At 44.7% G+C, this 144,179-nt stretch overlaps 2 protein-coding genes and 1 pseudogene across 2 annotated transcripts; 1 reads left to right on the top strand and 2 right to left on the bottom strand.

Annotated features, from left to right (window-relative positions):
- Positions 1-39,648: 39,648 nt before the first annotated feature.
- Positions 39,649-67,525, bottom strand: SRD5A1 (steroid 5 alpha-reductase 1). The gene is made up of 5 exons (XM_012475303.3): positions 67,227-67,525; positions 54,932-55,098; positions 48,666-48,767; positions 45,488-45,638; positions 39,649-40,528 (listed from the first exon to the last, which is right to left on the bottom strand). The coding sequence occupies exons 1-5, from the start codon at positions 67,523-67,525 to the stop codon at positions 40,462-40,464; spliced, it is 786 nt and encodes a 261-aa protein (XP_012330726.2). The 3' UTR covers positions 39,649-40,461.
- On the bottom strand, positions 51,490-54,921 carry LOC105733045 (keratin, type II cytoskeletal 8-like; annotated as a pseudogene).
- Positions 67,526-68,038: 513 nt separating the features above from the next.
- Positions 68,039-100,071, top strand: NSUN2 (NOP2/Sun RNA methyltransferase 2). The gene is made up of 19 exons (XM_012475298.2): positions 68,039-68,199; positions 68,317-68,474; positions 69,072-69,176; positions 73,938-74,043; positions 76,337-76,408; positions 78,581-78,665; positions 80,084-80,276; positions 82,284-82,358; positions 83,442-83,572; positions 86,132-86,205; positions 86,816-86,946; positions 87,836-87,932; positions 92,634-92,818; positions 93,135-93,227; positions 94,339-94,474; positions 95,046-95,126; positions 95,429-95,567; positions 96,913-96,952; positions 99,082-100,071. Exons 1-19 carry the CDS (start codon positions 68,104-68,106, stop codon positions 99,386-99,388), a joined length of 2,304 nt encoding a protein of 767 aa, XP_012330721.2. The 5' UTR covers positions 68,039-68,103; the 3' UTR covers positions 99,389-100,071.
- Positions 100,072-144,179: the final 44,108 nt, after the last annotated feature.

The raw sequence follows: 144,179 nt of genomic DNA, 5'->3' as shown, positions 1-144,179 counted from the left end.
CTACCGTTCAACCCAGCAGTCCCTCCACTGTGTATCACCCAAAGGAAAAGAAGTCATTAAACCAAGACAGTTGGACATGTATGTTTATCAAAGCACAATTCACAATTGGAAACGTATAGAATCAACCTAAGTGCCCATCGAACAATGAGTGGATAAAGTAAATAGGATATATATATATACACCATGTAATACTACTCAGCCATAAAAAAATGAAATGTCTTTTTCAGCAACTTGTATTGAACTATAGGCCATTATCCAAAGTGAAGTAACTGACGAATGGAATGAAAAACCAAATATTGCATGTTCTCCCTTACAAGTGGAAGCTGAGCTATGGGTATGCAAAGACATATAGAGTAGTGTAGTGGACATTGAAGGCTCAGAAGGGGGAAGGATGGGTGAACGTGAGGGATAAATAACTACTTATAAGGTACAACAGTCACTACTTGGGTGATGGGTACAATAAAATCTCAGACTTCACCACTATGCAGTTCATCCACGTAACCAAAACCTACTTAGACTCCTAAAGCTATTGAATTAAAAAATTCAAGTTAAAATTAAAAAATAAAATTCAAAAAATAAATAGATGCAGGTTTGATATTGATAATATGTAAATAGCTTTAATAAATTAAAACATTATAAACAGTCCATTAGAAAGGAAATATGTAAATAAATCATGGCATATTCATACTACGAAGCACCGTGTAGGAGTTAATAATGAGATATAACTATACAACCGTAGAAACAACTCCTAAATGTGCTCTTGAATGGAAAGCAACCTGCGGAATAGTATATTCAGTGTGAATCTTTTTTTTTTTTTTTTTTTTTTTTGAGACGGAGTTTCGCTCTTGTTACCCAGGCTGGAGTGCAATGGCGCAATCTCGGCTCACCGCAACCTCCGCCTCCTGAGTTCAGGCAATTCTCCTGCCTCAGCCTCCCGAGTAGCTGGGATTACAGGCACGCACCACCGTGCCCGGCTAATTTTTTGTATTTTTAGTAGAGGCGAGGTTTCACCATGTTGACCAGGATGGTCTCAATCTCTTGACCTCGTGATCCACCCGCCTCGGCCTCCCAAAGTGCTGGGATTACAGGCGTGAGCCACCGCGCCCGGCCAGTGTGAATCTATTTTTATGAAAGCTATATGTTTGTGTTTAGATGTAAGTGTACAACTAAAAGTGTGTGAAGTTGCCAGTGAGTGTGAGCATGAGAGAGGCTTTAAAATCATATTTTATTATGCAAATTAGTGGTTCTACAATTTTAAAAAAAAGAATTAATGCAAGTCTCCAATCCAGAAGAGTGCTTTCTTACTCAAAAATGTTATGTCTTGAAGTAAAGTGTTAATTGCTTTGCAGTGACTCTGCACATTTTTAAGTTTATTGCTAGTATTTATATATTTTTAAATGAAAATATATAGTTTTTTTTAGTTTTTCAAGTTATTGCTGCCATGTTGGAAAAACATTGATTTCTGTGTCTTGGATTGCTAACCAACCATCCAATTAGAGTTTGTTATCAATTAAAGTAGTGCTAATCAATTGATTCCCTTGGATTTTTCAAATAGACAATCAAATCATCTGTAAAGACAGATGATGTCGTCTCCTACTTTGCAGTATGCAGCTTCATATTTTTCTCATCTTATTGCATTGTCTGAAATTATTAGACAATGCAAATGCAAATCAGTAATGAACCATATGAGTAATAGGCATTTTCTCCTCTTCTTGATTTTAATAAAAATAACTGTATTCTTAAAATTGTTAAATATTCTTTAGTTTCTGGTTCCAGTGGGTTATTAGATTATTAAGAAAATGATATTCTAACCCTAGTTCTAGAAGCTTTTTAAAATTCAGAAAGAAATATTCTCAAATACCTTTTTTATATTTATCAAAACATCCTATAGTCTTTCTTGACCTTTTTATTCATTCAAGAATTATAGAGAAGCTTTATTTATGTTAAATCACATTCACATTCAAGCAATAGAATCTACTTAGGCATGCTACATTATTACTAGACTATACTGCTAGACAATATACACTAATATTTTATTAAAGTTTTCTCTGCTGTGATACTCGTGTAGTTTAAATCATGGCATTTGTTTCTTAAATATATCATGATGATTATTTGTGAGAATTATCTGGCCATCCCAACAGTGAAGACAGATTTTTTATAAATTTTAAATTTTCAAGAGCTCTTTCTGGTGTTCTATTTCTTAACAAATCCATTTGAATTATTTACATCTTTATAACAAAACATCTATTTTATCAGAGATTTCAAGATTATATAGCAGCTAATGTGTTACCTTAGGGAAAATAAAATGATACAAATATTTGATTAAGGTAAAAGAAGTCATGAAAAGAGCAAAAAGGAATACAAAGCAGGTGAATCAAACAGAAAGAAAATAGTAAAATGGTAGATATAAACATAATTATATCAGTAACTACATTAAGCATAAATGATCTGACCGCTCCAAGGAAAAGATTTAAGATTGTCAGTTGAGGATGTTAAAACCCAGCTATATGCTGCTTCCAAGAGATAACAATTTAAGTATCAGGACACAACAAGATTGAATGTAAAATAATGGGAAAAGATATTCCAGGAAAACCAAATCAAAGCTAATATATATGTATATACATATACATATACACACACACATATATATATCCTTTTTTTTTTGAGACAAGATCTCACTCTGTCATCTAGGCTGGAGTACAGTGGCACAATATCAGGTCACTGCAAACTCTGCCTCCCAGGCTCATGCAATCCTTTCACCTCAGCCTCCCAAGTAGCTGGGCCCACAGGCATGCACCACCACACTCAGCTAAATTTTTTTATCATTGGTAGAAAAGGGGTTTTGCCATGTTGTCTGGCTGGTGTAGAACTCCTGGACTCAAGTGATCCACCCACCTTGGCCTCCCAAAGTGCTGGGATTATAGGCATAGAAAGCTAGTATACTTATACTAATACCAGACAGAATTGACTTTAAGCCAAGAAGTGTTACTAAAGATAAACATTTGAAAATGATAATGCAGTCAGTTCACTAAGAAGATATCATAAATTTTAATCTGCATGAATCTAATAACAACTTCAAAATATATGTAGGACAAAACTAACAAAATATGAAGAACAAGTAAATACATTCACAACCATAATTGTAGATTTTAACACATTTATTTCAAAGCAGATAATTTGAATAACACAATTAGCAAGGTTGGCCTACTTATCATTTTTAGAATACTGCACTCTAAACCTATAGCATACACATTCTTTTTAATTGCACATGAAACATTTACCAAAATTGATTATAACTGGTCAATAAATCAAACTCCCAAAATTTCAAAAACTTTAAATAATGAAGATAATTTTATCTGGCCTCCAAGAAAGTTAGCTTGGGGAAAAAAGAAACTGGAAAATCTCCACTTATTTGAAAATTAAGCTATAAAGTTCTAAATAACCTATGGGTAAAAGAAGATATCAGAAAGGTCAGAAAGAATGTTAGAAAATATTTGGAACTGAATGATAAAGACTATATGACATATCAAAACCTGGCAAAGATTTTAAGCCATTGATATGGTTTGGCCATGTCTCCACCCAAATCTCATCTTGTAGTTCCCATAATTCTCACATGTTATGGGAGGCACCTAGTGAGAGGTAATTGAATCATGGGGCTGGTTTCCCGGATGCAGTTCTCATGATAGTGAGAGAGTCTTATGAGATCTGATGGTTTCATAAGCTTCTATTTCCCCTGCTGGCACTAATTTCTCTCTCCTGCTGCCCTACGAAGAGGTGCCTTCCACCATGATTGTAAGTTTCCTGAGGCCTCCCCAACCATGCAGAACAGTGAGTCAATTAAACTTCTTTTCTTTATAAATTACCCAGTCTCGGGTATTTCTTCATGGCAGTATGAAAATGGACTAAAACAGCCATTCTTAAAAGAAAAATGCACAGCCTGAAATTCATATATTACAATAGAAAAAACTGAAAGTCAATCTTAGTTTTCATCACAACCTCAAGGAACTGGAAAAAGAATAACACATTTTTAAAAATAGAAGAAAGAATGCAATAAAAAACAAAGGCAGAAATCAATTAAATAGAAGGCAAATATACAATAGAGATAACCACAAAGCAAACAATTCTCATTCTTTGAAAATATTAATAAAATTGATCAAGAAAAAGAAAAAAGGAAGAATATATATAAACAACATCAGGAATAGAGAAAAGGAAATTACTACACATCCTACAGCCACCAATCCTACACAAACACTTTCAGAGAATGAAGAAAAGACAGATTCCAAGTCACTTTTGAGGCCAGTGTAACCTTGAACCAAAATCTGTCAAGTATGTTACAAGAAAGGAAAATTATAGGCCAATCTCTCTTAGGAATATAGATGCAAAAATCCTAAATAAAATATAAGCTAAATATAGCAATATATAAACGTGATGATACATCAGATCTAATGTGAGTTTACAACAATATAAGATTGGTTTAATATTTGGAAGTCAATCTGTGTAATTTTCACATTAACATAAAAAGGAGAAAAAATATATGATCATCTAGGTAGATATAGAAAAGTTTTTAAAACAAAATTTAACACCTATTTGTGATTAAAAAGAAAACACGAAAAACTAATGGAAATCAGAAATAGAATGGTATACTTGTAATTTCATTTAAAAATTAACAAACTAAAGTAAACCTGTTAATGATAAAATATTAAAACTTTTTCTCACAAAATTAGAAATAAGACACAGATGCCCATTATCACACTTCTATTCACCCTCATGTTGGAGGTCCTATCCAGTGTGATAAGCCAAGAGAGATGAATAAATAAAGGCAAGAGAATTCTAAAGAAATAAATAAAACTCATTATTTGCTGATAATGTAATTGCATACATAGATAATCCAAAGAAATCTACACAGTATTCAAATAAGCAAATTTAGCAAGGTTACAGAATACAAAGTCAGTACATAAAACAATCAATTGTATTTCTGTATACCAACAATAAATAAGTAGAACTTGGATTTTAAAAGATATTTACAATACCATAAAAATAAAATACATACAAATAGATATGTCAAATGATACATAGTACTTTTACACTGAGATCTGCAAAACTCTTTCGAGAAATTAAAGAATATTTATGTAAATAGAGGAATATATCATCTCCATGGACTGGAAAAACCAATATTGCAATCTGTCACCTAGGCTGGAGTGCAATGGTGTAATCGTAGCTCACTGCAACCTCTCTCTGCCTCCTGGGTTCAAGTAAGCCTTCTGCCTCAGCCTCCTCAGTAGCTGGGATTACAAGCGCCACAATTCCCTCAAATTGATCTGCAGGTTAAACACAATCCTAAGTAAAATTCCTACATTTGTATTGTGGAAATTAGCAAGGTGATTCTAAAATGTATATAAAAATGCAAAATGCTAAGATTAGCCAAGAGAATCTTGAATTAAAAAAACAAAATTGTAGACCTCTGTTCCCAGCATATTCCTTCAATTTCCAACCTGTCAATGTCAGTTTTTTGTAGATAGGACTCATAAACGGCACTTGTGTGTGTGTGTGTGTGAATGGTTTGTTTTTGTTTGTTTGTTTTCTGTAGAGATGGGTCTCGCCATGTTACCCAGACCAGTCTCAAACTCCTGAACTCAAGCAATCCTCCTGCCTCAGCCTCCCAAAATGCTGGGATTACAGGCATGAGCCACGGCTCCTAGCGACTTGCTTGTGCTTTGTTTTGTTTTGTTCTTGAGACGAGTCTCATTCTGTCGCCAGCCTGGAGGGCAGTGCCGTGATCTTGGCTCACTGACACCTCCACCTCCTGGGTTCAAGCGATTCTCCTGCCTCAGCCTCCTGAATAGCTGGGACTATATATGCGCACCACCATGCCCAGCTAATTTTTGTATTTTTGGTAGAGACCAGGTTTCACCATGTTGGCCAGGATGCTGTCGATCTCTTGACCTTGTGATCCACCCACCTCGGCCTTCCAAAGTGCTGGGATTACAGGTGTGAGCCACCATGCCCAGCCTGTGCTTTGTTTTAAGGAACTTTCTGAAAGTTTTGTTTCTTACATGGCTAACTTGTACCATCTATGTTTTAAAAAATCTTATTGATAAATTTGTGCTTACTTCTATGATCTTGTTCTTTAGATTTATCTTCCACTTCCTTGTTTCATCCTTTCTCTTTTAATTAATTATTTTTTTGCTGGTGTTGAGGAGGCATTTTATATTCTCTACTACTTTGAAGTTACATAGCTTGGCTTTTAATTCTAGAAATGGTTATATTTGTAATTTTTAAATATAAGTTTCTTTCTTAATTTTCAGAATTAAAATTTAAATGCTTTTTAAAATGTACCACCTCGTGCCCCAACCCACCCACTTCCCCGTTGTGTGCTGCAATCACACGCCCATACTCCACACTGATTTTAACTGTCTTCTCCTTGCCACTTCTCCACATGTGTCACAGAATCTGGCATCTCATATGCAGCTATTTAATCGCAGTGTTATTTTGTTTACATTCCAAATCTTCTCTTTTGAGAATAATTTGGTTCTTTGTATTTTAACAGCCTTGTGCTTGCTCCCAGCCTTGTCTATAACTTTGTCCTTCTCAGGTCTGGCTTTTGTTTTGTCTCAGCCAGGAGGAGCACATCTTCATGTAACTCACTCCGCTGGAAACTTGAGTGTTCAGCACATATTGGCAGAGTCTGTTATGGGTTGTTTGGGCTGCTTTCATTGACTAAAAATTAAAGTGGAATAAACTAAAAATAATATAAAATAATAGAATAAGTGTATTAAAACATTCAAAAAATTTTAAAAATAAAAAAATTAAAAAAAATAAGGGAAGACTTTGCCTTCTAGATATCCAAAAATACTGTAAGAGTATTGCATTCCCAGAATCTTATATCTAGTAAATTATTATTATCATTATTATGAGATGGAATTTTTCTCTTATCACCCAGGCTGGAGTAAAATGGGACAATCTCAGCTCACTGCAACCTCTGCCTCCCAGGTTCAAGAGATTTTCCATTCTTGCCTCCTGAGTAGCTAGGATTACAGGCACCCACCACCATGCCCAGCTAATTTTTTATTTTTAATAGAGACAGGGTTTCACCATGTTGACCAGTCTGGTCTTGAACTCATGACCTAAGGTGATCCATCTGCCACAGCCTCCCAAAGTGTGGAAATTAGGAATTTAAGAAGTTAGGCTGGGATTACAGTCATGAACCACCATGCCCAGCTTTATATCTAGTAAATTAATGAGCACACAGAGAACACTAGAACAGACCCAGGTAGCTGTGGAACTTAGTAGGTGAAAAGAGGTAGTAATTCAAATACCTGAGGAAAATACAAATGATTGGCTTTTCTTTAAGAAAAAAATATATAAAGTCATATCTCTATTTCCCAGTGCACACACAGATTTCAGATATATTAGAGATTAAGATATTTTAAAGTGAAACTACAGAGTTTAGATGTAATTATAGGAGGATATTTATTAGTCTTTTTCTGATAGGCTTTTGGATTTAAAAAAGCCTTTCCTACTTCTGTTTTATTTCTTTTTTGTTTGTTTGTTTGTTTTGAGACTGAGTCTAGCTCTGTTACGAGGCTGGAATGCAGTGGCACGATCTTGGCTCACTGTATCCTCCGCCTCCCAGGTTCAAGCGATTATCCTGCCTCAGCCTCCGGAGTAGCTGGGACTACAGGCACATGCTGCCATGCACAACTAATTTTTGTATTTTTAGTAGAGACAGTGTTTCATCATGTTGGCCAGAATGGTCTCAATCTCCTGACCTGGTGATCCACCCACCTTGGCCTCCCAAAGTGTTGGAATTACAGGTGTGAGCCACTGCACCTGGTCGACTTACCACTTCTAAGACATAAAAACTGAGCACATTTTCTTTCCAAAAGGAAAAAGTTAAAAGACAAACAGAAAGAGGGAAAATATTTGCAATTTATCTGACATATAAGTAATATATTTAATGTATAAAGATCTATATCAATCAATAAGAAAAAAAGAATAAACATTTCCAGTAGAAAAGGTGGGCAAAGGATGATGTTATCTATTGTTGCTGAGGTGTGGGTAAGTGGCCACTCTTGTGCTGCAATGAATATGAAGTGCATTCAACAGCACCTATCAAACCTAGGCATCCTTCTACCACGGTCTATCCTGCAGAAACACAGCCATGTGTATTCACAGCGACATGGATATGAGTATTCATTGATTATTTCTTTTTTTTCTTTTCTTTTCTTTCTATCTTTCTTTCTTTTTTTTTTTTTTTGAGACAGAATCTCACTCTGTCGCCCAGGTTGGAGTGCAATGGTGCAATGTTGGCTCACTGCAACCTCTGCCTCCCAGGTTCAAGCAATTCTCCTGATTCAGCCTCCTGAGTATTTGGGACTACAGGCATGTGCAACCACACCTGGCTAATTTTTTGTATTTTTAGTAGAGACGGGGTTTCACCATGTTAGCCAGGATGGTCTCGATCCCCTGACCTCGTGATCTGCCTGCCTTGGCCTCCCAAAGTGCTGGGATTCTAACTTTGTGGGGTTTTCTTGTGTTTGTTTTTTCTCTTTCTTTCTTTCTTTCCTTTTCTTTCTTTCTTCCTTCCTTTTTTTTCTTTTTTTTTTTTTTTTTTTGAGACAGGGTCACTCTGTCACCCAGCCTGGAGTGCAGTGGCGCAATCTTGGTTCACTGCAACCTCAACCTCCTGGGTACAAGTGATTCTTCTGCCTCAGCCTCCTGAGTAGCTGAAACTACAGGGGTGTGCCATCACACCCAGCTGATTTTTGTATTTTTAGTAGAGATGAGGTTTCACCATATTGGCCAAGCTGATCTTGAACTCCTGATTTCATGATCTGCCTGCCTCGGCCTCCCAAAGTGCTGGGATTACAGGCGTGAGCCACTGTGATTGACCAGCTTTGTGTGTTCTTTAAAAATACGTACTTTATATAATTTCATTTGACCAAAAAATTGAGGTATACACACACACACACACACACACACACACACACATAGAAATGCATTATAGTGTATTATAATGTATTTATAATACTATAAATGTATTACAGTGTATGGTGTATTAATTTTCTATTGCTGTTGTAACAAATTACCACAAACTTAGTGACTTAAAACCATATAAAGTTATTTTATTATAGTTCTGGAGGTCAGAAATCCAGAATGAGTTTCGCTGGGCTAAAGTCAAGGTGTTGGTAGGGCTGCCTTCTTCTGAAGATTCTATAAAGAGGATCCCTTTCCTTGTCTTTTCCCACTTGCAGTGTGGCCTGTATTCCTTGGCTTGTGGCCTTTCCTCCCTCTTCACAGAACATCATTTAGTCCTCTGCTTCCAGCATCATGTGGCCTTCTCCTCTCTGACTGCCTGCCTCTCTCTTAAAGGACCCTTGAGATAACAGTAGGTCCTCCTGGAAAATCCAAAGTAATCTTCAATCTCAAGATCCTTAATTTAATCATACCTGCAAAATTCCTTTTGCCATGTAAGGTCACAGTCACAGGTTCCAGAGATTAGGACAATGGCATATTTGGGGCCATTTTTCAGTTGACCACGTTTAGGAAGACCTCCATTAGCAAACCAGTAGCTATCTTAGAGGTGAGAGATTTGAAGTCAGGAGAAGTATTTAAAACCCTTCCTTCAGTCTCTCTTTTTTTTCTCTCTCTCCCCCTCCCTCCTCACTTGCAATGAGCACACATCATTTTTCTAATAAAAAAACATAAAACTCAAAAATATAGAAGAAACACAAAATGAATACTATAATAATGTGGTCTAGAGGCAGAGGTCGCTCAAATTTTCCAAACATCAATGCCAGAAGCTTTAGCATAATCCCTGAGAGGTGGGAGAGCTGTGAGGGACATGTCATATTCATCTGAGCCTGCTGTGCGTGTGAGGGTGCATGAGTGAATGTGTGTGTACGTGTATGCCTGAATATGTGCACAGGAAGTGTGTGTGTGCAGGTGGGTGTGATTGAGTGTGAGTGAGCATGTGTGAGCATAGGTGTGTGTACATGTTTGTGAATGTGATTGAGTGCATGTGTGAATGTATGTGGGTGGCTGTGTTTTTGTTTGTATTTTGGATGTGGAGAGGAGGAGGAAATAGCTCCATTGAAGAAGCATCATATTTGTAAAAAAAAAAAAGCATAAAACAAAGTGAAGGGAAACGCGATTGCATACTTCAAGTGGTCCTAAAACCAAGGGTAGCTTTCTGCTTGGGCCTTTACATGCCAAGCTTCCAATGCTCAGAAACTCCCGCGGGCACATCTACATTTCACAGGCCAGAGGAGCGAGGTTCAGGGGGTTAGATACCCATCCCAGCGTTTCAGATACGGGCAGTGTGAGCCCAAAGCCGGCCCCTCACAGCTCTGCAGGCTGGCTCCGTGCTGGCTCGGCCCCGGGCGCTGTCCTCAGGGTTAGCTTCTCCACTGTGCTGAGCGTGCAGGTGAATGCTATCAGTAGAAATGGGCTTTTAAATGTCAATGGACGCACTTTCATCTTTTCTCCACATTTCAGTTGTTAGTGTGTGTGATCTATTTTAAAATGTTTTCACATATAATAGTTATTCTCTTGAATCTGGTGTTTCTGAGCCTCTTTTGCCGAAATGCTTTATCGAACCTGGAATGCCGTTTTATTAGGTAGCCTGTCCCGGTCAAAACCCAAGGGCGCTGTCCATGGTGTTAAAAAACCTCGCTCAATACCTGAGAAAGTTTTTCTGCTTTTCAGAAGGGCTGTGTGCCAGCAGTAGGGAACAACTTTCAGCTTATAATTTGGGACTCACAGAAAAGAAAACAAAATGTCTACGCTTTTAAGAGAAATCTGATCATCTGCCGGCATAAATGTTGGTTGACCTTGACTCTTCCTTTTGAATGCCAGGAAGCCTGAACAGGGCAGTTGGGGCCAGGACAGCCCAGAAGGACAGGTTTGAGTGGGGCCCTGGCCTTTATAGTCATTTTATTGTCCATGGTGAACCTACTGGAGAGCCAGTGTCAAGAACCTCTGGGCCCCAGGGCCCAGGTTTCCTTGCCTCCATCAAGGTACAGGCCCTGCAACAGTGCTGCTGAGAGCCAGGAATAGCGGCACCTGCAAGACAGTGCAGCTCTCACAAGCTAGACATTTGATGTCACGGGAAGAGTTGCACCCAGACAGTTGAGTGCACCTGTTCAGCTGACCTGTTGGGGGTACTGGGAGGAGGGAGCATATCTGGCTGAGCTTGAGGACAGAAAACAACTCTCATCAAAATTACTTGACCAAAGAACATTCCAGGTGCCCAGCTCAAACATAATAGCAAATATTTACCAAGAAAATAAGAAAAACTTCTAGGTTACAACTGTACTGGGTCCTCCCTTCATTTCCATCAAGCTTGACCCAGAGCCCTGCAGTGGTCCTGCAGACCTCTCCAACCCTCCACTTTGGAGCGCTGTCAATGCCTTCAGAAGGCCAGGCTCCTCCTGCCTGGAACACCGGGTTATTTCCTGTCTGGAAGCCCTGGAGGGATTGGCTTCTTCCCACCCTTCTCACCTGTCCTGCCTCACCTTTGCTATGATGTCACCTTCTTGGAGAGGCTTTCTTTGATGCCCCCTGCCCCTCCCCAGTACTGTGCCCTGTGAGGTTTGCACATGCATGAATTAATTGGATTCTAATCTCACATTTGTTTTTGCAGGTAATGGCTCATTGGCTTTCTCCTCTGTTAAGTGTTGCCCATGAATAGGGGCTTCCACTGCCTACCCAGCAAGCAACTCCATAAACAACTGTAGTGTGATGGTAAGGCAGTTAATTTCCTTCAGATATGAGGGCTCAGACAGCAAATGTACACTCAAAAATATTCCCATTGGGTTCGTCAGTTTTCTGATTCCTGAACACATCTCGATTGATTTTCCAAGGCACACATGGCAGGTATCCGACCTGCTTCACACTGGCTATGGGAATTTTCATCCCTTTTGGAAATGGGAAATGCCGTTGTTACTTGTCTGAGTTTGAATCGCTTTCCCCTAACATGTTCAACTCTAAGCTGCTTCATCACACTGCATATTCAATGTGTGTGTTTTGGAGGGATTTTTATGCCACCCCAAGAGATAATTTCTGATGACGCTGTCAGAAACACAGGAGTGGGGAGAAAGGTGAGCAGCCAGGGTTAGGAATTCAAATTTTTAAAATCCGTGCTATAGAAAAAGTCTTCAGGATCAGTATCCGTCTTTCCTGAGGCTGCTTATTACAGTTCAAAACTGTCACAGATAGCCTTGAGACATATGTGGTTTGATTGTTATGTATAAAGCTTTTGAAGGATTCTCAAAATTGCCCAAGGGTAACCTCCTTCCAGAAGCCTTCCCTGACTTTCCCAGAGTGTGGGAAGTTCATTCCTCCCTCTCCGAAAGCCAACTTCAGAGCTGCCAATGCCCTCCCTCCAGGCCAGTGTAGCTCCACAATCACCCCTCCACCCTCGGTCATAGTTCTCCTGGCAGCCTCCCCCTTCAGCCTGTGGACTCTGTGGGAGTAGAACCCACCGTTCCCTCATCCTCCCATCTCCAGGGCCCACAGCAGGAGTGGCATGCAGTAGGCACTTAATAAATATGAAGGATGGAGTGAATCCACCTTGAAAGGAGGGGCAGCACAGGCACAGGGGCTTGAGGGCAGGAACACTGGCACCGGAACAGTCAGCTTCTCTCCTGTCCCACCCCAACACATGGCACAGGTGGAAACCCAAGAACCTATGTGGTTCACCTGGCCCTAGAGTCATGCTCTGAGCACAGTAGAGCAGGCACGGGCTGTGCATCCCATGCTGTCTGCTCTGCGGGAAGAAGCACGTGTGGTGGCCTCTGAAGGGCCATGCACAACAGCCTCTGCACAGTGTCTATGCCTCCACCTGCCTAAGAGGGTCTCTTTGAGATGGAGTCCTGCTCTGTCACCCAGGCTGAAGTGCAGTGACGCAATCTCAGCTCACTGCAACGTCTGCCTCCCGGGTTCAAGTGATTCTCCTGCCTCAGCCTCCTGAGTAACTGGGATTACAGGCGTGAGCCACCATGCCCGGCTAATTTTTGTATTTTTAGTAGATACGGCATTTCACCATGTTGGCCAGGCTGGTCTCAAACCAGGAGGGTCTTAAACCCTTGCTATGAATTAACTCTCCACTGAAATTAGTAATTTTTTGTATATGTCATGGTATTTTCCAGTTTTGAGCCTTCTGAAAATGGTAGGACACTAACTTGTAAAGGTTACTGTGATGGTAAATTTCGTGTGTCAACTTGGCTAGAATACAGTGTCTCATTGTTTGGTCAAACACTAACGTAGGTGTTGCTGTGAAGCTATTCTGTAGATGTCATTAACAACATTTTCAATCAGTTGACTTTAATTAAAGGAGATTACCCCTGATAATGTGGTGGGCCTCATTCAATCAGTTGAAGGCCCTAAGAGCAAAAACTGAAGTTTCCCAGAGAAGAAATTCTGCCTCAGGACGGCAGCATCATCTCCTGCCTGGGTTGCTAGCCTGCAGATTCCAGACTTTCCAGCCCCAATAACTGTGTGAGGTAATGCTGAAAATAAATATACTTACCTATCCGTCTATCCATTCTATCAGTTCTATCTCTCTGGAAAGCCCTGACTGATACATGTACATATTTAAAATATAATACAGTTATCAAAACACCTGAATTAGGAATAGATGAACGTACCCATATGAGGTATAACCTTTTTGACAGAGGCATCTGGTCAACTTTCTGTATCAATCAGTTGAATAAAGTCAATTGGGAAATTTCTGTCATTTCTGTTTTTTTATGCCTCAAGAATCTGGTTGAGATGAAATCAAGTCACTAATGTGTAATTAATGTTATTTAGCTACATGTTATAATTTCATCATTTATAGAAACCTATTGATATACAGCAGTATTAATATATGACACTAACTTTACATTGCCTATGCATATGACGCATCTGATTACTACTTGTTTTACAGAATAGTATCATTTTGCAGGGAAAATTAATATCCTGCTGTTGTTATTGTACAGGGGATCTAATACCTGGGGATAAATCTCCTCTGTGAGAGTGAATCTAGGCAGAATCAAGAGAAGCAGGTGACACCCGCTGTGAGTGGGTAGCTCACATCCCACAATCTACACCTGAGTTGCTGGTCCTCCCCAGGAGCCGAGCCCCCAGCCCCTAACCCCTGCAGCCTTCCCCACCTCTGTTAACAATGGCATCTTCATCCTTCCAGTTGCTCAGACCTAGGACATTGGAGTCCTCCTTTATTTCTCTCTTTTGGTTTTACCTCTTCAGCAAGGCCTGCTGGTTTCCCTTCGCCATGAACCCTGGCCCAGCCCCTCTCAGCATCCCCGCCGCCAGCATGTTCCAGCCACCATCATCCCTCCCCAGAGTCAATGCAATAACCTCCTAGTGAATCTCCCTGCCTCAAACCTCATTCCTCCCTGGCTAGTCTCCATGCAGGAGCCAGAGCCATGCCGTGAAAACCAACGCAGGCTCAAGGCCCTCCCTCTGCTCAGAACCCTCTAATGGTTCCCAACTGGCTGAGAGGAAAGCCACGGTACTTACGGTGTCACAGTCCTCGAAGGCTCTGCCCACACCAGTCTTGCTCTCTCTGTCCTCCACACTCCCACCCCACCCCCGGCTCCTGGTGCTCCAACTGCCTTGGCTGCTCCTTGAACCTGCCAGGCTCACTTATACCTTGTGGTCTTTGCCATGCTTTTCCCTCTCCTGGGATTCCTCCTTCCCTGAGGTGTCCCCTTGGCTGGTTCCCTCAGCCACAGTACTTTGCTCCCGTCTCCCCTTACTGGCTGAGCCTACCTTGATGAGCCCACTCTCCTCTCCTCCCTTGCACTCCTGCCCCCAAGTCCTGCCTAGCACGACTTTCAATTGTTTGCTACTCTGCCATCAAATTTTTTGAGATGGAGTCTCACTCTGGAGTGCAGCGGTGAGATTCGATCTTGGCTCACTGCAGCCTCTGCCTCCCAGGTTCAAACAATTATCCTACCTCAGCCTCCCAAGTAGCTGGGACTACAGGCGCCCACCACCACGCCCAGCTAATTTTTGTATTTTTAGTAGAGATGGGTTTTTACCGTGTTGTCCAGGCTGGCCTCAAACTCCTGACCTCGGGTATCTGCCTGCCTTGGCCTCCCCAAAGTACGGGGATTACAGCTGCGAGCCGCCACACCTGGCTCACTTATTTACTCTTTATTGTTTGTTTTCTGTCTTCTTTCACTAGAATACAAGCTTTGTTTGCTGAAGTTTTGCAGTATCTGGACAATGCCTAGAACATGCACATAGCAGGTCCACATTAAGTATTAGCTGAATGAGTAAACAGAGGGTGAGTAAAAGTACCTGGGGCAGAGGGGACTTGGGAACTCCCAAGACCAGTCCAGCTAATCAGGGGATATTTCTACAACAGGGGTCGGATAGATGAACAAGAAGGCCTTGGCTGAGGCAGGAAGGTGTAGGAAGAAAGAATGGCTCAGAAAGAGAGCCTAAGAAGACGGAGCTGGTGCTGTCCAAGGGAGGAAGAAGGCTACCTGGGCAGAGAGGCCTTTCCAGGGCCAGGCAACATCTGCTTTGAGAACACCTGCTTTTCACTTCATGCTTAGCCAAGTGATGTTCAGACCACTAGTGAGACCTCCCAAGTACCAGGAAGGGTGCTCAGAGGCCTAATCATCCTATGAGACAGCCAGGCCCTGCATTGTAAGTCCCTTGTGCATTCTAATTGACTTGTTACCTTCCGTGGGTCTTCCCGTCATCCCACTGTGTCCTCTAAGCACATCGGTTGCAGTGAAACATTGCAGCCTACTTCCACCTACGAGGAGCCACAGGGCCTGCCTGCCTGGCCCCTCTCCGCAAGCCCAGAATGTCAGGAGGCATGCACTCACCTGACAACAGTTACCAAGCCAGCTGCCCCAGGATGGGGTCCACTGAGTTCCAGCTACTTAGGAGGAGGCAAGCCAAAGCCTAGCTCTGGTAGCCACCCCGGATCCTACGGTGGAACGGAGTCCGGCCACTTCTCCATTCTCCCAAGGTTTTACAGAGCCTTTCTGCCCTTAGGCCGCACGTGCAGTGCAAATGACTGTTTGTCGACTGTGTTGGACTGAGGCCTCAAGGCAAGCTTACCCCTGTGCAGGGACAATGACAAACCCAAGGTGGGCAGCTTGGAGCTGACCGCAGCCAAAGTCAAAAGCTTCAGTGACATCTGCTCTGTGTCCAAAAAGGTAGAAGGAAAGGAAAGAGCACACTGTACTAACTTGCCTCAAATAAAATAATTATCTATTGCCAACATCAAATACGAAATATGCAGCTATTCTGTGCCGGTTACAGAAAAGCTACATTACTATGTATATTACAGAATAGTTAACTTCCTAGGTTTTGACTAGAGAATAAAATCCATTTGTCTTCATTTCTAGTAAGTTTTATTTGTTGAAATATAGACTTGTAACATTCAAGACAGTGCTGGGTATGGCACACACGGGATAGCATATGAAACGGTGTGCAACACAACAGGGAAAAAAATGGAAACCTGCTTTTCTGCAGCAACTTTTCATCTGCCCTTAGACAAGGAACACTGCATGGCTAATTTTGACAAGGATGCTCTTGTAGTCATTGAATAGGTCATCTAATTTGTAAGAATCTACGTTTTACTCCCGTAGGACTTAATAAAGCTTTTTCATTATGAATAAAAATGTGAACTGCATAAACATTTGTCTTTTTTTTTTAATTGGTCCTCTTAAGGGGGGTAGAGAGTTGTTTTTCACCGCTTTATACAAATGTAAGGCATAGATCCATTCTCTTCAAAATATTAAAACAAAACATTTCGTTAATTATTTACTTCTTTGCCTAAAAATGTCTTTATAACCATTAACAAAGGGAGCAGCGTTTGCGTTTCAAAGTAAAATCTGTGTTTCACAAATCGCTGGGAGTGCAGCAGAGTCAGCCATGGGAGTCTAAGTCCTAGTGTCAACCCTCTAGCCCCACCCCTCCAGCACCGCCCCACTAGCCTCATCCCTCTAGCCCCACCCCTCTAGCCCACTGCTCTAGCCCCACACTTCTAGCTTCATTTCTCTAACTCCACCCCTCTAGCCCCCCTGTAGCCCCCCTCTAGCTCCATCCCTGTAGCCCCACCCCTCTAGCTCCACCCATCCACCACACCCCTGTAGCACCACGCCTCTAGTCCCACCCCTCTAGCCCCTTCCCTCTAGCTCCATCCCTGTAGCCCCACCCCTAACCTGACCCCTCTTGCCCCACTCCTCTAGCTCCGCCACTCTAGTTCCACTGGTTGGCCCCTGCTCCTCTGAGGCTGCCCTACTCCCGTGAGGGATTTGAGCAAGCCCTTGAATTTGGCTTCCAGGCCTTCAGTAGCTCCCACCCACCTGCTACTCGATTTTGGACTTTTCATGTTAAAGGTTAAAGAAGCTTATTCCCCCACTGTGGTATTAGCCAGATTTTATTGACTATACACACACACACATACACCACACAAACACACACACACACAAGATAGACACTGCACATACACACACATCAGATGCACACTGCACATACACACACACCACACAGACACACACCACACCCACACGTACACCACACACACACCACATGCACACATACACCACACACAGACACACATACACACCACACCTAAATGACACACGCAGACACACACACATACTGCATACACACCACACATACAAATACACTGCACAGGTACACAGACACACAGCACATGTACACACATGATACACATACATACACAAACCACACACATACATATACACACATACAGTGACACACAAACACATATACCACAGATATATGCACACACCACCACACACACCAACTCTGTTATGGATGGAACATATCTTCAGGTTCCTATATTGAAGCCCTGCCCCCAGTGTGACTGCATTTACAGATGGAAGCATTAAGAAGGCTCTCAGGGTTAAATGAGGCCATGAGGGTGGGGCCCTCATCTAATAGGACTGGTGTCCTTACAGGAAGAGGAGGAGACACCAGAGCCCACTCTTTCTCTGAGCACACAGAGGAAAGGCCATGTGAAGATGCAGAGAGAAGGTGCCGTATGCAGGACAGGAAGAGAGGCCTCACCAGAAACCAACCCTGCTGGCACCTCAATCCTGGACCCCCACAATCCAGAACTGTGAGAAAATACATTTCAGTTGTGTCAGCTACCCAGTGTGTGATTTTGTTATTGCAGCCTGAGCTAATATACCATCTAAAGTATTTGTTCCTTCCTGATCATCAAATTCAACCTGCATAATTCCAGCCATATAGAGGGCTGGTATAACATTTTCCAGGATGTCAGAATAATCAAGTTCCCCACAGTCTAGATTATGGCAGAGTGAAGGAAGGTGAACGTGACTCTGAGGCAGGACTGTGAAGGCGTATTGTTGGCCCTGCTGGGTAAGAGCAAACTCCTTTGCATACAGCACCTGAAATTGGAATATAAATAGAAAGCATTTGTCAGATCAATCAATGTCTATCAAATACCAGGAGCTGTGATAATATTTTCCAATAAAGTTACAGAGGGTGGAAGAGCAACTACTTTTGGAGTCACAGCCTATTTAAATTTATGGTAATCCACAACCCTTTCCATACCTTCTGGAAAGACTGAATAGGTAAGCTAAATGGGGATGCAATAGTCTTTTAGATTACTCAGAGAGTAACCTGGTCAAAATTTACTGCAGAAATACTGCCAGTGCCACCATTCTTATATCTTTCAAGTCTTTGAGGATCATGCCAATCTCTGCAGTCTACTCAGGAATATGGTATTACTTTGGGTTTATTGTCCTGGAAGAAAGGAAAAGTTCCAGGAATTCTACCTGCTCTTTCCTCCCATACTAGCTCTTATTCCAAGCTAGTATGTGTGTAGCCTTCGCACTGCTGATGACATGCATTCCAACTAATCTTAACAGGCACCAGAAAATAACAGCAAAGTGGACCCATGGCCAACTGGACCTACTGTGGGGCTTAGGCAAAAGCTCCATTTATCATTTAAACAACATAAGCCTTCCCTTTCACTGGTGAAGCACAGCATTATCATTATTCCCATAAATTAGCATCAACGCAGAGCCGTCATCTAGCAATCCTCCAAATTCTGAAAATTTCCTTTTCTCCACTGCATATTTGTCCTACTGAATGGACACTGGTTTTTTGGAGGAGGCTTGGAGAAAGATTGAAAGAATAAATATATGACAGCATTGCAGGATCTTTAGTTGTATACCTAGTAGTTCGGTAACAGTACTGTCTTTTCCCTTGGACCCCAAGCTCCATCGACACAGAGGCATGTCAGCTCAGCTCACTCTGACATTCTTAGAACCTAGCACAGGCCCAGACACAGAGGGGGTTTGTGAATACTTTCTGAACGAATGAATCAGGGATGGACTGAGGAAAAGGAAGCCACCAGATGCTGGGCCCCGCTCACACACAGGTGTGAAACCAAAACTCCAGCTGCTCATAGTGTCCTGTACTCAAGCTTGTCATCTGTCTCCCTCAGGCTCCCCAGCGCATGAAAGCTTCACAGGACCACGTTCCAGGTGTTCAGAATTCTGAGTCTTGACCATCTCAATCTTTTTGTGGTTAGAGACAGCCTCTTTTTTCCTACTTAGAATAGAGACTCGCTGGTCTCTGTCTCTGGATTTAGCCGTGTCTCAGCTCCAAGGATGATTCTGGACTGCACACAAAAAGGATGGGAGAAGCACCAGCCCAATCTCTGAGCCTGAGTGGCAAGTCACCCCTGCCACTTGCCTGATTCTGACTCATGCCGTCTATGTGTGCGTGGACATCTGGGTGCTCCAGAGTCAGAGGTCTTCCCTTAACAACCTGTGTGGTCCTCTGATGGCTGGGATTTTATTGGCCGCCTTCATCTCCCTATTCGTCTTACCAGGCCATCCTCCCCTTCTCTTGCCAGGGTCTTTTGGTGGAATTCCCTGATAGCTATTTAGATTTTCAATTGGATCCCATGCTTTGCATTTTTTTTATTGTTTAAATTTTATTTTGTAATAGTTTTAGATCATCAGAGAAAAGTTTCAAAATAGTACAGGGTTCCCACAAATCCCTAGGGCAATTATCAAATCAGGAAATCGACATGGGTACTGCCCTCTTAAGTAAATTACAGATCTTGTTGAAGTTTTGATGGTTTTTCCATGAGTGTGATTTTTCTACCCTAAGGTATGATACAGGATCCCACATTTTGTTTAGTTGTCTTGTCTCCCCAGCCCTCTCCAGTCTGTGATAGTTTCTCATTCTCTTCTTGTCTTTCATGACCTTGACATAGTTGAAGAACACTGGCTAGGTATTTTAGAACGCCTCTTCATTTGGATCCTGTGAAGTATTTTTAAGTACAATATTATGTTATAGTGTTTCTAGCCTAACATCCATGCTTCCGTATCACCTGCAGAATAATATCTTCAGCTTCCCATCGGGACATATGGACTCCTTATCATGTGGTCCTGCTGTCCTTCCCTCCTCTTTTGCACGTGGCCTTTGGAATCACCAAGTTCTGCAGCCATCCGGAACCATCCTGAACTCCCTCTGATAAACATGTTGGAGCACTATCCCCCTTGTCTACCTTGTGAACTCACAATCATTATTCAATACTACGCTATTCATGCGTGTAATGTTAGAAGCTATAGTAACTCCCAAGTCTTAGTGGCTATTTTAGTCAGGGTTCTCCAGAGAGACAGAGCCAGTAGGATATATGAAAAGAGGTGTTTTTAGGGGGAACTGGCTCACACAATCACAGAGGCAAAGTCACATGATAGTCCAACTACAAGCTGAAAAACCAGAGAAGCCAGTGGCTCAGTCCAAGTCCAAAGACTCAGAACCAGGGAAGCCAGCAGGTGCAGCCTCCAGTGAGCCCTAAAAGCTCCCGTCAAGCCGCTGGTGCCAGGGTCAGAGTCCGAAAGCTGGAGAACCTGAAGTCTGATGTCCAAAGGCCAGAGGAGAAAAGTGTCACTTTACAGAAGAAAGAAAGTAAAGAGGACAAATCTTCCTGCCTGTTTGCCCCAGCTGGGCTCCAGCAGCTGTAATACCCATATTACGTTGCTCAGAGCCAATCACATGGCTCCATGCACATGCAACAGGATTGGGTAATGTGGTCTCCTGGAGCCTGGGAGGAAAATGCACAGTTTAATGAAGGCCTACCCAGCCACTATTCTGGTCACCAAATTCTTTTGCTTCTCTTCCCATATGATAAACCTTGTTTCCCCTCTGCCAAAGGGAGAGAACACGGGCGCCCACCCAGTCAAGGTATGCAGTTCAAGCCCAGGATCCCTGAAACGCTCAGGACTCGCCACCAGAAACTAAACTGCTCCAGCTGGTCTGAGCTCTTATGATCTGAACGATGTGCTTTTTGCCACCCTGCCTTCCAGCAGACAGTGATGGTTCAAGAACAGAACTATGTGTAATTCTTCCTTTTGGAATGGAGGAGTGGAAGTCTCACGTGCATCTCTAGCCCACAGCTGCACTTGACTCCTGTAGATGCTAGATGCTGCATGGTGATGTTTCCCTGTTCTTAATGCTGGGGAAACTCTGATTAGATCCTGTTCTTGTGGCTTCAGAATTCACCCTCTGGGGGCTCTTCCTTCCTCATTATTACCCACGGTCACCTAAGAGTAGATGTTGGCCGATGTGTTTGGTTTGGGATAGTGCAGCTTTTGGAAGTCACTTTCTGTTCAGGAAAGATGGGTACTCACAGACTTTTTTGTTTGCTTGTTTTTTGAGATGGAGTCTGGCTCTGTCGCCTAGGCTGCAGTGCAATGACGTGATCCTGGCTCACTGCAACCTCTGCCTCCCAGGTTCAAGCGATTCTCCTGCCTCAGCTTCCTGAGTAGTTGAGATTACAGGTACACACCACCATGCCTAGCTAATTTTTGTATTTTTAGTAGAGACAGGGTTTCACCATGTTGGTCAGGCTGGTCTCGATCTCCTGACCTCATGATCCGCCCTCCTCGGCCTCCCAAAGTGCTGGGATTACAGGCATGAGCTACCATGCCGAGCCCCAAAGATTGTTTTTAAGTCTCCAACAGTCAAGGAATTTTTGGTCCAGAGTTATGGTATTCTGGACAGTGCAGTTGTCTCAAAGTCTTAGTGACTTCTGTTCTATTTGCTTCCAGTCAATTTCGTATATCAGTGACCACATTTAAAGACCTTTCCTGGACATCGTTCTCCAATCTCCTTCGGTTCCCACCTCTTCACGGTGTTCCTCCCGTTCAGTGGAATGGCAGCTTCTTTCATGTCACTGGATTGAGTGGGAAGTCTATACCCTTACTCACATACTCGCTCTGAGTTACTTTAATTAGCTTAGAAAGTTCAGTAGATGTTTGTCAACTCAAATAATTTTTTATTTTCATGTTTTACTGTCTGGGAACTAAAAGCAGTTACCTCTTACAATCCTATCCTAGGGCCCTAAATTTCTGGCCTTTCTGTTACCTTTGTTTTTCTGTTTCCAAAATAGCCAATTATTTCTGTGCTTACCTCTGTCTTGTATTTGTTGCCTTTCCAAAGAGAATAAATTCTAATTAGCACACACTTCTGACATTCCATCCAGTATCTCTGCCATGAGCTTATAGTGATGGAGAAAGATGGGGTTTCTCTATTAGTAAGAAAAAAATTGGGATTTTGTACAAGACATACTGTCTAATAAAAATGAAAGCATCATTATTTTATTTTTCATTTATTCAAGAGGGAAACCGGTTCCTCCTCCCCGCCCCCATGCCTGCCATTCACTAGGTAGTTTAGCATTTCCCAATGCGTTATTCTCTACAAGATGAAAGTTCTCACTAGAGGCCACTATTTATGTATTTTTGAATAACACCTCTTGTCCTGAATGAAACCGATACTTTTAGTAGACAAAAAGTCCCTAAAATATGGGTATGGGAAATTCTCAGGAACCCAAGCTGCTGTTCAGTACTGGAAGTGTGGCATGTGGGCTCTGTCCTCTGAAGATTTAGGATTGTGCCCCAAAGCTTCTCTATTCAAGAATCCCAAGATGGGAAAATTTCCTATTCAGGCAAAGCCATATCCAATTAACTGATGGAAATACACTGAAATGAGGAACAACAGCACATTTGTTTGCTATTACTCTAAGGAACAGAGGGCTCGTGATGAGCCTGCATGAAGGGATTCTGTACGTCATCTGAGATGTCTCCCAGCTCCCAAGGACAGGGCCTGTGGCTGTGGAGGAGGCTTCCCAGTGGCCTGCCTGTCCTAGTGGATAGAGGGAACTGGCCACCAGGAGGTCAGATGGGCCACCTGCCGTCAATAAGTGGAGGAGGATACCACGTCTAGGGGACGCCATCAGAGGCTGTCTCTAACCACAAAAAGATTGAGATGGTCAAGACTCAGAATTCTGAGGCTTGTATTTATCAAGACAGTTTTCTAGCACATGAAAGTGAGTTGTCTGAAACATCAGAACAGTGTGACAGTTTTCTGACAGGTAGATGTGAGGCATCTTCAAGAAGAGCATCTTTTTAGGATTCTTCCCAAGATGCCGCCTGAGCTTCCTGCAGCCAAGGGGGCAAGCCTTTCCCACCAGTCCTAACTCTCCCCTCTGACAGGGCTTAGCCTGGGGAAGAGATTACATTGTGAGGAGGAGTGGTGCTTGTGGTCTGAAATCTGACTCCAGGGAAATTGGCCTCTGGTTGTAGCTGACATGCTTGCCTTTGAGAAATCTGTCTGGCACAAAGGCACCAGAAGCAGCTCGTTGAGTTACTGACCGCCTCTCACCAAAGGCAATAGAGCATAACCACAGGAAATCAAAGCACGGGAAGGTGGAAACCTCAGAGGCGAGGCTGGTAGAGCCTTCTCCTGCCTTCCACGGGTTTATGCCCACCCAACTGACTCCATCACGTGGAGGACAAAAAGTCTGCCCAATGAGCAAAATGCTCTCTTTCTAATCAGTTATTTTTTTAATTAATATATTTTATTTTTTAGAGTAGCTTTATGGTTACAGAAAAAATAGAAAAGAAAGTACAGAGTTCTCACATACCTCCCTCTCCAACACAATTTTCCCTATTAATATCTTGCATTAATGTTGAACACTAGTTACAGCTGATATTAACATAATCATAATAAAGTAAAAATTAAGTAGCATCTAAATTTAATAACTAAATGACATTTTAGATAATAAAGTATGTAAAATAAATCATTATAATTAAATAACGTATTATTGTTAATGAATATCCATAGTTTACATTAGCATTCATTCTTCATGTTGTATATTCTATGTGTTTTGAAGAATGCATGATATTCTATATTCATTACAGTATCATAGTAATGGTTTCACTGCTCTAAAATTCATCTTTTCATTGTCTCCATAGTTGTGCACTTTTCAGAATGTCATACAGTTGGGATCCTATAGGATGTAGTCTTTGCAAACTGGCTTTTTTCACTTACCAATATGCATTAAAGTTCTTCCTTACCTTTTCATGCCGTGATAGCACTTTGTTAGAAAGAAACTCTAACACTAATATTCTATTGTATGAATAAATTTTCCTTATAGAAATAGCATTGGATACAATTTATTTATCTACCCACCTATTGAAGGACATCTTGGCTGCTTCCAATTTATGGCAATTTTGTGTAAAGCTGCTATAAACATTCATATGCAGGTTTTTGTGTTTTCAACTCCTTTGGATAAATGCCTAGGAGCAAGTCTACTAGATTGTATAGTAAGTGTATGTTTACTTTTGTAAGAATCTGCCAGACTGTCTTCCCAAGTGGCTCCACCGCTTTGCATCCTCACCAGCAGTGAATGAGAGTTCCTGTTGCTCCATATTCTCACCAGCAGTGGTGATGCCAGTTTTCTGGATTTTGGCCATTCTGATAGGTGTGTAGTGGTATGGTTGTTTCAATTCGCAATCCCCTAATGTGATATGATGCTGAGCATCTTATCATATACTTGGCACTCAGTTTTGTTTCCCTTTTCTTCATGGGCCTAATGGAGCTATTTCTGATTCAAAGAAAAAAGAACTGGCTTATTGTTATGGGAGAAATATGTTTCCAGACTGATTGCACCAACATTCCCTTAATATATCTTTCAAAAGTGATGGAGAATGATACTAATGCCAATTATCATTTTCTTTTTTGGATGCTTTCAAATTAGACAGAACAATCAGTGCTAAAAACAATAGGAAATAATTGATGCCCTCCCCAGAGGATCTAAATTGGGATTGGAGTTTTCCCAGCCATGTGAAGCCTTTGGGAGCAGATTTTGCTGCTTTGCAGTGGGGGAAGCAACCAATTCAGACCGTCAAATACCTTACAAAGAGCTAGACGCTAATTAATTTGAGACATTTCTACAATCCCACCTCCCACATGTGTATTTTAGACCAGATCAGCTAGATTTTAAGGAAGAAAGGAAAGTATTATTTTATTGAGAGAACCAGCTAGTTTAAAATTCTGTTGAATTAAAGAAGTTAAAATAGTGTCTGTACTTGCTCCAACAAATTATTCATAAGCCAATATTTATTAAGACACAGGAATTAACATATATCTTAAGGTACGCTACGTCAACCACAGCAAGAGGTACAAAGAGTGATGGCTCACTCCTCACCTTGAGAAACGTACAGCTGTGTTGGGTAGACAGAACTGATACATAGACAACAGCAGGGATAGCCAGCATCTGTAAGTAATAATGCCACAGTCAGGAGTATCAATAGCTAGCCTGACCAGGACACTTGAGCTGTTTCAATATCTAGTTTGATACTGATGATTGGAATTATCTGCTCAGAGGCGTGCCACTGAAGGAGCCACCCTTAGTGAGACTGTGTGAACAGAGGCTGGTGGCTATTGGCCCAAGATCCTAAATGAGAGCCTGCAATGGTCAGTGGATTCTTTGGTGTAGTCCCTAAAGTTCCCCCCAACTCACAGCATCAATTATTTTCTTCCGAAAGCACCAGGAAATAATGTTCATATCTGCAAAATGTCTCTATAAGTCAACATTTTCAGGAATCCAGGTTACAGTTCTTCTAAGTTCTCCCAAATTTATGGATCTCAACTATGGGTTTTGTTTCCCTTCATCCTAATTCTGGCTAATCACGACTAGCATCACTTGAGAAGCAAGACTGGGAAAGGAGATTATTTTCACATTGTCTAAAGTTCGTCTCTGCCCCCAAAGCCCTTCACCTACTACTACTTTCACTCATCGCTGAGTATTACATAAAACTTTCCCAGTATTTCCTTTAAAACATAGAGTTTTAACAATCTCAGTCATTCTTTTTTAACCGGCTCATTTGTAGACATTGAAGAATCCACTCTCCCAGTATAATCCACAAGGTAATCTGGTTTCCAGAATCTTCCCAGAGGGAATGTAAAGTTAAGGAGGCACAGTGGAAAAGGGGGGCCCATGGGTAGGTTTCTTCTTCTACTGCATAGACACAGTCCTTGAGAGATGTAGACTGTCAACTCCTTTCTCCATTTGAAGCAGAAATGATGCCTTATAACAGAACTAGCTGCACAGAGGATGCAAAACTTAAGTCCTCAGCTCTATGTTCATGGCCTTCTCCACCTACAGTGCTCCTCTCCAGCTGGACCAATCTTGTCTCTTTACCATCCTGGGATGCCCTTCCTTTTCATTTCCTGTGGGATGAAGAGGCATATCACCCTGAAATTCAGGGGAATGGTGTCTAACACTTCATATTCTGCTCTATAGGCAGATAATTGCTCATTTTCCAACAGACAGTATAGACAGACCACTAAATGCTAAGGAATATTTATATTGCTACATTAGATATATATTCATTTTATGTTAAAATTGACTGTTTTAGGAGAACCAGGAATTGAAGAAGTAATACAATATTTCATTGGTATTATATTTGACAGAGATGAAATTTTCATAAGTGAAAGGTGAACATTATGAAATATTACTTAGATTCTGTTAGTCATTAGTGATATAAACATGTCTTCCCAGCTTTATTTTATTCAGGGAAAAGTGGAGAATGTACTTTAAGAAAAAATAAAACTTGCACAGTTCCTAAAATGGTTCACAGTTGATGGTGTTAAGTAGAATCTATCAATGTAGAAAAGGTTCTAGAAGTTCAGAAAAACTATTTTGCTGACTTAGCAGTTCCATTTAGTTTCTTCTGACAAGTCAGGTTTTTGAATGACCTAAAGCAGCTAGGGTAACGTGACAGAGCTCTACTGCACTCACCACCACAAACAAGTAAACAAACATGGCCTTGTAATAAAACTGGTCTGGTTCTTTGTGAGGGACAACTGATGTGCTGACATGTGGATATCTGCCTTGGCTATCTTGAAAAGTCTTTTTCATCTCTGTTGGGGTCTGTGAGAACGGCACGTCTGCCGGGGTCTCTTGACCTGCAAGAGGGTCCCAATACCTGGAAGAGAGAGTGCGCAGAAGAAAAGAATGATAGACAGATGGGTCTGGAGGGCTGATGAGGGGATACCCCAGTCAACCGTTTATTTCATGCACAGGGTCTCATTATATACTTTTCAGACCACAATGGCTGACGTCAAATCATTACAACAAAGGGGAACAGAACATTACAAGCCTGGGGATCAAGATAAAACTAGTACATAGAGATTGATCCAAAAAAATCATAAAACAAACAGATGACCTTTTCTACTTAGAGGAATAAGATAACATTTTACAACAGTCAAAGCAAGTGATAAATCTTGAGGACAACAATTTCAAATGGCATGTGAATAATCACAAGATTCAGTAAATGCTTAGTCACAAAGTTATAAAGCTAGCCCAGTACAAAAACTTCAAGAAACACGATGTCTAATAAAACCACATGACCTTCACCCAGCCATAATATTAGGTCAGTGAACCAGAGATAAACTTCTGCAACATCAAATCTCCTTCAGTTCCTTCTTTCCCTTAGCTCGACTGCTTCCATGGGGGAGAAACGTGTCTGGGCTCAAACTCCATTATGGCGGAGACACTTAGGGGTCTCAACGCTGGAGTGATCCCCAGTCTCTAGTCAGTTGTAGTTTTCAAACAATGCAAGCTATGATACTCTTCATTATTACATTAGTTACTTACAGCTGCATAATCATAGTACCACAAACGTAGAGGTGTAAGACAACATACATCTGTCATCTCACAGTTTCTGTAGGTCAAGAGTCTGGGTGCAGCTTAGTTGATTTCTCTGCTCAGGGTCTTACCAAGCTTCAATCAAGGTATCAGCTGGGCTGTGGTCTTATCAGGAACTTGACTGGCAGAAGTGCTGTTTGTGGCTGTTGGCAGTATTCAGCTCTTGTGGTTGCCAGAGTGAGGGCCTCAGTTTCTTTCTTGGTGTCCACTGGAGACAACAGTCAGCTCCTGACTGCATCGTCCTCTCCACAGGTAAGTTCATAGTACAGCAACTGGGTTCTTCAAAGCTGTCTAAGGTATGTGTCCTCCAGAGTCAGGTGTTACAATCATGTGTATCACAATCACATACATTCTGCCATTTTTGCCATTGTATTTGTCCATTTTCGGGCTATTGATAAAGACATTCCTGAGGCTGGGAAGAAAAAGAGGTTTAATTGGACTTACAATTTCACATGGCTGGGGAGGCCTCAGCATCATGTTGAGGGGTGAGAGGCACTTCTTACATGGTGGCGGCAAGAGAAAATGAGAAAGATGCAAAAGCAGAAACCACTGATGAAACCATCAGATCTCATGAGACTCATTCACTACCACAATAATAGTATGGAGGAACTGCCCCCATGATTCCAATTATCTCCCACCAGGTCCCTCTCACAACATATGAGAATCACAGGAGCACAATTGAGATTTGGGTGGGGACACAGAGCCGAACCATATCAGCCATGAAAAGAGAATTTCACAAGACTGTGAAGGCCAGGAGGTGGGCACTACAGGGGCCGCCGCAGATTCATTCCGCTACAAAACACATCTTATAAAGTTATTAGAGCTTTTGCTTACGTGTAGAAAAATGTCACTCTCAGAGCATCAGATAAGAAGCTGATGGTACTCAGGAACTAAAAAAGAAATTGATATGCTAAGACCATGGTACAGCAGAGTATCTCTCAGAAGTGGGTGATTTCAGAAGTATATGGGTACAGAGTTGAATGCAGCAGACTGAGGCATTCAGTATGAGGGCCAAGCGCACCAATAAGGCAATTCTTTTTCTTTTCTTTTCTTTTCTTTTTTTTTTGAGATGGAGTCTCACTCTGTGGCCAAGCTGGAGTGCAGTGGTGCGATCTCGGCTCACTGCAACCTCTGCCTCCCAGGGGTTCAAGCAATTCTCCTGCCTCACCTCCTGAGTAGCTGGGACTACAGGTGTGTGCCACCATGCCCAGCTAATTTTTGCATGTTTAGTAGAGATGAGGTTTCACCAGGTTGGTCAGGATGATCTTGATTTCTAGACCTCATGATCCACCCACTTTGGCCTCCCAAAGTGCTGGCATTACAGGTGTGAGCCACCTTGCCTGGTTTTGCAAATATATATATATATATATATATATATGTATATATATAAACATTTATTAAGTACATTCATGTGCCAGACAGTATCTGAGAACTTTCCAAATGTTATTCATTTAATGTTCACAACTGCCCTATGTGGTCAATACTGTCGTTATTTTTGTTTTGCAAATGAGGAAACTGAGGTGCAGGACATTTAGGTAGGTGATTTGTTCAAGGTTGCATGGATATGAAACAGTGCAGCCAGGACTTGGGGCAATGCCTTTAATTGCTCTGCATATTCTATCACTCTTCACTAAGTTGGAAGCTAGGGCTGGGAGTCAGGGTGGTGGAAGATGTCTTCTCTAATTAATCATTCATTCATGCCTCCTGAGACTGAGAATCATGGGGAAGGTTGGGACATAAGGGAAAATCAAGGGAGTGAGCTGGTGGCAGGAGAGGTGTTATGTCAGGGCTGAGAGAGAGGCTGTTGAGACACAGCGAGGAGCAGCGTGAAGCTGTGCAACCGGTGCTGGGAGTTTGGACAGGTGCACCGGGAGCCTGGGGGCCTGGAGACAGTGGCTCCATTAGAAGGAGAGGTCTATACTGGTCACTGGACAAAGGGGCCAGTTATCAGTGCACTTGGTCACAAAAGCTCCAGCAGAATGTCCAGGGTAAGATGGCATGGCACCTTTTCTTGCTATGTATTTGGCTAACGATGCCAAGAGGTGTGACCTCAGAGGGCCAGCTCACCTGGGTCCTTCAAAATAGCCCCCAAATGTCTCCAGAGAAAAAAAGGCAAGATGTGAGTTTATCTCTTAACGAGTTCATCTTTTTATCTGCATCACATCTGATGTCTTTTTTCTCCCGGTTGTTCTAAAATATACGTGGATTTTCAAATGAATCATTGCTTTTGGAATCTGAATTTCATAATGACTTGGTTCGTGTGACTGTTTTAGAGCCCAAGGTCCGGTTTCTGACTCCCAGTGGTGACTGCAAGTCTCAGAGCACAGGTTGCACATGGGCATCGGGGGTGGGCTTGGTCAACAGCAGTCCCCCTCCCCACCAAGGATGGCCAGAGAAGAGAGAAACTGCCTGCTGGTGATGACCTCCCAGTGGGAAGGTGCCCATCCAACATCCAGCCTCCCGGCATTCCTCTTCCCTAATCTGTAATGTCAGGAGGATCCTACTCAATAGACAAGAGGTCCTAGAGATGGGAGCAGTGGGGTAGAGTGTCCAACCTGCAGTGTCTCGGAATCCAGGACAGAATTCTACCCTGGATCCACTAGAGATGGAAGTCACTGGAGGAGTTCAGAAGGGATGCACTGTGATGTAGCTGTGCCTGCTGCAAACAGGCAAGGGGAACAGGGGAGGGCAGGCAGCTCTTTATGTCCCCAAGAGACTCAGTGGTGGAGAGAGGGCCTGGAATAGGTTGATCAATATCTTTTTCCCCCTAAGTTATTGGGATACAGGTGGCATTTGGTTGCATGAGTAGGTTCTTTAGTGGTGATTTGTGAGATCCTGCACCCATCTCCCAAACAGTATACACTATACCAAATATGTAGTCTTTTATCCTCTGCCCCCTCCCACTTTTCCCCCAAGTTCCCAAAGTCCCGAAAGTCCATTGTGTCATTCTTATGCCTTTGTGTCCTCATGGCTTAGATCCCACATATCAGTGAGAAGATACAATGTTTGGTTTCCCATTTCTGAGTTACCTCACTTAGAATGATAGTCTCCAACAGTAAAAACAGAGGTAAATAGACAGGACTTACTTAAACTGAAGAGCTTTTGCACAGCAAAAAGAACAGTCAGCAGAGTAAACAGACAACTGACAGAGTGGAAGGAAATCTTTGTGATCTATACATCTGCCAAAGGACTAATGTCTAGAATCTACAACAAACTCAAACAAATCAGTAAGAAAAAAAAATCCCATCAACAAGTGGGTTAAGGACATGAATAGCCAATTCTCAAAAGAAGATAGACAAATGGGCAACAAACATGAAAAATGCTCAACATCACGAATGGTCAGGGAAAGGCAAATCAAAACCACAACATGATACCTCTAATTCCTGCAAGAATGTCCGTAGTCAAAAAATCAAAAAACAGCAGATGCTGGCATGGATGCAGCGATCAGGGAGCACTTCTTCACTGTGGGGGGATGTAAACTAGCACAGCCACTATGGAAAACAGTGTGGAGATTCCTTAAAGAACTAAAAGTAGAACTACCATTTGATCCAGCAATCCCACTACTGGGTATCTACCCAGAGGAAAATAAGTCATTATTCAAAAAAGACACTTGCACACACATGTTTGTAGCAGCACAATTAACAGCACTTGCAATGACCTGGTTGATCAATATCTTAAGAAAGGTGAGCAAGCTTTGGTTACAGCAATGGCCTATGGAGGAGGTTATGGCTGTATCTGACACAAGTCAGGGTCCCTTCCCTTTTCCTTGCTTTTATTCTAGTCATTTTTTTCTACCCAACATTATTTTGGTTACTTATTTCTTACCTGTCACTCCCCCTGGGCCAGGACTGTTTTGTCCACCCAACTGTCCTCAGCACCCATTGCTGTGCTTGGCATATAGGAGGTGCTTGGCAAATATTGTTGCGTGCACAAATGCATGCCACTGGCCATGGAGATAAGGAGGAGATGGGTACCACTCTTGTTCTCTGGATTTTAGCTTTGGTCATGATAGCAGTTAGCTGTGGTCTTCCTACAGATAACAGCAGACAGGGTCTGGATGGAAGGAGAGAAATGGGTTATTGACTTCCAAGTTCCGTCAGTGCTGGGTGACTGAAGTCATGCACAGTGTCCTCTCTGAGGGAGGAGCCCAGCACGGAGGTGGTTTGAGTCAGACGCAGGTAAAAGGTAGGAACAGAGAGATGCAAGCCTCGGCAGCCTTGATGTCTCCACTAGGGAGAGGGCCAAGTCAAGCTGGGAGAGTCTTTAGGATTGTTGAAGGGGATTTTCAGTCAATAAAGGCAGAGGACCACTGGGGGCTGATGGGAAAGTGCTTGGTTTAAAACAAGTAAGGCAACTGGCCATCGTAGCCTGGCTACCATTTCTGAAATACTGACTGATTTAAAGCCCTTCCTGCTAAGCCAGTTCTGCCTCCTCTCCTGCACCCTGCCCACCATCGAGGCTTAACCACAAGGTTGAGGTCAGAGAGACCTTGGAAAGAAGTTCTAGCTAGGCGAGGGAGGCCCAATAGAGATGTCTGCCCCCGGGAGCCCTGGGCTCCTGTGGGAGGGAGGAGGAAGCTGCAGCGGAGAGATGCTGGGTTTTGAGCTCCTCTCTCCAGACCCTGGCCCAGGGCAGGGAAGAGGTGTAGACAAGCTGAGGAGAGCACTGTGGGCTGGGGCTTTTGCCTCTATACCAGCCTGAGGTGGCCACCTCAGAGCAATCCCACCCCAGCATGGACGAGGTGACATTAGAGGAGGGCTGAGCAAACGGTGGACCCACTGGTGCCCACAGACACCGAGAGCAGCTCAGAAGGAAGCTGTGCTGTGGCAAGGCTGGAGCTCACCATGCCAGGCCAAGGACTGGGGCAGGGTGCCTGGGTGCAGCGAGCTCCCTGAGAATCCCAAACCACAGAGGAGGGTGGCAGGGGGCAGAGCAAGCTTGGGGCCACTGGCCTTGATGGGTTGGAGAGAGGCCAGACCCCCAGGTTGCCTGAGGAACAGGCTTCACACCCCAGCACTGCAAGGCCATTTCCATGGGAGCAGCCCCTTGCCTGGGACTGGAGTGTGATGGTGGGCAGTGGCACAGCCCCCTCGCCGAGTTCCTAAGGGCTGGAGTGTGATGGTGGGCAGTGGCACAGCCCCCTTGCTGAGTTCCTAAGAGCTGGAGTGTGATGGTGGGCAGTGGCACAGCCCCCTCGCCGAGTTCCTAAGGGCTGGCCACTGCAGGCGAGGGGTGGAGGACGTGTTCGGATAGGAAAAGCAAAGCAAGTGGGCCCGCAGTGTCTGAATGTTCGTGACCCCCACCCCCTCCAGTTTCAAATGTTGAAACCTAACCCCCAATGCAATGGTGTTGGGAGGTGAAGCCTTTGGGAGATGATTAGGGATGAATGGGATTTGTGTCCTTACAAAACAAACCCACAAAGCTGGCTGGTCCCTTCTCCAGCTGAGAGCACAGGGAGTGCCGCCTATGAACCAGGAACTGGGGCCTCACCAGACACCGAATTTTGATCTTAGACTTTCCAGGCTCCAGAACTGTGGGCAATAAATTTCTGTTGTGTATAAGCCACCTAGTTAATGGTATTTTGTCAGCAGCCGGAAAGGACGTAGGGCCCCCACGAGGCGACATTAGAGGAGGGCTGGAGGAACCCAGGATACCCAACCAGGGTTAAGCTACAGGTTCTGGAGTCACGATTTATTTGGCAATCTTGAGCTTCATCAGAACTCCGAGATGACCCTGTCTCATCAGTGGTGATGCTGGTCAGCTCTGAGCCAGCACATTGAGAAGATCAAATAATAGAGTGAGTGAAGAGGCAGATGTGGGGGCCCCAAACTGGCCTGGGGGGCTTTGGCTTTGAAAGTTGCTTCTACCCAGAAGTGGCCCCTTGGGCAGCCACTAATTTGCTTTCAAGGACACAGGGTTAGGAGGCTGTCACGGATCTGAAGATACAGAGACTAGTTGTGTTTGGGGATACGGATCTGAATGACCTTCAACCAGGAACAGTAACGGGAAATGCTTTTCCAGCCTTTCTACTGTACAGGATGCTCATTTCGGGCGTCTCTTCAGGATCCACACCCCTGGCTGTGTTTCCCTGTTGTCTACCTTGATTTTCTGCTTTGAGCGAGAAGCAACATGTGAGTCATTTTGTTGTTGTAGTTTAGCAAGTGTACTTTGAGCCCTGACTGCAACCCAGGCCCCCTACCAGGTCTTAGGGTGGATGGTAGCAAGCGGCCTGGACCTGGTTGCTGTACTCCAGCAGGCCACAGTGTTGCGCAGCGTTGTCCAGAAGAAATGGAACGTGAGCCTCCCCTTGCTAACGTGAGCACCTGTGTGCCCATTCCCCAGTCTCCGCGGTCCCAATCAGCCTGGGGAATGGGAGGCTTCTGAGCTGCAGGTGACCTCCTGCTCATGGTGGCATCAGCATGCCATGTACGTAAGGTTTCTAAACATAAAGGACTCGCCTGCAGAAAATGGGAAGAAAGGCGGCTCTCTGGATTTGACTAGGGAAGCCTCCTGGCTGCTGTTTATTTTTATGTGGGTGAAAGAAACAATGTTTTAAGTAAACACTCAGCGGGCAACCATTTATTAGCTGAATGGTTTGCTATGTTGACCATCAGTGACCTGCTCTTGTTAATATGTATCAGACAATTAGTGTCACACTGTCATTACCTTAATAACATGCTACAAATGCTGCTGTGCTGTGCTGGAGAGCAGTTTTGGGAGGGCATTCTACAGCAAGCAATAGAAAGTAAAACTGAGATTACTCAAGTCTTTTCACTGCGATTTGGAAAAGACGCCTTTTTGTAGAATGAAATCGTTTTTCAGACTGGATTTTTTTGGTTATTTTTATTATTTTATTAATAAAAATAGGTTAAATTTTTATTAGTCAAGGTCTTTGCGGCGCAGAGCGGTTCGGTCGTTCGTTGCAGGAGCGTCGGGTTTTCGCTGGGCGACTGCGGCTCTTCCAACTTCCGCGCTGGGGAAAAGGAAACGGCCCGAACCAAGCCGACGGCTCCTAAGTCCTCGCGGGCAAGGCCGCCCCCGCCGCCCGCTCCCCGCCAACAGCTGGCCACGCAGGCCGCCAGGAAAGGCCCCCTCCGGCGGGAAGTCTCGTCGCTGCAGGCCCGGGCCCGTGGCGCTGCGAGAGACTCCTGGTTATCAGAAGTCCACCAGCAGCGCATCCGAAGCCGCCTCTGCCGAGGCTGGTGTGGGAGACCGCGCAGGATTTCAAAAGCGACCTGAGGTTGCGCCGCGCAGGCATCGTGCGCTGCAGGAGGCTAGAAGCTACCCGGTGCGTCTGTTTGAAGATGCGAACCTATGTGCCATTCACGCTGAGTCACCATCGTGCCCAAAGACATCCAGCTGGCTCGCCGGATACCCGGAGAGAGCTGAAGTGAAGGCAGTTTTCACGACGTTTTGTAGTAAATTCTGTAAAATACGTTGGTTTGTGATTTTGTAAGAAATTGTTTATAATATGTTGCATTTGTGCTCAAGTCATTCCATCTTTCACTCGGGAGGGATGCGAAACGTGACCGTCCACAGACCTCAGTGATGTGAGCACTGCTGCTCAGGAGTGACCAGTTGCTAATGTGCAGAAGCCATGGGTGATATTTCTTGCTTCTCATGATGCATGTTTCGGTATATTCATGACTTGTTGGGTAGCTATGAAGGCACTAGAATTGATTAATGTCTACAAGGTCCTTTTGCAATAAAAGTGGTTATAACAGCCGGGCGCAGTGGCTCGCGCCTGTAATCCCAGAACTTTGGGATGCCGAGGAGGGCGGAATACGGGGTCAAGAAATCAAGACCATCCTGACCAACAGGGTGAAATCCCATCTCTACTACAAATACAAAAATTAGCTGGGTGTGGTGGCGCGTGCCTGCAGCTGAGGGCGAATTGCTTGAACCCGGGAAGGGGAGGTTGCAGTGAGCTGAGATGGTGCCCCTGCACTCCAGGTTACAGAGCGAGACTCTGTCAAAAAACAAACAAGCAAACAAAAAACTGGTTATGACTTGATCCAAGTGTTCAACAGTTGGGGCTGTTAAGTCTGACCATACATTGCTGTGACAGAATGTGGGCTTTTTCGAGGGTGAAGATACAAGTCTTAACCACAGTGTAACTTACAGTTTCCTTTAAAAAAAAAAAAAAAGTAAACCTGTTATAGAATACACTATGTGCATTTATAATAGTTATTTAATCTATTGTAAACATTTAAAAAAGTTTTACATTCACAAGTGAAAAAAAAAAAGATGATTGATATAGTTTGGCCGTGTCCCCACCCAAATCTCATCTTGATTTGTAGCTCCCACAATTCCCACGTGTTGTGGGAGGGACCCAGTGGGAGATAATTGAATCACGGGGTGGTTCCCCCATACCGTTCTCATGGTAGTGCATAAGTCTCATGAAATCGCATGGTTTTATAGGAGGTTTCCACTTTCGCTTGGCTCTCATTCTCCTGCCTGCTGCCACGTCAGATGTGTCTTCCACCATGATGGTGAGGCCTCCTCAGCCATGTGGAATCATGAGTCAGTTAAACCTCTTTTTCCTTATGAATTACCCAGTCACAGGTATGTCTTTATCAGCAGCATGAAAATAGACTAACATAATCATATTCTTAGTTAACAATCTTTGCTTTTCTCTGGTCAAACAGGTTTGAACTTTAACTGAAGAACAGCCTTTTGAGCAAACATGTAGTTTTTAAGGGGTTTTAAACTATCTGAAGTAAATGTAACAATATTTAATGGAGGAAAATAAGCTACGGCTTACAAGTGTTACTGGGAAAATGTTGGCATTTTGGGGACTATCCTATGTAGAAGTGTTAAAATAAATTAAAATGGAGACCAGACCTGAAGAATCCCTGGGCAGACAAAAAGAGTTAGGCCTCATAAATGACCTAAACCTTGCTTGCTTTGCAAACAAGCTTAACTTAACTTGAGCTATTTGTTGTAAATGCCTGTATTGAAGAAAAACAGGATTTAAACTCAACTGACCAGAGCAGGCAACAAACCTACATAACCAGGGACCTTCCAAGGGAACAGATCAAATGAGGCACGTGTAGCTGGAGCCACAGACTCTGCATCCGTCCTATGGAAGTCTTCCCTGTGCTTCCCCCAGTGGAGCTCCTGAACCACATCTGATTTGGAGCTGCCCAGTTCATAAATCATTGTTTGATCAAATAAATTCTTTAAAATTTATTCGTGCCTCAGCTTACTGTTCAACAGAATGAATTTTTAGAGATTTCAACATGCAAATCAGAGTTCTGTGAAAGGCTGATAGATGTGTGCTGATATCTTGTTAATGTTTCCCCACAGTGATCAAAGACATGAAGCATCTTTGCATGTACTTATTTGCCACTTGTATGTATTATTTGGTGACGTGTCCGATCATTTGCCCATTTAAAAAACTTATGCTTTATTATTGAATTTTGAGAGTTCTTTATGTATTATGAACATTAAAACCTTTATCGGATATGTGATTTATAAATATTCATCAACAGTCCATTCCTTCACATTGCTGAGTAGTATTCCAGCATGCGACGTCCCACAGTAAGCGATGTTCATTCCCCTGTGGATGCTGAATCTCCCTGAAGTACAATTGCTTTTTAAAAGTTCCCTTTGGTTCCTAGAATCATGTTTTCTTGAGAGGCATTCATTGCTCTTTTATGATGCAGATTTTTCTAAGTATCTGCTTCTTGCTCTCTGGTTCACATTTTCTAAAAAGGACCAGAAAGGCTGAGCAGGAGCTGTAATTGTGGCGGCCCCATGCCCCCGCCTGGCTTCCCTGAAGCTTGAGGCAGGAGGTGACCAGCCATTATGGGACAGGATCCCTAAAGACCAAAATGTGGAGACTTTATTTTGTTTTCTGGGATGCCAGTATCTAGTGGCTCTGCTTTTCCCCAATGAGTTAATTTTTGTGTTAGGAGAGACCACCTCCTCAGCCCACCTTTCTCTTCCCCGGCAATGGGCACGTCACTCATTTCTGGGCTCTCCGTGTTCTCCGTGGGGAGTGGGAGTGCAGAGGACACTGCTGTCTGCTGCGTGCCCCATGTTTAGCTGGTCTTATTTTGAGGTGCTCATCTCCCTTCTGCCGTCAGCCCAGGCGTGAAGATCCACAGTCTCAGCAGTGCGCCATGGCCCTCTGCCCTGCTGCATCAGGCCCATCTCGACCCGGGCTGTGGTCCGTCTGCAGCGATGACTTTCTCTCACTTTATGGGGCTACTCCCCTACTTAAATTCCTTTGAGGTGATTTCAACTGGTGTCAGGACAGGGAGTGGAGAAAAAAAGGTGTATGTTCAGCTCATCAGATTTAACTGGAAGCTCTCAAGGCTACTTTTAAAATCATAAAAGCCATTCCCAATAAGTTCGTTTGTTTTAAAGGAAATCGCCTTTCCAAATCACTGTAGATAATAAACAGCAGTTGCAGAAAACCAAATAAAAACAGAAAACACAATGAAAGAATGTTTCAATGTAACAATTAGTAAAAGAATTTGAGCTACCCTATTAAATGGCAAAGTCTATTATTTATTATTTTTTAAAGACAACTAAAACAAATGGCATTTAAAAACTTCAGATGAGACGATAAGGCAAAGAAATGACAGATGAATTCATCAAGATAAAAAGTAGTATGGCAATGTTTTGATCCAAGTAGAATTTAAGTCATGAAGCATTCCACAGGAAGATTATTTTATACTGATAACAGGTACAGGCTGAGGGGAAAGCTTTGCAAAACCACAACAGCAAAACAGAAAGCAAAAATTATTAGAAGGAAGATTAGCTATCGAAGAAAAAAAAAGGCTGTTGAGAATTTTGACAACATAATTATTATGTTTCAATTAACAAAGAACAGGATAAATCTTAAAAAGTGGTCTTGTTAATTTACAGAAGGTGATCATTCTTTATACTATGAGAGAAAACTCAAAATCCACAAAGGAAAAATTTCACAGACAATAATCTCTACTATATCCACATGCAGGGAACAGAACAAAAAACTAGCTCTAGACTAGAGGACAAAGAGAAACCACCTGAGACCAGAGCATATTGATGGCGCATGGTGAGTGACCCATAGCCTAAAGGTGCTTGCTAAGGACCCAGGAGCCCCTTGCACGGGAACAGCAGCTCACTCCCTAGGAACCACCACCAGCACCCCTCCCTGCCTGGTGACGTCACCTGGTGGGCTGTGTTGGAACAGTCCAGATGCCTTTCCTCAGCCTTGGAAGGACTGCGTGGAGCTTCCTCTTCTATCCCCAAGTTCCCCATTTACACACAGCACCTGGCATGAAGGCTGGAAGTTTTTCTCAGGCCATGACTGGACAATGGCTACCCCAGACCTTTGTGGCCTCAGAGAGAGGGTTCCAAGACAGACCTCAGCCCTATGGAGTTGGGAGGCAACACTGCTGTTGTCCTTGAAGGGAGCATTGTAGGGGCTATAGAAGGGATTGTGACATTTGTTGCTCTTTAAATGCCATCAAAGACAGTGGCAAATTCTAGTCTCATACACACGTGGCAAGAGATAGCCAAAGAGGTAAATTTGAAATTAGAAAAAATGTCAGCAGTTTTTACCCGGAGTTTGAAATTCTGACCTGTTATATGGTGGGATCCTTCAATCTCTGTTATTTGTGTTTTTTTTTTTTTTTTTGAGATGGAGTCTTGCATTGTCGCCTGGGCTGGAGTACAATGGCGCGATCTTGGCTCACTGCAACCTCCACCTCCTGGGTTCACACGATTCTCCTGCCTTAGCCTCCCAAGTAGCTGGGATTACAGGTGCATACCACCACACCTGGTTAATTTTTTGTATTTTTAGTAGAGATAGAGTTTCATTATGTTGGCCAGACTGGACTTGAACTCCTGACATCGTGATCCGCCTGCCCTGGCCTCCCAAAGTGCTGGGATTACAGGTGTGAGCCACTGTGCCTGGCTTCTTTTTTTTTTTAATTTCTTTTTATTTTTTTTCTCCAAGATGGCGTCTCACTCTGTTGCCCAGGCTGGAGTGTAGTGGCTCAATCTCAGCTCACGACAACCTCCCCTTCCCGGGTTCAAGCAATTCTCTGCCTCAACCTCCTGAGTAGCTGGGATTACAGGCATTGGCCACCTTGCCCAGCTAATTTTTTTCTTTTCTTTTTTTAGTAGAGATGGGGTTTCACCATCTTGGCCAGGCTGGTCTTGAACTCCTGACCTTGTGATCCACTCGCCTCTGCCTCCCAAAGTGCTGGGATTATAGATGTGAGCCACTGCGCCCGGCCCCGTTTCAGCTTATTTAGCTACTTTTTAGATAGCTTGCAAAATTACTAGGAAAAAAATTCCTAGAGGAAATCTTGAACATGATGAATCAGCAGGAAAATTTCAAAGATGTGATTTAGTTATAAAGTCCCTAGATAAATGCATTGGAAAGCTTCAAGTTGACAATAATTTCATTGAAAATGCACTTAAAACAAAAATGGAATTAGAATTTTTCTGAACTTTGGATACTCTTCAAAGTTCTGGAGGTACCACCTAAAAATAAGACAAAACATTAGAAAAGGAAATAATTCTGTCACTTAAACATTTAACAGATGCTAACAAAAGTGACACTATTATTCATTATAAAATACTGAGTTTTTTAAATGTAGTAACAAAGACTTTGGCATTTCATACCTATAGTTTAATTTTGCCTATATCATGAAGAATTAAATATGTCTAATCATAAAGTATGATTTGGAAGAAGTAGCCCATAGAATTCACCTTTCTATCTGGAAGGAAGAGTACTGACATTTGATGAAGATACTGATCAGCGCATTGTGGGGCTATCTTTTCAGCCCCCGGGGAAAGCATGCAGGCTGGAGGAGGGGCAGGACCAAGTAGGTGCTTCCTGAATCTCTGCTGGTGACTCTAGCAGTTTTCTCCAGCCTGTAGTCGAGAACTACTGGCCCAGCCCGGGGTGCGCAGAGTGGGCACCCAGCACATGCCAGGGGGCTCCTGAACAGCTCTTAGCAAGGATTCAGTGAAATCTGGGGAAATGCAATATGGCATTGTCCACAATTCAGCCCTGTGCTCGAAACAAACAGTATTTTCCATTTTGATACAAATTTTATTAACAAAGGCATGCTCATTTGTTTTGGGGGTAATAGCCAGTTGGGAAAGGTGGCAACTAAGTGGAGTAAAAATTTAAAATAGTTTGACAGGACGGATAAATGGTCATAGAAAGGGACTTTCTATAAACACACAGAGAAAGATTCAACAACAGACGAAAAATAATGATAGAAAGCAATGAGCTCTTTGTTAATGTGGTAGAAACAGATAAGGATGAGAAACAGAGTGAGTTGCTGGTCTTAGTTCTAAGTTTAACAGCAGAATCCACAAATAGAGAATGAGAACACAGTGGGCTGCCATGTTTACTTAGTATGTTCTGTGTCCCCAGAAAGGCATGTAATAGGAACAATTCTAAGAAGTTGGTCAGCATTCTGGGTCAAGCGTCACTTCCCCTGGCATGAGGCTTCAAGACTGCAGCCTTTCCAGCTGTGTGGCTCAGTGGTGGCGCATGGACCCGAGAGTGCCCATCATACAACGTGGCCAAGCCTACCAGGCAGTGTGAAACCTGCAGAAGTGTGTTGCAAACATGTTCGCTGGTTAGGTGCTGAAGGTTTCCACAGGCCTGCTGGGATCCAGGCCAGCTACCACCTGCACATGCCAAAAAGCTTCCCCACGGGCCAGCGGGACAGGGCACCGCACAGGGACACAGAGGGTGAGCTCCTCTCTCCCAGAATCTGTCTGTGGAAGATGGGTACCCTGGCCTGAAAAGGCAAGGGCAGAGTACACAACAGCAGGAGAGCCTAAAATGGACAAACACAAGAGGGCAGGCGGGACACAGGAGACACGGGACAGCCGCAGGACCCCCAGAAGACACCCTCCCCAGGCTGGGCAGCGAGGCTGGGCTCCCTGACAACAGAGAGAACACGTGTGAGGCCAGGATGTTCTCACACAACGAAGGGATGTTGGCTGAAGAGGTTAAATGTATTTCACAGAAACCATTATATAGAAATAAATTATTTCTTGTTAAATGATTAAATATTTCTCGCTCCTTAGAATACCTTTAAATTTTGCCCTTAAAGAGAATATTTGTTAGCAACCCAGCACAGCTGGCTGACTGTTCCTGACCTAGAGTTTAACTATCAATGCAATCATTTATAAATTTAAATACTAATTATTATAGAAAGAATTTCATTGTAATACAATATTGTTTTTAGAACATTATAATCAATCAAATGGAGTGGAAGGAATAGCTCCTTAGCATGTATTATTTTGGAATATGCTTATTTGATGGCTTAATTCATTGGATTTATGAAGATATTTTTTAAAAAGTAGTTTTTATTTTATTTGCAGCTTGTAAGTCCTTCATTTCTGAACATTCTTCTGCAAAACTGAATTGATTAATTCTTCAGGACTTAAAACTGGTTTCACACTGACACCAATTTAAATAGCAAATGAATGACAAAGAGCTCTTTCAACTCATGAATTCTTCTGCAAAGAACATCTCTGGGTTTTCATTAGCAAAGACTTTCATTTAGATAACTGACTTGTTTATTTTCCATTTCTATATGTTTCATATTCAAATACTGAGAGGGGTTTTCCTGTTTTCATTTGAGAAAATATCTTTACCACTGACTTGGTATGCCCTTGTTCAATCTTACTCTGATCCATGTTTTCTTAAAGTCAGTGTTATCTCATTTGTTTTTATTATTAGAAATGGGCCACTACTCGCCTCTTCACACCAAATACTAGTGTAAAAGAGCAGTGTCTTCACCTGGAAGTGTGGCCCAGGCCGGTGCAGCGCTGGGAGGAGGCGGGGCAGAGGGGAGGCAGTCAGACTCTAGAATGTGTATTTAGAGTGATAATGTATATCTCAACCGAACCTGTGACAAAGTCACCTGGCGGAGGACAGAAGGGAAGGCTTCACAAACCATACTGCTCTGTCCTTACTTTCCTAGTCAATTTTAAAGGGCCGGAAGGCTGGTATATCAGCTCCCTGCAGCTGCTGGAACAAAGCTACCACACGCCGGGCGGTTTATAGTAACGGCCATTGATTCTCTCCCAGTTCTGGAGGCCAGAAGTTGGAAATCAAGGCGGCGGCAGGGCTGCACTCCCTCCGAAGGTTCAGGGAAGGTTCCAGGCCCGTCTCCCCCAGCTCTGGTGGTGCCACGTGTTCCTGCATCACCTCTGTCTCTGTGTCCATCTTCCCACGGATCTTCCCACGGATCACCTGGTGTTCCCCTTTGTGTATGTCTGCGTCCACATTCCCCCTTCTCAGAAGGACATTAGTCATACTGGATTAGGCCCACCCTGGTGCACCTCATCTCAACTAATTACATTCCCCATAAAGCTGCTTTCACAGGTGCTAGGGCTTAGGACTCCCATGTGACCTTTCGGCAGGCACAATTCCCAGCACAGAAGGCCCATTCCTGGCCCACAGTGTTTTCTGCCATGCCTGGCATCGAGCCTCCTTCTCAAACCCTCTCTGCCTTTGGCACTTGCTCAACTTTCTGCAGACCCCTCTGTTTGTCTCAGCAGCTCTGGGATTTGGGTTGTGGCCCTCTGATCTCGCTCTCTCCTCACTGTCTATGCGTGAAACTACCAGGCCACTGGCATGATGGAGTGTCTCGAAAGAATGAAGGGCGCCGCTCTTAGAGATCTCATCAGCTCTCGCATTTACACTATCACTTCTTCAAATGTTAGACAAAAAGGCCACCAGGCATGTTGGCTCATGCCTCTAATCCTAGCACTTTGGGAGGCTGAGGTGTGAGGATTGCTTGAGTCCAGGAGTTCAAGACCAGCTTGGGCAATATAGCGAGACCCCAACTCTACAAAAAATGTAAAAAATTAGCCAGACATGGTGGCGTGTGCCTGTGATCCCAGCTACTTGGGAGGCTGAAGTGGGAAAATAGCTTGAGCCTGGAAGGTAGATGTGACAGTGAGCTGAGATTGTGCCACTGCACTCCAGACTGGGTGACAGAGCAAGACACTATCTTAAAAAAAAATTAGACAAAGAGATACTTCAGATCTGACCTTTCTTCTTCTTATCTCCAATAATCATCCTTTGCATCTGCAAACATGTGGTGAGGATGGGAAGTACACCTAGGTACTTTTCCCACCATCCCATGATATCATTATTCTTCTTTTAGCTTTTTCTCTCTGTCCTTAGTCTCAAAAGAAATGGTAAACTCCATGAAGTAGGACAGTGTTACACATTTCTGCACACCTCGTAGCATCAGCAGCATTGGAGATTTCAATGAGTTGTTTTGAGTGGATGATGCGGGTAGCTCAGGGGACAAGGTAAATGTGCACACCAGGCTGGCTGCTTGCTAAGCTCAGTCTCCATCCTTTATTGTCAGGGACACGTGCCAACATCAGGGCAGGTAAAGGTCTCATGCTGCTGCTGAGATCTCTTTCCGACAATGAGACAGGGTTCCTGGCTGGCCTCAGACTCTACTCCTGCTCCTTGAACCTCAGTTTCCTCATCCACTGGATTAGAAAGATGTTCTCTAAATTTATTTCAGCCTTGACATCCTTTGATTTCTTTTTTTTGAAACTGAGTCTTGCTCTATTGCCCAGGCTGGAGTGCAATGGCGCGATACAGGCTAACTGCAACCTCTACCTCCAGGTTCAAGCGATTCTCCTGCCTCAGCCTCCCGAGTAGCTCAGATTATAGGCACCTGCCACCATGCCTGGCTAATTTTTTGTATTTTTAGTATAGCAGGGTGTCATCGTGTTGGTCAGGCTAGTCTTGAACTCCTGACGTCAAGTAATCCACCCGCCTTGGCCTCCCAAAGTGCTGGGATTATGGGCGTGAGCCACTGCACCCGGCCCCTTTGGTTTCTTTATGAGTTTGTTGGTCAAATGGCTTGCAAGCACTTTGGGGGATCAGATAAAAGCCAAGGACCCACTCTCTGGAAGATGATGTCATTTCAGGGGGTGCACAGAGTCTCTGTAGCCCATCAAGGACTCCAGCTTCAGAGCCATGACCTAAGCCACCACACAGCTAGAGAGCTCCTGTGTGCCCGAGTTCTGCTGGTGTCAGCTGCCTCTGGGATTCACCTTCCTCTTCAGGACTTCCTTGACCTACAGCATTCACAATCCGGCCATTGGCTGTTGCTCGGCCAGGGCTCAGTTTCATTCAGCCTTTTCCCATTCAGAGCCCTGAATCCTCTGCTTGGGGTCTAACTTGACCATTGACTCCAGCAATGTCAATTCAGAGAGGCTAAGGACGTGGTATAGAGGACAACCTTGTGGCTGTGGATCTGACGACCCCTTAGAGCTGGGTGATTCCACAGCTACTGTTGGTTTTGTACTTTTTTGGCCAAAGCACAGAATAAACTGGGATTCAGCAATTTAAATTAACTCTTCAAAAATCTAGCCTGAAAATAGTAATAACATAGTTAAAGAACAAATTATAAATAGGAAAAGTTTTTTAAAACTTACTGATGATGCCCTTTTGCTCTACCAGATAAAAAACAAAATGTGAAAAAAGCAAAAGCCGCGCCTTCAACGGACCAGCTGGCCAGAGCATAGCCGCCCCACTCCACGATTTCTCCAAAATAGTTGGCCGCAGTTACGTATTCGAATAAGCCTCCTAGAAGAAAACACAGACCAAGGTAGTGCATTTACCACAAAATGAAATACTGACTTCAGAGATGCTAGTGAATACTTACCTGGAGAACATAACATCAAGAACGGAAAAATATACCCTCAGAGAACGTTCAGCAATAAGACATATTCAGTGTTACGTGGTCTACTAATTGATATCATAACTTCTGATCGTCAACTACATATCTATATCAATACCCATCTACGTGAATATACACACGTACAGTTACAGTGGAAAATGCCAAGAAACCATGCAGCTGCTGATGAGTCATGCAGGCACAGAGAATACAGAGTAACAACTGACAACGAACTAGCCACATAAAACGGACCCAGGTAGAACCCTTGAACGATGAGTGATGAAGATATTCATTTTCAAGCACAGATCCATTCATTCATTCATCACATCTTCACAAATGCACTGAGTCAGTATTATGGGACAGACCCCTCTCCACATCTAGAACCATAAACTCCAGTATCATGAACAAGGAGAGCACGCAGCACACAGAAGCGAGGAGCAGCGAGAGGCAGAGCAGAGTGAGGGGGGCCAGGAGCTGGGATGGGGTGGAGGAGGTCACCATCACAGGGTGGCTGGGAGCAGGCCTCACGGGGAAGGTGAGGGTCAATTCAGGGCTTGCAGGTGAGCGCCAGGCTGGCAGGCATTGCGGGTGCTCTCAGGAGTTCCAGGCAGGGAAAGAGATGCAGCACAGGCCCTGAGGCAGAGAGCAATGGCTGGTACACTCCAAGGACCAGAGGAGGGGCAGGAGAGGGGTCCCAGCAGAGAGATAAGGCAGGAGGCCCCTCCGTGGGACTCACCCTTAGGCTGTAGCTTTGTGGCCACTCAACTGTGTTCTAGAGAGGCCTGGTGTGGTCTGCGCCGGGTTCTAATTGGGCACTATGTCTGCAGAGCTGAGAAAATGCTGAAGGCATATAAGGTCAGAGCATTTAAAAAAAAAATTAGGCCAGGCACAGTGGCTCAGGCCTGTAATCCCAGACCTTTGGGAGGCTGAAGCAGGTAGATCATGTGAGGTCAGGAGTTTGAGACCAGCCTGGCCAACATGGTGAAATCCTGTCTTTACCGAAAATACAAATATTAGCCAGGTGTGATGGTGCACACCTGTAGTCCCAGCTACAAGAATCGCTTGAACCCAGGAGGTGGAGGTTGCAGTGAGCTGAGATCATGCCACTGCACTCCAGCCTGGGTAACAGCGCTAGACTCTGTCTTAAAAAACAACAACAACAACAACAAAACGATGAACCATTACACTCTAAGTCATAAGACCAATTTCAACAAATGTTGTAGCAGAGGGTAGAGACTACATCTCTGAGCACACTGCAGCTTACATGCATGAGGGCTTTGGCTGGAGCTGAGATGGTTTACCCTTTTTTTTTTTTTTTTTGGAAACAGAGTCTTGCTCTGTCACCCAGGCTGGAGTGCAGTGGCATGATCTCAGCTCACTGCAATCTCCACCTCCCACACTCAAGTGGCACATGGCATGTGCCACCACGTCTGGCAAAGTTTTGTATTTTTTGTAGAGATGGGATTTCACCATGTTGGCTACACTGGTCTGGAATTTTTGACCTCAGGTGATCCACCTGCCTTGGCCTCCGAAAGTGCTGGGATTACAGACATGAACCATGGTGCCCAGCTTGAGATGGTCTACTTTTTAAAAAGAAAGAAAACGGTTTTGCTGAGCCCAAGATAGCAAAGCGTTTTACTTTTTCTTATTTAAGGAAGGTGGGGTGTGTAGATGTTTGCAATATTGGGCTCTCTACTACTTCGCTGTAAGCAGTCACAGACATTCACATCAACCCGGTCTAGGATTCATATCCTTTGCTTTTTCATTTCCATCTTCTAACATGCTTCTGTGGTGTTTGTTTTGGTCTTGTGGGACTTTTAATTTAATGATTAGAAATAAGGAATGTACTATGAACATCATATCGCGTCTGATCTTGGAAGCTAATCAAGGTCGAGCCTGGTTAGTACTTGAATAGGAGAAATTAAGAGTTTTAGAAGCATTTTCTTCTCGAAGTCTTCTGTGTCCCATGTCATCTGCACTGACGTCTGGCATCACCTCCTGCTGCCTGGGAGTCGCAGCCAAGCTTCTGCATCTCCTTTGGCCTGTCTATTCTCAGAGATGCCATTGACGGCCACGGGCTGTCGGGAAGCTGGGGTGATTACTTGCTGCAGGAAGGAGGCTGTGCATGGTGGGAAAACATGGCACGGAGGGGTCTTCCTTTACTACGACAGGAATGAGCTAAGTTTGTAGATTGTGGGTTTGTCATAGGTGTTCTTTAGCTGATGGGTATAGACCCTGCAACTGCTCCATTCACATTTTATTTTTATTTTTAATTTTTTTGAGATGGAGTCTCACTCTGTCGCCCAGGCTGGAGTGCAGTGGCGCGATCTCGGCTCACTGCACCCCATGCCTCCCAGGCTCAAGCATTTCTTGTGCCTCAGCCTCACAAGTAGCTGAGATTACAGGTGTGCGCCACGACGGCCGGTTAATTTTTGTGTTTTGTGTTTTTAGTAGAGACAGGGTTTTACCACATTGGCCAGGCTGGTCTCGAACTCCTGATCTCATGTGATTCCATCATTCACTTAGATCTTGTTCTCTGATGATGACTTCCTTTCTTGATAATATACTGATACATTTAAAAAGATTTTCAAAAAATTCCAACATTTTAAACTGTTTTCAGAGGAGAGTTAAAGTATCTATTCCATTATAATGCTAGAAACAAAACTGTCAGACACTCCTCGTAAACCATAAATTCTTCCTCATTCTCTTTCCAAGCACAGATATAACTGGAGTTTCTGCTTTAAAAACTGTTCAGTTAGTCAGATTTGTTTTTTTTGTTATTCTAATAACAATAGCACTTGTTATTAATAATGACTTACACTGAAAGCTCATAGCTAATAAACACTATCCTACTACTTCTTAGAGCTGGCAACACTAAAATAGTAAGGCAGCATGCCACTCAACCCTCACATAAATTCTTCACTTTCAGTACGTACCCCTTGGTATTTTGTATCCAGTGCCTCCTGGTTTTCTGAGATTCCTTAGGATATGATCTGAATGGATGTTTATCAACATGCCCATTAACCACAAGCCAAAACCTGAAGGAAAAAAAATTGCAAGATGATTATGGCTAATAAACCATAAAATTTCACTATGAGCCCCAGCTTGCCTGAACAGTATTATTGTAACCCTTCATATTACCATTGTTAGTGCAACGTATTAGCCAAAACTGGTAGTAAAACCACTAAACACTATTGTCAGGTAAGCTAAGGAGGGCTTTTTCGAATAATACAAATAAATTATCTGATGTATTCAGAATACTTGGACCTGGTTGTCACAATCTGTGATTTCAGGATGACAGGTATGGATAGAAATCTGACTTGGGCACAAGTCTCCTTTCCAGGGAGCATCAGGGAGTCAGCCTGGCAGATGAGCTCACCCCACTTATTTCTCACTATCTGTATGCGGCAATGCTACCGTCTCCACCATACACAGCAAGAGGGGCGAGGCACCCGGGCTGCTCTGTCACCACTGGTTGTATGCTGCCTCTTGAGGGGTGACAGTTCCCAGGAGCTGATCTCTGGTCTTCTTCTCTTACTTACAACCTCATTTGAACAAATTAATGCACATCCACGCTTCACCCACCGCAGAATTCCTGCAGGCTCATCAGTTGGCATTCCTCGGTCAGCTCTTCCTCCTCCGTTCCCAACAAGAGTCTCCCATGCTGGCTGCGTGACTTTCCCCAGAATCCTGCGGTATCCCCAGTTTTCTCTCTTATTCTTACAAATCTTTGGGAATTTTTCATCACTTAAAGGAGAGTTCTTAGTATCACATCAATTCCATCAAGAAAAGGCAAAATGCCAAAACAGTGTTTTATAAAAGAAATACTGATAAAAAGAGGTTAACTTGATAGTTCTGAGATACTTTTTAAAAAATGTGAAAGGCAGATGCTGCTTAATGGTGGCATTCAATTCAATATTAAATAAATGTACACCTGGGGTATCATTATTATCTTATTCCTTACATCAGTGACAATGAATACTTTTTCAAAGTTAGAACAAGGATACAGAAAACCTAGTGTATAGCAAGCATTGCACGATTTCTTCCTTCTGATTTCACCACTGTAAGCAGCTTTTTAAAAACATTTTTTCTCAGCAGTTCATACCAAATTTTATAATAGGTTTTATAAGTCATTTATTGGATCCATACATTTATAGTTGATTTGCTACCTTTTTTTGATATTAGTATTTCACCCCTAGGTAATTTGGCTTCCAATATGAGGTTCTAGAAAGAAAGCATGCTGTCTAAATAGCATGGCTACTTATGTTTCTTCTAGGAGACAAGCTCCCTTTATTGCTTAGATAGGAAGAAAACTAGTACTTGTGTTCACCTAAGGTAAATACTTAATTCTATTTATAAGAATCTTAAAATCCAGCTGGGTGCAGTGGCTCACACTTATAATCCCAGCACTTTGAGAGGTCAAGTTGGGCGGATCACTGCAGGCCAGTTCAAGAGTAGCCTGGCCAACATGGTGAAACCCCATCTCTACTGAAAATACAAAAATTAGCCAGGTGTGGTGGCACACATCTGTAATCCCAGCTACTTGGGAAGCTGAGGCATGAGAATTGCTTGAACCTGCGAAGTGCAGGTTGCAGTGAGCCAAGATTGCGCCACTGCACTCCAGCCTGGCTGACTGGGTGACAGAGTGAGACTCTCACTAAAAAAAAAAAAAAAAAAGAATCTTGCTATAAAATATTTTAGATTACCCACTTTTGCTGTTATGGAAAACCTTATGTTAGAAGTATGCTGGGCGCAGTGGCTCACGCCTGTAATTCCAGCACTTTGGGAGGCTGAGGCGAGTGAATCACCTGAGGTCAGGAGGCCGAGACCAGCCTGGCCAACATGGCGAAACCCTGTCTCTACTAAAAAAATACAAAAATTAGCTAGGCATAGTGGCATGCACCTATAGTCCAGCTACTCAGGAGGCTGAGGCATGAGAATCTCTTGAACCCAGGAGGCGGAGGTTGAAGTAAGCTGAGATTACGCTACTGCACTCTAGCCTAGGCGACAGAGTAAGACTCCATCTCAAAAAAAAAAAAAAAAGAAATTTATTATTATTTGCTTAGTTCTTCATGGTAACGACGTAGGCATACTTACTTATTGATGTAACTTCATGTATGTTTCCTCACAAAAACAATGAACTCTAGTCAATAAATGTAACACACAAAAGGTAACCTAGATTGTCTCCCAATTGGCAAATTTTTTCCTTTTCAAATCCTTCTGTTGAACTGTAGAGAAGTCAAGAAGTCTGTATACAATTCATTGGTGTCTGGAATCTCAACCAGCTTCACAGTCACCTCTACGTGATGAGACCCATCTGCAGAACTACTTTAAATAGGATTTAAATCCACACATCAAAAGGATTCTTTTGTTGTTGTTCATCATAGAAGTGAGTCCCATAAGTCTCAGTAAACATTTAAAATCTGTATCTTTATTTTATTTTATTTTTTTTTTTTGAGGCAGAGTTTCGCTCTTGTTACCCAGGCTGGAGTGCAATGGCGCGATCTCGACTCACCGCAACCTCCGCCTCCTGGGTTCAGGCAATTCTCCTGCCTCAGCCTCCTGAGTAGCTGGGATTACAGGCACGCGCCACCATGTCCAGCTAATTTTTTGTATTAGTAGAGACGGGGTTTCACCATGTTGACCAGGATGGTCTCGATCTCTTGACCTTGTGATCCACCCGCCTCGGCCTCCCAAAGTGCTGGGATTACAGGCTTGAGCCACCGCGCCCGGCCCTAAAATCTGTATCTTTAAAAAGACAAAAGAAAGAAATTCCCCTTCCTCTTATTCCTGTTGCCACCTGTGGACACTCAGCTTGGTGAGGCGGTGGAAATCACTGCTCTGCCATTCGCTGTGTCTAGATGTCTCGGGCCAGCTGTGTAACTCTTCCGACCTTTCATGTCTTATCTGGAAAGGGCATCCTTTCTGTCTCAGAGAACATGGGGAGGCATAAATCGTGTGTTCTGCACAGGAACTCAAAAGCCTGTTCCTTCTCTTGACAGGTGGGGCAGAAGAAAATAAAGTAGTCAAAAACCAGTAAATCAAGAAGATATTTGTGGTTACTGTACAACAATTTAGTACCAAACAATTTAGTCCAGCATTTCATGGAGGCACAGATTTCTGGGGCTAGAAAAGGATATTGAAACACCTCTCAGCCAACCCTCCTTTTGTAGAGGAGGGACAGGTGTCTCATTGTAACAATCCACAGGTATGATGAAACCCTGGAATAAAATTCTAATTCACCAAAAATAAAAATAAAAAAAAAATGACTGAGAAATGTTGAAAGGGATCGCTCAGCTACAAGTACCATCCAAGTGTTAGTTTATTTCTATGATTATAAATTAATACACATGAAGAAAGCAAAATGCAATGTAAGGTCACTTTATGTAGCTTAAAGTGAAATACTGCAGGGTAGTTTGCAAATTTGATGGACTGACTTCAGAGTTTTAGCATGCTACTGTGGGGGTAAGCTACACCTTAGTATGGTTTAATATCTAAATGCTAGAATAGACTAAATAAATACACAGAAGAACCTTTGTTTTTTGCAGAGCTAGCTGATGTTTTATTTTGGACAAAAGAAAAAAAAGCAATTGAATTGTTTTGTAGCTGGAGGCATGGGCAAAGGTGTCTCCAGGCAGTAAACTCCCCGCACGTGGGCTGAGGGCTTAGGCTGAGCTTCAGGTGGGTCTCCCGTTTTGTGCTCCCCTGCTCAGCGGCCACAGGAGGGACAGGCTGGGACGGGTTTCTGCAGCTGTCCACTTGAGCAGGACGTCAGAGAACTCGGACACCAGCTTCCCAGAACAGGTCTCAATCTTCTTCACGACCACAGCCCCGGTGGAGCTGGTGTGGCTGAAAGAGCTGGAGCCCACACCAGAGCCAGAGCTGGAGCCCAGGCCGTACCTACAGCTGGGGCTTGTGAGGCCCCCATAGGCTGAGTTCAAACCACCTGTCTAGCTGCTAGTGGTCTTCATATGGATACTCATGTTCTGCATCCCAGACTCCAGCCGGCTCTCCTCGTCCTCCAGCAGCTTCCTATAGGTGGTGATCTCGATGTCCAGGGCCAGCCTGACATTCATCGGCTTCTGGTACTCCTGCAGCTGCTGCACCATGCCCTGCTTGGCCCGCTGTAGGGCGGCCTCCAGCTTGGACAGCTTGGCATTGGCATCCTTACTGGCCAGCTCCCCAAGCTGCTTGGCATCTGCGATGGCAGCCTCCAGGGAAGCCCTCTGGCCTTTGAGGCCCTCAGTCTCAGCCTGGAGCCAGCTGATGTTCCAGTTCCTCTCAGAGATCTCAGTCTTTGTATGCCGCAGGTCATCCTGTCCTTCCCAGACAGCGTCTGCAGCTCCTCATACTTGATCTGGTACATGCTCTCAGCCTCAGCCTGGCTGCAGTTGGTGATCTCCTCATACTGCATCTTGACCTCAGCAATGATGCTGTCCATGTCCAGGGAGCGGTGTTGTCCATGGACAGCACCACAGACGTGTCTAAGCTCTGGGACTGCAGCTCCCGGATTTCCTCTTCCTACAGCTGCCTGAGGAAGTCGATCTGTCAGTCAGCCCTTCCAGGTGAGACTCCAGCTCTACCCTGTTCATGTCAGCTTCATCCACATCCTTCTTGATGAGGACAACTTCATTCTCCATCTCTGTAGCTTGTTGATCTCATCCTCATACTTGTTCTTGAAGTCCTCCACCAGCCCCTGCATGCTGCCGAGCTCCACCTCCAGCTTCAGCTTCTCCTGGCCCAGAGTCTCCAGCTGCCGCCTAAGGTTGTTGATGTAGCTCTCGAACGTGTTGTCCATGTTGCTCCGAGCCATTTTCTGCTGCTGCAGGAGGCTCCACGTGGTCTCCAGCATCCTGTTCTGCTGCTCCAGGAACCTTCCCTTGTCGACGGAGGCAAACTTGTCGTTAAGGGTCTTGATCTGCCCCTTCTCCTGGGTGCACACGGCCTGGATGCTGGGGTCCACCTCCAAGTTAGTGGGGTTCAGCAGGCTCTGGTTGACTGTGACGGTGATGATGCCTCCATGCTGCTGGCCCTACCACAGCCTCCACCCAGGCTACCCCGGAAGCTGCTGCTGCCCACTCAGGAGAAGCTTGAGGAGCTGATGCGGACACGGGGTTCACTCACATAGGAGCAACTTTTGAAGGCCCAAGGGCCAGCAGTGGGCACCCTGGAGGACTTCTGAGTCACCCTGATGGACATGGTGGAGGCAGGAGTGAAGGCAGGAGGGCTGAACCAGGTAGAGATTCCCAAAGGAGTAGAGAAGCTGCTTCTTGGAAAGAATCTTTCTTATATATAAGATTCCTGAGTTGTTTTTTTTTTTTTTGTTATTTTTTGTTTTTGACACAGAGTCTCACTCTGTCACCTAGGCTGGAATGCAGTGGCAGAATCATGGCTCACTGCAGCCTTGACCTCCTGGCCTCAGGTGATCCTCCCACCTTAGTGTCTGTGAGTAAGCTGGGACCATAGGTGTGTGTCACCATGCCCAGCTAAATTTTTGTATTATTTTTAGAGATGGAGTTTCGCCATATTGCCCAGGCTGGTCTTGAACTCCTGGACTCAAGTGATCTGCCCACCTCAGCCTCCCAAAGTGCTAGGATTACAGTGTGAGCCACTGCACTCAGCTAGATTATAAATTTTTAATGCTCTTGCAAATATCTTTGATGGCTGTTTTATTTTCATTTTGCTCAGATCTTATACAGTTATAATTAGAGGTTGAAAAGGTACATTAATTCACATTAACTGATACAAATAAAAAAATTCAACAACTTTGTAAACCTAAAAGTGATTCAGGTTCACAGAATCACAAAAGCTGCCTTGTAGGAAGATAACTCAGTCTGTTTTTTTCTCATATCACAGAAGAGACCGCAGGAGTCTGGGGCCCATCTTAGATTACGTGGTCAATGAGTGCCGAAATCGTCTCAACCTTTAGTCCCTGCTCGTTCTGTCACAGCACGCTGCTATTTTCAGGTTCTCAGCCTGACCAGGCACCTGTGCTTCAGCCCAGCACCTGTGTCACCTCCCTGTCCCCAGCTGTGCTGAGATAGCCTGGCTCTCCCATGGGGGATCCTGGGGTCCTGCTGCTCTCTCTGCTGTGAGTCTTTGTTCTCACAGGAACCTTGGACTTTCTCATTAAAAACCACTAGGACAGCAACATAAAAGCAGTGATGTGAATGAGGTAGAGTTCACTGCTGTGGACACTCACCCACTAGAAAACGTGGATCCCTTAACCAGTCATCAGCATACACTGCACAATGGCTTAAGTATCTGCTTTGCAAATAGCCGTTACTGGTACAGAACATAATTGCCAATATACATGCAAACAGTGGCATAGGCGTTCCTCCTCGAATCAGAAATGGGTAAATTAAGGACCTGAGGAAAGAAGAAACAGGTACACCTTTTTAAAAAGTTAAAGATCATCATTTCTGTAATCCTATCTTAAATGATTTGAGTTTTAAATCTTACTTTCTTGTACAAATGTCATCCTCAGTAACATTCATACTGATTTATTATATTTAAGCTAAAAGTGGATTTTGATTTTAATATTATTTTTTGAGAGAGGTTCCTGCTGTGTTGCCCAGGCTGCAGTGCAGTGGTGTGATCATGGCTCACTGCAGCCTTGAGCTCCAGGGCTTAAGTGATCCTCCTATCCCAGCCTCCTGAGTAGCTGGGACTACAAGCATGTGCTATCATACTTACTATTATTATTATTTTTCTTTTGTAGACACGAGCTCTCACTTTGTTGTCCAGGCTGGTCTCAAACTTTTGCCTCAAGTGAACTTCCTGCCTTGTCCTCCCAAAATGTTGGGATTATAGGTGTGAGCCACTGTCTCCAGCCAAAATGCAGATTTCTAAATAAAGCACTACCACGTTTCAATCATGTTCACCACAGTGTACAAACTCCAGATTCTACTTACATACAACATAAAACAGAATACACTGAATTAGAGAAAACTAGGGGCTTCAAGAAGGTCTCAAAATTTCCACTATCCTAAAACCATTAACCAGTCCTAGTCTGAGCAATCATCCATCACCCCAGCACATCATCCATCACCATTGCAACGGCTCCCATTCCCTGAGCATTTTCACCTGCAACCCCCCCAGCCCAGCCTCTAGCTACAGGCAGGAGGTACTCATCCACATTTGACAGAGGATGAAATGACATAGAGTGGTTAAGTAAACTGCTGAAGACCACTGGCTACTGAGTGGCTGAGTTTAAATGTAAATTGGGGCAATTCAAAGATCATGTTCTGCTGTACCACACTGGCTTAGGTGCACTTTACTGAAGGTTTAATGAGAGAAAATAAAAGGACAAGAAATTAGAAAATTATAAAGAGAATGCAAAATGTTATCCTGTGTTTGAATTTTCTCTTTAATATCAATGTAGAGCACATTGAAAGAGGGGACATCACCACATATCCTACAGACCTTAAAAGGATAATAAGGAACTCTTTTTTTTTTTCAATAGAGGGTCTTGCTCTGTCACCCAGGCTAGAATGCAGTGGGGCAATCATGGCTCACTGCAGCCTCAACATCTTAGGCTCAAGTGATCCTCCTACCTCAGCTTCCTGACTAGCTGGGACGTGAGGCACACACCACCAAACCTGGTTAATTAAAAATTTTTTTTGTAGAGATGGGGTCTCTCTATGTCTGGTCTTTAGTTCTGTTCTTGAACTCTTGGGCTCACGTGATCCACCCAGGTAATAAGGAACTATTATGAACAACCGTATATCAACAAATTCGACAACTTGATGAAATAGACAAACTCCTTGAAAGACACAAATGACCAAAGCAGACCCAAGAAGAAAGAAAGGTGACATGAATAGCACTGGTACCAATGAAAGAAACTCAATTTAGACTTAGGAAATTCTAGAAAGGGCAAAATGAGACTCAGGGGAGAGGATTAACTGCAAAGATTAATTTTCCCTTTTTGGGCAATATTACTGCTTTCTATATATTAACAGATTGTGAACTTGAATTTAGACTTATGAAATCCAGAAAAGGCAAAAATAGAGTCAGGGTGGAGACTGGCTGCAAAGACATACAACAGGAGTTTTTTAGAGGAATACAACTGTTATATCTCTTGATTTGGGGTGATGATTACACAACTATATGCAATCACCAAAATTCATCAAACTACAGGCTTAAAATGAGTGAACTGTATTATTTGTAAATTATACCTTAACAGAGCAGGGAAAACTTTAAAGCTTGTTATTTGCTTCCATTCTGACCATTTGTGCCAGGGTGAAATCATGATTAGTCATTAGTTATGGTTACGAACATGGACAGTAATCACGTGATGAGTAGTGTAATGCTGGCTGTGCATCCTCAAGCCATTCTCTCCCCAGCACTTCCACTCAACTCCTGGTGAAGACATTCACGTGAGTCAAAGCAGCCTCCAAGGTTCTCATCTCATTCAGGCCAGGACCCCTAGGAAGGCTTCATACTGATTTACCACGAAGCACACTTTGGCCAGTAAGTGTGCATTCGGATGTTGTGTCATCACTGGGGTGGCTATTTTCCTGAAAGCTGTAGTGTTGGCAAGCAATGAATAAGAACAAAGAATCCCAGCAATTTCTCTCTGCTTCTTGGAAACATGATTCAGATCTGGGCAGACAATGGGTACCATGGGGTGGCATCTGGGATGCGGCAGGCACACTGCAAGTGCCTGCATACCAACATTTCTTGTGGAACAAGTAGAATCTGCTTTTGACGGAGATAAGAGTGTGCTTCTTGGACTGGCACAGGCTCTCTTAAACATAGGAGGCGATTTTGATTTGTGATCAGACATCTTTCCTGCCTCCGCCCATTTGTCAGCCAGAACAGGAGGCCTTGTGTTAGACCTGGACGGACAGAATTAATGACACAAGACAGAGCAGCTCTCACTCTACCCCTGAGTGTATCAACTTGAGAAGCACCAGGAGCAGGAAGCCCACTTCTGAAGTCAGCTTAGGAGATTCTCAATGCGGCAAAGAGCAAGAAGGACACCAGTATGAGAAAGTGGAGAGGAAACTTCCCTGAGAGTGACGGCCTCACGATATTTCCCAGCAGACAAACTGGGAATAGAGCTGAAGGACAGAGCTGGGAAAGTGTTCGAATTCTAAGATTGAAGAAATACAGAAAAAAAGAGCAAGACATAAAAATTGCAGGGAATATAAGGCCTGGATTTGGTTTAGAAAGATTTCCGCTAAAATAGAGAGTACTCAGTTCATAAAAGGTTGGGCCTCTGGACCTGAAAAAAGTCCATCCTAAATTCAATACTTGATAACAGGAAGGCAAAGTCAAAAAGTGAAAGGAAAAATATTAGCACGCTTGAAATACACAGAATTGAAAATGGTCTAAGAGACTTCTGCACTGGATGTCACCCATTTAAACAACGGACAAATGCAGCGTGAGAGAAGCAACGCCCAGGAACCTTTCCTTCCAGGATGTGAGAATCACACCCAGCGAACTTTGATCCATTTCTCTCAATTTGGTTTCAAGTTCCGGGTTGAATGCTGAACGGGCAAACGCCAGCAGGTGATGACGCTAGAACTGTGTCAAAAGAATATAATAGAGGATAAATTACCTGACTCTGCACTCGCCAACATATTCCCAACTCACAGGAAAGCACTGGTCAGAGAAATCAGACAATTTAAGACAGAAGCTCATCACAGCAGGATTTCTTCACAAAACAAAGGAAAATGAGGCTGCAGCCGAAGTAGGTTATCGGCGGCTCATTGGTTAGCGAAGCAAGGAAAGCACGCATCAGTGGTGAGTTAATTAACAGCAGCAGCCACAGAGGTGTGTCCAGAGAACACACACCTGTTTTCACGATTAGCCTTTCAGGGAGAACACCTGCTGGAGGAGCAAGTGGACACTGGGAGCAACATCGACAGTCAATTAAAACAAGGCAGGCCCAGGCACCGTGGCTCACGACTGTAATCCCAGCACTTTGGGAGGCCGAGGCAGGCAGATTGTTGGAGTCCAGGAACTGGAGACTAGCCTGGGCAACATGGTGAAGTCCCCTCCCTAGAAAAAATACGAAAATTAGCTGAGTATGGTGGTATGTGCCTGCAGTTCTAGCTACTTGGGAGGCTGAGGTGGAAGGATCACCTAAGCCTGGGAGGTGGAGGCTGCAGTGAGCTGAGATTATGCCACTGCACTTCAGCTTGGATGACAGAGTGAGATCCTGTCTCAAAATAATGATTAAAAAAAAAAAAAGCAAGGCAGAGGATGAGCAGGCGAGTCTATAGATGTTACTGACATGGCTCAGTTTTTTATTTGAGGAGTTCACATCAAGGCTGAAGTGAATGAAGCGTTAGGCTCTTTAAATAGTCTGTGTAGAACAACTACTGGCAAGAATACTTTCAAAGAAGTTGAGAAAACATGAATTTAGTAGAACCCAAAGTGGAATCCGCTAAGCTGTTGCAATTGATGGTGGTAAAAATGTAAGGAACAGAAAAACAAATTACAAACTTACAAAGCTTGTCAAAATGTAAGGTGCTTCAAGCTATTCTTTGTATCAGCAGGTCTTTTGCAGAAAATCTATTGTGTGATTGAACCCATAGTGACAACAGTGAATGCCAATCCCTCTCATGGACTCAACCACATCTGCTCTCTAACTTTTCATCAGAAATAAGCTGACCATGACGATTTGTCCCACCATACACCAGTTTGATGGCTTAATAAAGTTTAATCCATTGTTTTGAGCTCAGAACTGAGACTGAAACTTTTCTGAAGAAGAAGTGCCCTCACCACCATTATTGAGTTTGGAAGGGCTTTGGAAAGTAGCTTTCACTGCAGACTTGATAATGTATCCTAATAAATTCAACCTAAAACTGCAAGGCAAAACAGTGCTCATATGTAAAACTCAGACTCTGTTAAAGTCATTTTGATGGTGACTGACACTGTTCCAATCACAAGTCATATCAGACTTTGTTCTGCACTTGCCATGTTATTCAAATTAAAGGAAGTGAGAGCTCCATGCTCACATCAGTTTGCAGTGGCTGTACATTCTCACTTTAAACTACAGTGTGTTTGTGAACCTGGATTTCCATATTTCAAAATCCATTTAGCTGTGCAGTGGAGGAGCTGTCATCTAACCTTCCATAGGAGGATATGAATCTGCAGTGTAATAGCACATGGAAAGGCAAAGATCAAGAGAAGAATCTAACCGGATTCCATGAGTGCCTTCCAAGTGATGACCATGCTCAATTAAAATCATATACACCTCGACTGATGTCAACGCTTCCATTTACAGAGATAAAATACGTAAAATCTAATTGCAGATCAACATTAAGAAAGGAACATTTAGAATAGATTTTGATAATAGGAAACACTAACTTTGAATCCCAATAAATGAAATGTTTTCTCTCACCAAGAAAAGAATTCTATTCGTCTCATTAGACACGTATTACAAAAAACACACGAAGATAATATATTTTGAATTTATTACTAAAACTTTTGTGAACATTTGTTTTCTCTCATCATAAATACCTACCCAGTATCTTGGCCCACAAAGCCTAAGATATGCACAACCTGAATAGAATCAGACTTGCTTTTCATCAATTGTTTGTATAACCCATGAAAGTTGCAAACCTTGGCGTCTGTGAGGCCACCAGGAATGGGAGACATGTTTGATGCTGGAGCTGAACTGCGCGTATTAAGGAGCTAGAATTTCTTTGGTGCGTCAACGGCCAGGATGATTTGCAGTTGCCTTTTGATTGAGTTTACAAGCTTAGATATAATATAAAAGTGCATCTTATAGTTTCTTATAGAAGTGTCTCTAATAATTCCTAATCCTATACTAAATGCCCTTTTACTTACACTGCAAAACTGTGACTATTATCCCTATTTTACAGATGAGAACATGGAAGCTCACAGGAATACAGTGATGTGGCCAGAGGACATCACAGTGGCAGGGCTGGCTGGCAATGTCCCCTTCCCAGGTGCTTCAGCCACCACACCATGAGGACCCGTCGAGAATTGGGAACGTCTGGCCCAAGCATATGAAATTGTCACTGACAGTCACTTTCATTAAGTGTTTCTATTAAGTCAGAAGAAATACTTACCAACTGTCAAAAGTAGGTTACAAGATGTTGTTTGTATTTGTCTGTGTGTATTTTTACTGCTTAGAAAAAAACTTATTAAAAACAATGAAAGATAAGGGAAAAAAATAATACTGCAATATTGTTAGCTTTATCTCTAAGATGAAATTATAGGCACCTTTGAGTTCCCTCCTTGAATTATTTTCTAAATTTTCTACAACAAGCATGTATTTCACCTGTAAGTTTGTTCACATACAATACTGACAAGTATCTTGGGTCCTGGCAGCTAACACATTCAGAACAGATGGAATGAGAGACATGGAGAAATTCAATTTCCTGGGCTAAAGATAAAGACTTAAAATTGCTGATTGAAAAGGCTCGGAGAGAATCAGGCAAAATTAATAAACAAGCAAACACAGATCATCCTCTAAGGAAAAAGAGAGTACCCTATAAGCCCCCAGGAAGAAAAATGGATTATTGAAAAGCACAAAATCATCAGGGCTGGCCTCCATGTCTGCTCTTATTCTCTGCGAGGGCTACGGCGTGGCACCCACAGAAGGGCACTGAGAACTCCGAACTTCCCAAACATCTTCTACTCCTAAGCAGCACTTGAGTGATTTCTCCAGCTATTCAAACCAGCAGAATTGCCCATACAGTATTAAACCCAAGAAACTGGTAAATAACGGTTCGGGCTCATCTGCTCGGTATGATCTGCTCCAAAGGGGAGAGACTCAACATACAATACAGCGTGCATTCCAGAGGATGAAAAGGCAAGCAACTACTTGGAATGACTATTCTTTAAAACATTTAAAGTAAGATTTTTGGGTTTTGTCTTCTTGGAAGCAAGTTCTATGCCTGTTTAATTCACACAGTGAACAAAAGAAGTATGTCTTGGAATATTTTCCCAACAAACTGGAATAATAATCCCTTGGTCTACTTGTGATGACAAATAAGATATTTATTCAGCAGATGATTTGACTCTCAAAGTGACTGGACATCATCTCTCAGGACAACCTATAATGTTGCATCCTTAAGTTTGGGAACAATGAAATAGCGAATTTGGTTATCTGGGAGTAATTGAGGCCATGGTGGATTTAACCATTTTTAAATGTTTAAAACTGAGAGTGGTTAATTTTAATAATTGGCTTTATTACTTTTTTCCTTAACAACTTGAGGCCATTGAAATCTACAGCACTTCCTAGATTTGGGTCTGTTCCTTTCACCTAGTCTTAAGACTCGTTTGAAATGATGGCCAAACTGCACAGCAGCCAACAAAGCATGCTTAAAATAAGTGCTTAGCTATCAATATTCCACTTTTCATCATTCTACACTTTTGCACAGAAGTTTTTCTTTTCTCAGATTATTTCAATCTATGAGGCAAGGACCAAGGATTCAGTATTTACGCCCTTGTTAAAAAAAAATTAATTAGAAAGCCATTAGGCTGAGATGGTGCCTTGTGTCTTACATAAGCACATGGAAGCCCAACAGTGGAAGGAAACTTCCAAGTTTCCTTAAAAATCAATCGGAAACTGCCAAGTGGCTTCTAATGAGAGATTCTGCCAATCAGAAACCACCCACTAACCTCCAGGACTTTCCACTGTGACCAATCAAATGCTTCCTTTGTCTTGCCTGTGCAAACACGCCTTACAAAATCGCTTTCTCACACACCTTATAGGTGGAGCCCACCCTGCTTGTGGTTTGGCACTGATTCACGAATTGCTGTCTCCTCCAAAAACATGCTACAATTTTATATATATATATATATATATATATATATATATATATATATATATATATGAAATTTCACTCTTGTTGCCCAAGCTGGCGTGCAGTGGCACGATCTTGGCTTATCACAACCTCCGCTTTCTGGGTTCAGTGATTCTCCTACCTCAGCCTCCTGAGTAGCTGGGATTACAGGCATGCATCACCATGCCCTGCTAATTTTGTATTTTTAGTAGAGACAGGGTTTCTCCATGTTGATCAGGGTGGTCTTGAACTCCCAATCTCAGGTGATCAGCCCACCTTGGCCTCCCAAAGTGCTGGGATTATAGGCATAAGCCACCATGCCTGAACATTTTTTTTTTTTATTTTTAAATGGAATTTCACTCTTATTGTCCAGGCTGGACTACAATGGTGCAATCTCAGCTAACTGCAACCTCTGCCTCTGGTTCAAGCGATTCTCCTGCCTCAGCCTCCCAAGAAGCTGGGATTACAGGCATACACCATCGCGCCCAACTAATTTTTGTATTTTTAGTAGAGATAGGGTTTCAGCATGTTGGTCAGGCTGGTCTCGAACTCCTGACCTCATGTGATCTACCTGCCTCAGCCTCCCAAAGTGCTGGGATTACAGGCATGAGCCACCACATTCGGCCTAAACAACTCTACGATTTTAATGTACGTGAGTTTATCTTTTAACATAATTCACCCTGGAAGTTTCCTGCTGTGTTTCAACATTACACACAACACATTTAAAAGTGAAGCTGGTCCAGGCTTCCTACAAGAGCCCATTAATAGAATTACAAGAGAGAAATAGGAAATCAAAGTCAGTGTAGTTTATTGAGGCACCATCGTCAGAGATAAAGACGGAAGCAAAGTCCCACAAGGTCAAGGACCTGGCTGAGTACAAACCTGGGGCAGGTGTCAGAAAGAGGAGGCCTCCGGGCATCTGACTGCCTCTCTGGGCGCCATCCGGCCACCAGTCCTAACAAAGGCAGTCACTGAGAACTCCCATGGCAAGCGGCACCTCCTGCTCAGGCTCCTTGGAGTGATTTGTTAAATGGAGCTGCAAGGAAGAGATAAGCCCCCGACTAATTCACTGCTGATGGTGGGGAGGGAAACTCCATGAGCAAAGCAGACTGGGTTCAAATAATACCGAACAAACCTGCTTGGGTGGAGAGAAAGAGCCTGAGGTCAGGCAGCAGTCTGCAAAGCCCCCCAGTGACTCCAACACAGTTTAGAGCTAATGCCCTTAACTCCAGGAGACCTCTGCTGTATCTAGCAAAGGAGGATTTAAGGGCAATGGTAGAGAAAGACCAGTGGGGAGGAGCGAGGAAGCCCAGCAAGTACCAACACAGGTGACAAGGACCTGGATTACGGCTCCAGCCCAGGGAGACAACACAGAGGGCTAGGGACAAAAATGATGGCCAGGTAACAGGGTAAATGCTGGGGGTGGGGGGACAGCCCTGTAACCACAGAGTGGAGGGCAAAGGTGATAGGAGTAAACACAGACTACAGAAGGCCCTAGGGAGGCCTGGCAGGAGGTTGGCACTGTGCCAGATGCCACTCCACGTGCTACCTAAGGCCCCAGTGAGATGCTGCTGCTTCTGCCCCCAAGAACCCAGGCACCCTGGGATCAGAACAGGAGGCTTCAGCACAGATAGGGCATAGGCAATCCTTGCCGCTACCTCGACCCCTAAAGATGTTCCTGAAAATGTTGTTTGTCCTCCTGGAGGAACTGGTCAGGACCCTGGCTCATCCTGCGTCACGGCTGTCTCCCCACCCCAGCCCCGTGCCCTTCCAGGCAGCCTGTCTTTCCCTCCCTGGTGTTTGTGTCCAAAAGACCCCGTAGCTTCTCCGCAACCTGTCTTTTACTCCTCAACTCAAAGGGAATGTGTTGTCACTATATCCCCAACACAATGCCAGGTCCAGAAATCCTCACTGGCACATGAGTCCTCAGTAAATATTTGATGAATGAATACATGAAACACACTGTTCCCTCTACCCCGTCCTTTACTTTTCCTCCCTCCTTGAACTGACCGTCCTGTACTCATAGTAACCGGAACTGTCAGTTGCTCTGCCAAGAGCTGCTGACCTCAGGCCTCATAGACTGGGCAAAGCCCCTGCACCTGGCTCTGGTTCTCACCACTCCCAAAAGAGGCTATAGCTCCAAGCAGGGCCCCGCCTCACTCCTGTGAAACCTCACAGCTCAGCACAGGGCCTGTGTGGACACCTGTCAGGTTGTATAAGGTGCTACTGCCTGGCCAGCACCTCCTCAGGTTCACCTTTCTCCTGCCTCTCCTGAGTCATCCTTGTACTTACAGCCTCCTCTCACTGGGTCTGGTGTTCTCTGCAGGACCCTATGCAAATAAGGGGCTCCATGATGCTTCCAGGGGCTGCTGAGATGGTTTGTGTTGAGTGCTCAATGCTGTTTCCACTCTGGTTCTCTTCCAAGTGCTCACTGACTTAGGTCAAATGACTGTTTAATAAATCAGTTGCTTGGGTAGAATGGAAAGTGTTTATCTTTTTCTATTTGGAAAATGTAAATGTCCCCAAACCACATAGCTATGTACATAATAACATGTACAACTCAAAAAAAAAAAAAAAAAAAGCCCAGCAGTTTTAAAAAAATATATACCTGACCCAGCCAATTTACTTGAAGCAGCTTTTAAACTATTAGTGTAGGAAGTGGGCTTTCGTCCCAGCAGCTCCTCATCCAACCGTCTCAGAGAAGACACCAGTATGCTCCGTGTTCTATTCTGTATGAATGAGCTGTTCAAGGTCTATCACTTAAGGTGACTCTGGCCTTCTGGGAGGCTGCATTCATTCTTCTGCTTGAATGAATATAGGTACAATCAAACATGATGTCTCTAGTTAAAAAGCTTCCACTTGGGATTTCACGCAAAACTTCATAAGGTGCTCCCTTCATTTCCAATGCCACAGTTTGGCTGGCCCACGAGGCTGGCAGCAGTGTACATGAATGACATACAGAGTACATGCCCGAACGCGCATGCACAGCAATGCAAAATAGTGCTAGGTATCGTGCATTGAGCACCCAGATGTGCCAGCACCATGCAAGCACTTTAGGGAGTTGCCTTTGCTTAAAATGCATGTGATCCCACAGGGCGGTTCTACCACTGCCCGTTCTACAGGGGGATACCTTGGTGTGGGGCAGCTTGGTAACTCATCCCGGGTCATGAGCAATGGGGCTAGGACAGCACCAAATACTCTGACCTGAGATTGCTTTTAGCCATAAAGAAACAGACATACAGGTATATTTATGAAAAAGTATATACAAACAGCAAAATCTGACTAATACTCAAATTGTAGCAACACTTGATCCCATTACAAAAAAAAAAAAAAAATTCAAGCAGACATAAACTTTGTGTAATGGTAAAGAGTTTCAGGCACACAGTACTCATTAAGCACCTGATCAATGTTGACTTGACCCTGTTTAAACTTTCTGTTTAAAGTGTCTGTGTCGGAGCAGACTGAGGACACAGACTGCACCAGGTACAGGGTAAGGTGCTGGCTTTCAGGGAACTTGGGTACTGAAAACTGTGCTGGCTAGAACACTGTTCCAAGCAGTGGAGCTGTGTACCTTCTCTTCGCTGGAATGTATGACCCCAGGAGAAAACAGAGGCTTATAAACACACACTGAGCTCTTCCTGTCTCTCTGGGAAGTAGGTGTTTTAAGGTGGGACCCCAAATCAGAAAGGTTGGGTAAACTGCCCACAGTTACACAGCTAGTGAGTTCAATTTTCTTGGGTGCAGAGACACCCTTTTTTTTAATTATGAAGCTTTCCAGAGACTGAATGAAAACACTGAAAATTGGATTTTGAACTTTTGACTAGCCATTGCAGACACAGCCAGTTTTCAAATATTAAATAACAACAACAACCCCCAAAACCTTGAAAGATTTAGAAGTCATCTTTAAGACTTCATTTGTTTAAGGTTTAAGGTCATTGCCTGGAAAGCCACCCCACAGTCCTGAGGTCCCCTGCCTAAGGTGGAGGTGAAAGTCTCTGAAAGTGATCAAGCCTTTATGGGGAAACTGCTAGGCAGTGTTAGGATATCAGGTTTCCAGTTGCAGCTGATCACTTAGCTGGGAGAAAACAGCTCCACCATCACCAAAGATACCAAAAGGGGAACCAGTAGACAGGTGCAGAAACCAGTGGCCCTCAAGACTGGAGACCATCGGCATTAGACTCTAGGCCCTCCTGATCTAAGGGAACAAAATCTAGTCTCCATTTTCAGTTTGCATAACTTTTTACTTTTTTTCTTTATTTTTATTTATTTAATTTGAGACAGAGTCTCGCTCTGTGCCCAGGCTGGAGTGCAGTGGTGGGATCTCGGCTCACTGCAACGTCTGCCTACTGCGTTCCAGCGATTCTCCCATCTCAGCCTCCGCGTAACAGACAGGTGCCACCGTGCCGGCTAAGGAAACCAAACCTGGGACCACTGAGTGGCTCTTTCCAGATCGGTTTCTTCCCGTTTTTTCCATCACTCCCTTCCAGTCCTTTTCTGTTTCCCGCCCTTTCTAGACGAATCCCTCCTTGTTTCTAAATCCTGGAGCCGGGGGACTCGGGGAGAGCACCCCAGGGACGGCAGGGGAAAGGGACCCATGCAGAGGGGGGAAGCTCCGGAGGGGTCGGCAGGGAGAGGGCGTCTGGGTGGGGAAGGCTCCCGGGAGAGGGCACCGGGCAGTGATGGGAGGGTTGGCGAGGACGCCGGGCCGGGGGCCGGGGACGTTACCGGTGTACGTAGTGGATGAGGAACATGGCCAGGAGGATGCAGTTGGGCGCGTCGCGGAGGCGCGGGGCGGACTGGCTGGCGCACTGGTAGAGCGGCAGGGCCAGCGAGGGCAGCTCCTGCACTGCCCAGGCGACCCGTGCCGGCACCCGGAGCCTGCAGCTGGGTGTCGCCTGGCGGCCGTACGGCGAGTTCCTGTACTGGTTCAGCCCGAGGAGCAAGCAGCCAGCGGCGCACTGCAGGTAGACGAGCGCGGCCAGCAGGCGCTCCTCCGCCACCGCCGTCGCCGTCGCCGTCGCCATCGCCGAGGCTGGGTGCCACGCTCCATGCCCCGGAAGACGCGGCGGGCAACATAGAGGGCGGCGGCGCGGGGGGAGGAGGCGCGGCTACCAGAAGCCCGCACGGCCGGGACGCGACGGGACCGGTCCTGGATTCCGGCCTGTCACTTGCAGTCAGGACAGGGGGCGCGGCCCCCGGGGGCGGGGCGAGCACCCTCGCGGGGCGGGACCTGCAAACACCCCGCCCACGCCGGGCCGCCGCAATCGCCCCGCTCTGCGCACGCGCGGCCTCAGGCTGTCCGGGGAGATCCCTGAGCCCGCGTGGGAAACCCGGGCGCTTCGCACAAGAAGCCTTTGTGGCTACTTCTTGGAGCCTTTTTCTCCCTCGAAGCTGTCCGCGGTTTTCCCTCTCACGCTGTTTTTCGGGAAGATGGGTTGTGAGCTTTGGGCTTATTTCTGGACGGTCCCCGAAGGCCCCCGAAAGGACCAGGCCCGGACACGTGGGGCCTCGGGTTCCAGCCGGAAGTCCGGGGAGCTGTCGGGCCCGGGTTTTGGTTGTGGCGGGCCGGTTCCTGCGTGCTGCGTGTGCGCCCGGGTGGGCCATGGGGCGGCGGTCGCGGTGCCGGCGGCTCCAGCAGCAGCAGCGGCCTGAGGGCGCGGAGGACGGTGCTGAGGGCGGCGGAAAGCGCGGCGAGGCGGTAGGAGCCGGGACACGGCGGGCGGGTGGGTCTGGGGCTCCTCGTGGGCCTCCCGGATCCCAAGGCCTGAGGGGCGGCTCCTCGGGTCTCAGGGTAGACGTCCCTTTCCTTCCTCAGGGCTGGGAAGGAGGGTACCCCGAGATCGTCAAGGAGAACAAGCTGTTCGAGCACTACTACCAGGAGCTCAAGATCGTGCCCGAGGGCGAGTGGGACCAGTTCATGGACGCCCTCAGGGAGCCCCTCCCGGCCACTTTAAGAATTACAGGTTACAAAAGGTAAGGGGGCAGTGCCTGATTTTGTTTTGGGAGTTGGGGCCAGGATGCTCCAGGTTAAAGGCGATGGTGTTTTCTCCGACAAGTGTTACAGTGCCAGAGAACCGTGGCGTTTCAGCGGTGTGAATTCAGGAAGCACTGAGGTGGGAGCACAGGGTCCAGTGAAATGGTCACGGAGGTATTGCAGGTGCAAAGTTAGAAGAGGAAGTGAAAATGGGATCTGAGGAAGATTCGGCTCCTGGGGATTAGTGAGCTGAGGGTCCTACCTTTTGGAACGTAAGAGAGTCTATAGAGAATGCATAAAACCCCTTGATCCTTCCCCTGCCCCATCTTTGTAGGTACATCTTTCTGAATGAGTCGCAAGTAAAACTAAAACTGTAGGTATACTTGGGAGAGAAGGAATGCAATGTTGCTCTTAAGGATCAAACAGTGGTTGCTTAAATTTTGAAGGGATACAGTGTAAAAGTAGTGACTAAAGAATGTTTTCTCTCTGTGCAAAATTGGCTTTAGTTTTAAAATATGTGCAGTCTTAAATTTAAATGATACAACGTATTAGCTTAGCTTCTTAGATCAGTTTGAAACTTTATTGTTTTTCAATAGCCATGCCAAAGAGATTCTCCATTGCTTAAAGAACAAATATTTCAAGGAATTGGAGGACCTGGAGGTGGACGGTCAGAAAGTTGAAGTTCCACAGCCACTGAGTTGGTAGGTACCACAATGCTTCATCTCGAATACTTGCTTGGGATCTCAGTCTCTGTCACTTGAGTTATATTTCTTGGTACTGCATTTGCTGTTAACATGAAAGAGCCTGGGTTTACTCTGCAGACATCCTAATGTTCTAATACCTGGTGCTTTTATCAACATTGCATTGGTATGCAAGTTTTCATGCGATTTGCAGCTTCATGAGTCGCTGAGTTCAGCAAACTCTTCCTAGTACATCCAGCCTCTTCCTTTATGTCACCACTTCTGCCAGCTCCGTGTTACAGCCCTTGCTTTCTCACATCAGAACTGCTGCAGAGTGGCTTCTTTGCCTTCAGGAAAAGGACACACTTAGCAGGACGACAGTCTCCTATAAGGTGGTCTCCTAGTATTTTCCATTACAGACAGGTTACCCCGTCTGCTGTCAGGTTATCTCCTGGTACTTCCCAGTAGAGACTGCCCCAGCCAGTGTAGCATTTCCGAGTCTCAGCACCTGAGCGTACTGCTGCTTCGGGAGCTACCTCTTTCTTCACCTTTCCTGGAGGTGCCGTCTGGGTTACCTGTTCCTCATGGCTCATATCTAGTCTCAGTTGTATGAAGGTGATTCCTTGTGCTGACAGCGTCTTGTAAAGATGCTTGGAGTACTCCGGAGGCACCAGTCCTTTGGTTAACTTATAAATGGAAGAGTCATTAAAGCAAATTGTTAGAGTTTCATATTTCAGATTATTAACTTTGAGGTATTAAGTTGTCAGAAAAGAAAAACATTATCTTAAGTAATGCTATGAAAAGGCGAATTAAGCATTTTGCATTAGCTTTTGGTGCTTTGACTATTCCGGTACGTGATGTTATCTTTCCTTTTTAGATAACCTTTAATGTTTGCAAACCACAGTCAGATTTTCATTAATCGTGGGGTACAGATTTGCTTGCTTTTCTTTCATTGGCTGCTCGGAATTTCATTGTCCATATCGCACATGTACATAGCATATACATTCAGAAGGAATGTTGATTGGCCAAACATTAAGTCAGTATTCAATCAATATCAAGACCAAATATCACCATCATGGAATGTGTTTCTGGGATATGATAGTAAATATGACCAACATGGTGAAACCCGTCTCTACTAAAAAGACAAAAATTAGATGGGCATGGTGGTGCACTCCTGTAATCCCAGCCACTAGGGAGACTGAGGCATGAGAATCACTTGAACCCAGGAGGTGGAGGTTGCAGTGAGCCAAGATATAACACATTAGATTTTTAAAAGCTTGAAGGGTACAGTATAGGAACATTTTTCTATTCAGGTGCTAGGTTGCTGTTAGTGGTCACTAATTGTCCACTGTAGTGAGGTCAGTGGAAAAGGGAGATGTTTTTCAGCCTCTAGTTATGGCATTGCTGAGATGAGGTAGCCTTCATGGGATCAAGCTTTTCTCCCTCCTGGTAACTAGCCTGTGGAATTTTCTCAAGTGGTTTGAAGATTTGACGACACTGATTGTGTTCTGCTTGAAGTAGAGGTCTGATGTTGTAGTAGTCTGTTTTCACGTTGTTATGAGGACATACCTGAGAGTGGGTAATGTATAAAGGAAAAAAGTTTAATTGACTCACATTTCTGCATGGCTGGGGAGACCTCAGGAAGCTTCCAATCATGGCGGAAGGTCTCTCTTCACAGGGTGGCAGGAGAGAGAATGAGTGCCAAGCAAAGGAGGAAGCCCCTTATAAACCATCAGTTCTCCCCGAGAACTCACTCACTGTTCTGAGAACGACATGCGGAGGGGGCTACCTTCATGATTTAATTATCTCCACCTGGTCCTTCTCTGGACATGTGGGGAATGTTACAGTTCAAGGTGAGATTTGGGTGGGAACGCAGGGCCAAACCTTGAGACAGGATTGTGATTGTCCTGGGCACATTCATGTGTTCAGCGGTGGTGTGTGTGTGTGCTGCTTCACACAGTCACCCCGAAACATTTGTCCCTAGAACCTGTGTCTAGAAGCACAGTGATGGGATAAGAAATGCTTTTAAGATGAAGACGTCCCTGTCCAGCAGGACATGCATCTGTAGGGAAGAGATGGGCTCTCAAGGCACATCAGTGTGGGCATTTTCTTCTGCAGGCCCCAACAAACTAGGAGAAGCCATACGATGTTAATAAGGCTTGCTATTTGTTATTATTTTCTGCAGATTACAGTTAAACTTTGATTTGATCAGTCCTTTTAACATTTAATAGCTGCTTTTTCATCTCGTTTATTGAACAACACGTCTGAGTATATGACAAGGCAGTTACCGAACTCTTAGCATCTGCAGATTGTCCGTAGTTGAAGAATGAAAGTGAATCACTCTCTGCCAGAAGCCAGCTATGTTTTTGTTTGCTTAAACTTTCTGAACACACAGCTGAACAAAACATTGTATGATTTGGGCTCCTAATACTTGGCTTTTCCATTATCAATGATGGTTTCTCTATTTTATTTTGAGACAGGGTCTCACTCTGTCACCCAGTCTGGAGTGCAGTGATGTCATGATGGGGTTCATTGTAGCCTTGACCTCCCAGACTCAAGTGATCCTCCCTCCTCAGCCTCCTGAGTAGCTCAGACTACAGGTGCATGGCACCATGCCTGGCTAATTTTTATATTTTTTGTAGAGATGGAGTTTCACTGTCTTACCCAGGCTGGTCTTGAATTCCAGGGCTCAAGCAGCCCTCCTGCCTTGGTTTCCCAAAGTGCTGGGATTACAGATGCGAGCCACCATTCTTGCCCAGTGCCGGTTTCTTGGAAGCTTTATTCTCTAAACATTTGTTTATTCAAATTCACCTGTCAGTTGTAGGATACTAACTCAGCAAGCAAGTAAAGCAGAAGCTTTCCAGGACTTGGTGGTTTTCTGTATTGCTCAAGATGCAGAAATAGATCATGAAATATTCTTCCCAATCCTCTGGTACATAGTGAAATATGATTTAGGAAAGTGTTTTTCGGAACTACTTTTTCTGGAAGGAAAGTTATGAATAGGACCATAGCTTGGGCCAATTTCATTTTTTTTTCTTACTTTCTATAGACTCAGAACAGTGAGGAGTTATCCTATAGCATTCTTATAAAACCATTGTTTTGACAACCAGTTGTTCAGAGTGCCCCTTATTGTCATTCTAGTTATGTGCTGTTTATTTATTTATTTATTTATTTTGAGACAAGGTCCTTGCCACCCAGGTTGGAGTGCAGTGGCATGATCTTGGCTCACTGCAACCTCCATCTCCTAGGCTCAGGTGATCCTCCCACTTCAGCATCCCAAGTCGCTGGGACTGCAGGCCCACATCACTACACTCAGCTAATTTTTGTATTTTTTGTAGAGATGTGGTTTTGCCATGTTGGCCAGGCTGGTCTTGAACTCCTAACCTCAAGTGATCCACTCATCTTAGCCTCCCAAAGTGCTGAGATTACAGGCATGAGCCACCACACCAGGCCTGTTTATATGCTTTTTAACGTCTAGATTGAGGATGGTTTGTCATAGATGTTGTATATATTTACAGAGTTCTTATCAGTTGAGAGTTTTTGATATGTATTTGACAGTGGTCATTTTAATTTATCCTCCTGGTTTTCACTCTAGCTACAATTTGATGCATGGAAACACTGAACGCTGCATTGTTAAATTGAGTGTATTACTGCATCTCAGATGTAATGAGAATTGCTGAAACTACAGTAAGATTTATGGCCATGTGACATGTTACACTTGGTTTGGCGTTGGATTGAGCATGTGCCGTGTGACATCAGTGTGCTTGCTTGTACAGTGCAGATTCCTGTATACATGCAGGCCAAGTTTAAAAGTACATCCCGGACTGGGTACAGTGGCTCACGCCTATAATCCCAGCACTTTGGGAGGCTGAGGCGGGTGGATCACTTGAGGCCAGGAGTTCGAGACCAACCTGGCCAACACAGCCAAACCCCATCTCTACTGAAAATACACATGTCTGTAATCCCAGCTACTCAGGTGGCTGGCTGAGGCATGAGAATTGCTTGAATCCGGGAGGCAGAGATTGCAGTGAGCTGAGATTGCACCACTACACTCCAGCCTAGATGACAGAGTGAGACTGTCTCAAAAAAGAAAAAAGACAGAAGTCTTTAGTATCCCCCATTTCTCTCCTAATTAAAAAAAATAAAAATAAAAACATTGATGCCATCATTTATAAAAGTTCAAATATATTCAGAGGAATGATGGCAGGAAATGCTTTATTCTTCGGTATATGTAGGTAACAGCCTAGGAATTCAATGCATTAGTGGTTTCCAAGTTAGGGTTTTTTTGGTATGTAAAATATTTTAGTACGTTATTGTACTGGTTTTAGAAATAATGAAAAATATATTTTTAAAAAACTCTAATCAGATGTTTGTGGAACACTCTGGACACTGCATCATTTTGATTCTGTGCGACCTGCACATTGAATAAGTCATCTTGTGTCTTTTTTCCGTTGTTACCTTACAGTGGATAAGAGCAGAGGAGTGTCTGCTTTTCCATCTGATCTTTAACGTTTCATCATTATGATTTTATAGTAATAAGCATATGTCTTATAATCCCCCCATAGCTCTCCTGTTTCTGATTGGGCCCCGGTGTAGCTAGAGTCATGTTCCTTATGCCACAGGGATATCTCTGAGTGTTGCCAACTGTCTTAGAGGATTGAATCGGAGCAAGGAGAACAACATCCCAAGTCTCATTTGGCACATGACTGATACAAGCACAAAGTTGTCAGCAGACACTTTAGTATTTATAATCCATAAATGTTTTGCTTTCTTTTTGGTCAGGTATCCTGAAGAACTTGCCTGGCACACAAATTTAAGTCGAAAAATCTTGAGAAAATCGCCACAGTTGGAAAAGTTTCATCAGTTTCTAGTTAGCGAAACGGAATCTGTAAGTTGATTTCTTTCGATTTGTTAGTTTCCTTAAAGCTGGAAATGCATAGATGTATTGAAGTTCTGTTTTTAGGTCCTTGTCACTAGAAGCAATAGGTAGACATTGTACACAGTAAATATACCTGCAGTCTGTGCACCACGTGTGGTTTCTGATTATCTGTATATCCATTGCCGTGTTTGGTTTATCTAAGCATGACATTTAGTAAGGATATCAATCCCAGCTAGTTAATTTCTTGTTTCCTCTTGCTCATGGATTTCAGGGCTGTAGGATTAGGGTGAGCACTGCACTCATTTCCTTCTTAGGTACACGTTTCAGATGCCTGTTATACATATAAAGTAATATGTTTTTAAGGCCATCTTGGTGGAAAATAGGTTTTTGGTTTTGTTTTTTAAAAATTGATTTACTGAAGATGAAGCTTTTGATTTTGCTTTTTACTGTCTATTTTTCTTCTTGCTACGCTTTACTCCTGGATTTTACCTTTGCCAGAACCACAGAACACCTAAGTACGGCTCTGTTCTCACAGGACGGCATCCATCTTCACCTCTCTTGCCACCCTCATTCCTGAGTGTCCCTCATTCCTCAGCCCTGGAATTCATTCCTCATACAGTTCAGGTGCTGAGCTTTTTATTGTTAGCATCAGACCATCCCGAGAAAAATAGCTGTTTGCTTATGTAGTAAATAAATTCAGTGAATGCCCATAAAGTTTGGGTATTTGTTTTTTTGGAATCCCTAGTCTCACATTTAAAATCTGAGGTTTCCTCCTTTCTGTTTTCTAAACTACTACTTTCTAGTAAATCTGTGTGTCACCAGATTATGGTTTTTTTCACTTTGAGCTTCCACTGTGGCTTTCTGTCATCTAGGTAACTGGCTAAACTGAGCTTCTGTCTGTCTGGCTTTTCCTTCCTGAATAGTAACAAGAACCAGGAACTAAGTGCTGCCACATACCCCATTCCATATTTGTGACCAGTGCAGGAAAGGATTCTCTTGCTTAACTTTTTTAATCTAGATGGAAGGCCAAATAAGGATGAGTAAGCTGCTAGAGAATAGCTCAGGTTTGCACTTGGAAGAGAGCACGGGGTTTGCGGGGTGTGATACACATGTATAGGTTGGAAGAGCCAGGTTTTGGCTTGTTGGGAAGATGGAGGAGGTGGGAGTTTAGTGTGGGTACCAGGTGTTGTAGGGAGCTAGTGTAGGTTTTTGGTTAGGAGTCAGCATGATGAAAGCTCTTGAGATGAACGGCAGTACCCTCTGGGTTACAGAAAGCTGGCCATAAAACCTCTACGCAGGGTGGTCAGGAATCCAGTGACTGCTGGGATGTCTCCATCTTACTTAATGCTTGAATGGAAACCTTGGATGGAGACAGAAGGCAGGCATATCAGGATCACACATAAAACTCAAAAGCTTAGAATTAGCCTAGTGATTGAATCACTACAGACTCATGCTGGCCAGAAACTCGTGAGATGAAACTTAGCAACCATCAGTGTAAAAGCCTGTATTTAAGGCTCTGACAGTCAGATGCCTGAGTTTAAGGCGAGTGATGGCTGCCTGGGTAGCTGTTCGTTTCCAGAAGTCCCGCCTTTGTAGGGTTGTGATGGAGCAGAAGCCTCACCTTCAAGGCGGTTAAAATAGAGGTGTGGTTGAGGCTAGTGCTGGGCCAGGGTTGGAGGATTTTGTCTGCGTCCGAACAGTTGTGCCTTCTAACATGCCCTGCCCACTAGAGAAGGCAGAGGGCAGGGAGTGTGGTGAGGGATTTTCGACATTGTTGGCCTCAAGATGGAAAGATGGGAGCAGTGGTGGATGTCCTCATCTCTTTGAAAGGTAGTTGTGAGAAACAGAATGGATGGGCTGTGTTTGAAAAAGAGGAGGACTAAGAAATAGAATTTTAGGCAAGAAGGAAAAACCATCTGACAGTCACTTTCTGTCCTAAGTTGATGCTCTCTGCTGCTGAACGTGTTTGTTTAAATATTCAGTAGCATTTCTGTCTTTGAGAGCTGCCCCTCCAGCTTCTGTGCTCTCCTGGGTTGGGGATGTGGGGCTCTGTAAGCTTCAAGTCCCTTTTCCTTCATGAAAGTTGGTGTTACGCCTGAATTTCTAATATCAGAATGGTATAGCAGCCATCTGTCTGCTAGTGTGCAGACCCATCTTCATTTAGTTTTCTGTGTGATAGTACGAGTTCTCTTGTTCTATGGAAGATGGTATGGTGTTTGCCTGTTGCCTTTGAAACAATGCCAAAGATTGAAATTCTCTGCCTTCTTTTTTTTTTAATTGTTGCTGATCTTTTTTTCCCAAGGGAAATATCAGTCGTCAGGAAGCTGTCAGCATGATCCCACCACTGCTGCTCAACGTCCAGCCTCATCATAAGGTAGCATGCAGCGACGGGAAGCGTGTGGGCGGGCAGCTCGTTACCAGTGTCATGCCTGTTTTTTTGTTGAAACCACTTTTTCTTAATTAGTCCTTTCTTTCTTCTTTTCACTTTGGAGAGAGTGAAATGTATGTATCTTAGTAATGAGTCCTTTCTTTCTCCTTTTCACTTTGGAGAGAGTGAAATGTATGTATCTTAGTAATTAGTCCTTTCTTTCTTCCTTTCACTTTGGATAGAGTGAAATGTATGTATCTTAGTAATTAGTCCTTTCTTTCTTCTTTGCACTTTGGAGAGAGTGAAATGTATGTATCTTAGTAATGAGTCCTTTCTTTCTTCTTTGCACTTTGGAGAGAGTGAAATGTATGTGTCTTAGTAATGAGTCCTTTCTTTCTTCCTTTCACTTTGGAGAGAGTGAAATGTATGTATCTTAGTAATTAGTCCTTTCTTTCTTCTTTGCACTTTGGAGAGAGTGAAATGTATGTGTCTTAGTAATGAGTCCTTTCTTTCTTCCTTTCACTTTGGAGAGAGTGAAATGTATGTATCTTAGTAATTAGTCCTTTCTTTCTTCTTTGCACTTTGGAGAGAGTGAAATGTATGTGTCTTAGTAATGAGTCCTTTCTTTCTCCTTTTCACTTTGGAGAGAGTGAAATGTATGTATCTTAGTAATGAGTCCTTTCTTTCTTCTTTTCACTTTGGATAGAGTGAAATGTATGTATCTTAGTAATTAGTCCATTCTTTCTCCTTTTCACTTTGGAGAGAGTGAAATGTATGTATCTTAGTGATGAGTCCTTTCTTTCTTCCTTTCACTTTGGATAGAGTGAAATGTATGTATCTTAGTAATGAGTCCTTTCTTTCTCCTTTTCACTTTGGAGAGAGTGAAATGTATGTATCTTAGTGATGAGTCCTTTCTTTCTTCCTTTCACTTTGGATAGAGTGAAATGTATGTATCTTAGTAATTAGTCCTTTCTTTCTCCTTTTCACTTTGGAGAGAGTGAAATGTATGTATCTTAGTAATGAGTCCTTTCTTTCTCCTTTTCACTTTGGAGAGAGTGAAATGTATGTATCTTAGTAATGAGTCCTTTCTTTCTCCTTTTCACTTTGGAGAGAGTGAAATGTATGTATCTTAGTAATGAGTCCTTTCTTCTTTTCACTTTGGAGAGAGTGAAATGTATGTATCTTAGTTTCTTGTTTTTTACTTTTGTCCTACTTAATTTTTATGGTTTAGAAAACTGTTTTCTCCCCTTCAGTTTTATTGATTTGTTTACTGTGTGGATTATCTTTAGTGATGCTGATTGGCTAAATTAGGTTGAAAATGATAGTGAACATGTATCGAGAGCTCATTGTATGGCAAGCATCGCTTTGCACTCTTTTTTTTTTCCTTCCTTTTTTTTTAAGACGGAGTTTTGCTCTTGTTGCCCAGTCTGGAGTGCAATGGCGTGATCTCAGCTCACCACAACATCCACCTCCCAGGTTCAAGTGATTGTCCTGTCTCAGCCTCCCGAGTAGCTGGGATTACAGGCATGTGCCATCACGTCCTGCTAGTTTTGTATTAGGAGAGATGGAATTTCTCCATGTTGGTCAGGCTGGTCTCGAACTCCTGACCTCAGGCGATCGCCTGCGTTGGCCTCCCAAAGTGCTGGGATTACAGGCGTGAGCCACACTGCTCCTGGCCTTGCTCTGTGCTCTTTAGGTGAATTAATTTGCTTTATTATTCACACAACCCTCCAAGGGCAGATACTGTCACCATCTCCATTTTTTCAGATGAGGAAAAGGAAGCAAGGAGAAGTGAAGTAATTGACCCGAGGTTACGGAGCTAATAAGTGGCTGAGCTGAGATTTGAGCCTAGGTAGCTCTGTTCCTTAGTGTTACATTCTCATGATTCTTACTCGCTCATCTCTAAATTTAGTTCATCTCTAAACTGGCTTCCGGTTCCATTCTGTTCCCATCCTCCTTGGAGACTGTACTTATATCATTCTGTGATTTTGCGGCAGTATATTTAATGGAATCCCATAAAAAGTAAAATATGTCATGCTTTGGATTCATTCTGTAAAGAAGTGTATTTAGATCTTGGAACAGAAATTGAAAAAAGAATGACTCATAAAATTGCTTTAAACTAAATGTAGAATATTTGATTTTTTAAAAACATGAAACAGTTTCTTGCTTTGTTAATAGATCTTAGATATGTGTGCAGCACCTGGCTCAAAGACCACACAGTTAATTGAAATGCTACATGCCGACATGAATGTCCCCTTTCCAGGTATGCATTGGACTTGTGTTCAGAAGGGTAGGAATGCCACTTTGGCAGATTGTAGACAAGGAAAAGACTATAACCTTGCCTGCTGATTGGGTCCTAAAGTCTCCTATGACAAGCAGATGGGTTTTCTTGCTACCGGAAGTAGAACTGGACATTTTGCGTACCACTGTCAATAATTCTCAAACTAACACACTCATACTTTGGGGGAGCTTTATTTTAGAATTATGTGTGTTTTCTATAAAAGTAAATGGTGTTTCTTTGTCAAGCCTACTTATAGAAGATGGATTTCACTGTTTGAATTTTTAGTAGTAACAACTTCCCCTCTTCCCTCACCTTTATTATTGTTATTATTATTACGTACTGCCTTATGTGAAGGGCAGTAGTGTGTAGTTGTTAAAAGCTACTGTCACAACAAAAAAAAACCTACTGTCAGACTCCCTGGGTTCAAATCCCACTACCAGTTAATCGGCAAGTTACTGACAGTGTTAGACATCCCATATGAAATGGGACGTCAGTGTGTAGCCTGCAGGATGCTCAGGAAATGGCAGCTGTTATAGCAACACTCGGCCCCTTTGTCTTAAGTGGAAACAAATACCTCTCGTGATGTTTTAGAGTCAGCTTTCATCTCGTCCTATCTTTGTTCAGGCAGACTTCTCTAGTTCTGTTTTAATAGGCATATTTGTTGGGTCTGTTTTTTGAAGTCCTCTTTTTTTACATTATTTAAAGATAATGCTTTGGCTAAAAAGCCTGCTTTATTTTTCCCTGTTTTTATTTTCTCCACACTGGCAGTAAAGAGCCTTGATGTCCCAGCAGCAGCAGGTTCTCCTCTTTGTATTATGGATGTTTTGCGTTTCATATTGTTTTGAAGAGTGGCTTTGATCATAAATGTTGTCGATATATTTGCCTTTTTGCTGGGGGTGTGGGAAGAACCAGAAATGAGCAGAGGCACACCCAGTAGAATTCCCAGCCTGCGGAGCCTCCAGGAACAGCTTCCGCCTTCAGGTGCTTGGGCCTCGCCCTAGGAGCCTGACTCAGTCAGAGCAGAGTCGCGGCCCATATTCAGGATTTCAGAACATTCGTCAGGTGATTCTATTGTTTCTACACCTTTCTCCTCATCCTTTTTTGTAATTAATCGTTACTAATAATAGAAAAGACATTTTTGGTCTGGTAATTGGCACAAAGTGAGTAATTGTTGAATATATAACTTTTGAGGTTTTCAAAATTCAAGTATCCATAAAATCCACGCAAAGCCACCTGGTTCCTTGTTTTGAACCACTTAACGTACTTGTAGAAAACCTTGACTGTGAGTCTCAAGTGTGGTGGATTGCTGTTTCTCACTGGCTGACGTTTAGAGGTTGCATATTTCAGGAAGTGACTCCGCTTAGGCTCCATTTCATCTGACACTGCACTTCTGTCTCCAGAGGGGTTTGTTATTGCGAATGATGTGGACAACAAGCGCTGCTACCTGCTCGTCCATCAAGCCAAGAGGCTGAGCAGCCCCTGCATCATGGTGGTCAACCATGATGCCTCCAGCATACCCAGGCTCCAGATAGATATGGGCGGCAGGAAAGAGATCCTCTTCTATGATCGAATTTTATGTGATGTCCCTTGCAGGTATTTATCTTATTGGCCAGAAAGCCCAAAATCCACTAAAGAAATCAAGTCCAGTGAAGACTAAAATGAAATTGTGTGTGGACATGACTCAACTGTATGTGAGTCTTGGGGTATGGAGAAAGATAGTGTGAGCCTAAACCAGAAGGTGGACACGTAGAGTCTGAATGAGAAGCAGCAGATGCTGGATAAGGAACAGAAAGGGGTGGTTGTGATAGCCTGCAGAAAGATCCAGAGAAAACATCTCAGAGCAAAATAGAGTCATAGACTCTCATTGTGGTGTATTTTAGAGTGTGATTGCTTGGAACAATTTGTGTGCCCCAATTATTTTTTATTAGTTCTTCCAGTGAGTACAGTATATATAAAACTTTGTCTTAGAGTAATATGTAATCACATTGGGTTTTATGTTATTTAAATGAAAGAAATTTCAGAGTTCAAGCCCTTAAGAAATTTTTCTTTCTTGTGTTTTTCTTGTGTTTTTATACCTTTCTTGAGATAATACGTGAACATTTTAGATATTTAGAGTTTAGATATAAAGTAATACTCTTGGTACAACTGAGTGACAGTTTTTTTAAAAGGAAAGAAACACAACTAGACCTCATCTGTTCCGTTTCTGTACGAGGTGCATGGATGCTGATCCCAGTTGATGATGCCTTCTGAGTGACATAAATCTGTCAAGACCAGAATTCAAAAGCTGCCACAAAACTTGTTAGCACAGAATACAAGGTTTAAATACATTCCACATTATGGAAGAATGACATTCTGTTTCAATAAGTGGCAGATTTACTGCTCATGGCAGAACTCAGTATGAAAGATGCAGCTGGTGGCTCTGAATATAGCTGAGTGTTAAAATATCTGGAAAAACTCTTTAAAGTAAAATTTAAAATAGGTCGTGAACTAAAGTTTTTTTCCCTCTCGGTTGCAGTTTTTCAGTATTCCTTGGAGTCTCATGTTTTCCCACCCATTTTTTGATCAGAAAGATAATGCGTTCCTTGTATCATACTCTGAGATCTGAGAACACAGTTGCAAGCTGAGGAAATTTCTGAAATTGTGGTGGGATTTCTACCATAGAAGCCACTAGTATACAGCCAGGGATGCCATTGGAAAGTGGGGATTAGATCTCATGGGACACTTCTGTCCTGCAGACCTGGTACCTCGTGTACACGTGGCTAGACCACCAAGGAAAGTGAGCATTTGCAGAGAAGGCCAACAGAAACAGGCGTTACCTCTGGAGAAACAGGGTAGATAAAATTAGACACAGACAGAAGGTAACAATCCAGTCTTACTATAAAGTGTACATGGAAACTGCTTCTATTAACAACAATGTGAAAATAACTTCCATTAAATAAAATTAGAAAGTCAGAAATGTTTAACCGTGATTGTCGGAAAATTTAGCTACTCTATGTTACTGAGGAAAATTTATTAGTCATTATTCATATCATTGTGATTAAAATGCCACTGTTGATTAACTGAGTTTTCAGTAGTATTTTAGGTTCTGAAAAACATGAAAATTTTTATTTCACTTCCATTAAATAAAAGTAGAAAGTCAGAAATGTTTAACTGTGGTTGTAGGAAAAATTTTGCTAATATATTAGCTTAATTGCAGTTACTGTGGAAAATTTCTTATCAGTTATTATTCATGTAATTCTGATTAAAATGTCATTGTTGATTAGCTGAGTTTTTCAATAGTATTTTAGGTTCTGTCTCCTAGGTCTACAAATTAGTCTTGCTAGTATTTTTTCCAAATGGAAGCACATTAATATCTCTTTAGATAGTGAATGGAGTTTACTGTTCAAATCTGTTATTTTCTGTTTGAAAATTGAAGTAAAGTATAATACATTAGAAAATCCCTAAAACAGAAAGTTGATTGTAGTTTGTGAAAATGTAGATTGTTTTCTAACTGACATTTGTAACACTTGTTTTCTAACTAAGCTTGAATGTGACATATCTGTTAAAATGCAGTCATCCACCCATACAGAGTTTTACACTCTTTAATACCTTTTTTCCCAGTGGAGACGGCACTATGAGAAAAAACATTGATGTTTGGAAAAAGTGGACCACCTTAAATAGCTTGCAGCTACATGGGTAAGTAACACTTCGTCACTGCTAACACTGTGTGACAAGTAGATTAGCAGAGAGTTATTGTTACGTTATGTAACTGAGCGGCCCATCTTCAGTTACAGAGCTGTAAGCATCAGAGGCTGGTCAATGGCCAGCTTCAACAGTTTTATGAGAATTTGTTTGAAAACCTTTCAAGAGCAGTAACTGCAAATTGCATACGTTTCAGATGACAAGTTTATTAAAAATGCCTTCTAAAAAAATTTCTTATGTCGTTTCAAATATGTATTTTTCCATGAAATGACCATTTATCTCTTGGCGTATGTCTTACTAATCTTTTCCTCTCTGTTTTTATTCTTTTATATCATTGTTTTGCTGAGAGACAGTTTATCTCTTAGATATATTTTTTGGTTGGCTTTTTATGATGGGGAACTACTCATTAAAGAACATTTGGAAAATGCTTAAAATAAGAGAAATGTTAGAACACGATGATAATGTCTGTTAATGTTTGGTGTATTGTTTCTCTGTTTTTAGGAATTTTTAAAGTACTTTTTTTAAATACTGTGGATCATGCTGTCTATAGAGCTTTGTATTCTTTTTTTCTTCTGACGTGACAAATGGCATGGTCTTGCATGCAGGACTGTCCTGTGCATGAGCCAAAGAATACTACTCAGTATCCACCACAGCTAACTACAGCAGGAGGTCTCACCTCCATAAAACACGTTTACTGTTTCGTGACAGAGAGACGAGAGTTAGGTTGGAATGTATGATACAAATTTTTCATAGAAAAACCACAGATTTATGAAGTATAGAGGCTTTTTAATAGTGAAATTTCATCTGGTATGTTGAATTCTTTTGTTACTGAACTTTATGCTTTGCTGGTTGACATTGGGAAAGGTTAACAGACCAATCAGAATAGACATTTTTTAATTAACATGAAACACTTTATATAGGTTCACTCTAACTTCACTTAGATACCTAGAAGGTTTTTTTTTTTTGAGTATAATTGTGTTATAAAACTTGTAATGAATATGTGACGTAAGCAGGTGTTTCTATATGTGCACTTCATGGATATGTGTAGCCTTACAGTCATCTGATACCTCCCCTTAGCTTACAGCTGCGTATTGCAACGCGCGGGGCTGAACAGCTGGCTGAAGGTGGAAGGATGGTGTACTCCACATGTTCACTAAACCCTATTGAGGATGAAGCAGTCATAGCATCTTTACTCGAAAAAAGTGAAGGTAAGCATGCTTGATGCATCTTTTATTCAAAGTATATGCTTTTCAGAAACGTCCTGTGGCACTGATGGGTTCATCTTCATCCGGTCTGAAACCTTTCTTGATTATAGGTTTTCATTGGTCTTTCTGATTCCAGACTGGCTGGTTCCTTTTCTTGTATTTAGAATGCTACTGCTGGTTTTCTGAGTGAACGCTTGCGCATCTTTTCAGACTTCACCAAATTTGTAAGCTCTAGCTGGCTTAATGTCTGACTATATGTGTGTTTGCGAGGTGGGAGGCTTTTTTTTTTTTTTTTTTGAGATGGAGTCTCTTGCTCTGTTGCCCAGGCTGGAGTGCAGTGGTGTAATCTTGGCTCACTGCAACCTCTGCCTCTTGGGTTCAAGCGATTCTCCTGCCTCAGCCTCCCGAGTAGCTGGCATGTACCACCACACCCAGCCAATTTTTATATTTAGTAGAGACGGGGTTTCACCATGGCAGCCAGGCTGGTCTCAAACTCCTGACCTCAGGCAGTCTACCCACTTCGGCCTCCCAAAGTGCTGAGATTACAGTTGTGAGCCACCATGTCTGGCCTGGGAGTCTTTCTTTTGAAAGCCCAGTAAATGACATCCTGTTTCCCTGTCCAGGTTTTGAACCAGTTGACAAATAAGATAATGGAGCCAGGCAGACCAAAGCCAGAATTGCACCTTTATTACCAATAGAGCAGATTGTGTGCTTTCAAATACTTATCTTTAAAATGAGGCTTATCCCCTCATCATCACAGGTCACAGAAGGGGTTAGACTGTGGTGTACAGTTCAACTTTGCTATTGGAGCAAGGTCCACTGCAAGACTTGGAGAAACAAAGCCAAGAAAGGAGAGTGTCTGCTCAGGTTCTTTATACACATTTTGGAATCATTTTAGCTTTCTAAGATGCCAGGGAAGATGCCTTGGGGATGGAGGAAGTTCTTGGTCAGGGGCTGGCTTTTGCCTCCACATAGGAGATTTCAAAGAACAGCCAGTACTGTTAGGCAACTGGGTTTTATGTATAAAGGCGTTCATATTTAGAAAAAAAGTACATGGATTTTTTTCCTTTAAGTAACTGCGTTGCTTTTTGCATCTTTTCTTCTAGTCTTCACCGTGTTGAATGGTTTTGATTGCATTGTGTATGTCTAAATACCCTACTTTTTCACTTAACATTCCAGTATGTTGTAGTTTTTCCTGTTAGCAAGTGTCAAAAATGGATTAATTCATTGAGTGGGTCTCCTATTCTGTAGTCATTTTCCTGCTGGACACAGGTGGGTTTCCAGCACGGACCTGTGGACAGCATGATGTCACAGCCAACTTTGTGCCTGTGGTTGGCTTCAGAACACATTGTAGACGCTTCCTCCCGATCCTCTGTCAGAGGCGGTGTGCATGGATGTGGCTTCATCCGGGAAGTAATAGACCTTGACTGAGCCTCAGAGTGGGTGGTTGCTGGCAATTTTGACCAGAGGGAGTGTGCGTTCCCCACCCAAAAGTGCTCAGTGACTTTGCTGGAGAAAGGGCGACACGGGTGGCATTGACAGCTGCCAACCCAGGTGCTGAGGGGAGGTAACACCTGAGGCCTGCTCTGTCATTTGTGAAGCCCCTGGGCACTGTGATAGAAGCCCGTCACTGTTTGCCTACACTTGTCATTTAGTGTTAGCTTTTCAAAGGAGGATTCAGAAACGATAGCAGAAGTCAGTACGATGCTTGCTTCCAAGGTTTCTTATCCCTCCACCTTAGGGATCCTTTGCTTTGGTTTTGTAATTGTCCATTTTCGTAAGTTTTCTGGGAGCGTTGTTGGGTTTCCTCTGCTGAGAGGTGGTCACATCAGTATCTGTGCTAGTAGCTGCTCTCAACGGTTTCCTGTAATGGCCTCACCTTATAGCTTCTCGTTGTGTCACTGGTATAGACACTTAAGGCCAGTGTGTTTTCACAGCTATTATCGCATTGTTTTAAAATTGGACTAACTGTGTCCTGCTGGGCAATTTTAGGAAACTTCCTGGGACCACAAACTTTAGGTTTAAAAATCCCGACAGTTCGTTTTCAGCATTGCTATGGGATGTTTGTCAGACACGACTTCATGAACATGCCCATCGTCGCCCTGGTGTGCCTTGGAACGGGGGACAGAGCGGGCGCCCGCAGCCCAGCCTTCTGGTTGTCTTCTTGCAGAGTCAGTCTCCCGTTCGTGGCGGACTCCTCAATGCTCTGTCATTGTAACAACTTTATTGAGGTGTCATTTATATATTGTCAGCATTTGCTCGCTCTAAGTGTACAGTTCAGGGATTTTTAGTAAGTTTACCCAGTTGATGGCCCCTTACCACAGTCCAGTTTGAGGCCATTCCCATCACCCCAGCAGACCCTTTGTGCCCATCAGCACTCGCTCACGGTTCCAGCTGAGCCCCGTCAGCTACTCGTCCACTTTCTGTTGATGAGTTTGCCTTCCCTGGACATTTATAAATGGAATAATATATTATGTGATCTGTGTCTGTTTTTTCCACTGGGCATAGTGTGTTATATTTTTTTGAAAGGAAAAAAAAGACATCCGTGTTTTTGCTACACAGGTGCTTTGGAGCTTGCTGATGTGTCTAATGAACTGCCAGGGCTGAAGTGGATGCCGGGAATCACTCAGTGGAAGGTAAGCTTTCCTCACTGACTTTCATTCAGAAGAGTAGGTGCGGCATAACCGATTTAGAGTCCACGTTCAAAGCGTTCATGTGTGGGTGACTTGAATAAATACTACATCTGCTTATGCAGATTAGAATCAATTTCAGAATGTTATTTCATGACAAATTTTATGACAAATGGCATGTTTATTTGTGGCAGTCGAAAGGTTTTCTTTATTCCACTATAGAATTTAACTCTTTTATCTCATCCCTGTAAGGGTAGCTTTGCTTTTTTTTTTTTTTTAAATGGGCTGGGATTCAAGCCTTTTTTCCAGTATGAAATAATTCATTAAAGTTGTAGGCCACAAGCGGCCTGAGGCTTGTTTAAAAAGAAAAAAAACTAGATGGAAAATTATTTTATAATGGTGGTCCTGCTTTTTAGAATAAATGTATTTCACCTTTGTTTTTAACAGAATTTATGTATTAATAATTTGGGAATTGTCTTGGCAAATACTCTTCCTATCTTTGGAGCAAATGAGAATCACTCTTTGTCACCTTTGAGAGAACTGACACTCTTGCCCTGTGATTTTTGTTATTATTAAATAGTGCTGGTAATCTGGAATGTACTCTGTGGCTCTGCAGGTAATGACAAAAGATGGGCAGTGGTTTACAGACTGGGACGCTGTTCCTCACAGCAGACACACCCAGATCCGACCTACCATGTTCCCTCTGAAGGACCCGGAAAAGCTGCGGGCCATGCATCTAGAGCGATGGTGAGCTTGTGAGGCCTCCGGGTGTGGGGATTGGGGCAAGTTAAGCCCCCTCCCTCGTGAGCTGGTGGATCTTGTCGGGGTGAGTTGGTGGCAGCAGATGACATTGCTGTGAGGCTTGGACTATGCCAGGGTCAACCCCACGTGTGTGAACTTCCCAGACAGTATGGCTTTCCTGCCTGTTAATTGCTGGCATTGAGCATTTATTAATAGTGGAATTGGCTAGACCCTCTAATGCTTAGGATACTTCATGAACTTTTTTTTTTTTTTTTGAGACAGAGTCTCTCTCTGTTGCCCAGGCTGGACTGCAGTAGTACAGTCTTGGCTCACTGCAACCTCTGCGTCCTGGATTCAAGCAATGCTTGTGCCTCAGCAGCCTCCCAGGTAGCTGGGATTACCCGTGCTCATCACCATGCCTGGCTAATTTTGTATTTTTAGTAGAGACAGGATTTCACCACATTGTCCAGGCTGGTCTCAAACTCTCGACCTCAGGTGATCTGCTCACCTCTGCCTCTCAAAGTGCTGGGATTACAAAAGTTTGAGACCAGCCAGGACAATGTAGTAAATCCCCATCTCTACAAAAAAAAAAAAAAAAAAAAAAAAATGGCTAGTCAGAGCATTGCATATCTGTAGTCCCAGCTACTTAGGAGGATCGCTTGAGCTCGGTAGGTGGAGGCTGCTGCAGTGAGCTGAGATCATACCACTATGCTCCAGTCTGGGCAACAGAGCCAGATCCTGTCTCAAAAAAAAAATTAAGATCACATATCAGCCATTCTATGAGTGAGGGCTGAAGACATGATTTTTCTCTTGCATAATTTACATTATTTGTCTTAATGCTAAAAAAATGCATTTTTGATTAGTTAAGAAGTATGAATTATATATCTATATTTAGCCTTAGGATATTACCCCATCATCAGAATACTGGCGGGTTCTTTGTGGCAGTATTGGTGAAAAAATCTTCAATGCCATGGAACAAACGCCAACCAAAGGTGAGCTTTTCTTTTTCCAAAATGACATAACATTTGATCTTACAAATTTAAGATAAAAACTAACGAGTTTAGTGGAAGTGCAGAGAAGAGAGGAGCTTCCTGCTGTGGGCAGCGGGAGAGCTGAGCCTGAATGAGGGGAACTCATTTAAATACCAAGTTTTCCAAAAAGCAGAAATTTCTCGTAGGGGATAGGTAAGTGGAGAAATCAGTATTTGGGGGAATGTATTCCTGCCATACTGCAAATCCAGTTATTTAATAAACGTTGAAAAGATGCAAAGATTGCTCTGTGGCTCTGAGTCGGAAGCCGCCACGTTTCTGTGCTCCAGTCCCTGTGAGTGGTTCATTTCAGCCGATTACAGGTAGCAGAACTCTGTTGACCTGAGGCTAGCCTGGCTTCACCTTCACTGCGAGGAATGATGACAAGCCTTGTCCAGGCCTGGCTAGAAAGATGCAGCCTGGCCTGTTTGCGACGGATCTCAACTGCCTACTGGTTCCTTTCTAAGGCGGACCAGGAAGCAGAGTGGAGAAGAAAGTGTAGCCTTCATCTTGACAGGCAGTCCTTTGTAATGCATGCTGTCTCACCTGTATCCACGCCAGCATTATTTATTAGTTCACAAGTCAGCCTTCCATGATTATAGAACCTGGCCTGGAATCAAAGTCTGAAAGTCTCTATTTCTTTAAGATCCATGCTTGAAAATCAGGGCAAAAAATGCTTAGCCTTTGGAGAAACAAAAAGGAAACAGTTCTGCAAAGAGCTCCAGCCTTTTTCTGGGGCACAGCTCATGCAGATTAACATCGGAACGTACAGACTCAAACTGGCAAAGGAGGCGACTGTACTTCTGCTGTCACCAGGGTTTTTCTCTCAGGTTAGACAGTATTTCGCCTTGAGGCTAAAAGTCTCACAAGGTATCTTAGCTCTGCTGGAATGTTATTTTCTTTTAATCAGTATAAGAAATTATATTGTGAAGTATTAGAGTCTTTGCATTCATTCATACTAGGTTTCAGTAGCTTGTATTTTAGACTTTTGTCACATTTTAAGTGGTCAGTGGCCACTGGCTCATGGCTGTCCAGCTGCACAACACAGTGCAGTCACAGAGCACCCTGTCTTAGAGACACATGCTTTGGGTTGGCCTGCGTTGGGGGTTACATTGGCGTTTCTGGTGTTCATACTTACGTAGAAAGGTTTTGACTTGTTTTCAGTTTGCCTCTGATGTATTGTCTCACATTGTAGGACAGTGTACTGTCATTTGCTTATTTAAACAATATGAGTACTTCTCTTTTTCTGTTACTTTGTCAGTTTCTTATTCATTTAGTTCAACAGATCTAGTGCTAGCATGGCCTGTGCTGCCATTGGCCCCACTGGGAACACAGGTAGAGTCTCCGTGGTCAGGATGCCGTGATCTGCTACGGTGCTGACGCCTGTAAGCACTGGGCTAGAAGTCGCCAGGGAAGCTCACACAGACCTTGGTATTTTCAGATCACAGAATGTAGTTGTTGAGGTAGGACAGAGATGGGTGAACTTGCCCTTAGAGCTGGACTCAGGAAAAAGGCCCCACTTGGAGAAGCTGAGGTTGGACATGAAGGGCATGTGCCCTCACTCGCCTGCTCACAGGCTTGGGGTTCATCTGTTTTGTTCTTTGCTTTTTTACATTATATTAACATGGAAATACAGTGTATTCCCTGGGAGGCTTCTGGCATCTCTGTTCAGTAGCTTTGTGGCTTTGAATAAAATGAACTTGTCTGTGCTGAAATATCCTATTTTTAAAAAAATTTTATTATGCTTTAAGTTCCGGGGTACACGTTCAGAATGTGCAGGTTTGTTACATAGCTATACATGTGCCATATTGGTTTCCTGCATCCATCACCCTGTCATGTACATTAGGTATTTCTCTCAGTGATAACCCTCCCCTAGTTCTCTACTCCCTGCCAAGCCCCAGTATGTGATCTTCCCCTCCCTGTGTCCGTGTGTTCTCATTGTTCAACACCCATGAATCACTTTATGAGTGAGAACATAGGGTGTTTGGTTTTCTGTTTTTGTGTTAGTTTGCTGAGAATGATGGTTTCCAGCTTCATCCGTGTCCCTGCAAAGGACATGAACTCATCCTTTTTTATGGCTGCATAGTATTCCATGGTGTATATGTGCCACATTTGCTTTATCCAGTCTATCACTGATGGGCATTTGGGTTGGTTCCAAGTCTGTGCTATTGTGAACAGTGCCGCAGTAAACATACGTGTGCATGTGTCTTTATAACAGAATGATTTATAATCCTTTGGGTATATACCCAGTGTTGGGATTGCTGGGTCAAATGGTATTTCTCATTCTAGATCCTTGATGAATCGCCACACTGTCTTCCACAATGGTTGAAATAATTTACACTCCTACCAACACTGTAAAAGTGTTCCTGTTTCTCCACATCCTCTCCAGCATTTGTTGTCTCCTGATTTTTTTAATGATTGTCATTCTTGGCAATCATTCTTGTCTTGGCTATATAGGCTCTTTTTTGGGTTCCATATGAAATTTAAGGTATTTTTTTTTTTCCAGTTCTGTGAAGAAAGTCAATGGTAGCTTGATGGGGATAGCATTGCATCTGTGAATTACTTTAGGCAGTATGGCTATTTTCATGATAACGATTCTTCCTAACCATGATCATGGGATGTGTTTCCATTTGTTTGAGCCCTCTCTTAGTTCCTTGAGCAGTGGTCCTTCACATCTTTTGTTAGTTTTATTCCAAGGTATAAAATTGTAGCAATTGAGAATGGGAGTTCACTCATGATTTGGCTCTCTGTTAGTCTATTATTGGCATATAGGAATGCTTGTGATTTTTGCACATTGATTTTGTATCCTGAGACTTTGCTGAAGTTGCTTATCAGCTTAAGGAAATTTTGGGCTGAGACGATGGGGTCTTCTAAATATACAGTCATGTTGTCTGCAAATAGAGACATTTTAAATTCCTCTTTTCCTAATTGAATTCCCTTTATTTCTTTCTCTTACCTGATTGCCCTAGCCGGAAACTCCCAATACTATAATACTATGTTGAATAGGGGTGGTGAGAGAGGACATCCTTGTCTTGTGCCAGTTTTCAAAGGGAATGCTTGCAGTTTTTGCCCATTCAGTATGATATTGGCTGTAGGTTTGTCATAAATAGCTCTAAGTATTTTGAGATATGTTCCATCAATACCTAGTTTATTGAGAGTTTTTAGCATAAAGGGCTTTTGAATTTTTGTCAAAGGCCTTCTCTGCATCTTTTGCGATAATCATGTGATTTTTGTCTTTGGATCTGTTGATGTGATGGATTACGTTTATTTATTTGCCTATGTTGAACCAACCTTACATTCCGGTGATGAAGCCGACTTGATCGTGATGGATGAGCGTTTTGATGTGCTGTTGGATTTGGTTTGCCAGTGTTTTATTGAGGATTTTCGCATCAATGTTCATCAGGGATATTGGCCTGAAATTTTCTTTTTTAGTTGTGTCTCTGCCAGGTTTTGGTATCAAGATGATGTTGGCCTCATAAAATAAATTAGAGAGGATTCCCACTTTTTCTATTGTTTGGAATAGTTTCAGAAGGAATGGTACCAGCTCCACTTTGTACCTCCAGTAGAATTCGGCTGTGAACCCGTCTGGTCCTGGACTTGTTTTGGTTGGTGGGCTATTAATTGCTGCCTCAATTTCAGACCTTGTTATTGGTGTATTCAGGGATTCAACTTCTTCCTGGATTAGTCTTGGGAAGGTGTAAGTGTCCAGGAATTCATCCATTTCTTCTAGATTTTTTTGGTTTATTTGCATAGAGGTGTTTATAGTATTCTCTGATGGTGGTTTGTATTTCTGTGGGATCGGTGATGATGCCCCTTTATCATTTTTTATTGCGTCTATGTGATTCTTCTCTCTTTTCTTCTTTATTAGTCTGGCTAGCAGTCTATCTATTTTGTTGATCTTTTCAAAAAACCAGCTCCTGGATTCATTGATTGTTTTTGAAGGGTTTTCCATATTTCTGTCTCCTTCGGTTCTGCTCTGATCTTAGTTTGAAATATCCTAATTTTTAAACTTACTTCAGAGAGACTGAGGAATTACGACTTTTATCAATTTTGTGACTTTTTAAAAAGGACACATATTTTTTAAAGATCTTTAACATAACTAAAACATTTTGCTCATTCCCAAAGCCAAATTTATATTATACCATGGCCTTAATTCAGAAGTTCATTCTTAATTCAGATGTTTCCTTTGTGCCTCGGACACTCTTTCTCCCAGTTCCTGTGGCCATTTGTCCAGGTGCTCAGAACAGTTCCTACCCTCCTTTCTTCTTATGTATGTATTTGTCTTTTTGCCCCTACTGGGTATTTTAGAGATCTTGCTTGATGCACTTTGTGTCCTTCACTGCACCTTACCCAGAGCAGATGCACGATACGCATTTTTAGATGAGGACTAACTAGCTGGCGTTATAGGGCTCTGCTAAGGAACAAGCTGTATATGCTGTTTGTGAGATTAAGGTAGAATCAGCTTTTAACTCCAAAGGAACTGTCGAATTTTGTTTATAATAACAAATAAATTTAAAACGACACTTTAAAAAATTCTGTTGTCTTTACATATAATGCAGTAGAAAAGTACAACTGATTGATTTTATAAACTTGGTATTTTAACTTTTCATAGCAGCACAAAGACTGCTGCTCTTTGTGTGTCAATGAGATTGTTCTGTCTGACAGCTGCAGGGTAAATCTGCAGAGACCAGAGGAAGCACCCAGCTGAGCCCTGCAGATCCCACAGAAGGGAAACCCGCAGATCCCTCTAAGCTGGAAAGTCCGTCAGTCACAGGAACTGGTGACACAGAAATAGCTCATGCAACCGAGGATTTAGAGAATAATGGCAATAAGAAAGATGGCGTGTGTGGGTAAGAAAGGGGTTACGTCTTGACCTAACACTCTAGTGTCTTCACAGTCCTTTTAGCTTAAATGGGATCCCAGAGCCATTTCTTGGTGGGTTTGAGGGCACAGTGCATGTGTGGTATGAGACACATGCAGTAGGTGGGCTGGAGTCTGTGTGGAAGCAGGAAGGCGAAGATCTGCTGCCTGGCGAAGATCCGTGCTGCAAACCTCGTATTGCACAGAACTGACGCAGGCACCGATGGGAAAGGAAGGATGTGCTTTTGGTATTGAAGGTTGCCACCCGTTACAGATTGATGTATCTCATCCTCATTCCCTTTTTAGTCCTCCTCCATCAAAGAAAATGAAGTTATTCGGATTTAAAGAGGACCCGTTTGTATTCATTCCTGAAGATGACCCATTATTTCCACCTATTGAGTAAGGATTCAGCCTTTTTAATTACTCATTTAAAGAAATTAACTCTAAAGTAACAAATGTACAACTGGTCACATTTAAGCATTTTATCTGTAATTCTGTCTAGCTTTTTTTGGGGGGCGGGTGGGGAGATGGAGTATCACTCTTCTTGCCCAGGCTGGAGTGCAGTGGCGCGATCTCAGCTCACCACAACCTCCGCCTCCTGGGTTCAAGTGATTCTCCTACCTCAGCCTCCCGAGTAGCTGGGATTACAGGCATGCACCGCCATACCCAGCTAATTTTGTATTTTTAGTAGAGATGGGGTTTCTCCATGTTGGTCTTGGCCTCAGGTGATCTGCCTACCTCGGCCTCCCAAAGTGCTGGGATTACAGGCGTGAACCACTGAGCCTGGCCTAGCTTTTTTTCCCTTAACTTTTTTAACTGCATATTAGAACAGGATGAAATTTTAGAGGTTATTAACTCAACCTTTCGATTGAAGGAAAAAGTAAACTTTACCTTGTGAACATGATAGATTAAAAAAACTGGGCTGTGATTATGAATCTGAATTACTCAGTTGTGATCCTGAACCTAAATTGTTCAATTGAATGTAGAGACCAGAGGCCAAGGCTGCCTAGTTCAGTTCCTGTAGAAGAAATGAAGTGTAGCGTGTGTGGGGGTTGATTAGGGATGGTGTAGCTAGAACATAGAGGAAGAGGATTTAGGGTAAGTCTCACATTCATCTGTTTCTTACTCGCTGAATTTTAGAAGCTCTTTGCCGGGTCAGTCACTTACTGTCTTTTACATAACTGGTCCCGCATACATTTGTAAAAGTCTATTAAAAAATAAGTCTCAAAAGTAGTGTTCTTAGGTCATTACCATTGGAGTAGCAGCTGAGGGAGAGAGGCTGCACTTGTTAATGTAGGTTTCTGATCGAGTTGTGCCCCAAATAAATGTCACGTGGAGGTTTCAGGTGGAGGACAAAGTTCAGAAGCTGGGAGTCCAGAACAGAGCCCCATGCCCTTGAGCCACACTGCAGTTTTAGAGATTGGATTCTGGAGGAGGAGGAGAAGATGTTTGCAGTCGATTACCCGATTTTGAACTGAGTATGTATAAACAGCAGTGTTTTTGTGTACAGGAAGTTTTATGCTTTGGATCCTTCATTCCCAAGGATGAATTTGTTAACTCGGACAACAGAAGGGAAGAAAAGGCAGCTCTACATGGTTTCTAAGGAGCTGCGGAACGTGCTGCTGAATAACAGTGAGAGGATGAAGGTGCCAACTGCACAGACGCTGGCTGCTGATTGGGGATGCGTGTGGCTTTTCACAGCTGCTTAGATTTCATTTGGAGCAGACCCTGGCATCTGTCCTCCCCACCTGTAGCATTGGCTGCCGGTCCCTGAGCCTGCCCTGTGGCTTCAGAGCTGTTGGCCGGCACAGGGCTGAGTGGTTCCGACCAGAGTCCTGAATCTGGTGGCTGGTGTCTTTGCCCCATTCCCACAGCTGGGTGAGCCTCAGTGTAGTTCTCACAGCCCGTCCTCCTGGGTAGAGAAGGTACCGAGGGCCCGGAGGCTGCGAGTGCTGCTGCCCCCACCCTTGGGATTTGTCCTTTGAGACACTTCCCTTAGAGTTTGGCCATTTGGGGGCCCCTCTTTCATTTGCTTTACTGCCCTCCAAGTCACGTAAACACAAGTTGTGAGGACCAGTTTCTTGCCGGGGTTTCTCGATGGTTTCTGCTTCTCCTCCCCTTTCCCATTCCATGGCGGCTGCTCTGTGTGTCCCGGCTTCCTTACAGAGGATGGTCCTGTGTTCATCTCTGTGTGCTTCATCTCACTTTTACTTACAGGTTATTAACACGGGAATAAAAGTCTGGTGTCGAAATAACAGTGGGGAAGAGTTTGACTGTGCTTTCCGGTTGGCACAGGAGGTAATTTTGGAAGTGCACTTGAACAGCGCTGGCCACAGATCAGGCAGTCGGGAGTTGATGGGCTTTCTGGCCCGCCAGATAGTCTGAGTGGCTCAGGGCTTGGCTGGCCCCTACCAGTCACTTGACCGTCACCGGTTATTGAGCTCTCCAGGGGCGTGGGTGGCCTTGGGTTGGGTGGGGGTTCCACACCTGTCCCAGGGAGGACCCATAATGAGGGCCCGAGGCGCCACTGAAAGCCTCTGAGAGTAGTCTGTTGTCATTCATGAATGACATCATGGTATCTGTTTTCTTTATTCACACAGGGAATATATACATTGTATCCATTTATAAATTCAAGAATTATTACCGTATCAATGGAAGATGTTAAGATACTGTTGACCCAGGAAAACCCCTTTTTTAGAAAACTCAGCAGTGAGACATACAGTCAAGCGAAGGACCTAGGTGAGTAGTTTGAAATGGATAGAGACATAACTTGTATTCTCTTTAAAAGGACAGCCAGAATGCAGGTGGTATTTGTGGGGTGTATTTATCAATCATATTTTCCAGTACAGTCTGGTTGCCTCACTTTCCGGAGGGCTCTGTAGAACCCTTATGACAGTTCAGAATGCTAAGGGGCAAAGGCATCTTGGGGTTGCTCTACTTCCCCAGGCCTTGGTGGCACCCCGCTGCTTTCCAGCAGCCCGTGGTGTGTCTGTGTGGCTTGCGGGGCTGGCCTTCGCTCAATTTGCTGGACCCAAGAGTCCGGGGAATGAAGGGCTTGGCCTGTGAGCAGCCCCAACCAGCCCCTGAGCCAGAGCTCTTGACCCACTTGCCTGTCAGCAGGTCGGGGGTGGGTAGAAGCAGGTCTCTGTGCTTGGGTTCATTTGTGTTTTAAGGTCCACAGCCTCACGAGACTGGCTGACATGCAGACCTGGTTCACTTGGCATTTTAACCACCTGTGTGAGAGCAGAGTAAGAGTCTTGCCAGCAGTTCTTACTTTTCTCCTAGCCGGCAGCAGTAGATTATTTGGTTTATTTGCTGCTTTTATATTTCATCAACTTCCACTTCAAATCACTCCAGTAACGTTTTCCCCTAAGCATAAAAATAATTTCTCCAAACTATTCTAATTTTGTTTTTCTGATATCTTCTTTCTCATTTATTTTTTAAAATAACTTGCCGTTTAATATTTCTGGCTCAATTTGATCAAAACTGTATGTCAGTTCTTGCAGTTATGTATAATCATGTCTCTTACTTGCATTTAAAACTTCCTGTTGTGTTCCTCCTCAATATCAAACATGCTCTGTGGCGTCTGTGTCCTGCTGCTGTCTCAGCCAAGGACCACAGTTGAAAGTAGAGATTCTTGTAAAGGATAAGGGAACTGTTTGTTTTCTTTTAATCCTGCACTTACATGATTGCAGTATTAGACAATTTTTATGTATTTCATGCCATTCTGGGAGTTGGTGTTATAGTTTATTTAATCTTGAGTTTGGAAGAATTAACTAGCAGTTAATCCCAAGAAGCAAGCCTCCTTGCTTCTCAGAGTGGCTTGTTAGGTGACATCCCTTGAAGTCCCCGGATGGCTTTTGCCTGCGTCCTCTTCCAGACCGTCCCTACTACATCATTTGGACTTGGTTCATGTCTCCAGAAGGCTTCTTTTCACCATCTAGATCCTTGAGGCCAAGAATGTAGATTATTTGTTGTTCTGTTTCTTCAGAATACTTAACACATCACCGGGTGCATAAATGTCCTTGTCGCATGCATCCCCTACCTGGAGAACTTGGCAAATGTGTGTCTGTTTCTCTTCCAGCAAAGGGAAGCGTCGTGCTGAAGTATGAACCAGATTCTGCGTAAGTCAGTGATGCCCTGTCCTTCCGCACACACCTTGTCATTAGCTGCAGGGTTCTTGTTGGTGAGAGCGGTGACTTGGGAAGGTGGGAACCTTCTTCAAGCCTTTTATGATTGTTCCTCTGGAAGTAGTTTTGTGGAAACTTAGAACCAAAATATTCCTGTAGGTAGTCATGAAGATACTGTTTCATAGAACACTCAGCTCAGGCTAAATGAATGTTTACTTACAGAGAATAAAATACATAGTGCTTAGTTTTTAAATATTAGAAACTAATGAAAGGTTCTGTCTTATGCAGAGTAAGTGTAAAGGTGGGACAGTTGAGTGAGGTTCCATTATTTCATCCTCGTCACTGGTTCAGCCATGTGCATTGCTGACATGTTACTGCATCAGGAGCGAGGGCTGGAGCGTGGGGTTTGCTTACGTTCCCTGTTGCCACGGGCCCACTGCTCCACACTGTTTGCATGTATTCACCCTGCATCCTCATGGGCCTGGGGGAGCAGGTGCTGGTGTTGGCAACACTTGCCGGAGAAGGAGGTGGGACAGAGAGTGAGGTGGCTTGCCCAGAGCGCCTCAGCTCACTAGTGGCAAAATTAGGATCTCATCTGCAACAGCTCCTTCTTGGTGACGGGAAACACCATTTCTGAGAGGAGGAAATAAAATGGGGCCCAAGGCTGAGCGGAATTTGGGGGAGTGAGTAGGTAGGACCACTGTCCAGGTTTCTTTGGGAAGTTAGTGTTGGACCAGGGATCCAGGGCTAACTTAAAGGAACTACCAAAGCGCAGACCCTGGGGCAGGAGCAAGTTGGGGGTCAGGGCGGGCCCAGCCGAGGAGGGACGGAGCGGGACAGGTAAGACATTGGCAGGGAGGCCGAGGGCCCACGTGTCCTCAGGATTCAGGCTGTCTGGCTGCCCTATGGAGAGTGGACAGGTCAGGGCTGAGGTGGGAGGAGCATCAGAGGGGAGAGAGCAGCAGGTGGTGGGCTGGGGAGGTCAGCGAGGCCGTGCGCATGGGCGCCTGGGGACCTGCCGGAGGCAGATGCTGTCTGGGCAGTGGAGGGGCCGGAGCATCTAGTGATTGATGGCTTCTGAGTGTTTTTACAGGAGTTTGAATAAAGACCCAGAAACGGTTTTTAAATAACAGTCTCATGTGGCCCACATAGAAACATTGGGGTATTTTAAGTTGTGGATTCACTTTTCCATATTTAAACACTGATTTTTACTTGTTGAAATACACAGGTGAAAAGTCAACTTCAGGGATAGTGATTTTTTTTTTTAAGGAGGATGGGAGTTGGGAATTTCTTATATTTTCCTCTCACTTCTTGAAGCCAACTTAGTGCCCTGCTTTAGATTAGGAAAAATGGAAAGGTGATTAAACAGGGCCATTAGGAGCCTACAATCTAGGTCAGAGTCCCCTAGGAAAGAACAGAGAACTTGAGAGAGGGCATCTGCAGGTTAGAAATGGTGGCTTCTGTCTCTGTCGGGGAAGGGAGTCGATGCCACCTGACTGGCCAGGTGGAACCTGGAAGGTAGGGAGGGATGGAGCAGGTTCAGAGAGGCAGGGATGTTTTGACTATGGGGAACACAGCATGCTGGAAATGGAGATGAGCACAGCAGGCAGGTTGCCATGTGGGGTCCCTAGAGAACAAATGGTGCGAAACGCTGAGTATCAAAAGGATGGGTGGTCTCGGGTCCTGCTCTGGCGTCATCTTCCAGCCTGTAAGGAGCCTCAGTCACTTAGGAAACTTGGAGGTGAGCTGTGAGGAGCATGTGGAGAAATGCTTCTCATGTAGTAGGGTGAGGTGACACGGAGTGGGGCGCAGTAAGTTAAGTTTGAGGAGGAAGTGTTAGAAATCCCAGCACTGAAAGTGTGTGTGACATCTGCAGATTTGGGGCCTACCCTATTGTGCATGAAAGAGGCCAGGGGAAAGTGAGGGTGAGGATCCTACTCAGGACTGAAGAAGGAAGCCGAGAAAACCTCAGATCACAGATGAAAATGTCCTCCCAGTGGTTTGGGGGGTTTGTGGGTATGGGCTCTTTGTGGTTTTCTTTTTCGAGCAGTTGTATATTACCTCTCTTTCGATGCAGTTATGGGAATGTTTAATGTTCTGCATGAAACCACTTTCACTTGTAGGAATCCGGACTCTCTGCAGTGTCCCATCGTCTTATGCGGATGGCGGGGAAAGGCCTCTATTCGAACTTTTGTGCCCAAGAATGAGCGGCTTCATTATCTCAGGATGATGGGGCTGGAGATATTGGGAGAAAAGAAAAAGGAAGGGGTTATCCTAACAAATGAGAGTGCAGCCAGCACTGGACAGCTGGAGAATGAGGTGACCGAGGGACAGAGAGCAGGAGAGACCCACAGTCCTGACGCCAGCGAGGCTGACAGCCCGGAGGTGACAGCAGGCTGTGACCTGGCGGAGGCCCACCTGCCCCGGTGAGCAGGCCCAAGGTAGCGAAAACCCACACCCCTCATGCACAAAACTGGTCTCTTCTGGGTCATAGAACAGCCTGTGGCCTGTAAAGCTGTACTTTTAACGGCTGCAGACTGTTGGGATGATAGGAGCGTTCTGAATGACCAGGACTGCTTTCTTATGGAGCTGATGAAAACTTACTCTTTTAGCGTGTTAGAAATCACTCGTTTTACTTTGTTTCTTTGGCCACGCTGCGTCTAGTATCTCTTGCTGGGAATAGACTTTCACTGTTAAAGTTGTACTTCTATCAAGAAATAAAACTGCCCTTGCAGAAATTTCAGGTCTCTTGTTAAACCTGTATTGGTCTTAAGGTCCAGTATTTTTTAAATTATTATTTATAGGAAGAATCTATAACTCTCTGAATTCTTAGGGAGCTGTGTTATAAGCTTTAATAATTACACTGAGTTGCACATTAGCAGTGTGACGTTAACATGCAGTTGGGTTAATATCTGAGGCCTCAGATGACTTTGTGCCTTTTGGGATAGAGGGTAAAATAAACTCCCAGAGTGAGAGCTGTGACGCGAATTGTCATACTAGTTATTGAGGGGGACTTACGTGCTTTTATTGAATGGAGTACTTTGCAATTTTTATTTTTAAATGGGGTTGGGTTCCTTGGAATATTTAAATAAAGTTATTAATGATAAAGTGTATACATGTGTGATTCTTGTTTTTGCTCTTAGGAGGCAGAAAGAACAGACTTACTTTTGGCTGAATGGCAGTGTTAGAGTACATTCTGATTTTCTCCAGTGAAAGCAGTTTTCCTGTGAAGGCTGCGGTCTTTCTCTGTCTTCCTGATTTTGTGTATTGGTCTGTACAAACAGCAGCCACACACCACCTCTGCTGGATTTGTCTCGAGTCTCCATTCTGTGTTCAAGCTCTGTGGTGTGAAGGGCTCCTGTTTCCCTTTCCCCCAGATTCTCCCCTGAACGTGGCTCTCCATTTGCATCTGCGTCTTCCGGTGTGCTTGCATGCCACTCATGCGTTGTCTGTTGGACCCTTGACGGTAGGTTGCAGGCGTGTTGCATTACCGCCTTACTGCCATTGTGTTTCCTAGAAACAGCCTCTTTACAGCTCACGGCGTAGGCGCCAGCACAAACGTGGATGCAAGGTCACCCTCTAACCGGCGAGCTCGCCACAGCGGCCTGGAAATTTTGTCTGGGGCAACCCCTGTTGCCTTTGGCTGTCTTGTCTCGCGTTCGCTCCGGTCTGAAGCAGTTCTCAGTCTGTCTTTTATGATTGAGACAGTTTTGGGGGGCGGTACAGGTCAGGTAGTTTGAATGTGCTTCAGTTCGGGTTGGTCTAATCTCCCAGTGATTCATGTATTTTCAACAGGAGTACCACAGAGGTGGTGCTGTGTTCTTTTCACTACATGATGTCAGAAGGTGGCTGAGGTTGGTTTTTCTCTTTATAGTGGTGGTGAAGTTTTTTTTTGATCAATATGGTGTCTGCTTGCCGAGTTTCTCCATTTGCAAGGAGATATTTCAAGACTATATTCCTCTCTCTCTTCAAACTTCTAACTACCAGCTTTAGTATTTCTTGACAGTTTTGGCCTTAGCCAGTTTTACTGTGGTAACTGCAAATGATTTCCCCCTTTTTTCATCCCTTCTACATTGTTAGTTTTCATTCTCCATAGAATAAGCACTTGTCTCTCATCTGTTTACTTCTTTATTCATTTCTATCAGTATAGCTTCAAGGATCCCATTTCATTCAGTCATTTATTTTTACTCTCATTTATTTTGGTTCTCACATTGTCCCAGGATTGGCCAGTGGGAACTGTTTCCAGTCAGTTTCAGTGACCTCTTACATGCCTCCCATCATCCTACTTGCTGGCCCAGGCCCTGGACTGGGGACACCAGGCATGGTGGGGACCTGGGGGCCACACAGGTGTGTGGGGGTGGGGTTAGTGCTCTCGGCATCCTTCTCCTCCCTCAGCCCCAGAATGTTTAGGGCAGTGGGATCTTGGTCTACAGAAGAGGGTTATGGAAGATGCTTCTCTGGGGAAACTGTCCAGCTCCAGAAAAGCCATAAAGATGGTGGCCTTAGGGTTCCTGGGAAATAGCCCACTCTTATCCCCTGTAGCGATGCTCAAAGCTGAGTCACTCCCGCACTCAGCACTGCCTGTGAGCACCTTGCCTCGTCAGAGGAGACAACCCGGGGTGACCAGACACCTGAGAGCAGCCTCCAGCATTGGACGTGGGGGTCAAAACCAACAGAACAGCAACGAGCAAGTACAGACCACACGGGGAGAAGAAAACTTAGAAATTGATAGATAAGGTGGACAGTGATTATGGTGTATGGATAAGCCTGATGAAACGTTCAAGAGAAGGCTGTTCCTAACATAAAGGGTTTTCTTTATCTTGAATGAGCATCTTGGTGAGGGTCTTCTGATTCCCAAAGAGTGTACTGCAGAAGAAAAGGCATTGCCTGAAGAAGGATTTTTCGCTTCCACTCATCAGCTTGTCTGTGATGAGGGCCTCTCTCAAGTAGCCCCTTGGGCTGGGAATAGCAGTTGCCTTCTGGTGGGGGTGCTTAAATGGGAGAAAAACTTTTTACTGAAAAAACTGTTTCCTTTGAACTTTGAAATACCCGTTGAATAGATGAATAACGTCAATTTCCTAAAAGAACATGACAGCTTTGACCCAGCAAGTCCACTTCACAGGCCTGCAGATGAGTCAGATGTGTTTGCAGAGTCACTCGATGCAATGTTGATAACAGCAGAAACCTGGAAGCCCCTCAGCGTCCATGACGAGGCACCAAGACACAAATGGTGCGAGCCCCCAAGTGGACACCGCGGCCAGCAAAGGGGTGAAGCAGCTCGTTGTGTCCTGGAGTCCAGTGACCTCCAAGAAAGAAACGCATGGTGCAGAGAAGAATGTGCATTCTGCTGCCATTGTGTAAAGGGGGGAAGTACACACCCTTAGAGACAGAGATGTGCTTTTTAATTTACATAAGATAACTGGAAGGGTACAGAAGAAAAATAAGTGAATAATGAATAAGTGATGCAAAAGAGATGTCTGTGTCTGTGAGCCCAGAGGACAAAATTCTGAATGGGCATCCGCAAGCCCAGGATGGCAAATGGCACTCCATTCTCAGCACTTCTTAGGAAGTGGGTTTGGGACGTCTCTGTTCTTGCTCTCTCCAGCAAATGCTGAGCAGCCTGGGGTGGAGGGTGAGGGACTTGACTCCTCGCGGCCTGTGTGCCTACCCAGTGGCCCCTTTGACCCCTGCCTCTGGGATTCCTGTGCATTTTCTGTGTGTGTGGCTGCATCTCGTGACTTGCTTCCAGTGCATGGAATGACAGCGATGGGGCATCACTCCCCATGAGATTACATAGAGGACTGTGACTTGCATCTGGGTGGCGATACTCTCATGCTGTGTCAGGGTCCCCAAGACCCACCCCTGGGTTTGGTGAGGACTCCCAGGACTCAGCACACACTCCTACTCTGCTATGATTTATTACGCAAAAGGCTTGTAACTGCAGCAAAGGGAAAGGCACATTGGGTAACATCTGGAAAAGAAATAGGTCCAGGCTTCCAAGAGTCCTTTCCCAGAGGAATCACACAGGACATACTTGATTCACCCAGTGAGTTGTGCCTACACATGCAAAGTGTCTTTTAGGGAAGCTCATTAGTGCCTCAGTGCTCAGAGAGTTTACAAGGGTCACGTGGGTACCTGTCTGGCACCTCCAACATTCCAGACTCCCACAGGGAAAGCAGGCATTCAGTGTATTGTTTGCATAAACATCTTAGGCACAGTGAACCACTCTTAACCAGTTGGGGTGGTGGGAATGCTCCCAAAATCCAAGTTCCCAGACGCCAGCTAAGGGCCAGCCTTGCCACTCAGGCCTTTTTAGGGAGAGTGGCCTTGAGCCTGCTGGGTAAACTACTCACACCTGACTTCCTGTGATAGTGAGGTGCAGCATTAGAGAAGCAAGGATCTGAGGCCCTTAGTCCAGCAACTCCCTTGGACCCTAATCCACCCACAACCCCATATGTGAGCTTGGAAACAGATCCTGCCCTGATTGAGGCTTGAGTCAACCCACTTCTTGAGGGATGTTAACTTTAAAAATACAAAACCACTCTGTTAGTCTGTTCTCATGCTGCTAATAAAGATATACCCGAATCTGGTAATTTATAAAGGCAAGAGGGTTAATTGACTCACAGTTCCACATGTCTGGGGAGGCCTCACAATCATGGTGGAAGGTGAATGAGGAGTAAAATCATGTCGTACATGGCAGGCAAGAGAGCTTGTTCAGGGGAACTCCCATTTATAAAACCATCAGATCACGTGAGACTTATTCACGACCACGAGACCTGCATGAGAAAGCCCTGCCCCCCATGATTCAATGACCTCCCACTGGGTCCCGCCCACAACACATGGGAATTGGTGGGAGCTGCAATTCAGATGAGGTTTGAGTGGGGGCACAGCCAAACCGTTATCAACCACAATTTATAAAATTAGAAAACGGAGGAGACCATTTCTTGTAAAGGGTTACAGCCTGCAAGGTGGCCATTCTGCAGCCAGGAAGCACAGCTCCAGCCAAGACCAGAGACAAGCACCTGGGAGGAAGAGAAGCTGGGGCAGGAGCTTTATGCTGAACTGGTTGGCTAAACATACAAATTCAACAGTTGACAGGAGGAGCTATAAATATTCATGATGGTCCTGACATATGGGACAAACATTCATGTAACATACAACCCATGTTCACTTTGGGATGTAGACTTAACATTTAAATGTACTACAGTTAGCTCCTATATGTCAAAAGGTCTTTTTAGGACATGAAGGCATCCAAGTGTGCAGCCAGCCAGGACCAGTTCATGGTCAGGAGAGTTACTGAAATCAATCTCTTTGTACTACAGGCTCTTTGTAGTACTACAAAGTAAGTTCAAGTCAAAGCTGCAGTTATGGCTGGTGGAACAGGGTCAGCTAGTAAACATCTCTGAGTTGGATGAGCTGTAATTGTTTAATATTTTGTATCTCGAGGCCAGTGCTTGTTTAGTTGCTAGAGAAAAAGAAAAACCTATGACAGTGTGAAGAAAGGGTAGGGATGTGTGACTTAACGCCTGCCTGGCATGGCCTGGAGTTCTGTTTATAATCTGGTATCTTGCTGCCACAGAGAGTCTATTTGCCAGTCTTAGGATCTCTGTTTTAACATTAATGCTGGTCAGTTGTGTCTAAACCGCAAAAGGGTGGGGTTAGAATGAGATGTGTCTGACTTCACACCCCGTTATGGCTGGGAGCTTAGTTTTAAGGTTTTTCTGGGGTCCTCTTGACCACAAGGAGTCCATTCAGACAGCAGGGGACTTAGGAGTTTATTTTAGTTTACAGAGGCTTTGAAGCAGAAGACCCAGTTAAACCTGCCAGCATCCCTGACCTACAGAAGCTGTGAGATATTAAATATTGCTTCAGGCCACTAAATTCTGGGATAATTTGTTACAAAGCCACAGATGACTGCCACAGTTGCTTGCTTCTCAACTGTATGACCCTGGGCAAGTTTCTTAGCATCTCTGGGCCTTTATTTCCTCATCTATAAAATGGACAGATGGTAGCACCTGCCTGATGAGGTGTGCTGAGGCCTGAGTTAGTGAATATGTGCAGTACACTGAGAATGGCACCTGGTAGCTGGTGTTTCAAGGTGAGGCTGGTTGGGGTGTGAGGTGCTAAGACAGCACATTTACTGATAATCATTTACTTCTCTGGGGGGGGGGGGGATCCAAAGATGAGGCAGGTGAAGCATATAGAGCTTAAATGTCATCTTTGCTCACGTACTCAGCCGTTGCAAAATCCTCAGTACTAGCAGAGACTAACATAGTCATTGAATCAAAGCCCTGAGAACCAAGTAGCATCACAGTTCATATATTCTTGTTCTAATTTCCTTTTACTGGTCTGGGGAGGAGGTGCCTTGTGCCCTTCTGCTGAGCTGTCAGTGGTAGGACACCCTGGAACTGGTTGCAGCAGGAAATACAGAATTGCATCAATGCCAAGCTTCAGTATCAAACATTAAACTACCAAATGAAAAACTAGTAAAAACGAGAAAACATCGGCCCTGCACTACGAGTATCCAAGCACCTGGGAATTGATGCAAATTTGTTTTAATTAAGTGAGTAGGTTATTTATAAGATTGTTGTTGGTGTCAAGAGAATGACTTCACTTTTTACAATAAAAATGGAAATATCTGTGGTATGCTTCTCCAGGCAGATTTTGGTTACAACAAATGACATTTTCCAGTATCAGCATGTGAGGTGTGGACCACCACCTGCGGAAGTCTGGCCTGCAGACTCTGACTCAAGGACGGATGAATGAATGCATTCTCACACCATTACATGAAACAGGTGGGCTAGGGATGGCCATTTTGTATGATTGGCGAAATGCAACCAATGGTACAAAACTCCCTGTTTATCCACACTTTTATTCTGTAGACTTTACAATAGACGCTCTGAGTTAACACACTTGTGGATAATTAACATGGTTAAGAGAGTGGTTTTATGACTGATAAAAGCTTTAGGTTCTGGGGCTCAGAGTAAACACTGTTAACAGGTAATTTTCCTTTGACCCTCCCCTGAGAGGGCCACCCAGCACAAAATTTACATGAATAAACCAAGTGCAGACAAAGGGATGTGGGGTAAGCAGACTTCAACTGGGAAGGCCTTTGATTGTCTCTCTTTCCTATGTTAATACTAATGGGCAACTGCCTTCCGCATGCCTCAAACCTTTTGGCTTTCCAAAAGGTTTGAGATTATAATCTATAATTTTTCCTAATATTTAATATTTTGCCAGCCACTCCAAGTGAATATCAACAAAGATCTCTAAAATTTTAACCCATTTTAAACAACTACAACAATATAAAGGGTCCAGAGAGTGTACTAATGGGATATTACCAGAACCAACATACAGATAAGCCTCTTCATAAAACTGATCACACTTTCATGATCACGCTGCCCATTTGTATATTATGGTGTGTGTTAGAACTTGTTAGATAAGTCAATCTTTGGAAGCCAGGTTCCCTGGGAAACACTCTGCACTAGAGATTTGCATGTGGGAAGTTTGGATCATTCCCTGAAGTCATGTGAAGGAAGCAGGGTTGGATGGATGGGTCTCAGGGAGACACAGGGTTGTGTCACAGGCATGACAGGCCCCAGCGGGTCCCATGGAGAGCTCTGGAGTTGGATGGCTTGGCAGAGTTGGGGTGAGAGTTGACATTGCACCTCCAACATCAACCAGTCGTTAGATGTGGGATGTGGACTGCCCTGGGAAAAAGCGTGACCTTGGGCAGGAAGAGTTTCTTCAGCTGGGGGAGCTCAGCTCAGCTGCCGGAACTGGACAGCTTCAGACCTGCGTGCCTCCTTATCTGCTCCACCACTTCAATATGTCTGTTCACAAGGTCAAGTGAGTAATGATTAGAAAGACATAAAGAGGAAGTATACCTCCAAACCACTAAAAAGTCACAAAACTGCATCAGTCTAAGGAAAGGGAAGAAAGGGAGAAAAAATGATAGAAATAGCAAGAAAATATAGTGAACAGAAAATGCAAAACAGCTCACAAAATGGAAATGGGCCTGATATAGGCAAATGCTGATGGAAGATGCAGGTGTGGATACTGAATTAGGTTTTGAGTAGTGAAACACTGAGTTAACTATTTGAGAGATTCACCTTGGTGAAATGCTCCCTCCCACTCCCGTGCCCAGCCCCATCCTCCATGGGCAGCCAGCAGTAACAATTTCCTGTCCATCCTTCCAGACTCTGTGCAGATAGGTAGATAGGACTTTCCCCTGTTAAACATTTTTTTTTTGAGACAGGTCGTTGCTCTGTTGCCCAGGCTGGAGTGCAGTGGCATGATCTTGGCTCACTGCAACCTCCGCCTCCCAAGTTCAAGTGATTCTCCTACCTCAGCCTTCCCAGTAACTGGGATTACAGGCACATGCCACAGCACCCAGCTAATTTTTGTTATTTTTAGTAGACATGGGGTTTCATCATGAGTCTGGTCTCAAACTCCTGACCTCAAGTGATCCGCCTGCATTGGCCTCCCAAAGTGCTGGGATTACAGGCATGAGCTGCCTTGCCCAGCCCTGTTACACAAATATTGACATCTATTCAGAATGTTCTGTTCCTAGGATTTGTTTTTGTTTAATCATAGATCTGACAGGTTATTTCTTATCAGTACATAAGGAGCTTCTTTCGTTCCAGAGTGGCAGAGGGTCCCTTGTTTATCCAGACCCCTGTGCATATGAGATGAATGAAACTAACTCCAGCTTAAATGTAAGCCTGACTGACTCCATCTTGGCTTCTCCCCCTGCCATTTCTCCCTTGAGCGCATGCCTGGGCCACACTGCGCTGGGTCATGTTGTGCTTAGAACTATAGAAACCTGACCGTCGTAAGCATGCCATGCTTCAGAAGCCCGCTTGCTATTGTGAATACCCCCTTGATTGACTATACGGAAAGTACCGGATGCTCCCCCTTGGTACCCAGCAATCATGGGAACCACTTGTGTGTACCTTCCTTAGTTAATCAACAATCATGGGAGCCTCCTGCCTCCTAGTCACCAGCCTCCTCCCCTAACTTGCTTATTCTGCTTCTGTAAAATTCTGCTTTGCCCCGTTACCCTGAGCAACATATAAAAGGAAATCAAACCACTTCCTCGGGGCCGAGAGCTTCTGAGTGTGAGCTGACTTGGTTGCCGGCAACAAAGGACTCACAATCAGATTTCAGAGCGTGGCACTTTCCTAACAACTCGCTCGGATATAACACATACATACGGATTGCTTCCAATCCCTTGTTATTACCTACAAAACCTGCAATGAATAATGTTGTACCTTTTATTTAAAATACTGCACATGTGTGTGGGTTAGAATAAATTCCTAGGAGTCACATTTATTGGTCAAGGAGTATGTGTGTTTTAAATTATGATAGGTATTAGGTGTGTCAATATATCAAAAAAAAAAAAATGACAAGACACAGTGAATGAGGAAATAGGGGAACTTTCTACATTTGATATTTATAAAAGGAATAACCTGCTGAGAACATGTAACAGCACTTAAAGAAAAAAAAATCAAAAAGAACTTTAAAAATCACAAAATACTGAAAAAAGCAAAAACTGTTATCAGTATAAGAAATAGACAAGTCTATGATTATATTAAGAAATTTTAATACTAGCATCTAACAGAAATTGACAAAATACAGGGATTTGAGTATCAAATAACAAGCTCAAGTAAACAGAATAATGAGCTAGAACACACAGTAGGGGTGATCAATAACTCAAAAGCTTATTCTTTTGAAAAGACCATTTCTTTATTCTTTTGAAAAGATCAATAAAATAGACAAATCTTAGTTAATTGCTCAAAGAAAAAAAGAGAGAAGATTTTTACATTAATGGAGAGACTCTTAGGCTTGCAAGAACATACTAAATCCACGTGCACACCAATGGGTCTGAAAATATACAAGAAGTAGAAATATCCAAGTAAGCACAAGTTACCAGCATTGTTCCAAGAAGAGAAAAGCCTGAGTAGGGATAATAAGCATAGAAAAAGGCAAAAGGCATTGGAGACCAACCCACGTCCATACACTTCCTCTCCCAGAAAAGCACTGGGCCAGAGAGGTGTCCAGGTAAGTTACCAAATTTTCAAGAAAGATTTATTTTTGACGTTAAACTCATTCTACAGAAAGAGCTGGAAATTTCCCCCTGTCATTCTGTGATGCTAGCAAATCCAGGAGACTCAAGGTGGATGAGGGGACCCACAGAGGAAACACGAACACTCTTAGCATCACCGACACAAACGGGACTCATAAAACATCAGCGGCACAAATTCAGCAGTGATGAAATAAAGGAGCCTGTCATGATGCATTCGTGAAACATAAAGAAGTATACTCTTGTATAATGACATGTTTATAAATTAATGAATCATTTGATAAAATACATATGAATTTACATAATATGATGTAAGGAATTATAAGGAATGTTATGAAATTAAAGAAGAAAAACTAAAATGTAATTATTGATAAACTAAAATCCAAAATTCATTCCTTATTTTAAAAAATAACAATAAACAAGAGTAAAAGAAAACTTTTTTTTTTCAGATGGAGTTTTGATCTTGTTGACCAGGCTGGAGTGCAATGGCACAATCTCGGCTCACCACAACGTCCGCCTCCTGGGGTCAAGAGATTCTCCTGCCTCAGCCTCCCAAATAGCTGAGATTACAGACATGCGCCAACACACCTGGCTAATTTTTGTATTTTTAGTAGAGACGGGGTTTCTCCATGTTGGTCAGGCTGGTCTCAAACTCCCAACCTCGGGTGATCCACCCGCCTTGGCCTCCCAAAGTGCTGGGATTACAGGCGTGAGCCACCACACTTGGCCAAAAGAAAACTTATTTAACTTGATAAAGAGTATGTACCAGGAATCCTATATCAAGCATCAGACTAACTGTAAAATATTTTAATTGTTAACATTTTAAATGTATTTAAAAATAGAGACAGGGTTTCTCTATGTTGGCCAGGTTGGTCTCAAACTCCTGGCTTTAAGTGAGCCACCTGCTTCGGCCTCCCAGAGTGTTGGGATTACAGGCGTGAGCTATCATGCCTGGCCATAACAGTAAAATCTTAAAAACAGGAACAAGGTAACATATTGCTGTCACTATTCCACATCTGAGGTGCAGCGTTGAGAAGATGAGACTAACACTGCCTCTATTTGCATGTCAGAAAATTATCTATGTAAGAAAATAAACTGAAAAGTCATAACAGCTCACAATAGCTTAGTACTTTTATAAAGATGAAAGACATCATAAACATGGATTTTTAAAAAAAGCGACACTGGAAAAAAATATTTGCTGTGGATGTTAGACACCCCACATCCATAATATATAAACAGCTTCTGCTAATCAATAAGAAAAAGATGAGTCACTTGAGAGAAAATTTGGCAAAGGAGCAGTTTGCAAAAGATAAAAATAAAAAAGGAGATACAAATGGCCAGTAAACAGCTCCCCTTATGCTAAAATCTAAAAAATAATTAAAAATAATATGAATGAATTTTAGTTTCTCACTCTTCAAAGTGGTACAAGTTTAAGGAGTAGTGGCATTCAGCCAAGAGGCTGCTACAGGGATATGGGTACTTTTAGATTCTCCTGCAGGCAAGCACAGGGTCTTCTTGGAAGATCGGCTTTCCATGCGCTTCTGATTTGCTTCCAGAGAGGTGGTGGTGTTCGTGTTTGACGAAGCCGCTGACACCACCGTGCTGACATCCGGCGAAGTGAAAAGTCTGAGTTCAGAGAAGGTGGCTGCTCTAGGACTTCGTCCGCAGTAGCGGCAAAAAGCCAGTGAATCGGATGATGACGTTCACTTACAGCAGCTGGTCGACGACCAAGTTCATCCCTGGTCACGGCTGTGCTGGCTGTGACACCTCCAGAGGTGACAATCCTGGCAGAATCCTTCACTAGTGCGAGACAAACAAAGAATCAAAACAAAAACTGCAACGATGTCCTTAAGCATCACCCGAAAGTCCGAGACCAGGTTTTTTGCCTGGTGTCTTTCACTGGCTGAAATTAATTCTTAGGACAACATCTGCTCATTATAAACTCACGCAAGAGGTTGGCATCACCCCTTTTCTGCATCATGCTCTATAGTGACTTGTTTTGTTTGCTATCTGCCTCCTTCCCTTTGGAAAGCAAGCTCCATGAAGACAGGGAAGTTCGTCTCCATTCCCAGTGTAGCCCTCAGTAAGTGTTTGTTGAATGAATGTTGGTGAACAAATCTCCAGCATCTGGTGTCCTGTGTGATCCCAGACTTCCAGGGGAAGCCTTGGTTACTTGTCCCTGCCACAGGAGGCTTCTCTGCTGTGCTGATTTTTTTCTTTTTCTTTTTTTTCTTTTACAAGACAGAGTCTTGCTCTGTCGCCAGGCTGGAGTGCAGTGGCTAGATTTCAGTTCACTGCAACCTCTGACTTCCTGGTTCAAACCGTTCTCCCGCCTCAGTCTCCTAAGTAACTGGGATTACAGGCGCCCACCACCACACCTGACTAATTTTTGTATTTTTAGTAGAGGCGGGGTTTCACTGTGTTGGCCAGGATGGTCTGGATCTCCTGACCTTGTAATTTGCCCACCTCAGCCTCCAAAAGTGGGGATTGCAGTTTGGAAGGAAGGAGGTGGGACCAGTGCTCTGGCCATCCACGTGAGAGGTGTGTGTGGGGTCTTTGATTTGCCTCCTCCCCTCACTTGTCACAGGACTCCGTGAAGGCTCTTGACTGACTCTGTCGGTCGAGGACACCTGCGTAACCAGAGTAGCGGACTCTGATTCAGGCAATGCTTGCTCACCGTCTTCTACCTGAGCCGCAGGTCCCCCCTTGGAGCCACCGTTTTTTCTTAGCCAACATTTGTCGAGGGCTCAGTGTCTCAGTTCAGCATGGAAACACGCTCCCTGGTGGTATCATGACCTGGCTCGTCTTCCATGAAGAAACTGAGGGGCAAGCAGGGGGTCTGCTCGAGGAGGAGCTGGGGTTTCTCTCCTGCCTCACAAGGACAGCATCTGGAGCTGGAGGTGGGCTTGGCCCTCACCCTCCTTGGACGGCACTGTGGCTTTCCCAGTGGCTTGCAGGCACATCCTTTACTTTTACTTTCACACAAGATCTGTGAGGTGCCTCGGGGAAGGAGTTTTCATCTGACCCAAGAAAAAATCAGGGTCACTTAAAGATCTGCATTTAGGGGCAGCCCAGTGGGAAACCAGGTTTCCTGATTTGGAGCCCTAATTTTTCTACCAAAACGTGGTGAAGCAATTTTTAGAGGAAAGTTGATAGAGAAGAGGCGATTAGGACATTCCAAGCAAGCTCAGACTCCTTGCTGTGGCCACAAAGCCCCCACGGAGACCCCCAGCGCCAGTGATGGCCCCACCCACTGGCTGGCCTCGCCCACTCGGCTGGCCCCGCCCACTCCCTGGTGCCACGCCCCCAGTCGGCCACGCGAAGGGGCCTTCTGACTCCGAACCAGCGACTTTGCACATGCTGTTCCTGTGCGTGGAAGGATCTCATCCCCTCATTCCACCCCTCGCATCCCCAAAATCACTTTACCGAAATTCCAGTCGCTCAGATTTCAGTTTAAGTTTCACTTCCTCCAGGGGCCATTGCTGAACCCGTCCACACTGGGTTCCTCTGGTTCTTTCCATCTGGCAACTTGTGGGTTTCATTCATGGGACTCACTGCAACTCGCAGTCCAAAGCCCCCGCGTGTGATGACCTTCTGAGGCATCTCCCCGCACTGGCGCACCAGCTCCATAGGCACGTTCTGCCCATGGAGGCTTCCAGGTGCCTTGTGTCCGGCGAGGTCAGCACGAGGTGTTCAGGAAATACTGCATAGTAAAGGACAGGATCCCTGGGGGCTCCTGCATGGATGTGACGAAGGCTGTGCTTGCCTGTGTGGCCTGGGGTCAGCCGCCGGGCCGGGCTGGGCAACCACACGGCAGCCGGGCTGGGAGCCTGACCAGGCTGGTTGAGGTGCTGGCTGGTGGCAAGGAAGGAGGAAGTATTTATGCAGCCTCTGCTGTGCGCCAGGCACTCTGGGGTGCAATGGTGAATCCATCTTACCCGGTGAACACAAAGTCTCTAAGAGGACAGCGTTAGATGGCGCTCAGTGCTCTGAGGGACAGAGCCTTTTCCTAAGAGAGCCACAGCCCCTAAGGGAGCTGACCAAGCTGAGGCCCTGCCTGGGGAGGAAGGGTAGAGAGTAGAAGAGCAAGGCTGAGCGAAAGGGAGCTGGGAGAGAAGATACGCGTGTGCCTGAGGGTTGGGCGGGGTCTGAGGGAGAGGTAGGGCTGGGTAGCAAGCAGGGGGCGGACCACCCACTAAATGCAGTCCTTGCCCCAATCTGCTGAGTCTACACTAGGACGCTCACCCGCTCTAACAACGCACACCTGTGAATGTCTTAGAGGCACTTTTCATGCTGTTGACAGGTGAGGAACCTGAGGCTCAGGACGGGCCCCGTGCACTGCGCCACCTCAGCTGGCTCAGTGGCAGAGCTGGAGTGCACCGCCTGTGAATGACTCCAAAGTCACCACACGCTGATCCAGGACGTGATGTTCTGTCTCCACCACCCAAGGCAAGGTTTGGCCAAACAACCTTCTTTAGAGTGAAGTTTCTGGATTTCCTAGGAGTTGCAAAAAGTGACCTCCCTAGCACTCTCTGAAATCATTCATTTTTACATTCTGCTTAAAATCCACATTTTAAAGCAATTCCACGTTGAACTTGCTTAATTGCATCCCCTTTCAGGACAGACAAGTGGGCGTCAAGTGGTTGTTTTCCCTGTGAATTTCAGGTTGGATAACTTTTCTCCCAAGCCCTTCGAGGACTGGCCAATGCTCAGGAATGGTGTCCGGTGTGTGCCAGGACAGCAGGAGAAGGTGGCCACCTCTCAGGAAAGGAGGGGGAAGATGACTCACTTCGAAGCTGACTTGCGGTGGACCTGCCCTTTTCATTGTCTGCTACCCCATCGTTTCGGTCTCCTGGGGCTGCCATCACAAAGCAGCAAAAATTAGAAATTTAAAGAACCAACACAGATTGTCTCTGTCCCGGTCAAGGTGTGGGCAGTGCAGGGAGGAGTGGTTCCAGGCCTCTCTCCTTGGCTTGTCCATGGCCACGTTCATGGTCACATGGTGTTCTCCTTGTGTGTGTGTGTGTCTGTTGCCACATTTCCCCCTTTTTTTTTAGAATAAGGACACGGGTCACATGGGCTGATGCCTCACCCTAATGACTCGATTTAACTTGGTAAAGCCCCTCCCTCCACATGAGCTTCCATTCTGAGGTGCTCGGGGTTAGGACTTCAGCACCTGCATTTCGAGAGGGCCACAGTGCAGCCCATTGCACATGTCCTGGGGCCAGGTGCAGGGAGCACACAGCATTAGATGGAAGATGGACATGGCCATGCTGAGCAGCTGGGCAGGGTGAGGTGGAGGACGGCCCGCAGGCCAGGCTGATGGGCTCTGGACCAGCACAACTGCACAGGCTAAAGGGGGTTTGTGATGCTGACAGTTGTGATGCTTTGTTCACAGGAGGCCGGGTGCTGGTTTTGAGGAGAAAAGACAATATTAGGAGCTCAGCACCTCAAGAAGGAATTGAACCAGGGATCTTTTTTTTCTTTTTTCTTTTTTGCATCATCCCAAAGCAGAAATGAGGGCTGGGTGCTGCACTACGTTGTCCCTTGACCTTTCAGGAACTCAGGGCAAGCCCCTGGAAACAGAGACACTCAGTGTTGCCACAGCCTTGGCATCACCAAGGCTGGGCAGAGTGGTTTGGATTAAAGATTTGATAATTAGGAAAAAAGGAAAAAATTAAAGTCCAGCTCATCTTCTCCTCTTCCCCTTCGAGGGAGAACACGGAGAGGATTGGGCCTGGAGAGGGGAAGTTGAGCATGTTCCAGGGTACCAGCCACAGCCCCCCAAGGTTCACCAACCAAGGGGAACTGCGGGGAACCAGCTTCATGGAAAAACACCCACCCTTCCTTTTCCCCCCTCCTTCCCTCCCTCTGTTCTCCCCTCCTGTCTGCCAAGCCCTCCCTTGCAGCACACACAGTCTGGATGCTGGAAACATCCTTAAATACAGGCCTTACCCTGGAGTGGCTCCCTGGGTAATCAAAGTAATTCTCAAATCAATATATCATGTATCATGTGCATACTATACCACAGATGACATGTGATGTATATGTATATGTGTAAGGCCACACCCAGTGGTATCATGGAAAGGCAAGTCCCTCACTCCCTGCTGACATGTTTAGCTGCGATGTGACCCCAGAAGTGGGGACTGTGCAGTGGGGTCTAATTCCTCAGGGGAGAGACTCCCTTGTGCTTTTATTAGGGGGTACAGTTTAAAAGCATATGTATTTAGCGTTATGAATATAAATTCTACTTTTGGAAGAGGAAACTAAAAACTTAGATAAAATAACATAAACTGCAGAAAATTAAACTCAGATTTTTTGTCTGTGGAGCTACATAGAAGACCCACCTTCTAGGGTGACGGCACCCCCCTTGCCCTCATTTACCCCCATCCAGAGCCTATAGGGGAGGTCAGCGTGGGGAGAGAGATGCTCAGCTTGGTCCAAAGCGGTTTCAGGGGGTCTCGGAACCCAGGGCTGCAGACTCAGAAGGCGGGGTGGCGCCCACACCCGCGCCCCGCAGCCCGGTGGCTCTCACCAGGAGGACCCCTCCCTCTCCTCTGCCACCTGGAAGGGACAGAGCACCTGGCGCGCACATAGGGGACAAACGCCGAAAGTTCTGTGACGTGAATTCTTTGCCTGCTGCGGGGCTTTCCACGCACACGCGCACGCGCTCTGCGCCCCCACGACGTGCACTTGAGGCTGGAGCTGGCGCCCCTCAAAGCCCCCTGCCTCGGAGCCCACAGCGCGCCGGTGGAGGAGCTGCAGAAAGGGGCCCACGCCGCAAAGGCGCGGGTGTCGAGGACCTCGCGGGGTCCCGGGGCTGGAGCTGGCGAGCCCCGGCCCCGCAGCCCCATCTCTACCGCGCACCCTGGCCGCGCCGCCCCCTCTACGCCGCCCGGCCCCCCGCCCGGCACCCCGCGTTTCCCGCGTCCCCCGCGTCCCCCGCGTCCCCCGCGTCCCCCGCGTTCCCCGCCTCCCGCGGCTCCTCCGCCCAGCGGCCAGCAGGGGGCGCTGCCGGGCTCCGAGTCCGGGCACTGGGCGGCACCGCGGGGAGAGACGCGAGTCGGGGCTGCCGCTGCCGAAGGCCGGAGGAGGATGCGCAGCAAGACTGAGGCCAGCCCCGATGCCCGGGAAGCCAGGACCACCGATGGAGACAGCCTGGGCGCCGGGGAATCCGGCGGGTGGGGAGGACCCAGCTCGGCCCTTGAGGCGCTCCGGCCTAGTCCGGGCCACACAGGTATGCAGGGCAGGGACCGGCCACACGCCACGTGCACCTTAATATGCAGCGAATAAAAGAGACCAGACAGGCCTGGGGTGGACGACGCCCTCTGAACAAACCGTCCCGGCCCCACGCACCGTTCTCGCCTCCTGACCCTGTCGCGTCGGTGGGAGCCAGGCCAGGGAATATCACGAAGGACTCTTCCCCACCCCACCCCCGGCGAGGACTTGGCTGACCTGCTTAGGGCGCCAGCCTCCCACATGCAGGTGGCTTCGCCCTCCCCTGGCCAGAGTTAGGGTGTGTGTCCTCGCTCTGAGCGCTGGACTCTGGGAGGTACCCACCGTGTCAGCGAAGGACGCATCAATCTATTTGAGATCGAGTACCAAAGAGCTGCAGAGCACGGCTCCTTGATGTGGAGGCATTAGGAACTGAATCGTCTTGGGATGGGTGATGAAGGACTCCACTTTACAGAGGAAGAAAGAAAACGTTGCCAGCAAATCAGTCACCTTCCGACTCCAACCTAACTGACCAAACTTCGGTTATTGATGAGGTTATTGATAGGCTGGACACCAGTGAGCTGAGAACGAGCAGTAATTAATTCCCAGTGTCCACAAAGAGCCTGACGGCGACCGTCCCTCCATGTCCCCTCCCTGCCCAGGGGCCAGCCAGGCACCTGGGCACTGTTCTCTGGGTTTTCCTGCAGGGCTGCGTGGGGGTGGGCACAGGATGGCCCCTCTCCTTCCCGAGCCCTTAATTTCTCATTGTTATATGTGTTCTTCTATCAGGGAAAGCTGAACCCAGGATGAGCTTATTCAAAAGTGTGTTTTTTCTATTCCCCTCAAAAGGAATTGGCAGGAAACGTGTTTCTCTTTTTTACTCTCTGGAATTTTATCTGTATCTTGAAATTCCTGCCAAAACCCACAATCAAACGCAATGCATTATTTAAAAATCAATTGAATTTCAACTAGAAATGGAATGTGAACTTTAGAAAGCAGAAGCTGCTCTTCAGCTCTTCTCCTGGGTTCCCAGAGAAACCAGGAAAGATGACGACCTGGGGGCTGGGCAGAAGTGGGGAGACCAAGGATGGGCTCCCTGGGGCCTGTGCTCCCTGGGACCAGTGGGCTGGGTGACCTCAGGAGGCACCCCACGGTGTCTCAATTCTCTCACTGCTGAAACTGGCGGGTTCGACCTATGGATCGTCCATATCCCTCCAGCTCGGCTCTGTCATTCCACGGGTGGGTGCTGAGAGCGTAGAGGTCCCACTTGGCCGCCTTCCAAGTTACCCGCTTGGGGAAGCTTTCATGATCATGACTTGCATCCTGTCCTTGAGTAAAGGTTCTTCTCCTGAGTTCCTCAAATCTCGTGAGCTCCTCCAACTGTCGGCATACAGATCAATATGAAAAAGGACACCAATTCATTTCTATTTGTTATTATTATTTTTTGGAAATGGGGCCTTGATCTATGGCCCAGGCTGGAATGCAGTGGCACAATCATAGCTCACTGCAACCTCTAACTTCTGGCCTCAAGGAATCCCCACCTCAGCCTCAAAAAGCACTGGGATTAGAGGAGAGCCAGTGCACCTGGCCTGAATTTGTCTCTGATTCATGAAGTTTTGCCAGTTGCTCGCAGATAGAATGCTTTAGCCTGCGTGTGTGTTGTAATCTGAAGGTAATGTTGTAACCTCTTTGGGACACCCTGGTACCTTCCGATGGAAAGGACAACTCGAATGTAAGGAGTGCGCTCCCCTTCCTGCTTCTCAACTTTCCCATAGAAACATTCCGACCCTGGAACAGTCCTCACATTTGGCTTCCAGTAAACCTTTCTCAACTTCTTTTTGCTTCAATAGCCTTAATTTTGGCTGAGAGTATTAAGCAGCTTAGCTGCCGTAGAGTTAAATTTCTTACCGTATGTGTGTGTGAGGGGGGAGGTGCGGGGATCTAAAGTCAGCAGACTTACAATCTTGGAGTGGGGAAGGCTTTTAAAATTTTGACCCCCAAACCCAGATACATAAAAAAATCATAAATTCATCTGCACAAAAATCTTCTGAATGAAAAAAGGCCCATAAAATAGTCATGACTAAAAAAAGGTATCCCAAATCAAAGGGCTAATTTCTTCTTCAAAAAACAAAGAGTGCCTCCAATCAAACGGAAAAAAGATCAACAAACAGAGAAAGAGGTAAAAATATCTCTCTATCTATTTATACTAATGGCCGATAAACATGTGGACACATGTCCCGTTTTACCCAGTTTTATTAGAGGGCGCAAAGCTGAACAATGAGCTTCCCCCCGTATCTGTATTGGCCGGGCATCCTCCTATATTGCAGATGAGGTTATGCATTGATTAAATCTGGCTAGCGATAATTATCAAACTAAAAATGCTCATACCTTTTGACTTAGGAATTGTACTTCCAGGAATCTATCCAACACATCTTTTGGTAAGCGTTCGAGGCAGACATGCAAAGTTAATCACACGGCATCGCAAGAGTGAAGGACCCGAAACCACCTGCTAATAGGAAACTGATTGAATAAATTACCACGTATTTACAAAAGGGAATGACGTCGTGCACTTGCTGAAAGAGTTGGGCAGCTCCGTATTTGCCGATTCGTGTTGCTAATATATCTTGGTGAATGCAGAAAAGCAAGGTGGTGCCGATGGGCAGACTCTCCGATGTCTGTCTACTTTACATAGATCTCTCTGGAAAGACACGCCGGGAGCCTGATCCAGAGCTCATCTCTCCGGAGGAGACTGAGTGCCTCGTGAACCGCAATTAGAGCGGAACACATTGTATACCTTTAACTTTCGTTTCACGTCTGCATTTATCTTGTTAAAAATAATAGTGCACTTAAAAACAGTAAAGTTAACTCCTATGATGGAACAAGATGTGGTGGCTTTTGCACTGGAATTGGAGTGGATCTCCTCCAGGTCAGCCTCAGATGAAGGAGTGGCTCGTGGTGAGGAAACCCATCCTCACACTCTGGCAGGGAACTGGGACTGCCCGTGCACAGCAGTGGAGGCTGCGCGTGCCACCTCACCATGGAGGCCTGCTCGCGAGTCCCATGGTGGGGGGAATTGCCTGCTCTGTGGAACTGGTTCCCATGCCTTTTAGAGGACGTTGAATGTACATGGTGAATTCGTGTCCTGTGTGTCTACAATCCCATCTGGGCCTCACCAAGCTCACTGGAGGAACCAACCTCCTGGCCCCTTGGGCCTGGCTTGCAGCAGAGCTGCTGATACTGTTTGCCTGTGTTCCTATCCAAATCTCATCTTGAATTGTAGTTGAAACAATCCCCAAGAGTTGTGGGAGGGACCTGGTGGGAGATAATTGAGTCATGGGGGTGGTTTCCCCCATACTGTTATCATGGTAGTGAATAAATCTCATGAGATCCGATGGTTTTATAAGGGGAAACCTCTTTTGCTTATCATTCTCTTCTCTTGTCTGCTGCCATGTGAGACGTGCCTTTCACCTTCTGCCATGATTGCCAGGCCTCCCCAGCCACATAGAACTGTGAGTCCATTAAACCCCTTTCTTTTGTAAATTTCCCAGTCTCAGCTACATCTTTATCAGAAGCATGAAAACAGACTAATACAGCTGCCTAAATTTATCCACACGCCTCAGGGCTCCTCTGCGGCCCCTGCACAGCCCCAGCAGCAGGTGTCATCCATGTAAAGTGGAGGTGGCTCTGCCCAGTGAGACTATAGACTGATTAGACATCGTCCTGAAGGGAAAAATGTGGATGAGGCCACTGAAGAGGCATCAGAACCTGTACATTCCAAAGGCACTGCTCCCTGCTTCAGCCCACTTAGGTGATGCCCACAATCTTCCCATCAGTGGTCACCACCAGCCCTTGCACAAGATCTCCACTTGTGCCTGCATGCCAGGTACCTTCAGGAGACTTTCCTTCCTACGGTGGAAGGTAACTTTGTGTTTGGCTGGCATTTCTCCTAAGAATAAACACGTACCAACATTCCAAAAGCTTCCAAGACACGCGGGAACTACCAAGAGGATTGATTTCTTTGGAAGCCAGTGCAGTGGTTTATGAGATGTCCTTGCAAATATTTGGAATGCTCCCCTTGATCACCCGCCTCCCCACTGTGGCATCTGTGGTGACATGGAGGTGACTCAGAGGTAGTGTAACTTCAGGCCTTTCTTCCCCAGCCCTTCCACACCTCTGCACCTTCAGAACCATTGCTGTAGGAAGCCATGGGCGGCAGAGGACTCTCAGACGATCCTCCCCGACAGTCACATAAGCTCTTTCACCAGGCGACAAGGATGGACGAGGGCACAGACACCACAGGCATTGTGCAATGTATTTCTAGAAACTGCTTTGGAAAGCAGGCAGCATTTTCCCAGAGGAACAATGGAAGTAATGGATGGTACAAAGTGATGGGGATCGCCTGTCACACCAAGGACGTGGCAGCAAATAAATCATGGCAAAACCAAAGAGATGTCATGGACAGAAAAATATAACAACTATAAACTTCTGTAATCACAGGAGAGAATAGCAGTATCTGCCAACAAACAGAATTTTAGGGCTCAATTAGTCCTCCTCGCTCATTTTAGAGGATGGAGGGGGAAGGGCGTTCATCCTGAGTCGCAGAGCCGGGACTGCAGGGCAGCAGCCTGCCCTTGGGTAGCCTTCCAAAGCTCATGGGACCTGGCTCCCGTGAAGGGTGGGGTGCAGAAGATTGGGGGCCCTCTTGTCACTTCCCTGCATACCCCTCCTGAGCACAGAGACACTATTCCTGAGGATTACAAATCCCAACTTATCTGAAATCAATACCCTGCTATAACACATGAGAAAGTTCAATGGATCTTTTCTTCTTGATTTGATATGGGTGGAATTTGAGGTGAAGGGAGTTGGGGAATTATTTGAATAATCCTTGTCTCTGCAAACTTAACCAGGGTAAAGGGGAACTGGTGGCTGCAGTCACGTTGCGTTTGTCATCACGTGCACAGCGGCGTTTTCAAATAGCGTACAGGATGTGGGCTTGATGGCCAGTCCTGCATCTGCCGCTACTTGGGAGCGTCACATGGACTTCTGCTCAGGCCTCCTCTTTTCAACCGTACATGGGGCTGGACAGGGAGTGAGAAGAGCTGAAACTGTCTCTTGAGTTCTAAACCTATGGTCTCTTGTTTTGGCTGGGAGTTTTGAAGGACAAGGGTCTTATTTTTGTCCATGAACATTTGGAGGGGCCCATGGGGGCTGAGCGCTCCCTGTGTGTGTTGCTGTCTGCAGATGACTCAAACACCAATGCCCTGTGCTTCTACAGTTGCCAGTCAGCGTCGCCTGCCTGGGCAGCCCACAATGGCAGGGAGAATGACGCGTGCTCTACTCAGAAGGTTAATTCTTCCTTTACTGTTTTTTGAGACAAGATCTCACTCTGTTGCCCAGGCTGGAGTGTCATGGTGCAGTCACACACAGCTCACTGCAGCCTCAACCTCCTGGCCTCAAGCAATCCTCCCCACTCAGCCTCCCGAGTAGCTGGGACTGCAGGCACACACCACCATGCCAGAAAGTTAATTCTGTAGTTTGCAATCATCAGTTTCATGGGTCAACTTGGCTAAGTTCTCATATCCACTTACTTAATCAAACACTAATTCAGGTGTTGCCTTGAAGGTATTTTGTAGCTGCAGTTAACATTTCCAATCAATTGGCTTTAAGTCAGGGAGGCTTCCCTCAATAATGTGGATGGGTCTCATCTCAGAAGAAATTCTGCCTCCAGGTGGCAGCACCAGCTCCTGCCCCGGAGTTTCCAGCCTGCATTCCAGAGGGCCTGCCCTATGGATTTGAACTTGCCAGCCCTGATAGTCTAGTAAACCAATGTCTTTAAACAAAGCTGTTTCTGTCTCTCTGTCTCCCTCTGTACACATCTTAAGGGTTCTGTCCTGTGTTTCTCCACTGCAACCCTGGATAATAGAGTGTTCCCAAACCGATGAGCATTCAATATCCATTTGTAACTTAAGGTACATCCTGTTTATTTCTTTTCTTTCTTTATGTAGCATTTGGCATCATTTAGGAGGAGAGAGATATAGGAAAGGCAAATGTTCTTACTTTTCTTGTTGTCATGAATCAGAAGAAACTTTGCTCAAGGAGGAAGTGATTGTAGACAGAAAGAAACATTGCAGGGAATGCTAGCCCCTGAAGGATGCCAGGGGAGGACGAGATGGAGCGACTGGGTGAGGCTTTGAGAAGAAACTTTACTTCTGAACGTCCGGTGGCTAAGATCTCTGAGAAACCAGGACTTTCTTGGAGCACTGTTCGGGTCTTTGACTAACGATGTTGAGGAACAGCACAGCTTTGCTTCCAGGAATTTTGCAGTAGACTCTCCTCACAGCTGGGTCTTACAGGGCTCCTATCCACCTGCTTTGCTGTTGAGGGAGGGCTCAGGTGAGCCTGGGACCCAGGTCCTCTGCACTCTCCAAGAGATGACTGCCCGGCTTCTCCTCTCATCAGGCCCTCCCTGGAGACACTCCAGTGGGCTGCCTCCTTTCCCATCTAAATTAGGGTTACCTGAGAGGACCTTCTGCCATGGCTACTCTCCAGAATAGCACAGACTCCTCTGGGTTTTATAGATATGGAAATGGCACCGTCACTGGACGTGAAATGTGGAACGTGCCAGCAATCAGCCTGGTGGTGTCGCTCAGGACACCAAAGAGGGCGGCAACCTTCCCAGAGGGTGGGCTCCAGCCAGCTGCTGCCTCGATACTGCTCCAACAAGCTTTCCTTCCTTCCCTTCCTCTTTCCCTTTCCTTCCTTCCTCCCTCCCTCCCTCCTTTCTTCCTCTCCTCTCCTTTCTTTTCCTCCTTCCTTTTTTGGATTGAGTCTTGCTCTGTCACCCAGGCTGGAGTGCACTGGTGTGATCTCGGCTCACTGCAACCTCTGCCTACCGGGTTCAAGCCATTCTCTTGTCTCAGCCTTCTGAGTAGTGAGATTACAGGCACATGCCACCATGCCTGGCTAATTTTTAGTAGAGGCGGGGTTTTCACCATGCTGGCCAGCCTGGTCTCGAACTCCTGACCTTGTGATTCGCCGGCCTTCGTCTCCCAAAGTGCTGGGATTACAGGCAAGAGCCACCACACCCGGCCTGCTTTCTTTTTTAAAACATAATGTTGGTATTAGAGGACAAGACAAATATTAGTCTATAGATAAATTATAATGCCAGACTTTTACTGCATAATTTTTTTTAAACATAGCTTGATTTGCAGTGTATGCAGAGTGCGGTAAACACAAGCATGCTATCGTGGGGCCTGAGTCTAATTTTAAAATATCGTGAGTGTGGCCAACGGTTCGCTGAAGATTTATTTCACTCAGCGACGAGGGGAGCAGCAGGATGGTGGAGCCGGTTTAATGGGCATTTGATTTATGCAGCCCATCAGAACAGAGACGCTGGGATATCTTGGCCAGGGACATGCAAAATTGGGTCATCGCCTACCAAGAGTAACGGCATGGCCTCTGGGGTCATCTTTTCTCCTGGACAAATGTATTTGCAGTTTATCAAGTTAATAGCTGTCATCACAGAGTGTGGGCTGTGATCAAGTCAAAAGCATTCCCTGAGCACGAAACACCACCCGTGGCAGGTGTGCCGAACAACACTCGGCCTTTTCAATCGTGGAGTCGTTCTCAGCAGGTCCTCCCACTCCCAACCGCCTTCTCGGCTCACAGCCCTTGATGCGTCAGGACAGGAGAGAGGAGAGTCTCTCGCTGCCTGCAATTTACTCAGTCTGTCATACAAGGGGAGCACCCAACCAACGTGGCAAGAGCGTGGGTCCAGCCTGGCTGTGTCCTCAGCTTCCCCATCTGGAGTGAGAGGGAAATGCGAGCACATGGTGTTGCTGTGAGGGTCGGATTCATGAGACATACGTGACCATGGGACTCTCGGGCAGTGGCAGGACACCTGTCCCCAGCTGTGGTGACTTTTGAGAGCACACATGTGGTGCACACTTCCTGCCAGCTTCTTGAGCTGGGTCTCCCTTGGGGCCCCTCCTTTGGCAGCCCGTGGTGTGTGCTCACCCTGAGCACTGCTGTAGCTCCCGGACCCTCCACTCCTCCTTCGATATCTCGGGGATCGCGGCCCTGCTGCCAGGAGCTATTCTTTTGTCATCCCTGGCCGGGTGAACAATGCCTCTTAACATGCCTGCGAGGAAACTGGGGAGCTCTGGGAGGAGGGCCTGCGAGTGACACGCAGAGAAGGCTGGGCCAGAGACACCCACATGAGGAGTCTGGATGTGGCAAACGTCCAGCTGGGGAAGCCAGGGGTGGCCAAATTCAGCAAACACAAATACAGAGTCCCCAGCTCCGTGTGGGGCAGATCAGCAGCACAAATATGGCTTTAAAGCATAATATGTCCCATGCAATGTTTGGGGTACACTTTTGCTAAAAAAAAGTATTCATTATCTGAAATTCAAATGTAATGCCCAGCCTGTATCTTACTTGACACCCCCACTTGGGGGACAGGTAGGGGCAGAAAGGGGAGCAGAGCCACGGAACAGAGAGGAAAGAAAGGTTCAGGGGCACTTTGAGAGGATTCTCCAGGGTGGGGACGTGGGGCACAGGGTCAGAGGACAGTGTGACCTTCAGAGGAGCAGCAAGGAGAGGGTCAGGACAGAGCAGTGCCAGCCAGAGCCACCCCACCGCGTGTGCAAGGCTGGAGGAGAGCAGTCTGAGGTGCAGAGTTGTAGAAAGAAATGAAGACCAACTGCAGGACAGGAGTCCCGGCTACTGAGGCAGAGCCCGCTGTCTTTAGGGCTCAGCCGCCACCGCGTTCAGCCACCGCCATCGTGTTTGCCATCCCTCATCTCGCTCTACATTGTATGTGCCACACGAGGCACTGTGGGGCCCGCTGGGGACATCAGCAGAGAATGCAGCTCTCTCAGGCATTCAGATCTCACAAGCCGGGGCAGTTCTCAAAGGCAATCCTGGAGACCACAATGTGATTGCCAAAAAGAATCGTGAAACACAGCTTTTCTGGATCATCAAGATCTTCAAGAGAAAAAGGGCCATTTCCCACCAAGAGAATAAGATGTGCTTAACCTGGAAATCCAGGGCATGCTTTCCCCGAAAAAGGACAGTGGGCGGCCCTCCTCCTCACGTAGCTCAGTCTTTATTTATCTGGTCCATATCGAAGGTGGTAGTCCTCCACCGGGGGCATTTTGCCCCGTGGGATAGGGTGACGGCTGGAGACATTCTGGTTGCTACAGCTGGGGGGAGGGTACTGTTGGTATTGGGTGGGCGGAGGCCAGGGACGCCCCCGAATGTCCTCCAGTGCGCAGATGTACACCTGTGGCAGCAGTGCCCAGGGTGAGAAACCCGCTAAGAGGCCAGGATTGGGAGCCCCGGCTCCGCTCCATGCTCTGTCTCAAAATGTGACACCCTTCACGAGCCATCCAAGCTGTTTCTCCAGGGCCTTTGGAGCCCTTGTGAGCAGAAGGGTGTGCAGCAAACTAGGTTTGCCACGAGCATCGCTAAATAAAAAGAATCTGGGACGGCCACCTGCCCTGAGCCAGGGACTCTGCGCACACTCACTCAGCTGTGCCCGGCAGAGCTTGGTGGAGCGCGGGAGTGACAGGTGAGCACGGGAGTGATAGGTGAGCGCGGGAGTGACAGGTGCGCGCCGCCACCCACGACCTCAGCGGCTGAGGTCAGCATAGGCCCAGGGATTGAGCCTCCGCCACTGAGAGGCTGGTGATAAAGCCCACAGGGAGGTGGTCAGGAAGGGAACCCCCTAAACGCAAGGCAGGACCCCACGAGGGTGAGCTGGGACCCTGCAAGCCAGGACCTCCTGAGGATGGACTGGGACACACATCCGTCCCTGCTGCCTCTGACCCTGGTGACAGGGTGTCCTGCAGAGGCTGGGCCTTCAGCGCGGGGCTCACCGCCTGGCGCAGGTGTGGGAGAGCCGAAGGCTGCTGGTGAGGGGCGCCGAGGGAGCAGTTCCAGATCCGGCTGCCGCTCCACACAGCAGACTCCAGGTAGGCAAGCTACAGAGAGGCTGACTCCCTCCCCTAAAACTCTCAGGAGACCATATCCCTTGCTGTCTGCCCCCAGGGGACCACAGAAGAAGGAGCATTTTGGGCAGTGTAGGTCAGCCCAGCAGCTTGCTCGCCACAGAGCAGTCACTCCAGGCTTCTCCCGTGCGGGATCGCCCTGCGCGCACTGGGGCTGTTGGAGGCCAAGACCTGTGTCCCTGTGAGACCAGGCAGCCGGCGTGCTGTAACCCAGTCGTGAAGCCGGGAACTGCCACCTCGGGGTCTTGGCATCCCTCTTCAAGGCTCAGGTCTTCCCCGCTGATCTGAGGCCTGCATGTTCAATACTGCAATTCAAAGGGCTTTGTGTTTTCTTTAAAAAGTCTTCTGTGAGGATCTCTTGAGCTCAGGAGTTCAAGACCAGCCTAGGCAACATAAGGAGACTCTGTCCTTGTCTCAAAAAAAAAAAAAAAAGGTACAAAAATTAAAGAATAAAATGTCTACCATGGAGAATACGCCACAACCTCCGTTAATGACGGACAACTTCCTTTTCTTCTCCCTCCCTCCCCTCTCACTTCTCTGCCTTCTTTCCTCCCTCCTTCCTCTCTCCCGCCTTCCTTCTTTCCTCTCTCCTTCCCTCCCTCCCTCGCTCCCTTTCTTCCTTCTTCCCTTCTTTCCTCCGTCTCTCCTTCTTCCCATCCTTCCTCCCTTTCCTCCCTCTACTTCCCTTCCTCTTCCTCTGTCTCTCCTCCCTCTTTCCCCTCCTCCCTCCCTCCTTCTCTCCTCCCTCTTTCCCTTCCTCCCTCCCTCCTTCTCTCCTCCCTCCTTCCCTTCCTCCCTCCCTCCTTCTCTCCTCCCTCTCTCCCTTCCTCCCTCCCTCCTTCTCTCCTCCCTCTCTCCCTTTCCTCTACCCCCATCCTTGTGTGCTCAGCACTGTGATGTGTGCTGAGGACGGCTGCTGAGAAAACAGGCAGGACCTGGGTCCATGAAGATGTCACTCACCAGGGGTCTCCCGAGCATCTTGAACGTGGCTCCTCCCCTGTTTCCAGAAGAGAAACCCACTTGTCGTCCATTGGGTGCGCCGGGGAGAAGCAGCCAGCTGGTGCTGGTTCCTCCTTCCCAGGCCTGTGCCTCTGCTGTTAGCCTTGGCTCAGGCCTTTCTTTGTGACTGCCCACCGTGTTCTTTGGGAGTGTGAATCCCCAAACTGGAAACGTTTTCCACAAGGGCTTGAGCAGACTTGGTAGGAGGAGAAACTGGGTGCTTGTGTCGATTCACCTCCGTTCTGTGAACAGCCACTGACTCTGGGCTGCAAACTGTGCCAAGTGCTGGGGTTCAGGCCCGTCGACCCTGAGGCTGCTCCCTGCGCGTGCTCTGTCTGAGGGAGGCACACGCCACATGGCCGTCTCCACGTCATCGGCCAACAGGCTGTGGCAGGGCCCGCAGCCCGGCGCGGAGTTTGGTGGAAGTCCACTTTCTAGACTTTCACGTGTGCCAGGTAGTACTGTGCACAGTTTGAAAAGTTCAGTATTGCTAAGAGTTTACACAGCACTTCTCTGTTCCATTTCTAACTCGTGGCTTTTAAAATATATATATATATATATACCTTTAAAACTTTAATTGATATGTGTATGAGTCAAGGTTCTTTAGAGAGACAGAACTAACAGGGAGTTTACTGAGTGTTGACTTATGTGATCACGAGGTCCCACATTAGGCTGTCTGCAGGCTGAGGAGCAAGGAGGGCCAGTCGGAGTCTCAAAACTGGAGAACTTCGAGTCTGACGTTTGGGGACAGGAAGCATCCAGCACGGGAGAAGGATGTAGGCTGGGAGGCTAGGCCAGTCTCTCTTTTCGCATTTTTCTGCCTGCTTTTATATTCTAGCCATGCTGGCAGCTGACCGGATGGTGCCCACCCAGATTAATGGTGGGTCTGCTTTCGCAGCCCACCGACTCAAGCGTTCATCTCCTTTGGCAGCACCCTCAGACACAACAGGATCAATACTTTGCATCCTTCAATCCGACCAAGTTGACACTCAGTAGTAACCATCGCAATACGTTATTCTTTTGTCTCTTGATTTATTAATTTAATTCAGTTAAGTATCTGTTATGGAAAATTTCAAGCATACAAAAGTGGGGACAATGGCACAATGACCCTTCCTCATGCAGCTGTCACCCAGCTCCAAGTGACAACATTTGTCTAATCTAGTTATGTCTATGCAGACTGGTCCACTGATGCACACACACATGAACGCACACACACACACACACGCACGCACACACACACACACACACACATGTACACACATGACACCGTGGTTTCATTCATAAGTTTTCAGGATGTGTTTTCTCTTAACACAACTGTGGTGTGATTTTTCTCACCTAAAGGAAACTGCAAGGCACAGTTGAATTCTGCTGTGCTCCAGTTTACAAACAAGTTCAGGATCTTAGCAGCTTTAAGAACACACTGTGCTGCCACTGTGCATTTCCAGAGACTGCCAGCTCCCGGAGGCAGGGCCCCTGTTGATCTCGTGCACAACTGTCTGTGTCTTGGAGCCCTGCACTTGGGAGTACTCGCTACACACACATAGAATGCATCTGGATGACCTGAAACAAGCCATTTCCTCCCCATTTGTACGAAACCAATTTCTCTCCAAAATGCATTTCCACTCCCTGCAGGGCTCTGCTTCTTGCTCTAATAAACTGAATACCCCTTCAACAAAGTTAACTGGTATTGTAATTTTCATCTCGGGAGAAGCTGTTTCCCAAATGATTATCCCATCTACTGGTTCTCCACCCTGGCTGGCCATTAGAATCACCCGAGGGGCTTTGAGAAAGCCTGGGCCCACCTTAGAGAACCTGAGATGATGGGTCTCATGGGTGGGTCCCTGGGTGGTCTTGATGGTCAGCCACAGTGGAGAAGTTACAGCCCAGCCCATTCTCAAAACACTGACAGTATCCAGAGGGCAGACAGGCTGGTTAGTGGAAATAACTGCTCTGGATGCCTGAAATAATTTGCTTGACCCAGTTTTCTTTCTTTCAATCCCAGGCAACAGCTGGGGCCAGACTATTAAGCCAGCGAGCTCAGGCTAATTGGAAACCACCAGGGGCCCCACTGTCCAGTGAGATGGAGCAGCTCGCGCTGGCCCTTCCAAATGCATGTCTTACGAATGATGCCCCCTGGGTCTGACACACAGGCAGGGCCTTCGGAAAAGTCAAGACATTTTCATTCCGTCAACACCCCAGACTAAAACCTTCTTTCCCTCGAGGCTCCCAGGTCAAGCGGAGAACTTCAGTGTGCACCTGTCCTCACCTGGGTGCTTTTGGGTAAATGAGATGCAGTGGAACTTTTAATGTGCATGGAAAGGTGTGATGGGCAGAGTTCTAAGATGGCCTTCAGGATTCCTGTGCCCTGGTAGGTATGCCCTGGGTATTCCCCTTCCCTGGGTGGCAGGCAGTCCTTCAGAATGTGATGGGCCATCATGCCTATGAGAAGGTTGCCAATCAGTTGACTTTGAGTTATCAAAAGCAACATTACCCTGGTGAGCCCGACTTGACCAGGTGAGTCCTTACAAGGGACAGTCCCTTCCTGGAGTGAGAGATGGGACATGTGAGGGACCCTTGCCAGGGACCACATGGCAGGGGCCTGGGTGGGCTTTCGAAGCTGAGAGTGGTCCCTGGCTGGCAGCTAGAAAGACAGCAGAGACCTCAGTCCCGCTAAAATCCCTACAACCCCAAAAGACGGGAGGTGGCTCTTTCCTCAATGAAGCCTCCTGATGAGGGCACAGTTTACCGACACCTTCATTTCAGCCTGTTGAACTCCTAAGTCCCTGGCTCCACAGACACCGTGAGATAATAAATTTGTGGGATTTTTTGTTTGTTCAGTTTTGTTATTGTAGTTATATATCTATATATATGTATAAATATATATGTATACACATAAACATATATATTATATATGATTTATCAGTTTAATTTTTATTTTTTGAGATGGAGTATGACTCTTTCCCTTAGGCTGGAGTGCAGTGACACCATCTCGACTCACTGCAGCCTCCGGGTTTAAGTGATTCTCCTGCCTCAGCCTCCCGAGTAGCTGGGATTACAGGCATGTGCCACCATGCCTGGCTAATTTTTGTATTTTTAGTAGAGATGAGGTTTTGCCATGTTGGCCAGGCTGGTCTAGAACTCCTACCTCAGGTGATCTGCCTGCCTCAGTCTCCCAAAGTGCTGGGATTACAGGTGTGAGCTGCCAAGCCCAGAGCAGTTTAATCATTTTAAGTGTACAATTCGGTGGGGCTAAGTACATTCATGATGTTGTGCACTATGACTACCGTTTCAAAATATTTTCATCATCCTAAACTGAAACTCTAGGCTATTAAACAATAACTCCCCATTCCCCTCCCTGCCCCGCCCTGGTCACTGCTATTCTACTTCCTGTCTCCATGAATTTGCCTGTTCTAGGTGTCTTATATAAGTGGAGTCACTATATTTGTTTTTTGTTTGCGTGACTGGCTTATTTCACTTAGTGCGATGTCCTCAAGGTTCATTCCTGTTGCACGTGTTGGAATTTGACTTCTTTTTATGGCTGGATAATATTCTATTGCATGCTGCCCTCGACCCAGAATGACTCTGCAAGTCCATGGGCAGCACTTATGCCCGGGGGGTCCTGGTCCCGGGCTCCCCATGGCCTCATGCTGCGGACATGCTGAGGTCTGGCTGCACATCTTCAACAGTGAGGATGCAAACACTTTATAGTGAACATTTTGGGAAAGTTTGGAATGCATCAGGTACTTTGCTAGAAATATCATTCTCAAACATATATTTGAGGTTGTTCTATTCTGTCTTTATTTGTGCATAACAAACTAAGGCTTGGGAAGATGGAGGAACTTGCCTCAAGGGATGGGCGCTGTATTTGAAAGATCATGTTGCCATGGCTACAGCCTGGGTCACTCCATGGCAAGTCACACTGGAGCAGACTAGACCTGCATTTCTGACTTCTAGTTCTAGGCTAACTGGACTTTGTTCAGTTCTTAATGTGAAAGTCCCATACAAAACCCCTGCTCCTCTGCGCTGGAGCCACAAGAAAAATTTTCCTTGTAACAAAATGACTTTAAATAAAATAAACCACTATATAACTCTTTCTTGTTATATTTTGCACGTTTTAATTGCATAAGAAATTCCAATGCATTGCAAGGAGGCTGGGAAAAAAATAAAAGCGAATAGAAATAATTCTTATTTTATTTTAAATTGACAAAAATATTGTATATATTTATGGGATTCAGTGTGATGTTATAATATATGTATACATTGTGGAGTAAATAAATGAAGCTAATTAACATATCCATCACCTCACATATTTACCATTTTTTTTGTGGTGAAACATTTAGCAATTTTGAAATATACAATATAATATTATTATTAGATCACTAAAACTTCTTCCTCCTGTCTAAAACTTTGTATCCTTTGAACAATTCTTTTTAACACAGGGCAATTCATACTGTTATTTGCTCTTTTAACTTTTTTTCTATATCAAGATGTGTCTCAAAATGTGATTGTACCACCTACTGTCTTGTCATCTGCATGAACATTAGATCGTTAGCATCGTCTTGTAGCTGACTAGGTTTCATTGAATAAATGAGCCATAATTTATTCAATAACATATTGTCAACTGTCTGTGTTTATGCTGTGAGCAGCATCATGGTTAACATACAGATTGTTTTAATCGATTGTTCTCTAACTGGAACCAAGGTGGTCACTCTTTCTTCTCAGCGAGCCTGTACATGGAGGCAGGAACCATAACATAGCAATTCCATCAAGCCTGTTATGTTTCCAGAAATATGCGAGCAGTTGGCAAATGCTCATTGGTTGATAAACTGATGGACTGTCCATTATAAGACGACAGACAGTATGTGAGACTGCTACATGGAAAACCATTTCTAACCCTGGCTACAGACTAGACTTACTCAAGAGGCTTTGAGTAATCACAATGACTTGGCCCAACTTCCCTGAGATTCAATATAATTGGCCTGGTGGGTCCCTCATAACCAATTAAAAAAATATTCCCAAGTGATTTTAATTTGTGTCCTGACTGAGGAACACTGACATACTCAGTCTCTATAAAACATGTGCTTGTAGCTGAGCACGGTGGCTCACACCTGCAATCCCAGCACTTTGCGAGGCTGAGGTGGGTGGATCACCTGAGGTCAGGAGTTTGAGACCAGCCTGGCCAACATGGTGAAACCCCCTCTCTACTAAAAATACAAGAATTAACTGAGTGTTGTCATGGCAGTCACCTATAATTCCAGATACTCAAGATGCTGAGACAGGAGGATCACTTGAACCTGGGAGGCAGAGGTTGCAGTGAGCTGAGATCGTGCCACTGCGCTTCAGACTGGGCAACAAAGAGTGAAACTCCATCTCAAAAACAAAAACAAAAACAAAACAAGAAAAAACACATGCTTGCGCATATATTAACAACTATGAAATGCCCCTCTTGTCCTATTTTGAATTCCTTACCATCTTGCTCACTGGGATGAACAGGTTTGTTTGAGGAGGCCAATGAGCTAATTTAGAAAACTTAGTTTATTGGGCTGGGTGCGGTGGCTCAAGCCTGTAATCCCAGCACTTTGGGAGGCCGAGGCAGGTGGATCACGAGGTCAAGAGATCGAGACCATCCTGGTCAACAGGGTGAAACCTCGTCTCTACTAAAAATACAAAAAAAAATTAGCTGGGAATAGTGGCATGTGCCTGTAATCCCAGCTACTCAGGAGGCTGAGGCAGGAGAATTGCCTGAACCCAGGAGGCGGAGGTTGCGGTGAGCCGAGATGGCGCCATTGCACTCCAGCCTGGGTAACAAGAGCAAAACTCCATCTCAAAAAAAAAAAAAAAAAAGAGAAAACTTAGTTTATTTGAGAGAATTTTCCTCCCTCATTTGATGAGCCAGGTCTGACCTTAAAACCCAAACTAAACAAGGACAGAACAAGAAAACCAAATTATAAGCCCATCTCACTTATGAAGATTGATGGATGGATCCTAACAAAATAGCAAATTACACCCCACAGGGTAGAAAAATGAAAATTATTATCTAGAAATTGCCTAGGAAATCAAAGATGATTTAATATCGGAAAATGTAAAAATTGTTACTTTTTTGAAAGAGGAAGTTATCTCAGTAGATATAGGAAAAGCATTTGATAAAATTATCCATTCAAAATGAGAAATAAAAACATTCTTTTGAAACTAGGAGTAAGAAACAGTAAATGTTCCTAACCTGATAAAGAATTATCTAAAAATATACAAAAAGAATCATTATAATGATAAAATATTGGAAGCACCTACTTTAAAAATAGCAAGACAAGGATGTCCCATATTACTATGCTTCTCTTTGACATTGTATAGGAAAAGGAATTAATAGCATGTGATAGAAAAAGAGGGAAATTTGTCACTACTTGCAGGAGATATGATTTTCTATAGAGATAATCTAAAATTCTATAAATTATTATAAATACTATACATTTATCAAGGTGACTGGATATAAACTCAATATACAAAAGTCAATAGCAAAAAAATTATAGAATAAAATGCTGCAGATTGTCTTGAAATGAATCTAAGAAACCATTTGTGAGACCCACATAGAAAATTTGTATACACAAAGACTTTAAAGAAGTACCAAATAAATGGTTATGTATCTTGGGCTTATGAGTAGGAAACAATATATAAAGATAATTCTCTTCCAAGATCTCTAGATTAAATGAATGCCAGTAAAAATCACAACAGAATTCTCATAAACTTGACACCTGGATTTTAACATGTGTAGGGAAGATCAAAGGGATAAGAATAGCCTTGAATCTTCTAAAAATGAAGAATATGGAGAAGGAGGACTTGCCTATCAAACTTGAGACCTATTTATTAAGCTGCAGTAGTTAAGACAGTGTGGCATTGGTATAAGGATAACAGATTGAGCAATGACACAGAATAGAAGCCCAGAAACAGAACCACAGAGTAGGACCACTTGATATATGACATCAGTGGGATGAAAGATCACTGGTTGAAGGGGAGACTGTGTATTCAATGGTGTGGGAAAAGCTAGTTTTCCATTGCTTACGTAGAAGAAAGTAAACTGGATTCTTACCTTACAACATACACAATAAAACTCTGAAATATTAAAAACAAAACATAAACTTTTTAGAGGAAAATATAGGTGGTTATTTTCCTGATCCTGGGATAGGAAAATCTTTCTTAAGAGAGGCACAAAAAGCCTAAACTCTGAAACATGGATGAGTTTTGCAAGCTAAAGAAAACACATTTGCTGCACATAGTGCCAACACAAACTATATAAAACAAACATAAAAATTAATTTAAAAAGACAATTGAATTTTTAAAAATTGGGTAAAGTACATGAACAAGCACTTCAATGAAGAGGAAATACAGGGAGCCAATAAGCTATGAAGAAGTGACACATCTCACTAGTAATCAGGGACACTCTAGTCACACACTAATAGAGCATTGCAGACCAAATTTTGATTGACAAAACCAAGGAATCTGATAGTACCAAGTATTGGAGAAGAAAGGATCAAGAATGTATTTAATGTATACTTTACTGTGGGAACTTCAATTAGCACAATCATTTTGCAAATCAATCTTGTAAATTTGAATATTAGCATACCCTGCAATCTGGCAATTCCATTTGTAGGTATGTACCCAAGAGAAATGCTTGCAAATGCGTGTAGGTTATGAACAAGAATGCTTGTAGCAGCTCTGATTTTAATAGCAAAACCTGGAACCATCCTAAAGGCCCATACAGACTTGAGTCTATTCATATAATAAACTATTATACAGAATTGAAAAGGAGTGAACTACAGCCAGATACAACCCATGGATGCATCATAGTAACATAATGTCGCACGAGAAGGCAGGTCCCAAAAGACTCATATAGTATGATATTCTTTCATATAGGTTTAAAAACTGTGATAACAACACTTAATATAGATCTACCCTCTTAACAAATTCTTAAATGTACGATACAATGTTGTGAACTGTAGGCACAACGTTATACCGCAGATCTCTAGAACTTAGCCATCTTGTATAACTCAAAGTTCACACTCATCAAATAACAACTTCCCATTTCCGTCTTCCACCAACCCCTGGGGGTTGCCATTTGTCTTAGTACATTTTCTGTTGCTTATAACAGAATACCTGAAACTGGGTAATTTACAAAGAAAAAAATTTACTTCTTAGAGTTATGGAGGCTGAGAAGTCCAAGGTCGAGGGGCCATATCTGGTAAGAGCTTCTTGCTGGTGGAGGCTCTGCAGAGTCCCAAGGCAGCGCAGGGAATCCCATGGTGAGGGCTGAGTGTACTATCTCAGGTCTTTCTTCCTCCTCTTTTAAAGCTACAAGTTTCTCTCACAGGGTAGCTCATTACCCATTAATCCACTCATTCATGAATGGGTCAAGCCCTCATGATCCAATTACCTTTAAAGGCCCCACCTCTCAATATTAAGTTTCAGCTTAAGTTTTGGAGGGGATATTCAAACTATTCCACTATAATTGTCTATGTGTTTGACTAATTTAGATACCTCAAATAAATAGAATCATGCGGTTTTTGTCCCTCTGTTGCTGGCTTATTTCACTTGGCATGAAGTCTTCAAGTATCTTTCATGTTGTCTCATATGACAAGATTTGTTTTTCAAAAGGCTGATATTCTGTTGTGTGTGTGTGTGTGTGTGTGTGTGTGTACATATAATTTCTGTTTCATTAACGTTTATGTTGCTTCTACATCTTGGTTATTGTGAATAATGCTGCAATAAATGTGGAAATGTAAATATCTCTCTGAGATCCCGATTTCAATTCTTCAGGACATATACTCAGTAGAGGGATTTCATATGGTGTTTCTGTTTTTCTGTTTTTAACTGTTTGAGGAAACTCCATACTGTTTCCCATAGTGGCCGTACCATTTTACATTCCCATCAGCAGTACACAAAAGTTCAAATTTCTCCACATTCTCACCAACACTTGTAATTTTTCATTTTTTTAAATACCAGCCATTCAAGTAGGTGTGAGATGATATCTCATTGTGGTTTTGCTTTGCGTTTTCCTGATGATTAATGACAGTAAGCATCTTTTCATATATCTCTAGGTCATTTGTAAACCTTCGGTGGAGCAACGTCTATTCAAGTCCTTTGCCCAGTTTTTTATTGGATTATTTGTGTTTTTACTATTGAGTTGAAGGAGTTTCTTATATATTTTGGATGTTAATCTTTATCATATATAACTGTTAAAAACACATTCTCCAATTCCATAGGCTGCCTTCTTACTCTATTAATTGTTTCCTTAGCTGTGCAGAAACTTCTAGTTTGATGTAGTCCCATTTGTCTATTTTTGCTTTCATTGCTTGTACTTTTGGTGTCATACCCAAGAAATTATTGCCAAAATAAATGTAATGAAGATTTTCCTCTGTTTTATTCTAGGAGTTTCACAATTCCAGCTCTTACATTTAAGTCTTAAGTTCACTTTAAATTGATTTTTTTGTATGAAGTAAGGTAATGGTATAATTTCATCCTTCTTCATTCAGTTATCCAGTTTTCCCAGTGCCATCTGTGGAAGAGACTGTCCTTTCCCCACTGTATAGTTTGGACACTATTGTCAAAGATCAGTTGACTGTATTTGGGATTCTCTACTCCGTTTCATCGATTTATGTGTCTGTCTTTATGCCAGTACCATACTGTTTTAATTACTATAACTTTGTAATATATCTTGAAATTAGGCAGTGTGATGCCAGCTTTGTTCTTTCTCAAGATTGTTTTGGCTATTCAGGATCCTTTGTTGTTCTAAATGAATTTGTATTTTTTTTCCATTTCTGTAAAAAATATCATTGGTATGTCAATAAGGTTGCACTGAATTTGTACATCACTTTGGGTAGTATACATGTTTTAGCAATATTTAATCTTCCAATCCATAAACATAAAATGTCTGCTCATTTTCTTGGTCTTTTCTTTAATTTCTTTCATCTATGTTTTGTAGTTTTTAATGTACAAGTCTTTTACCATTTTAGTTATGCTTATTCTAAGTATTGTATTCTTTTTGGTGCTATTGTAAATGGAATTTTCTAAATTTCCTTTTCAGATAGTTTAATGTTAGTGTATAGAAATTCAACTGATTTTCGTATGTTGATTATGTATTCTGTAATACATTTGTTTATTAGTACTAGCAGCTTTGTGTGTGCACATTTGTGCGCATGCAGTCATTAGGTTTTCTACATATAAGATTGTACCATTTGCAAAAACTGACAAGCTTACTTCTTTCCTTCTGATGTGAATGCCTTTTATTTCTTTTTCTTGCCTAAGTGGTCTGGCTAGGATATATGTTTTTTAAAATGCACAGCTAAACAAAATATGCTTAGGCATATATAGGTATACCATAATGCTTTTTTTTAAAAAAAAGAAAAAGAAAAGAAATAATAATCCCCAAATTCAAGATGGTGTTTGCCTCTGGGGAAAGAGCTTAAGTAATCAATGGGGAAAATGCACATAGGTGTGAGTTATCTGCAATGTTCTCACTCTTGGATTGGCTGGTGGGTTCAAGAATGTTCGTTATGTAACATTCTTGATAGACAGATGCACCTACTAAAGAGAATAATAATGAACCAATGATGATATCATAACCTGAATTAAGGATTATGTTGACCCCAATTCTGTGCATCTGAGGTCCAATGTAAAAAAAAAAAGAAGAAAAAAGAGAAAAAAACCCCCTTATTTTAATAGAGCTGTCAAGAAACTTAGGAGCAAATGATGCACTGCTGATTAATCTGGTGAATTGGCTTTACTTTCAAAATCCGTCTTCCAATATTGGCAGCCACTTCTGATTCAAGGGGTGTATGATAAAAACTTTAAAGGTCTTGCAATGCAATGCTATGTAAGTCTTGTAAACAATCCTGATTACCCCCACCCCACACAAATATATCTTTTGTTCTGCGCTCCTCCTAGATTCAGATAGAGAGTCTAGATAAAGGCTTCATGCAGCTGCCAACAACTTCCTGAACCTGCTGTAGTTTGTCTTTCTGGCATAAGGAAGGAACATTGTATTCTCAAGGGCTTGGTATAGCTGAGGCCCAGCGCTCTTGCTTTGTACATGCTCACCATTCGAGGAAGAGACTGCTAATGTGCAAAGAAGTTTCTTTCCAGACAATTAAGCTGCCCTTTGCCTATTCCCTGGTATTGGCTGGCATGTTCTGATCCTCTTTAAGGAGTTTTGAGGTAACTGACTTCCTGCCATGCAAACATTAACCTTCTTGGCATCGGGCGGTCTTTTGCACAGTGATGCTATTGACCTGGTTCATTTGTATTCATGTGTGCATGTTTCACTCTGACTTATATTCTATATTGAAGTTATTTAATGATTAATTATTAAAGCAACCCTGTTCATGCTCAAATATTGGGTCCTTGAGCAAACAGTTTGATGTTGCTCAAAGAAAGGATCTGGTGGAAAATACTGTGTTAATGACCAAAGCGCATAGATTCACTTAGATATTTATTATGAGTGGCCTTTAGGGCATATTTGCAAATGGACATTTTAAAATTTAAAGACTCTTTAAATGATCTAACTGCTTTCCACCCTAGCACACAATATTGGTGCTACCCAGTGGTATCTCTCAAAAGAGATTCAAAGTGATTTTTCGTAAGAGTAGAGTGGTTTTGCTAAGAAGAGGTGGAGCGCCTGAGTAGCTTGATTCAAAGAGGGACGAGATGAACTCAATTTCAGTTTCAGCAATGCCTATTAGTCTACCATTTGTACCACTTTTTACTGCGGAATATCTCATCACTCCAAACTTAGTGGCTTAAGGCAAAATGATAATTTTATCATTTTTACTCATATTATTCCCCTCTTTTAGGGAGTTTACTGAACTTGGCTGGCTGGTCCTTGCTTGGGGTCTCTTGTGTGATTATAGTCGTGTGATAATTAGGTACAGGCATCGTCTCAAAGGCGTCCTCACTTGCACGCCTGGTGGCTGGTGCTGGCTGTGAGCTAGGATCTCCGCCGAGGCTGTTGACCAGAGAACTTCCGTGTGGCCTCTGCATGTAGCCTGGGCTTTCTCACAGCACGGCTGCTGCTGGATTCAAGGTACAGGAAATAGAATCTTCTTTTTTTTTTAAGGCTTGTTCTTAAAAACTGGCCCTAGGGGTCATGCCGTGGCTGCCTTGATAGGAACTGAACACAGACAGAAGGAAACAAGTGCACTCCAGGGAACAAGCATTTCCACGAGGGCTCAGGTGGGATGTGGCTTGAAAGCGGGCAGTGCAGGGGCCTCTGCTTCTGTCTACTGAGTGACTTGAATGCCTGACATGGGGCTCAGCTGTGCCACCCGCCCCTTTTGAGGCCGGTTTCTAGTCTCCTTCTCTCCAGCTCTCTCACTTGCTCCCGCTGAGAGGTCAGAGGCCCTGGTTCACAGCAGAACAAGGAGACTGTTATGCAATTGGGTGTTGAGGAGGTCAGTTAGGACAGTGAGCCGCAATGAAACTGACCACCCATCCTTTATGCACTGACTCTGATAGGCACAGGCTCCTGGGGTTCATTTTATCCCCCCCAAGAAATGTACCAGTTGTGGGTCAGGGGCACCAGCACGGATGGGGGAATTTTCTCACGGCCCAGGGACCCCACACTAAGGACTCCTCCCTCTTTATGGACCTTGTGGTGGGAGAGGGGAGGTGGAGGGCCTAAAAATGGAACAGTTCCGAGTTAGTCTGGAGAAAGTGCCTCGGCCACGGTCTCCGAGGAGGAGGTTTTGGGTGGAGGAGCTTGGGCGAGGAATTCCGGTCTGCGTTTGAGTGTCTGGCCCTGGGGGCCTGAATCCTTGGCTGCAGTGCCCCCAGGAGAGTTCAATGCACCTGCTGTGTCCCGAACTCCAGGAGGGGAGGGCAACTGTCCCCAGCAGGCTCCTGGTGAAGCCTCGTCGCTGGCTGTGATTGGGCCTGAAAGAGCACACATAGGTTCCGGCCCGAAACGGGACTCCTCAGGAACCAGAAGAAGCCGCACCAAGCCGAGGCTGCACAGGACAGACTGGGAAGTCGCTCCGGCTCCCGGCGACTCCGCGGCACTCACCTCCTCCTCAGGCAGGAAGTGGAGGCAGGTGGGCCACATCCTCGGTCCTCCCCAGCCACCTGCTGTCTTCTGGGTGTGACTTAACAGCGCCCCCAACTGTCCTCAGGATTTTACTCATCCACGTTCCATCTCCCCAAAGACTTTTGAAGGATCTACCCAGCTTCCTCCCCTCACCAAGTTACAGCGCCCACTCCTCACTGTCCTAAGTAGACAAATGCTTCTCCCCATCCTCCAGCTCTTGCTCTCCTTCCTCTGGCAACATGGGGGCATCACTTGCTTTCCTGCCCACCCTTCCTGGCCACATTCACTCCGTGGCTCATGCAGCCTAGTGGCCTTGGCCCCACTGCAGCATCAAGGGTCTCCATCTCCTTCTGAGGGGCCTTCTTCATGGTCAGGGCAGACGCTGCTGCAAGCCTGTGCAGGGTGCACTCCCTATTCCTTACCAATGGACCCCCAACCTCCTCGGAGCCAACACTGTTTCCTGTGAAAAAGTGAGTGTTTCTGATGCCCCTGTGGCTGGGAGAAATGGGTGCTGATCCCCTTGTGAGCAGCCCCTGGGAGGAGCCACGAGGCTTGCCAGGCCCCCCATGAATGCCAGCAGGTGCTGCCCAAGCTCTCACAGTTTGAGAGCTTCAGCCCAAGGGCCCCCTGAGAACGTCCCTGTCTATTCACGCAGCACCATCCTGGAGGAAGTTTGGCAGCCAGGCAATTTTCATATCTTCAATTTGTTGCCATCATGGACTGTCTAGGCCAAGGCACGGTTCCCAGGGAAACCCAGCTTCTGAAGGCTGCTGGAGGGAAGCCCTACGAAGTGAGTTTGCAATGTCAATTGCTCTTTGGAGCATTTATAGCTGTGCTGCAGAAAGGCCATTCTTTTTCATCTTTGCCAGGAATGCCACAGGCTCTTTTGGAAAAACAATTTCTGAAAGGCTCGTCTTGGCCACAGCTCTAGTGTCTAGACAGCCAGCTTGCCAAGCCCCAGAGCCTGCAGCGAATGAGAGGGAGATGGCAGATGCAGGTTGGAAGGCTTAGGGAGCTGGTCTAGGTGCTGACTCACTCCCCAAACTCCCCAGGCGGGGAAAACAATAATCTAAGTAAGTACTAAGGAAATACGATTGAAGTAATGAAATCAAGAACATTAGCCTTTACACTTAATGAGAGTTGAGCAGTTTCCACCATTAAAGGTACCATTAAAGGACAGATTATGTGATAGAGTTAAAAAACAAAACCCAAGAAACACACTTAGAATGATAAAGTTTTGACTGGGTGCAGTGCCTCATGCTGGGCGCTTTGGGATGCCGAGGCAGGAGGATCACTGGAGCTCAGGAGTTTAAAACCAGCCTGAGCAACACGGTGAAACTCCATCTCTACAAAAAAGTACAAACATTAGCTGGGTGTGGAGGCATGCACCTGTGGTTCCAGACACTCAGGAGGCTGAGGTGGGAGGATTGCTTGAGCCCAGGAGTTTCAGGCAGTAATGGGGTGTGATCACATCACCACACTCCTGCCTGGTGATAGAGTGAGATCCTGTCAAAAGAAAAGTAAAAAAAATATGAAAGTGAAAGTTTTGAGATAAAAAAATGGGCAAAAAGATATTAGGGAATTCTAGCTGAAAGGAATCGGAAGTGATATCATTAATAATGAATGGATAATCGAAAATATCAGATTTAAGATTAAAAGTGCTACATGTGCAAAGATAAACACTAAATGCTATGTGAAGATAAAAGGTTTAGTTGGTGAAATTATGTAATAATATAGCGAACAATAGAGCAGAAATACATAAAGTAAAAACCCTTAGCCAGGCGCGGTGGCTCACGCCTGTAATCCCAGCACTTTGGGAGGCCGAGGCGGGTGGATCACGAGGTCAACAGATCGAGACCATCCTGGTCAACATGGTGAAACCCCGTCTCTACTAAAAATACAAAAAATTAGCGGGGCACAGTGGCGTGTGCCTGTAATCCCAGCTACTCAGAAGGCTGAGGCAGGAGAATTGCCTGAACCCAGGAGGCGGAGGTTGCAGTGAGCCGAGATGGCGCCATTGCACTCCAGCCTGGGTAACAAGAGCGAAACTCCATCTCAAAAGAAAAAAAAGAAGAAATACAAAAAAACAAAAAACAAAACCCTTAAAGATGCAGAAAGAATCTGATGGAAAATACAAAGGAGATAGTATCACATGACACTGAAAAAAGAGAAAAAGAAAAAGAAAAAAAAAGAAAGAAAAAAAGAAAAAAATACAATGGAGAGTGAAGAATTTCCATTTACCTTTCTCAGAATTATATCTAATTAATACCAAAAATAAGCAGAATATTGAGGATTTAAAGAATGCAATGAGGAAATTTGATGTAATAAGTAAAAAAGAGCCACATTTTCTCCCCCTAGGTCTGAGGAACACTTATAAAAACAGTGTTTTGCCAGAAAGAAAATTGTAATACATCCCGAAAATTAAAGCATACAGGCTGCAGTCTCTCATCGTAAACCAGGGAAGTTGGAAATAGGTCGTGATAAATAACTTAAGAGAGTTGGAAATAAGAAACACATTTCTTGATACCTCTTGGGTCAAAAAAGAATTAAAAGGAAAATTGCTATGTAGAAACCATAAAAAGAGAAAAATTCTTGCTAAAATCAGTGGGACAGAGTGAGAATAACACTTTCAGGAAATGTGTCATCTCTAATGCTTCACGATTAAAGTAGAGAAATAAGAATACCTGGAATTCATTTTACAAGTTTTGCAAAATAGCAACGTAAACCTTAAGAAATTAAAAGAGAGAGGATTAATATAAGACTCAAATGAAGGAAATGGAGAACAACAAAGAGAATTCCAAAAGCTGCGTGGGGCTTTTTTCAGTACAGCCCAATCTCTTCCACCATGCAAATTTGTGTATTCATGCTTTCCATGCCTGATGTTCTGTGGGAGGTAGCGTGGCCCTGCTGCCCCTAGGAGACCCTGGCATCCTGGGCTCCACTCCCACCCCCTGGATCTGAAAAGGAGCCAAGCTCTCCCCAAGTGTTTTAGGGTGAGCCAGGTGAAGGGCCCTTGTCCTACCGTGGAAGAGGGAAAAGCATCCTGTACTTGTTGGGCATCTGTAAGTGAAGCAGAACTTGAGGGCGCACCCACGTCTCTAGCGGAGGAGGACTCCTAAGGAAGCTGAATCCAGTCTCATTCATTCACAGCACTGAGCTTCTGAGCCAGAGAGGAGGACAGGGGCCAGGCCGGGCTGGGGGCAGTGGGGGGTGGGAGTCGGGGAATGTCTTGCCGGGCTGCAAGGAGTGTCAGCAGATCTTGCGTGCAGCTCGGCTCTGCTTACTGGTGTGGGTGTGGAGATGCTGTCTCCTCCTCTAGCCTTGAAGAGACCCCAGTCCTGCCTCGTGAGATGTGTGAGACCAGATGTCCTTGCGGGGACCCTTTCAGCAGGCTTGATGTCATTCTCTCCCTTCCTCCCTCCTTCCCTCCCTCCCTTCCTCCCTCCTCCTTCTTGGATTCTTATTTTCACATGTGCACACAGGTTTGTATGATTCTATACTGATCTATAAAAGTGATCACATTATACCAATTGCTCTGTGTGTGTGTGTGTGTGTGTGTGTGTACACAAAATCTCCCTCTCACACTTTGGGAGGCCAGAAGTTTGAGACTAGCCTGGCCAACATGGCGAAACCTCCTCTCTACTAAAAATACAATTAGCCAGGCGTGGTGGCGCATGCCTATAATCCCAGCTATTGGGGAGGTTGAGGCATGGGAATCACTGGAATCTTGGAGGCGGAGGTTGCAGTGAGCTGAGATTGTGCCACGGAACTTCATGCTGAGCGACAGAGGGAGACTCTGTCTCAAAACAAACAAAAAACCTCCCTTTCAGCTCCCTTCGCTCTCCT

This window comes from Aotus nancymaae, unplaced genomic scaffold (assembly GCF_030222135.1).
Source record: "Aotus nancymaae isolate 86718 unplaced genomic scaffold, 86718_ANA_hifiasm-v0.15.2.pri h1tg000014l, whole genome shotgun sequence".
In the NCBI taxonomy this organism is placed as follows: domain Eukaryota; kingdom Metazoa; phylum Chordata; class Mammalia; order Primates; family Aotidae; genus Aotus; species Aotus nancymaae.
This window is presented reverse-complemented; position numbering and strand designations above follow the sequence as displayed.

What these genes read in the sequence shown, in the direction of transcription:
- SRD5A1 (XM_012475303.3), bottom strand. Translation starts at nt 67,525, where the DNA reads ATGGCGACGGCGACGGCGACGGCGGTGGCGGAGGAGCGCCTGCTGGCC. An exon ending in CTCATCCACTACGTACACCG is followed by an intron (nt 55,099 to 67,226) that starts GTAACGTCCCCG and finishes TTCTTTCCTCAG; the next exon opens with GTCCTTAATTTACCCATTTC. An exon ending in AGAGCAAAAGGGCATCATCA is followed by an intron (nt 40,529 to 45,487) that starts GTAAGTTTTAAA and finishes TCTTATTTTTAG; the next exon opens with GTGGTACCTCCAGAACTTTG.
- NSUN2 (XM_012475298.2), top strand. Translation starts at nt 68,104, where the DNA reads ATGGGGCGGCGGTCGCGGTGCCGGCGGCTCCAGCAGCAGCAGCGGCCT. An exon ending in ACGTCCAGCCTCATCATAAG is followed by an intron (nt 76,409 to 78,580) that starts GTAGCATGCAGC and finishes CTTTGTTAATAG; the next exon opens with ATCTTAGATATGTGTGCAGC. An exon ending in AAGAAAGATGGCGTGTGTGG is followed by an intron (nt 92,819 to 93,134) that starts GTAAGAAAGGGG and finishes TTCCCTTTTTAG; the next exon opens with TCCTCCTCCATCAAAGAAAA.